Raw genomic sequence first — 122500 nt, forward strand, 5'->3', positions numbered from 1 at the left:
AATTGTGATTCAATATGTATAAGTGTTTATTTTGTAAGTGAAAATCGCAAAAATAGTTGTGATGTCGTCTCAGTTTCTCAGCTCATTATTATGTGTGTACAGAGTTTCCTACACTGAATTGCTGCTGTCCAAAGTAGACCTGAAGGACGGTCTCTGTGAGCTGGTCTCCTGCACTCTCTGCCTGGCACGAGCAAACACGACAACATTGGCTAATATCCAAAATCAAGCCGTTAAAAAGTCCCAACAATGTCACAGCAACACCAAAATGGCTCGACTTTGTTGTTAAAACCATTTATAACAGTTGGGTATCGTTAGACATGTGATGCTATGCTGATCACACCAAAACGCGTCTCTAGAAAAGCGTTGCCAGCAAAACAATGGCTTCCCTATGGTACAGCACGCCTGTCAGGGGCTTCTCTCTTGCTGCTGTGCAGTGTATCTTTCCGGTGGTTTTTGGGTGTACACAGAAGTTAAGATATTTTCAACTTTCCAGCTCAAGGTGTGAAGTTACACTGCTTATCAATATTATATGCAGCATGCGCACGCAGCCCCACTCCACAGGTGCTCCCGGGTGTTTTTCAGGATGCGTTTCCAAGGCGTATTGGGAGCGGCCGTGTCTGGCGCAAAGCCTCTCAGTGTGATTGGCCCCTTAGCCCTGTCTCCATGTGAAACTCTGTCCCAGGCGTAGATCTCCAGTCCCCCAGTAGTAGTCTCATGATAAACTGAGAAAGAGGGAGAGAGAGAGAGCGGGGCAGGGAGGGGCTGAGCGAATCAGTACGCTGCGTGCAGCTCTATAATAAAATGAGACGTTACCTGTTTTAAAAAGTCAGGCTTGCGGTAAAGTTGGAGTGATTGGACAAACTTGCAAGGTCGTGTAGAATTAATGAGGATTGGCTGAATTGGTCTTAATTATGCGATAGAAACATCTTTAAGGGGCAGGTCAGTGTCTCTATTCATGGTGAAGGAAAATCATCATTCAGGTAACTGTGTTCGATCTCTTACTCTTGTGATCAAAAATGATCTAAAGCTCAATTCTGAGGCTTTTCTATAAATTGTTTTGTAATCAATAATAAATATAGCAACTTCAGACCAACTTATATCAGTTTCAAGCTTCCTGTTAGAAGCCTCCCAGTCTAATGCCCAACCCACTTTAATTTAAACCCAATCTGAGTACGGATACAGATAATTTAGTTGGTTGAAAAGATGCAAATAATATACAATATACTTACTAATCTCTAGGGTTTAAGTTAATAAATGACTCAAAACTATTCATTGAATTCGTTCATCCCTACATTTTTACATTACTAATTTCAGTAGAGCAATATTTTGAGAAGTTTTAAAGAAAATATAGAAGCAACCCTTTTCCCCTTCTAGATCAAATATGTAGTTATGTGTAGAGGTAGGTAGGTAAGTACATAGATAGATAGATAGATAGATAGATAGATAGATAGATATATAGACAAACAGGCGGTGACAGATATTCTCCTTTGACCGGCTCAATACAATTGCACAGTTCGCATAAAACTCAAGCAAATCATCTTAAAAATGCATTTAAAAATAAAAAAAATAAGATAAAAGCACGTGAGAATTGGATTGTACTATTGCCATAGCATTGCATTTGCAAAAATTATGTGATGGCTAAATGTAAGAAATTGTTCAACATTTTAGCAACTACAACAGGAGGACTAATTTTTCAGCCTTGCTGAAATTTGGCTCTAGTGTCTGACTCTGTTGACATTTGAGGTTGTTCCTGCAGTTTGTTTATGGCACTGACCTAAGTTTTCGGGTTGGCGTTGTAGCTCTCTGCACAGCTGAAGTACAGTGTGTACATGAATGGTACGTGATGAAATACACCAGCGTTATGGCGACGGCAGCAGAGTGAGAAGCACATGAATGTCTGTAAATTCGTGCTCACTGAGGTGTTTAACTGGATCAGTGAAGCAACACTAAGGCCTTGACTCATTCAGACAGTGCAGCACAGCACACAGTGGACCACTGTACAGTCTAATGAACAGCAATAAGATGTGGGGGGGTCATACTCTGTACAGTCACTGCTTAACTTCATATCATCGATTTAGAGATGATGCTCTAAATGACATGAGTGACTGTACGTTCAAACAGGATATTGTATTCACTCCAGTGGTGTCTCCTAGGTCTCTTTATTGAATCTCTGAGGTTTCTTAATCCATCAGTTATGGATGACTTGATAAAACAAGCATCTGACAGTCTTCAGTTCAGTGACGTTGAAGCTTTGTCTTTGAGCTCACAGAGCCCTCGTTGTGTTTTTGAAGCTGTGAGAAAGGAAACTATTCTTTTTTATTTTATCGGCCCCTTGACGCCTGAGGCCCAAATTAGAGCGAGATTCTCAGGCAGGCTCTTATAGAATGACTCGATTCATACTGTGTGGCTCAGCAGTCATACTTAATCAGTCTAACTGCCTCCCCTGTAGTCAGGGATGGAAAAAAAGTAGTCAAGTCAAAAGTAAAAAGTGGCCAAAGTGTTGAAAACAACCAAAAATAAAACTGCGGTAAAGATATAAAGGATCTCTTTCATGTGAAGTGAACAGAGTCTGATATACATTCACTTAATTACAAATCACTGCAAAAGGTCATCCTGACCATAACCTTTCAGCATTATTGATGCGACTAATATTCTGTTCACAATTTAGCAAAATTTTTAAAAATGGTAGCATCTTCTTTTTTCAGAAAAAAATCTCCCATAGTGTCAGTTGCTTAATCACTGCGGAGAGGTCCTAAATATAATGACAGTTGCAAAAGTAGCAGAGGATTGCAGCTTACTAAAAGAAGTGAGAGAAGAATGCCCCGATATTCGAAGATACAAATGCACTGAAATCAACAATAATTTGTGTATTTGTAATACCTGAACTCTGAGCTAAATTGCATGCTAAATGTTAGCATGCTAACATGCTCATCCAATATAACAAGTTGGTAGCAATATCAGTTGTTGCCAGCATAGCCATTGTTAGCAATACCAGTAAATAACAATGCATTACGCTGCATTTTGTGCAAACAAACACTGTAGAAACATGTAGACTTTAGACAAAAGTGTTCATAAAATGGTTTAAATGAGACACAAATAAGAAAGAAGGGTTGATAAACAGTATACAGCTACAGTTTTATACACACCTAGTGCACCTTTGGTGACAGCAGCTATAATCACTCTCTTTGTCTCAGTGTATCTCGACACCAAGAAGGCGCAAGCCAATACGTGTTGGTGTATTTTAAATGTTTGTAGCCCTGTGAATTAAAGGCCTTTTATGCTTTACAAACCCTGAGTGCCTGGACTTGGATCTTTTACATCCAACATTGTTTTTTTTTTTTTTTTACAGTTTTATACTATGTGTGGTAGTCATCATAGATTTTGAGTACGGGTTTGTGAGGGTCCTCTGACTTTGCAAGTCGAAATCCTAGCTAAGGGGGCTTTCCAATTAAACTTTCCAACTGGAAAACTTTGAAACTTCCCATTGCAAAATGAACGTATCATAAGTGGGAGATTAGACAAAATTGCGCTGAAGATAAACCCTGTTAATTTTGCAACAAACTAGCTGTAATTATCTCTGTTGCTATACATAGACTGATACAATTTTCCCTTCTAATGAAAGTCCAAAAAAAAGTCTGAGAAAGCAAAGTTTTTTCTCAATTTAGCATCTGCGGTATTCAACAGTTTTGTTAAGTGGTGCTATTGTGGCTATACATTTTTTCTTTATTTTCTCTAACCTCAAATTACTAATAAATGTTGCTTTCCAGTGCCTTTCTATTTTTAAATATGACATGCATGCTGTTCATCGTAAAGCCTGAAGCAGAATGTTTCATAGCAAAAGACAATGATATCTTAGTTTTTTGGTCCTGTTCATGAATTTCACAGGCAGAGTAAGTTTAGCTTTGGTGCACCAGTCCTATGATATGTCATTGCCATTAATGTTGCACTTAGCAAAGTGTGATAAACTCATTAATTAAGGAAACATAAACAAATAACCCACGCACCCCGCCTTCTTCTCCGCCCTCAGACTCTCCTCATGTCCTTTTGTCTGTCCTCAGTGTCTCACACACTCATCGTTTTTTCTATCCTTGTAGTCTATTCTTATATAAGAGTAGGTGGGAGAATACCTCACTCCTCCTACTGGACTTAATGTGGTGCCAGTCAAATCCCACTCTCGGCACCTTTTAAGTAATTTTTATCAGAAGAACTGGCAAAGGAATATTACATAAGATCAGCTGATGGCAGTCTGTCTCTGCGAAACCTATCTCACTGTCGAGAGCATGCGTGTTGTAAAACACACACTCTGGCTCTAGATTTGCTATGTACATATCCATGCAGATGCACGCCAACAGTACACTCACCCACACATGTACAAACACAGACTCACTTAAGTCCATTACATAATGCCATAGGTTCGTTTCGCTCACTGTTTTCTCGTGGCATGACTGCAGATGGTTTGGTCTGTCCACTGCACCGTCGGAAAAACAGATGATAAACTAAATGTATCAGCTTTTCGCGTGCACACACACACACACACATACACACATGCATATTAATAACACTGTACTCCCAGTTGTGTTCCTGATAGACGACAGTGACTCATTCCCAAATCAACGGTGTGCTGGAGTGGGTGAGAATTGAAATGCCAGTTACTGTTCATTTAGTGTATAATTGCTATCCACAGTATCCAAGAGACAGACACTGCTGCTTAAAACATTTTACACTGTCAAGCACGAAAAAGAGAGCAGCTTCTATTCTGATGGAATGATTAATAATAAAACCTCCATGTCTGTCTCCAATTACCAATACCTCTCTGTTTACTCTCCTCCTGCAGTCTGCCTTTAGCTCTGTAATGCTCCCTGCACGTCTATGCAAATCCTCCTTGCCGTTGTCTGTGCCAGCATACTGTTGCTGCCGTCTCCCTGACCTACTGAGTCAGCTTTATTTCAGCCTTTTATGCCTCTCACCTCTCTCACATCCCATCTCTCTCTCCTCTCCCTCTCTCCTCCCAGGAGAAGAACTTGGAGTGGTTCCCCCGTATGAGAGCCATGTCTCTGGTGAGCAGCGAGGGAGACAACGAGCAGAATGAGATGCGCTCTCTGCAGGAGAAACTGGACAGCACTGTCACTCTGGTGGCTCAGCTGTCTGGCCAGCTGGCTGAGCTTAAGGAACAGGTACAGTGCCGCTTCGGGCCGTTTTTCACGCTGTGGTGGGAAAGGCTCTGGTCTGAGCACAGTGGTAGGCTGATCTGAATGCCTGATGATTCATCTAAGGCAAAATCATCCTGTTTTTAGCAAGAATAGAATACAGTAGATCTTTATTGTCTACAAGGGTGGAAATTTGTCTACGGCGCACCAGACACAGGAGACAATAACAAAAAAAAAAGCAGACAAGCAGGTAGCCAAACAAACACATAGACAATGCCATCAGTTCATGTCAGTATCTGTCTGTGGTTTAAACTCATCAGCCGCTTTATTTATGTCATCGTAACATCATGTTTAGATGCATGCCGCTCTGCCAACTATAGCACATTGACTGTTAACTCCACGTGCTATCTGACCTTGAGGCTTCTTTCACCTAAAAGCACCTACAGGGCAAGAGGTCACATGGAGTAGGCGGCGTCAGCAGTCTCATTTTGCTAATCATTTCTTTACCGAGTAACCTAGATGGACCCTATCTTGATGCTCTTGAATGCAGCACGACAGGTGACTAGCACGTCAGCGATCAACGCAACTGATTGCCGCCAGTGAGCCTCTGGCTGTTTGGATGACTTGCTCGGCTGCTGCAGTGTGACTGATCACTCTCATCACCTGCCTCGCCTGCATGTGATTGCAGTCACAGGCCTGTCCTTGTTCCTCTTCTGCCAGATGTGTGCAAACAGCTCCTACTAGGGAGGGATCACACTCTGATAAACAAAAAAACAACCTCTGTCGACCTCAGTAAGCAGTTCAGGCTGTAATGTCTCTCTGCTGGCCGGGATTCCTCGTGTAACTTCTGTAACAACTAAGTTTGAGTGTTTGTGAAGTGTCCTTGAGCAAGACACCAAAGCCTTTTCTCTGAATTTGTAGTTTTGGTCAGCTGCAGGCCATTTATTATTTGAATCTAGCTTTAGTAGTCTGTGCTGACTAATATCGAGTCATGGGTTTAGCAGGGTTGTCACTCCGCCTTCACGATAAACAGAAATTTTGAGAGGTGAGTGTGTTTATGCCGGCCAAACCACAGCTCTGCAGTCATGAGGGGAGGACTGCAGGTCTCACCAGCTCTGAACTCAAACTGTTTCTGACTGGGAGAAAAGTGCTCCTGCAGCTCCTCCCTCATTACCACCTCTGCTGACCTCGGCACTTTACACCATCACAGCCCAGACTCTGCGTGTGTGTGTATGTGTGTGCTGCTATTTGTTTGTTGCGTGGGTTTTAGGGATCTGCTCAGCTTACTCCATTTCCTTTAGTCTGCATGTATGGTTTATGGTTTTTCAAAACCAGTGGCCTTCATTTATGACGTCAGCACTGACACTGCTGCAAATGTGGTGGTTGTCAGAAAGCAGCCGCTTCTGATTCATCAAACTTCCCCAACACACTTATACAACATCCAGCGTGCAGATCACAGTTCTGCACAGCACATGACGTTGTCCTCTAATGAAGTTTCCAAGGGACATTTTAGTTTCCAGTCACAACACGACAGCTGTACAAAGCGATCTGTTTACAACCTTGGAGAGGAAATATCTCTTTTATAGTATCTCAGTCAAATCATGAAGGACATTTAAAGGTCCAGTGTGTTGTATTTAGGGAAATATATATTGGCTAAATGGAATATTGTGTAATTGGTATGTTTTCTTTAGTGTTTAAACATCTGAAAATAAGAATCACTGTGTTTTTGGTACCATAAAATAGGCGAATTATATCAATATAGAGGGAAGGTTCTTGTCCAAGGAGATCAGCATGTTGCACCAGCATGTTTCTACAGTAGCCCAGAATGGACAAACAAACAGTGCCACTTGTGGTTTTGTGTCTTCGTGTTAACCGGTTTAATTCATCTGGTCTTTTTTTGAGAGTAAGAGAGCTATACGGATAATTTGACTCCTGGTAAAAACCTCCTGAACGTCTGGATCAGAAATAAGGCCAGCACACATTAGGATGTGGTAGGTGAGCCTGCCATCTCCAACATGCTAAATACCAAAGGAGAAACACAGGTTTTTAATTTGAATTGCCTTTATTCAGTGTTTTAACCATTCAGTCCATTTCTTCAGGACATAAAGAGACCTTTGTAGATAATTCAGGTCCCAGTAAAAACCTCTTGAACATGAGCACTAAAGGAATTTTGACCAGGAGAAGTTTAAACTGGTTGCAATCTGCAACCATTTCTGCTAGATGCTACTAAATCCCCCTAAATCTTACACACCGAACCTTTAAAATGATTAGTAAAACTCTCAGAAAGTAATTGTTTGCAGTGCTTGAAATGACTAAATTTGAGTAGCCTTGTTGTGGCATTCAGTGGTTTTTGCATCACAGCTAATTGAGATTCATTTCCTAAAGTAATGAGCTCAAGATTCATTTTGTGTCTTCTAATGAATGTTCTCGCTCTTAGAGAAGAGATTCAGAGTGTCATTTTACCTGCACTCCAAGTTCAAATAGATAAGCACTCCCCTCTGGAATGTAGTAATTATGTGTGAAGATTGTTTTTTGCATAATAAAGTGCCCACTAGAACAATAATAGCTCAAAAAGGGGTTTGCATTTCACATGTTTGCAACATGCAAAATTAAAAGTCACTCTGATGTTTTATTTTCCCTCTCTGTGTCCACAACAGATGACAGAGCAGAGGAAAAACAAGCAGAGGCTCGGATTCCTGGGTCCACCTCAGCCCAACCATCAAACCTCAGCCCACTGAGGGGCTCAAGGCTCGGGACACTGCAAGTGACGGGCCACACGGCTGCAGAGATGCCAACATACATTAACTCCAGCCTTAAGAACAATACATGTACTCACAGTGCATTTACAATCACTGATGTCAAAATGCAGGTGTGGACACTTCATTTTTGACATAGTGTCTTTTCTGTGACCCAATCTGTGCCTTATAAGACAAAAAACGTGCATTATGTGCTCACTCAGCATGCTTTACCTTCCATCTGCACAGACCCACGTATACAACTCAGCTCTGTGAATGATTGGCCCGGCACGCCACACATCTGCCAGTGTAGTGTTAGTGTGCCAGACAGAGGTTGAGGGAAATGTTAAGGTGAGGTTAATGGTTAAGTGCTGTCAAGTCTGCAGACTGTCACGTCTCGTTCTTCGACTGTCTTCAGTGCTGATGTGTCAGAGAGCAGAAGAAAGGCCGCACAGTCAATGATTGGAGGTGTTTGAGAAGTTCGGGGGTTTGGTGTACAGGGGAAGAGTGCAAACATCCAGTCCTCTCACCTTTGCTTTTAAAATTTCTGATGGTATTTATGAGAAAATTTGTGGTTCATAACTGGAGTATTATTTTTGCATTTTGGAAAGGTATCGTGCTGCCTTACTCATTAACTTTTTTAAACAGTACATTGTAACTGCTGAAAGTGCACTTTTTTAAGAAAAAGGGTAAAAATTTAAGCCTGTAACTGGAAACATTGGTTAGTTGGGGTGTTTTTTTTGCATGCTTTGTGTTTAAAAATGCATTCACTGCACCATTTCAGTTGCCATTTTATAGATTTCTACAGAGTATATAAATAACAGAAATGTGAATTAAACATAATGATTACCTGTGCAGAATTTACTTGAAATTTCTTTTAAGTCTTAATCTTATATTGGTACATAATGTAGTACTGACTGAAGATGGTAAGCTTACAGTTCTTTGTTACAACATCATGTCTGCAGTGATGCCAGCTACTACTGTAATATTTACTGTATCTGCTCATATTGTCTCCATCTTCTACTGTTTCTTAAAGTTTCATTTTTTAGTGTAAATCATCCTTACTAGTTTCTCTTGGACTGCAGTTGATTGTAAGTCTGTTTTAAACTTGCACAACTAATGGCAGATTACAAGAGCATGCACTCAGTGGTGACCGTCATGTGACACTTTCTGTTAAACAAAGTGTATAGAAAAACATGTTTTATGTGGTCGGATAAATAATAAAGAATCAATTTATAACACGCTTGGAGTCAGCAGCTTTCTAAACACAGTTGGGCCTTAGTCCTTGTTGTTGTTGGGGATGAATGATTGATCACTCCCCCAAACTCACCCTGACCTCCTCTGAACCCACCCACACTCCGTTTACTCTCACTCGTTCACTTGTACTTGTCCTTGAAGGGAGCACACGGCCTCTAGGAAAAAACCTGTCCTCATTCAGACGGGATCATGTTTCAGCTCATGAGGCAGGGGTAGTCATCGCATATTAACAGCAAAGAGTCACTGTATATGCCGTCACTGTGCTGCTTTTGTTTAGCTCATGTTGGCATTTAATTACAGCTAATTAACAGCTGATATGATGCACAGATATTAGACCAGACTGTGGAATTTAACCTTTGTCCTTAAACCAGTCTAACTCATGAGCTTCGCTGTTATCCAAGTTTAAAATTAAATCAAGTAATCACAATACAGAATTAAGAGATTATGCTTGTTTTCTTGAACAACGATTGCCAACCAGGGTTACTTGTACAAGGCTAAAAGAAATTGATACAAATGTACATTGTAACTTCAAATGAATAAAGATTTGTAGTGACAATATCCACTTATATATAATAGTGTTAAAATAACATCATGCTGAAAAAATTCACCCCCAAATCAAAAATGTATTTTTTCCCTGTCACCTGTAGCACTTTATTAATTTAAATTGTTTTGGTATGAATTGCCGAGTATTGGAGATATTGGCTGAAGAGATGTCCAGGAAGGAAGCATGCATCTACTGCTAGCTCACCAAGCGCCACTGAGCTAATTAATGTTACAGGTGAGAAAGCTATTAATGTTTACATCTTGTACTGTTATGAGCCTCTCGTCAATGAGCAGATGCACGCTTCCTTGCGCGTATTATGCGGTTATATGGTTTTCAGGTGTAGTTTGGTAAAAATAATTACGAGATGAAACTGCTCACAAAAAGGTCAGTGGATTATCTTGAGTACCTCGGTCATGATTTCTGGAAAGAGACATTGCTGTTGAGTTTTTCAAATGTATTTTTTTGGTGCTTTGAGCACCGCAACTGAGCACCATCTAGTTCCAATACATTGAAGCAAAGTCAGATATCTCTGCAACTGATATTGCCAACACTCTGCAACTCACACCAAAAAATAATTGATAGAGCACTACAGGTGAGAGGAAAAATGTGTATTTTTGGGGGGAACTGTCCCTTTAAAGTCCTTTCAAATAACACATTTTAAACATGACTGTGTTGTCCATGAGGGGGCACTTAAGGTGATCTGACTGTGGGTTGTGGGTGTACATTGGACAAAAGAGGCTGGGAACCAATGTTTAAGAGAATGTGAAGAAGAAAGCTCTTTAGTGAGCGCTTGTGTCTCTTCAAAAGGTTGTTTTTCCTTTGCAATGTAGTGTTTATATTCATAAAGAAATGAAATTCCCTTTATACGTGTGAAACAGTGGTTACATCCAGGCTCGTCCTCCGCACATCCATTCACATTGTTGGTAATTTAGCACTGAGTACTTGTGGAAATGTATCATTTAAAGCTGCGGCTGGTCGATTGTCTGTATGTTTGTGTACCATATTTGAGATAATAAACGAGTCACAGAAAGGCCTCCACTGGTCTTTTATCCTGTCCTGTCATTTACCCTCTACAGAGAAGCCCATCCTTCTTGGCTACAGTTCACTGTTTACGCTGGCAGGCCTGCATTTGCTCCTGCTGCCTGTGACAGCCATTAAAATTAGCTCACGCAGTGCCATAATGGTGAGCAGCTGTCACTGCGTAGACAAGAAGGGTAAAGTGCAGCATTACTGGAATGTATTGGACTTGGAGAGGGAAGGGAGGGGAGAGAATAATACCAGGACAATCGTTACTGTCTGGCAAAAGTCTCGCTGCCTTAGTGTGATACTAAATAAACATGCGCTGCTTTGGTCTGCTTTGCTTCCAGAATGGGGCGTTTTATCTGCTGAGATTTTTTTTGATCATGTAGAGAAAATATTAAACTTTTTTATCCACTTACCAGAAAAAAAACCTTTATAAACTGCGGGGGAAATAATCTTAGGATAACACATAAGATGGTCCGCTTCATTTCATCCCTTCAGTACACGCTGAACCTTTTTAATGCACGTGAGCAGTGTATTATTTACTTTATGAAAACAACCTTTGACACATTTGGATCACAGTCATTTTGGAATCTCTTTACAAACCACAGCCCAGAGTCACGTGCTAAGCCTGTGTGTATTCAGTAGTGAGAGTGAGAAAACACCCAGAGAAGGTCAATAAATACGAGGCAGTGTCCCAAACACCTCTGTGGCTGCAGGCAGTGCTTTACCTAGTGTGAGAGTCAGGCGATTTGACTTTGATGCACTGAAAATACCCAAAGGACATCTTGCTGAAAATTCATTTAGATTTAAACTGAGTCTAAACTATATATTTAACTGGATATAAACAATTCAAGCTGTTAAGTTGCATAACAAAAACACAAGATGAGTTCAGTTTGTTGTCTTCAAGTTGCTGTGAAACTTGTTGTGATTTCTGTCAATACACATAATGATCTTCTGTCTTCTGCAGTCTCCTCTAAAGACCCACAGCAGCATCAGTCGAACCAGGTTTCACTCAGTGTGTTTTTTATTTGCCTTTAAAGATCAATTGACCACACAGAAAGTTGTTAGTGATCGAGGAGGAGTGCTGGAAGGTCCCATCTCACTGTCATTTTTTTTCTTTATAAATAAACATGCCCCCGTGATGACTGGCATGTGACTTCCTGTGTCTGGCTGCGAGATTGAGCCTTTGTAGTCACATGAGGTATCTACATCATAACACTCAACAAGCACATGGAAAAACACCACAATCAGGCCTGCGCTCCATCACATGTAGGTGCTTCTACAGTGTGTGAAAGGCATCATTAAACAGAGCGGGGATACATATTCCCCACTATAATCTGAATATTTTCTGCTGTTTGTAATCCAATTGAGATCTGTCCTCACTGAAAAAATGTGATAATGTTTCTTAAGTTTAAAAATTGAGGACATTGCTGTGAGAAATCACAGCTGTATAAATAAAAACAGTTATGATCACAGTACTACAATCAGACAGAGACAACTGTGTCTCTTGGGGATGTCACAGATTTCTTAAACATTTGGATTCTGCCTTAAAGGCACCTTTAGTGTGGATGTTCAGTCGGTGTCTGTTCAATCGGACTTAATATTATTTGGGGAAAATGTGGAATTTGGCTTCCTCAATTACCCAAGAAAAGAAGACAAAACCTTTTTTAATCATTTATTTGGTAATGATTCTAGCAAGGTTGAACATAATATAAAAGTAGTCAAGGTTTAAAGTATGCTGCATCTCTGTACACTCTGTTGTGTAAATTATAAAAAAAACTCTCTTTTAAATCAAATTTTCTACACCAAAAATATTTCATTAAAAAACTTATATTTGTAATATTACTGTTTGTAATGTGATTTCTATCTTTCAATTGTGTGGGCTATTGATTCAACGTACAATCCGCACAATCGAGATCCCACACTGGAAACGTGCGCAGTTGTATTTGACGTCATTACGTCACAGCTCGTTTTAGCTAACGTATGTCAACATCAATGTTATCATGGCGGCGGCCGAGGACACCCGAGGACCGAACGATTTTTCAAAATTAGATTTACAACGCAAAAAAATGACTTTATCACGAAAAGGGGGACGACCTTATCCTTAACTTATCTGCATCAGGAAAATAAACAGAAGACGTGTTTTTAGACGGAAGAAAAGATTGGCTGTAGTGTATTTGGCTATGCTAGCAGTTAGCTAGTGGACCGCTAACGTTATTCCGCCCGTGAGGACCAGTTTTCCAGCTCCGTGACTGATATCAACGGATGGACGTTATCTAAAAGGAGCCAGGGTCTACAGATTGGTGAGTCAGTGTACATTTATGGCTTCATGTCAGTTTTACTTGTGTGTTTTATGTCGTTAACTAAACGCAAGACAGAAACAGTTGGCCGCTGTGCCAGAATAACATGAGAGGGTTTGCTTTAGTGTCATTTGAGCAGTGATGCGGTTTTTGTCAATGTTCATAATGTGTCTGTTTACGCTGGTTGATGTCATCTTTGTGTTAGTTTGTGGTTTATACCATTAGTGACTTGGCTGTTACTTTTCATTTGGTCAGCTGTATTTTCTATCGTAAAGCATTATTTTTGTATACGAAAGTGATCATTGTTGATATTGCTGTTCCCTGCTTGAATTAGTATGATATGATTTCTCCGAGAGCGGTACATGAGTAATTCTCCTGGTGGTGAGGAGGGTGTGCTGTCATGCAAATATGAACACTTTCTAAGTTAATTGTGGACCAATGAGATTGCCTGGTGGGAACTACTTGTTGTATAATTAATGATTTGGTTTCATTCTGATACTGAACAAAGGCTACAGGTGCTCAGTAGTTACATTTCATATCGACTTATGGTAATGAAAACCTGGAAAAGTCATGGAATTTCACGCTCATATTTTCCAGGCCTGGAAAAGTCATGTAATTAGTAAAAATTGTTGAACATTTTGGAAAAGTCATGGAATTTTGTTCTAAATGATGAAATTGATACAGCTATCTCCCATTGATAGCTCTATTTATAATGTAATGTATGATGCAGCACGCTGAAATTAGGTTTGAATAGAGTTTGGATCTGATATGTTTAAAAAAAAACACAGGGGAAGTGGGGCAGAAGAAAAATCTATATGTATTGGCCCTTGAAAAGTCATGGAAAAGTTTGGGAATTTTTTCCATGAAAATATGTGGGAACACTGTGTTTTGGATGGCCATCTTTTATAGTATGTGAACCTGAGTCATCACTGGCAGTGGTGTTATTTGGCCTGGATGTCAGATGTTTTATTAACAGCCCTTGATCTAATCTTCAATTCATGTTAATGCCCTCAAAAAATTATTATATTGTTGATCAGAAACACAAGTTTGGGGTCCATTTTGTCCTTCAAGTGGCATATTTTGTGTTGCTGGTAAGGGTGGAGCTCTTTTAAATACTTTATATACTGCTCTGAGGTTCGTATGCCAATACATCGTTATTTATTAGGTGATTAGATTTTGTACTATTAATCTGAGTCTTTAAAGTCACTAAAGCTGATGAAAAATGTAGTGCAGTAAAAAGTACAATATTTCCCTCTTGGATTTAAAAGAAGTATGAAGTAGCAGAAAATGGAAATACTCAGGTAAAGTAGGCTACCTCAAAATGATCTAAATCTTCCCGTTTAAATCTAAATCTAAATCTTTTCTACTCAATACGAATTAAAAACAACTAATGGTATCTTTAATATCACAACTCCTAGTTAATCTGGAAAGTTAAAATACAGTTTAAAGGGGAATAAGATGCTGGAGTGCATTTAGAAGCATTTTTTTCTTATTTAAAATTAAAAGCCCCCAATGTCCTCAAATCTCAGAAATGCCCCTCATCGCTGATGAGAACATGCTTGATATTGACCAGTGTGGTGTGTGTGTACCTGTGCATGCATGCATGCATAAAGTGAAAGAAAAAAGACTTTATGAGGTTTAATCTGGCTTTCATAGCACAATGCCAAGCCTGTTACTGGTCTCATGGCACTAGTCTGACCAAACCAAAACATAGCATTAGGTGACAAAAAACTTTCCAGTTTATCTTTGTGTTCCTGAAAAAGGTCTCCAGCACACCTCTGTCCAAAGAGTAAAACTTAATGCACACATGGTGTCTGCTGGGGTTGGCATCAACAATAGCAACCAACAAAAATGGGCCTAGGTCGAAATTCATTGCAGCAGCATGATTCACTTTCTGTTGGTATCAGAGGGTAATTTGAGGACAGGCACCACCAGTCAGTGTTTGCTCTCAGCAGCTCTAGTACTGGAAGGATCCTCACTGGCCACATCCTATTGCATGGCTCGTGCAGCCATACTCTGGCAAAAAATATCTGAGTCAGCCAAAACACTGTAAAGTATATCATCGTCCATCACATCCTCTTCAGCGTCCTCTGTAGCTAGTTTGCAAGCAAAGAGAACAAGAAAGTTCTTATTTAAACAGCATCAACAAGCTGAAATAGCCTGTTGTTCTCCCTGCTTACAGCTATGTCACTGTCATATCAAATGCAGTGCTGTATGCAGAAAAAACAACAGATTTTGCAGCTGCAAAATGCCTTTCCGGATGAAATAGTATGCACAAAGGAAGATATTGCTTGAATTGACTACATTTGCATTTTCCCATCAGTTTTATAACATTATATTTAGGTATAAAGCGCTCACAGATTCTCTTTCTGCTTGGTTTTTTATTCTTTACTAATTATGATGAAATTAACGGCAAAAGCAAATCTGTTTGAACATGAGTGAGGGTTTGGTCTGAATTGGCTTTCTCTGTGTATGACCTGCATGTGTGTGGTGAAACGAAAAAGAAGTGTGTGTTACTGAAACAAATATTTGTATTTGTAACCACAAACAGAATGACAGTCTTGAAAGAGCAAATGCACTTATTGACATCTTTTTTTCATGTAAATGCTCCTTTCTCAAGCACCCCATTCTGGGAAAAATAGACAGTATTTTTACATCATCCCCAGTCAATCAGCCTTTTTTCCGTGATTCAAAGAGAAAATTGCATTGCACAGTAATTACACTCTCCCTTTGGGCACATAGTTCATCTAACTTGTTGAGGAAACTGCCTCACGTTTACAATTCCCTGCTCAGCATGTATAGACTGTAGGCGACTGCTGTCGGCAGCTGAGATGAGAGTAAGTCTAAAATAAAGCTGAACGTCGGTGTAAAGTGAAGCATTTTAAACATAAAACCATAAAATCTGGCTGTTTCATCCCCTTTGCTCTTTTCTGCATGAAAAAAAAAACAACTGAAACATTGTAAACACCGTGAGATGATTTAGTTACCTCTGTCCAGCTGCCTGTCTGAGTCCCCCTTTCCTCACCCCGGCCCCTTCCCCCCTCCCTTTGTGGCTGCAGTAGTTTGACTCCTACAGGCTGTTTGAGTCATGCTGGCTACTGGCCTGGCATCCACCTTCGCAAGCCACAGCCCAGTTCAGTCTGGATCCAGTCTCATGAAGTATATACCCTGCCCAGCTTGTGTTACTGCTGTCAGGATCTGTTTTGGACTGTTTGGAGTATTACAGGGCTTACTTATTTTAGCTGAAAAGTACTTTGCTGTTATTTTTCATCAAGGATTTTATGCAATATTTACAGAGTTTATGTAGTAGAAAAAGAGACAAAACAAAGGTTATTCATGGCGTTAAGCTTCTCTAGTTGTGCGTCAGACAAACTAATACAGAATTATTTAAGAATTAAGACATAAAAGGATGCTTTACTAATATTTGCTACAGCATTTTGACCATATTTGAAATTCTTTAACGTGTGAAAACAAAGCTTAAGGCAGTGTTATTTAACATTTTGCAAACCATAATTTGGCATCACTCAGCTTGCCACTTAAAGCATCAGGAGAGCAAAGAGGCGTAAATAGACCTAGAACAGAATAGACAGTGCAGCCAGTATGGTTGCACTGGGATCTGATGGGTGGGGGGCACCTTACGAGAACAGGCCGTTTTCAGGCCGTTTTCAGAAGTATTTCAGATTTCCACCTCAGCGATAAAAAGAAAAGCCTACATTAAATTAAAGATAGTGCCATTTGCAACATATACCCTTTAAAAGGCAAACTTGTCTCCAAACTGGTTTTCTTTCTTCTTTAGGTTTTTTTTTTGTAAAATGGTTAGAGGCAGTCAGTAAAAAATGATATGCTTATTCTCCATAATAAATAAAAAAACAACCTATAAACTATTTAATTAAATGAATAAGGTCTTATGGTGTGTGTATGTGTGTGTGTACTTCATAACTAGTATGAACTAGGGCCAATATCTACCTTACTAATCATGATCATTAAATCTCAGTCGCTCAAACCAAAGGAAATTTTCCAAGACTGTGTACATTTTTTGAGTTAAGTAGAGGTTTTTGTCTGGCAATTACACATGAGCTGTGAGTCATGAGAGCAAATGTCAAGATAATTAGAAACAAGCAAACAAAAAATCATTATCGTGGAACACATATATAAATATATATTTGAAAATAGACTGACTGTTTTGCTTCTCCTTGTCTATTTATGTTATTTTTTGTAGTATTGGCAACTAGAAGTATAAAGTTACTCATATGGTATAGAAAATCTGTGCAAAAAGCCAATATAGTACAACTACCAGTTAAGGTAAATATAAACTGACATCAAAGAAAACACACTTAGGCACACACCAAAAAAGGCAAATGTCCCCAACTGTCAGAGTGTGATCACACTGTTGGCATCACCTTCCAACCTGATCAGATTCATCCCATCAACTCCGTCATCATCACCTTAAACCTTCTGCCACTGCTGGGAAGAGGGAGAGCCAATCTGAAGGCCGGCAAAAAACACCTGGTAACGGTGTTTCCACATTATAAAGGCACCGATGGCACAGACGATTGCTTGGGCCACGTTCAGCAGGATCTGGATTAGGAAGTAGAGTGCGAGCGTCCCGGTGATCTCCTCGCAGTCGCCGACTTCCTCGTAGGTGAAGGCGCGGGCTATGGGATCATCTTTATCCAGAGTGCACATGCAGTCCTCTCCCTCCAGCTCACAGATAAAGCTACTGGTCTGTTGGTAGTGATGTCCAGCAAACGCTATGACCAGAACTGAAATTACCAGGCCGATTGTACACAGGATGAAGTACAGGAGCTGCAAAGGACAGAGAACATGTCAGAGGGCATGCACTTTTACCATGAAAGCAGTCAGAATACCCTTTCTTGTTATTTTACTAAAAGTCTGGCTCCTGCTTTCGTCTGTTGTCTCATGATGATTAACCCAGAGTGCCAAAACTGTAGCTTAGACACAGACATGCTGGCTCAGTGCCTGTGGCAAGTTGAATTCAAAGAGATTACCCACAATACTACAAGGCAAGGCCTGACCCTCCGAGTAGGAGCCCAGCTCTTAGCACAGAGGAGACATGGCACATGCAACACTGCCCTGCAGCTACAGCCGCTTCCCACCTTTAGTGCACGTCCTGTGTGAGAATATGCAACAACAAAGAGTGTCTAAAAATACAGTTGTAAAATGTGACAGAGGCTTTGTGTTGTTGATGCAATTGCACAATCTCAATAACACTAAACCGTTATCTTAATCCGTTGCTTATATAACAGGAGCCCTCATTCGCTGCTGTATTTTGCTCTCAGTTACATGCTGCTTATGGAATTATACAAGTGATGAGCGGGGCTTGATTTGAAAGGGCATTTACGTCATTTGGGTACAGTTGTGAAAACTGGAGTATGGCTGGTTACAGGGAAATGTATGTACAGCAAGTGGATACAAGTACTACGTTTAACATGTACTAAACCAATGATCTGAAATATGAAAGCAGGTAGAAATCTAAAGGAGCCAACACTCATATTGTAGTTGTTTATAGTCCATGTGGTATCTAGGAATACTTAGTGAGCGCTTACAAACTCAACAAACTAACGTTTGAAAAATTGAGCATCTTGAAACAATAAATAATCGTTTGAAAGGGTTGTGAGCTGGCTCGGACCTTCATCTGACAACATAGTAACACTTAACTTCAGAAATATCTCTAGCTACAGCATATTTCCCCCTCACTCGACTCACTCGCTCCTTGCGCCAAGGGCAATTGAAATAAATATACAAACTGACTGTAAAGCCATAAAATTGCAAGCCAAAAAAATAATAATATATTAAGGCCATAAAATCACTGAGTTGTTTGAATTAATGACATTCATAAATCAAAACACATTTTTTAGGGCCAGATGAGGAGACACTGCAGGCTAATTGCAAATGTTCTGGCATACACGTTATTGGTTGGGAAACGGGGCGAAGAACGAAAGCTTGGTTGGTGACCAAAACCTGCTTGCTGTGAACCAATCAGCTAATGACAAAATTCAGTTACACTTTAGCCCAACATGTCATAGCTAGTTAGTTAGCTATGACCATGATTTGTTGAAAGTAATCACACCCATTTGGTTGGGAAAGGTGTCTGAGAGCAGCACAAGGAAAGTGATGTGGCCCAAGGTTTCAAAGGGTTAATTTGGCCTTATTTCTGATATACCATTACTTATAGGTGAAAAAGTGAGGAAGAAGGATAAAAACAGCACACCTTACACTGAGGAGTTAAGCCCAAACAAAGAAGTATGCATCATGTCGGTAACTACATCTTATTAGACAATTTAAAATTTCCAAAGACTGCTTCGTAAACTTTGCATACAAAAATGTCAATTAAGAAAATCCTTGTTATTTTGGTGAGTCAGACAGTCTGATGGTATTTAAAACTACATAGTGCATACACACTTAGAATTGGCCTTTCTGCAAAGACCATTTTGCAATTAGCTGCACTTCTTAAGGCAAAATACGAGTGAAGTGTTTTGAAACCCTGTCTTCACGGCGTATGTACATATTTGAATCTGGTATGCACACGAGATCCAGACCGGAAAAAAACAAGAGGACGTTGCTCCCAAGGATCTGCTTCTCGGTAGCAAACAATGGCGGGACTGATTTTAATTGCCTTCGAATTCCAACTGCACATATTGTATGGCTAATTAAGCTGTACAATCAAGTGGGATTAATGAATGTTCACATTCCCTTATAGGAATCCCCACAAAACTTTTTTAAACAAGAATGCAGTAAATGCCTTTCGCTCTGTCTTTTACAGATGCAGTTCCTTAAAGGGATAGTTCACCCAAAAATAAAAATTCAGCCACCATCAAGCCGATGGAAAGTTGGGGGCCTCCCCCACACACAGTAGTTTTAAAACAAACTAAGGGACTTGTAACTTGCTGCTGACTCCCCATAATGTGTGTGTGGGAGTTTTCCGGGTAGCATGTAAACACTGGCGTGCAGATACCGCAAGCTGTCATTGGTCTGGTGCGAGCGCACATATGTGAACATGGCTCCCACACTAGGAGCTTAAGGCTACAATCTACAACAATACTAAAAACATGTTTTTCAAAACAACTCGACATGTTGGGGCTTCAGGACTCGGACAGGCAATATAGAGACATTTTGTGGTATTATTATGTATTTTTTTAATGTTTGGATTCTGGTCACCATTTGCTTCAGTTGTTTGGGAGATGAGTGCAATGCCTTTTCCCCACGGACAGTGTTTTGTGTGTTGTTCCACTGGCATGAGGGTGAGTAGATGATTACTGAAATTTCATTTTTGGGTGAACTGTCCCTATAAGAACAGCCAGCTAAGAATGACAGTATCTCAGTGAGTAGAACATTGTCCTCTGCAAAGGTCTTCTCTGTCAAAAGAAAACACTAACCCATCTCATTATACCTTTTACAACAAAGACTCTACTATACGACTTTGTTCATTTTCAGAGACGTTGTACATTAATAGAGGGACCTGATTTGACTCCACATATGACATAAGAGACTGTCATTTACAAACTGATTTGTTCACTTCTGCAAACATTGTGTCAAACAGGATGTGACAACTCACCTTGACAATGAATTGCAAAGACGATCTCTCATCAGGGTGGTAGGTGATGAAGTATAGGATGATGCCCACGATGGCAACTAAACATAGCTGCAACAACACGTCAGAAAATATTTGACATAGTTTGATTAGATTTATGAATGAACCACGCATTTGTGTTATTGCATTGGTACATTAATGCTATTATGTATACCTACTGTATATGATGTACAGTATGTGTGGAAGATACAGTATAAAAACTTGTTTTAGAAAGTATTTTGCAGGTTTTCAGGGACGTCTCTTAATATTGCATGATTCAGCAGCAAGCGTCATCTGATTACATTACTATCTCCCTCTCTCCCTCTCTCTTTCTCTTTCTCTTTCTCTCTCACTCACACACTCACACACACTCCATCTCTTCGGTGCAATTGGAGTCTTGTGACTGGCGTGCAGCATCTTATTTAAATGTTTTTCTCAGGTTCTTAAGCACTCAGGATTCTCTGGAAAGTTCTTGATGACCTCAGTGTTTTTTGCTTGGCTGAATCTCGTGAGGATCTAACTCGGGATGTTGGTGTCCAGGGATGTTTTCGAGAGCAGATGGCGTCTGTGATAAGCTAGGATAGAATCCAAACAGGAACATCACGTTTTTTTCTCTGTCATCAAAATGTGACTTTAAACCTTATTTGAAAATATGATGTTAAGAAAAGTTTACCTTTTTGTTGTTTAATATAACAAATTTCACAGAAATTTCATTTTAAATTATTTTCAAGATTGCTAAAAGACATTTAACCAACAGTATCACTAAGTTACACTCAAACAGACTCTTAAGTTGCTGATAGCGTGTCACTTGTCATATATCAGCACACTTCAACTTTCTTTAGCACCTCAAATTACATTTCAGGTGCTTTTATTGTTTAGGCTTTAAGTTAATTTGCATTCAGACATACATCTCACACTCTTTAAAGGAAACTTCAGCTGCACTCATTTCTGACCTTTCAACTGATGCTTCAACTGCTCTCATGACATGTCCACTGTCACTTCAGTTGCTTTCATGGCTAAGACATTAACTGACAATTTAACATCCTTTATCTGGTAACACTTCAGCTGCTTTTACTCCTCAACTGTTATTTGAACTACTTTCAGTGCCCTCAAGCAAACTGACAACTCAGCTGACCGAAATCAACTGAAATTTCATATTTTTTTCACTGCTTATATTTTTAGTGATTTCAACTGATTTAAGAGCCCTGACACACCGAGCCGATGTTCGCTCAATGTTGGGCCGTTGGTGAGGGTCTGTCGCCCATGTTTTTCCAGTGTGCCTCACGCCAATGGTACTAGCTGACCCTTGACAGCTGTTTTTTGGCCCATTCAATATGTTGAATTGGCATCTGAACCAGAAAAACCTGTTGAAATCACTCTGTCTGTTCAGCTCAGTGCACAAGCAGAGAAACGGAAATGAGGAAAGAAAACAAACAGTTTAAGTCAAGAGGGAGTGAGATCAAAACAAATATGTTGTATTAGGTGAGACTCTTTTTTGCTATTAAGCTCTTTTGCAGAAACAGTTTTTTGTTATTGTTTTGTTCGCGCTGTTTGTTCTTTCAAAAATCAAAATCAGGTTGTGTTGTCAATGTGCTAACTAGCATCTTGAGTCTGTTGTATCGGTCTTCTGCTTTCCCTTTTTTTAAACAAATACTGACTCTCACCACCTGCTGGTATGGGGAGTTATTTCCCTCCACAGCGGCGCAGAACGTAGGTGTTACTTGACCATTGGCTGTAGTCTTTGCAGTGTGTTAAAGTGCAACTTTTTGGCTGAGATGTGAGGCAACGCAACACTCAGCCTCCATCACCACTAGTTGTTTGAGTCTAGTCCTGGCCTTAACACTTCAAATAATGCCTCAGCTACTGTCAACGCTAACACTTCAGTACCTCATCTTTAACAAACACATAACACTAACAACCTATTTTAGTATTTCAACTTTAAATGCAACCTAACTAAAATGATTTACATACAAGATTTTACATTTTAACACCAAATGTTCATTGGAAATCTTTGAGCCTTTTTGATAACTCAGTTTTGAAATTGAACATTTTATTACCCGCATAACCCTTATTAAAATACACATCTTATCTTAAACTGTCTGTTTAGTCAAAGTTAAACTTTTTAATGACGTAAATTAAATGTGCGGTGTATTAATGTGTGTGTATTTATGGTAACATTGACGAGGTGAGAACAAGTGTAGAATGCACATCACATATGCAAATAATAATTCGGCATTTAGATGCTACTTTGGCGTTCAGAGGCCAAGTTGAAATGTGACATGCTGTGATTAGCTGGCTCGTCTCATCACGCCAGATGTTGAGGATTTGTTGAACATACAACAAAAACAACAGAAGGTGCAGGCTTGTGTGACTGAGACGAATTGTAGATTCAGGTGTATGCATTCAGATGAATATGACAGATGGAGATTTATTAGAACATGACAATACCAGTGATTTCCCATGCCTACAGTGACCGTCTGGCTGAGACAGGTGGGTGAGGGCCAGCGTTGGCATGCAGTGCAACGAAAATGAATAAATCTTAGGGTCATGCAGAAGAATCAGAAATGGGAGACTCAGGGTCCATGCAAATGTAGTGGCTGATGTACGAGCGTAAGGATGGAGCTTACAATGATTCCAGCCCAGTGTGGCGTCTCCCTAGCCAGAAGTGAGGGGCTGATGGCCAACATAAGGAAGGCCACGACTGTGACGGCCACCCCCAACAGCAGCTGGAGCAGGGCGACGAGCAGAGGGAAGCGACAGACTCTGCACTTATGACCGTCCTCTTGCGCTGGGCTTACATCTCTCTTCTTCTTCTTGCCCTCCTTCTTGTCAGAGGAACCTTTCTGCCCCTGCCCCATTTCTCCTCCTTTCTTGACACTCTTTTCCCTCTCTGTACTCTCGACTTTTACTGTTGCAGTGTTTGGGGTGGATGAGCGTGCCTGCCGTCTGCCACTCTCCCCTTCCCTTCCCCTTCCTGCCAAAGCCTCCTCTCACCATAAGCCCAGCTCGGCTGCTATTTGAAAACAGAGAAGGCTCTGAACTAATATGGAAAACATTTGGACTGGATTCCTAAAGCGGCTCCAGTGCCACATATAGAGCAGGCAGCACACTGTGGAGGAAAGGAAGAGGAGGGAAGGGGGGCAGGAAGTCACAAAGGGGGATTCCAACATACGACAGCGAGGTGATTTCATTTGGAGTTACATTTAAGACAAGAAAGGGAAAGTATGGAGGGAAATCAGCAGGTATGAGTTAATGAAAAGCCAGCCGAGAGGAGGTCACACTTCATTTGAGAGCAGGAGTGATTGGATCATTCTTTGTCAGCACTGTTACACAAGAGAGCCATATGCTGCCAGCCAGAGAGAGTCACATGACTTACAGGAAGAAGTAATGTGATCATAAGGCATGTGAGGGCATTACAGGGGCTCAGATTTTAGTGTTTTTGAGCACTTAAATGTTCACAAGAGAGGAACAGGTGTCCCTGACAATCAGATTAACTTCCTGGAGTCAGTTATAAAACTTTTTAAAATTATTAGACATATTGAGATGGAAGGTTCTGGAACTTTATTACTTTCGTCAGTCGTAAATATTTCAATGATAAATTAAATAACACCGAATTATTTGTTGATGATCTGATAATTCAGTGGATAGTAATTGTTTTAGGAGACATATCATAAAGTCAGAAAATCTCCTAAGCAATTATCACGCCAGTCTTTGTCACATTATTTTTTATATTTTATTATTAGATGAAGACACTGGGATTAAAATGAGAGAGCAGCACCCTCACCGAGATAGATAAAGAAACCTCGACGCACGTGTTTGAGCACACAGCTGGGCCGGTGCCATGGTTACTGACAACGCAGCTTTGAACGACAGGATGTGTGAATAGGTTACCCTGAACTCCCTGCTCCGGGCAACAGCACAGAGTGGCACTCACGCACGGCGTGCACACGCGCACACCTCTACCATTTGTTTACGCACTGTGTTTACTTCTCTGTGTTTTAACTGTATGGTTACATGTATTGAATAGATATATCAGGAAGTTCCCTGTTATTTTTTAATGACGTAACTGCATTGTTTTTGAAAAGTGATAGAGGATCATTCCGGACATGTGGATTCCTCCCAAACTGTGACTTTGTACACGATAATTTGATTTCTGTCTAATTTTTTTTATCACATTATCAGTCCACACTCACCGCAAAGCTCAAGCTGCGAAGTTTACGACCCAAAATATATTTTAAAACCGTCTTCAGTAAACTGATACTTGTCTGTCTGTCCTCGCGGCTGTGCGCCTTTTTCCCTCTGCTACATTTTGCGCATGAATCACGTTTCAGTGACCAGGTCAACAGTGTTTGGACTATATCGCTATAGGAACAACGGCGATAGCTGCTCTAACACGGAGAAGGTCTAATTACCGGACTTTGTGCTGGTGCAGACTACACGTGAGTCGGAAGCTGTTCCCCACCGGAGGCGCGCGTGCGCTCTAACCACAGCACCGACGGCTTTGCAAAGTGGCAGCTCAGCTCAGGGAACTATAGACATCAGTCTGAAGCGAAGCTCCACCGGAGGACACGCACTGTGCATCATCTCCCTCAGCCGTCCGTGTGTTGCTCGTGGTCGCGAGATACCAAACATTCCCCAAAGAAGCTCAGGAGCGGAGAAGCAGCAGCAGCGGAGAAGTGATGGATGAAAGGATACCGCATTTACAGGACAGGCAGTTTATGGAGCACGCCGATTTCTTGGGGTGAGTGTCGCTTTTGGCAAACTCTGTCAAAGTCTGTCTAATGAACTGTTATGACAACCTGGTGAATAACCGGACACTTTCCCCCGTGCTTTAGGGTGGATTACCCCTCTCTCTACATGTGCAAATCCAAAAGAGGAATCAAGCGTGAGGATGGTGGGAAGGTGCGTGTTCTTATACAAAGGCAATTTAAATCTTTAGTTTGGTTTCATCAAACAACACTTGTGTGTATGATACTAAACAAAATGTATAACTATATCACAGTAACTTTTTACACGTGTGTTTATAAAAGAGTAAACGTTTGTATTTTTGCCAGCAGGACGCATACAAGTTACCACACCGGTTGATAGAGAAGAAGAGGAGAGACAGAATCAACGAATGTATTGGCCAGCTGAAGGATTTGTTACCCGAACATTTGAAGCTGTCGGTGAGTTCACGACACAAAAAAAATGTTTTTTAGTGCTTGTACCTGGTTGTACATGACATGAGACCTCGTAACCAGAGAGCTGAATCTTTCTTTTTCTTCATAGACGCTCGGGCATTTGGAGAAAGCAGTTGTCCTGGAGTTAACGCTGAAACATTTAAACGCACTGACTGCTGTCACTGAGCAGCAGCACCAGAAGATTATTGCTTTGCAGAATGGTAAGATGAACAAACTCGAAGTTAATAGATGTGTTTTGCATGAAATTGCGCTGTTTTGTCATTTTCAGTGAGATAAGGGGCATTATTAGACTGTTTGGATTACAAGAAACTTTATTTGTGAGAACAAATATAGGCTATAGTGAACAATGCGCATTTTTCGGAGAACGTGCTGTTGACAGGCGTCCCTTTTATCTTGACATTGGCTTATAATGTGCTACACGACAGAATAATCAATCTCTGAACTGCATGTCTCGCAGGGGACCGGTCGATGAAATCTTCCATTCATGCAGACCTGGACGCATTCCACTCCGGGTTCCAGGCCTGTGCCAAAGAGGTCCTGCAGTACCTGAGTCAGTTTGAGAACTGGACGACACGAGAGCAGAGGTGCGCGCAGCTCATCAACCACCTTCACAAGGTGCTGGCGCAGTTCCAGCCCGGCGCGCCGCCGCTCCAGCACCAGCTACCCGCCGGAGACGCACAGGATGGGCAGAAAGCCGACAGCCAAGCAAACTGTGTCCCGGTCATCCAGAGGACCCAAGGCGGGGAGCTTAACGAGAATGACACAGACACGGACAGTGGATACGGCGGCGAGGCTGAAAAGAGCGAAGGCAAAGACAAAGAATGTGAGCGCAATAAGGCGCAGGGACCCAAAGCAGTGAAGATCAAGCAAGAGTTTGGAGATGATCGCGCTGCCAAAAAACCAAAGATGAACTGGCCTGGGAACGGGTTAGGGGGCACAGACCCCACCAGACCCGATCTGGCGTTTATGAACTCTCTGATGGGAATAAGCAGTGTGGGACAGCAGACACCTATTTGCATGCCTTTCTACTTCATCAACCCCTCAGCCGCGGCTTCTTGTATGCCTTTTTTCGACAAAAGCAACATTGAAAAGTACATGTATCCAGCGGCGGCAGCTCTTGCATCCCCCTTCCCCTGGCTATACCCCGCGCACGCGTCAGCAGCGGCGGCCGCGGCTGCTGCTGCCGCTTTCCCCGGCTTGTCTGTGCACTTTGGAGCCTCTTCACAGTCCAAGGACTCCCACAGTCCAGACAGCGACGAGTCGCACGAGGCTGAGCTGGGCTCACCTGAGGAGCGCGAGGAAAGTCCCGCGAGTGAGGACGGGGAGGGTGACGAGGCTGAAACGTTCCAAGAGAGCAAGAAAGGCGATCAGTTGTCTGCTGGTCAAACGAGCTAATTTGTCTGTGTTACCTCTCCATGCATTCTGCTGAGGAGTTTATGTATTTCATTTTTTTTTAAAAAATTAGGCTAGTTTTAAAACGAGGTTTCACAGAAGAGTTTATCATGTACAATATCTTGGTGAAACAGGGGACAGTTGTGACGGCGCGTGTGCCTTTTGCACTTATGCTAGACTAATCAATCTAAATGATTATCGACAATGATTGACATTAATACACGGCTGTCTTGTGCTGGAGTTAGTTTTTTATCCTCTTTGATAAAATATTTTAAAGTGGCAGCATTGGTGCCAAAACTTTGAGTACTTCAACAGTGCGCAATATCCCAATCAGCGAGTCTCTTTGGATGTATGAAGTTGCAACTGACCTCTGCCAAGGTTATTAAGAGCCTGGCTCTGACTCTGACTGTAAATATTATTACCTGGAAGACAGTCTGATTCTTTAACATGTAAATGTGCACTAAATGGGCCTATAAAAGAAGTGCTCCCGGAAGTGTAACGCCCACAGTACCTCATCCCCCAACTTTGCATTGGGTAGGCTGATTGGGAGGAAATTAATGGTACCCCCTCCCAACACACACACGCGCACACACACAAACACACACAAACACACACACACCATCATCATCATCATCAACAATACATACAAAAAATAGCTATATACACATTGATGATAATGACATTTTCGGAGAGGTATAATACCGGATTGCCCTGAGTTTACTCTGCGTTCCTTGACTTGTCTGCGAGGAAAGAAAAAACAATCACTGAAATTATTCAGAATAATGAAAAAAGAAACCCTTCATTCACAAGGGGGCTGCTTGACCAGCATATTGCACCGTACCCTGAATGAAGCATTTCAGCACAGAGATGCAGTGACCTCCTGTACCTCCAGGAAACATTGTAGGATAGCACCTTATAGATCTTTGATATTGAATGTACCTGTATTTTCCCAGCTGTTGAAGTTTGTATGTAGGATGATCTTTACTCTTTGAGACGTAAAGTGCACTTTTTTTCTCTTTTACTCCCCCGAAACAGTCACCTCATCATTTTGAAAGTCAATCACTGTAGTTCTACACTTTTCTTGTGTTGAGTTGTCTTGAAATAAAGAAAAAAAATCATTTCAAAAGAGAGATCAGAGATACCACATGCTTTGTGATGATTTCATGCAGTAAAGTGGTGATTAAGTCATTTGCCAGATTTAACAAAACACTTTTTATTTCGGGCTCTTTCAAGGCAAAACGATTCAAATCATAATCTGATTTGAAAACCTCACACCCCACCACACAGCAGACTACCCCCTGATTCTGTGTTATATGCTATCATTATGTAAAACCTCGCTTTTCAAATGTGTGACAAAGGTGGGAAAGAAGCTGTGGTCATGTGACCATCACTTATGATCATTGCAGTTTTCTGAACTTTATCTTGGCCTGTTTTCTAAGAGATTAATTCCTGCAAGTGTAGTGTTGTTCGGCTTTTTTAAGTTTTCACACGTGACTGAATAAACAGATGATTTTCATTGTATTTTGCATACATGACATTGCTTTTGTAGTTTACTTCAGCTGGTTTTGCCTCAAATCTGTTATCAACTGTTATATAAAGTGGCATGTGTGTATGTAAATAGTTTTTTTTCTGTGAATATACCATAAAGTATACATGTCAATGTCAATGTTGTAGAAGTCTATGGATTTTTTTAAAGATTTAACTGAGCAACTGTTGCACATTTTCGTTAATGCTTTACACATATGCTGTTCTAAATTATTGCTGATGAGTTGTAAAATAAATATCAAAACTAAACTCTGCAGGCTTCTTTGTGTTGAACACGGTCTCACATGTTAGCAAACGCAGGACAACTTTAGTGAGCATGTGTGAAACTGTTGCAATAAATATGTACATATGCAATATTTAGGTCATGGCAGACAATATGTAGTGGAAGACATCAAGTTATTTATGCACAAGACAAACAGTTCAGAGCAAAGTTTTATGATTAAACAACACTGAAATTCTAGTTCATGAAATGTATTGTTGATCAGACTCTAATCAGCTGACAGGTCACAGCAGAGGAATGTACAGTGTACAGTAAGCCAAGGCTTTAAACAAAAGTCATGTGATAAAAGGATGATGAAGTGAGATTATCCTCAGTCTGTACAGGCTGATGAAAAACAAGGGGCCTCCTCCCAACTTGTCAAAAGCTTTAGGCAGGATCAAATCCAGTCTTTGTTGTTGCCATTAACTGGCTTACTGCAATATTATTTTAATCTGTATGCATAATTTCAAACAGCTTTGAAACTTTAGAGTCTGATTTAATGCTTTCTAGTGATCCTGGCAACAATGAACTCCAATTACCACCAACTTATGCCTCTCAAGGTTTTGAAACAATGGTGCCTTAAGTTGCTGCTGCTTTTTTCAGCAAATTTACAGTGTAGAGGCAACAGCGGCCCCTGTTTCCATTTGAATGACTTCTTCTTTCTCTGCTACAATTACACATTCATTACCAGTAAGTTGTAGTAACCAGTAACTTTGGAAATGTTGGCAAATGTATATTTGTCTTTATTTTTCCAGATTTAAAACCCCTATTTCATTCTTCTGTGGGGAAAAACTTGCTTCTTCCTTAATTCTCTTCCAGCCATATTGCGCCCATGTTTCTACCATTCTACCAATACTGAGTAAATGTCTCCATCTACTGGTGAAAAGCCTGTAGAGCACATACTGTACACTACAGTACAAATCACTCATTTGCATCCACAGGCAAATAATCACCACAAGCACAAGCTGTGACACATCTTACTTTGTCAGATGGTTTATTGAATCATGCAATCCATGTCATATCAGCAGCCAGTTACAGCCATACATCTGTCAACACTTTGCAGTATATTAAGGCAAGAAAAAATAAAAACAGGTTATGTACAGTCGACATCTTACAGTTCTCTAGAACGTATATGGTTGTAAACAGTGACCACAGCTACTTTTCATCCCAGGGTGGAAAATGCACACAAGTGGTTTCTTAAAGGGAAAATCCACCCCAATATATAGACTATCGTAGTATCTGAAACCTAAAATTTTAAAAACAGGTCTCTCCTCCAATGAAAAAGCAGAGAGACACACTGGAGTGATGATGTATTTAGTTGTTTCTGTAGATACTGAATGCTACAGGTTAAAATTCTCACCAACTATTTATTTCTGGGTGACAGCAAGTCATTGTTTTGCAAGTCACAAGTAAGAGTCAATTCGTTGCGCTCAAGTCTCGAATCAAGCCCCAAGTCCTAAACTTTGTGTTTCAAGTCCTTAACATGTCGTAATGGGCTCTTCGCCAAACGTCTTGCCAGTATAACGACTGTGACAATATATTAAATTTACAAAAATTACAAATGCTTTTAAAAAAGTGTAGTCATTTGTTGAAACTAGTTTGTTAAAAAGTTACTTAGCTGTTAACATTAGCCTCAACTTACAGATTTTGTTCAACCTAAAATTTCAGAGTTGGAAGTTTCGGCTCAGTCTGTAATTTTCAACCCACACTTCTTGCTTACTGCACTTGATTTTTGTTGACTACTGCGTAGTTTTTGTATGCAAACAAAGTTGATTTTTGTGTCTTTTTTTTCCAACTCAGTGACATGAAGTTCTTTCTTCACGGTTCTCTCCTGCAACTTGATTGGATGCTGTCAGATTGGTGTAATTAGCGTCGGCCGTTAGCGAAACTTAGTGTGGATTTGCTGATAATGAATCATGCTAATGCTTGTTAATTCAGGAAATGAACTGATTCATGTTACACTTTTTAAGAAAAACATTTTTAAATTGGGGGATGGTATCAAGTATTTTCAAGTCAAAATGGTCAAGTCCAGGCGAAGCCACGAGTCATTGGTGTTTCATCCCAAGTTGATAGCAAGTCTTTTTTGGTTGTGTCTAAAGTCATCAAATTAGTGACTTGAGTCTGACTTGAGTCTAAGTCATGTGACTACTCCACACCTCTTTACTGACTTTACTTATCCAAATTTGCATCAACAGTACACAGTATGTGTTGAAATAAATCAGTTTAAATGTGAATGCATTTAATAGCACATAGTATTATGGTGACAATAATACAGTAGCAGAGTGGAAAGCACTACCAATAATGTTCTTTCTGTTGACTTTTCTACAAAATACTGACAGATAAAAGTCATAGTTTCCACTTTGATGCTGCGCTATTGCCATTTCTGTCTGTGCAGCAATGTGGCACTAAAACATCTAGCAACATCTGATCTAAGCTGACTACGATCATTGCTTCAATGTCTCTACTAAAGCTTCACGGTACATTATTTGAATACACAGACTGTGGAATGGATATAAGGCACTTTGATGTTATTAGCAGCTTAACTACAACCTAAGAGGGGATTCATACCTTGGCTATTGTGACTCTGCGTGCACACACACACACACACACACACACACACACACACACACACACACACACCCATACACACTATAGCTGTAGCTATTCATTGTATTACAACATGCCACCATATTTAGGTCCAACTAACTGATTTACTGCACTGTGGGTGCTCTGCACATCCAGATATGGCTATATAAATGACACAATCATGCAACAAGACCCGCTAATCTTTGGCCACCGATCCACACAGGGAAAAAAAAGCATAATACATTTGGCAAAAATATACTGTGTAGTCATCTTAACAACAAAAATCAGCTTAAGAGGGCAATTAACACTGTTTCATAATGCAGACATTACTGCGGGAATGAGGGCACTGCATTTCTGTAACTGTGAATGCACCGCTTTGTAATAAAATATAATAATTCACTAAATAAAGCTGAAAAGTAAGAAAACATTTACAGTAAGCCATCATTTTGGTACATACATACAGTAACATTCTTCAGTAACAAAACTATTAACCATTTGTGCATAGTTTTAACATGAACAGACTACAGGAGTTAATTCTGATATGCAAAACGATAGATTCTAGACAGTTTTACTATAGACACAAGTGGATCCTTCATTACTTGTATAAGAACCAGTCATTACGCTGGCTATTCACTGCAGAAATAACATACAATTTCAGAGATATAGTTCATAGATTCACATACCAAGATTCTCGAGAATACTGTTCAAAAGGCAATAGTTTTGAATCATGATGCTTGTAAGTGGCCACCAGAGGCGGTAACTTTTGTAGTTTGTGTTATTCATGTTCCGGGTTGTGCAGCGTGCCCCAGAAACTGTATTAAAAAAACGATAGTGTCGTCACACGCCAGATTGGCCACACCGCGAGCAGGTATCCTCGAGCAGAGAGAGCAGATTAGCATGGTAAATGTAAAACTTTCTTTGTTGCGATTATTGTTTGTTGCCAGCGTGACACTACACTCAAACGTGTTTGTTCGTGGCTTAGTGCACAGTTTGGGCCGAGTGAAGAACATGTTGTGGAGTGTTCGGCGGGCGAAGCGAAGTGTGGCGAACTGACTGGCGTGTCGTCGCAGTTGTTTGGTTGCACGCTGGGGGGCGTTGCAGTGGTGCGGCTGGCGTGGCGTGTTTTGTAAATGCAATTTGATTATGGTGTCTTGTATTGAAATGTTAATTTATATGTGTTGCAAACTCTCATTGTACAATTGTGCAGCTCGACAGACAAATTAAAATGGACTTTTTGCACCGGTCGAGCTCCACGCTGTTATCGTTTGACGTCGAGGGCTGCTGCAGTGAGACTGGACGCTGCAGGGGGGCCGTCATCATCCCGCAGCATCTGGATGCTACAGCTGCAGTGAGAGACTTGAGGTGGCTGACGGGTAAATCACTCGCAAAGACACTAAACTGTTATAAGTAAATATAGAAGAAGCTATCTGCTCCTCATTTCATCACATGATATCATGGACATTTAAAGATGTTGAATATGATCAGAAATAATTCCAATAATGTTTCTGAATGTGTGATGCTTGAGTGAGAAAACAATAAAAAAATCATTCAGCAGGTACTAAAGTTAGAGTAAAAGTACATTAAGTGGATATGGTAATAAAGGAAGTCCACAACAGCCTGTTGTTTAGAAAGTCATAATATATTCAGAGACTGTGCGACCATGACATCTGGTGCTGCTGCTGTATTTTATCGTCATGCCCTCCAACCATTTCTCATTTCCACCAAGTGCTCTATTGCAAGATCAACATTGTTCCTTCACTATTTGAGTCTTCACACTCGAAGTTGCCTTCAGGTAGTGGAGACAACAGTGCATAGTAGTGTGCTACTGAGGTATCCTGTACAAAGATATCCACTTACAAATGTGTTCTGCGGTGAAATGGACTCTGGAGGGGAGACGGGACCTGTTCCCTCTGAGCAGAGCCGTCTCACACATAGATCCCCTCCGGGTTCAGGCCTGAAGTGAGAGGGCTGTGGAGGACCCGGAGTTGACTGGTCATGGAGTGTGATGAAACAGGACGCTTCAGGGAGCCAGACAGGGGAACTAAATCTGAGAATGATATAAAAAATAATTATAAATATTAAAGGTGTATTTTAAAGGTGTTGTGCTGAAGATTCAGTCAGATTTTCGCACAAATGTTTGTATAATTGTTTATCTTTCTTTAAACTTAGTTCCAAATGTAACCTAGTTTTGTTTTGTAAGTCACAATTAAGTCTCAGGTCTTTGCACTCAACTCCCAGGTCACGACAAGCAAGTTCAGAGTCAAGTCATAAGTCCTAAACTTGAATTTTAGGTCCTTAACAACTCATGATGTCCTGACAAATGCGATGCCAGATCAATAGTAGAATAAAAATAAAATACATGAAAGCATGTATTTTAAAATTGTATTCATTTGTTAAACAAGTTTGTTAAAAAAGTTACTTAGCTGTTAAGCTAACATAAGCTAAGCATTAGCTTGATAACTATGTTAATATTATTCTCACCTTACTACTATTTGTGTAACTTAAAATGTCAAAGTTTGACTTTATTACAATCCATATTATATCATTTCAATATATACCATATCATAATATATACTGACAAATTACTTGAAAATCAATTAATTGTACATATAAATATCTTCTGTCAAATTAGTGCAAAACTAATCAGAATATTATATTGAATTTAAATTTTCTTTCAAACCTGAATCTGAATCTATGGTGCCACCAAGGGGCAGTACTGAGCCGTACAGACGCTCAGCTGAGGCAGTGAATTTATAGCCGGGCACAAAAGTCCTCACTGATTTAACACATGAATTGGAAGGTTACTAGAAGGACATGAACACTCGATTCATTACTTTTCATAATTGAAATCCATCACCGTTTAGTTTAATAAAGAGACATGGCGCTCTAAATGATGCAATAATGAAGTACATGTCATGTAGTCAGAAAATATCTGGGCTCTTAGGAGAGCTAAGATGTTCAAGTTAAGACAGTGTTACAGCTTTTAACGAAAATCTGATCAAGTGGGTATATTGTTAACCATCACCTCATGTTTTTCCACACACTTAGGCGGTTTTTTTGGGCGTATTTTGCCATTAATTGACAGGACAGTGCCAGTGTAAAAGGAGGAGAGAGGGGGGGGTGACATGCAGCAAAGGGCCATGGACTGGAAGCGAACCTGTGGACGCTGCCTCAAGGACATTGTCTTTGTACATGTGGCGCCCACACCTCCCACTAACCCACCTGGTGCACGCTTTCATTGTTTTGTTTTTTTTTATTCAAGTGCATTATGGAATCCAATATGCAGCATTTACACATAAATGCATTTTTTAAAATGAGTTTTTACGGCAGGGGCAATGTTGCATACTAAATTATTCATAGGCGTTGTGGGAGGTTTAACTTAATGTTTATGTCTGTATATTTGCTTTAATACATACATTTTTGTGCTTACAGGCTTAATTTGATAAGTTTTTGCATTTTGTTTTGCAAGTTGGATATCCAGCTCTTTGCTTCCAAGCTTGCTTTTACAAACTGGTGGTTACAATCATGGCTAAGACACATAATGCTCTGCTCCAGACTCACCTCAAACTTGCTCCAGAAAGTAAGTTTTAATTACTATAAGTCACTAGTACAGTATTGCTGTAACTGTTTTTAATAACCTGCTGGTTGATAGTTGATGTGGCTCGCCTCTTTTGCATTGTGACAGCTCTCCCATTACTCAGTGCTCTTAGTTTATGTGTCATTTCTCTGCTGTAGGATGACAGAGCTCTGGTTCAATGAGCCCATCACTGAAACTGCTGAGCATGTGATAGAGCGACAGCGTGATAGACGGATTGAAGGGTAGATGGAGAAGGTTGGGTGAGTGAATGATGCCAGGTCTGCCTGTATCCAAGCAGCTGTTGGCATGGAGACTATAATTGCCATTGGAGTGGGTAAAAACTAATACTGTTCTCTGCACTACCCCCTCCCCATTTTCTCTATCACAGTGTCTCACATGCACATGCATGCTCACACTTGAACACTAAGCTGAGTCATTTTCTCTCAGCAGGCTGTCAAGACGTGAGGTAGAAAAATAATAACTGCTTGATGGAGCAGAATGACTTTACTAATGCAAAGACAAACTGCACTTCATGCACTTTATAGAATATAAGTCGTGTCCTCTGTGTGAATGGCAACTAAAAAGCAGCATTTATCTTCAGACAGCATGCATTTTGAAATAAATTGTAATTTCTGTCTTGGGTTAGACCTGTTCAGATCAGATAGACTTAACAGACCCCTATCTGACCGACTACATACTGCACCTACAAGGTCAGTTTCATCAGTAACGATACCTTGTAACACTATATGTGACTGTATTATTAAATTTGACACACAAATAATATCTTAAACTCCAGAGAATAGTCCTCAAGAGAACAAAAATCCACCTATTTAATGTTAACAGGAAAACAGTATTACCTATACCATGACTGTTGTGAGTACTGTCATCCTCACTGGGTTCAGCCGGCAGCACTGTGACCTTGGTGCCGGTCTGCTTGATGAACTGCTGCAGGTTAACCTGCCTCAGCTCCTTGGTCAGCTGTTCCAGCTCGTGCTGCATGTCCTTCAAGGAAACAGGAAAAATATGAAAGCATTACCAACAGCTTGAAATTGACATCTACAGATTTTACGAGACTGTGTTTTAGTATTTGGATGTCCAGACACTAGCAGTATGACTTCAAATCTTGAAGTCCTTGTCGATTTGATTGATGACAAGTTCAGTTATATTGACATCAAAGTGTCACTTGAGCCAATTTCACACAGCACTCTGCAGGCTTTAGATGTTCTTTTTTTCACAAAGACCTGGAAACAGACTTTGATGTGTAAGAGAAACAGAAGTTCCCGTTCATACTGGCAAGGATTCAGCATCACAGCAAGGGATGATTCCACTGAACAGATGCTCAAATGCATTCTTACTGATGGATGGTCTCCCTAATCACTACATCACTATGCAGCACTATTTTCTACACACACAAAAAGCCAGGGCAATTAAAAACAAGTCAGATGCATGCATATGTCTCACCTGCAGTTTCTTGCTGCTTTGTCCAAGTGACCTGTCCACAGCCCTGCAGCTGCTCTCCAGCTGGACAGCCTGTCTCTCCTGGGCTTTCAGTTCTGCTTTGACCCTGAGCACTTGAGCCCGAGCCTCTGCCTCACTGACCCACTGGGTCTCCTGCCGCTCCCTCTGCAGCCGCTCCTCTTCCAGGCCTGCCTCCACACCCTGATGGGGCGGAGAAATAAATAGATATGGAGAAAGAGGGAAAGCACCTACTACAGTATACAAACATCATCAGAAAGACTGGTAATAGATAAACAAGTACGATGTAACACAACCAACCAGGGAAATCTTCTTCTGTAATTCTTAGCTGGTTATTTTTTCCCAAAAGTTTCTACAAAAACCCAGGATTTTCAATTCAATATCCCCAAAATATCCCACACATAGCACACCTGTACCATTGCCAGCTTTTCTTCGATCTCCATTTCACAGCCCTGCAGACGTCCTCTAAGCTCCTGCAGTCTTTCCTCCAGCTGTCTCTCACTCTCTAGCTCAATCTGCAGCTCAGTGGCCCAAAACTCCTCCTCCTCCATCTCCACGTCGTTCTTCCTCAGATGCTTTTCCAGCCTCAGGATCTCTTCTATCAGCCCTCCGCCTCCACCTGGGTCCCCAATGCACCCTCCACTTCGCCCCCCTCGCCCTTCAGCCCAGCCCTGGAGCTCCGCTTCATAGGCCTCCAGCTTTTTCTCCAGCACATTCAGAGTCTCTCTCTGCAGACCGACCAGTCTGACAAGATCTTCCATGCGACAGGCCCACAGGCCAGGCGATGCAGTCCCAATGGCTGGTCCATGGTGGTGATTCCCACCGTTTCCTAGGAGGAGTCTGCGTTTAGCCTCAGCCTCGCCGATTCGGCCTCCGCTCAGTATCTCCCTAAGGCCTCTTGGTGCACCAGTGAAAGTCAGAGACTTTCGGCGCGGTTCACGGCGTCGCAGGGAGCGATCATTGGGATGACGAAGCTTTGCGAGGGGAGGGAGGCTCTGCCGGTGCAGACCACGTTCAGGCCCCCTGAGAGGGGGTCCTTCAGAGGGGGGTCGTTCAGTCAGGGAGGGGCCTGTGCGGTGCAGAATCAGCTGGACGTCACCAGCATACTGGCCCCAGGTGTTAAGAGAGGCCACAGGACTCTCATGAGGGGCTAGGTGACGCTCAGTGTCCCGCCATTTTTCTACCAAAGTATATCTCCCAGTGCGGCCTGTAAAAAGACACAAAAAAACAACACACTTTTAAAAAACATGACTTGTAAACAATTCTCATGCTGGTGGATGGTTACACAAATTTGCAAGGATTTTAACTTTTATTTAAAGCTGCTTAAAGCAATTTTGTCCATTAAAAGGGTAAAAAATTTCTGAAACAAACTCACAGAAACGCACCTATGATATACTGTCATCTTATCCAACAGTTAAGATGTTTGCAAATCTCTTCTTACATATTTAACAGAGACGGAGCTACATTATCGTCCTGTTGGAATTATGCTTCTGCCCATCTAACAATTGAAACATTCAAATTTGAACCAGCTTGTCTGAGTGTGGTTTCTGAAAACAGCTCAGTGGTTTTATAAATGAGATGAGAGCCTTAAGTCTCTACCATAGAGTAAAAATGCAGGCTGGAAAACAGAACAATCAGCCAAAAGAGGCTAAAAGTGGGGCAGATCTGCCATGCTGGGGGTTTCTCAGTGAGTTCTCCGCTCTCACATTACATTTAATTCATGTTTATAAGAAAGAAATTATTTTACACTGTTTAGAGGAAACATAGACACTTGTAGTATTAGGGTGTAGACAGAAACAGTTGTAAAATGCCAAAGTGCTAAATCAATATTGATGTCTGATCACTTAACATGGTGTATATGGTTTTAATAGAAAAAAGGCAGAGGAGGGGGCTAAGAAGTGCTGCTTTCTCAGTTTGGCAGGAGTCTGAAGGATGAGTCAGACTTTCCCTCCTCCTACCCTGCGCTTTGTGGGAAGTGATGTCAATACAGTCTGCTCAAGTGCCCTCGTTCCTCGAGGAGCCATATGGGAAACGGGGGTGCTTAGATCCAAGAAAGTACCAATAAAGCCTCTAACTATGACCCAGTGTATCTCAGCAGGGGGTTTACATGTGGGCAGGAGACTCAAATACGTGTTTACTTCAGAACGACCTCTTCTCAGTTAACAAAATGCAGTTTGGTAGTTTGTGAGTACAGTGGTCAGTTGATGAAAAGGCTTCAGCTGTTTAACACCTTAGAGTGTGAAGAAAACAGTAAAAGTTTAGCAGAATACAGTGGAACCGAATACCATGTTAAGTCAAGAACTCAAAGTACTACGTGGGAGAGAAACATTTTTAAATAAGCGGTCTGTCCTCCTTTATAAGTGACTTTCAAATGGAGGTATGGCTAACATAGAAGTGTTTCACAATCAGATCAACCTGTAACTAACATTTAGATGACAAGTGGATTTTCTCTGTTGTGTTAGCGTTAGTACACATGAGCTACGTTCTGTCTGAATTTCACCAATTTAAATTATGCTTATAGCCTGGATTGCCTGTATCCTTTTACAACCAAATACATTGCCTGACTTTACTAGGAATCCATAAGTACAACGTGGAGAAGCAGTTTAACGTGACTGGAAAAAACCTGACAAAAGTGGATTTCGATCAGAAATTAAGAAAGACAGGTGTAGAAATTGTCATTTAGTGTTCCAACATATCAGAATTTAATCAGTATCAGTAGCGTAAATTAACCACCAAACGACTAGTATACAATTCCTGGGTTCAGATGTACACATCTAAAAAGGCGTATTAGGGCCTTTGCAGGTAAAATTAATGAAAATACGGAGCTAGGGGAGCAGGTAAGAGTCAGAAAAAAATCTAATTTAAGGAGATTACAGTTGTACATTTACAAGAAAAAAGTAAAACAAACATCATCTGAGATTAAAGGGATACATTTATAAGGAAAAACGTGGACATTCTCTGACATTCCAGAGGAAAATTTATGATAAAAATTTGGACATTATTTGAGATTAAAGTTGTAAATTTATGAGAAAAAATATATTATATTCTCTAACATTAAAGTGGTGCATTTATGAGAAGAATCCTAAATATTCTTCGAGATTACAGAGGTAAATTTATGAGAAAAAAAGGGATATTCTCTGAGATTCAAGTAATACATTTACGAGAAGAAAAGCCACAAATTTACTGCCAGAAAGTCAGGTGAAATAGTATAAAGAGTGACAAAGTCCACATAGAGAGGGAGTTGTGGTTGATCAATGAGTCAAGCATGGGACTGTCATGTATGAGACCAGGGTTAATTCATAGAGAATATCCACGTTTTTTTTCTCGAAAAATGTATAATTTTAATCTCAGAAACTCTTGAGTTTTATTATGGAAATCATCCCCCTTTCCTGGCTCTATGCGCCATCCCTAACACTCTTTTTGTTTGCTTGTGCTGGTGGCTTTACAATACAAAATGATCTACCTATGGCTTGTGCCAGAGCAATAACCACTTCCTGGCAAGTGGTTGCCTCAGTGACCCCACAGACGACCCTCTGGACGCCATCCACCCAGACTTTGAGCTCCATGTTGGGTCAGAAGCGATGGAGCCGGTTGTGTTGTGTTGGCCCCGACATTATTGAAGGCTCCAGTGGTGCAGGGCAGCTAAAGCCCCTCTGGCTACTTTGCTGAGGAGGAAACACAGGAAAACAGGAAGTGGTTAGTCAGGATGTGCTCAAGGCCACAGATATAACATTCAGTCGCCTTAAAGGACAAAGTCTTAACAGACACATGATAATGCAAACAGTTCCACCCGTGGGGATACCCTGTAACACAAATTGCCCAAAGAGGACTTACAACAAGGTAGAGCCAGGCTATTTTAGCAGCAGATAATGGTTAAAGGAAAGTCCTGCAGAGAATGGACTCCTACAGCCAAGCATGCCAAGACCAGCTGGCCATAACGCTGTTGTTTTGTTCTTCTCTATGAATAGGTACATGTCTGTTGGGGGTGCAGGAAGAGTCTGCCAGCAGGCATTCCCAAACCCAGTTCCTGCTTTTGTACAGAGAATTTCATGGAAGTGGCGAAGACAGAGTAGGAAGATTGACTCAGTGACACAGAGAGGACAGGAACAGAGAGTGAAACAGAGAAGGCATGGAAATGTAATTAAAAGGGAGAGCTGGATGAATCATAACTCGAGGGAGTAGAGTAGGGTTTTGTTTTTGATGTCACTGTTATTTTCACTGTTGTGTAACACATGTAATATGGTTGAGTCCTTTATTCTCACATAATCATTTGAATAGTCAACAGTGTGTCCCCTTTTACCCTGCTTGTTCAAGGCAGGAATAATGTGTCGTTACGCGGCCTCACCATTCTGCATAAAGGGTATAATTGTGGTTGTGGGGGGGGCGCAGAGTTGTCTCGTCTTTGAGCCAGCAACAGAGGTAATAATGGCGCCAAAATAGTGTGACTGTAGAATCACAGCCGACAGGATGGACGGATGTTCGCATATTGGGTGAACAATGAAGTCTGGCAGCTCCTTACTCTCAGAGCAGAGGATGAGTTCATCCGTCATATACCAGGACCAGTAAATAGTTGTTATTGCTATGTAATGCCATTGTCATTATTTATAAAGTGCTGCCGACACATATATTATATGTCGCGCTGGAGGCTGACACTGTTATGTTAAATGTCACGCTCATCACTTTTTTTCTTCTGTAATGCCGGGTTGCTGTCTAAACTCACACACTGGAGTGGCACGATGCCACCGTTGTTTGTTCTGCGTAAAAATTTAAATAAGGCAAAAAGAGGGGACTTTGTAGCGGTTCTTTAGTGCAGTGTCCATGTAAAAAGGGTCTATGTTACAAAGTACAAATTTAACAAAATAGTAGAGTGAGAAACATGAAGTTTTTTTCATATGATCACCACTGACTGATTGCTGATGCACTTCAAAGATTCACAAAATCGCATTATCAGATTTATTTCTTACAAAGCACGTATTAATAATGTGGTTAACTGACATAATAGTGTATGAACTACCCATTTAGGAGGAGGTATCCTTCAAAATGTTCTTCAAGGACAGTTTACCAAGAGAGAAAATGAATGGCATCTCCCCAGATCTGTATCACTCTCCATGGATCTAACCTTCACTGCACCTACACTACAGAGTCAAAAGGTCCTTTTGTTCGCCAGCCCCACACCAATTACACCTCCCCCAGCCCACGTAGTCCCTATCTACATTCACAAAGTCATCCACATCAGCCTGTCCTACACCCCACCAATTGCTTTTCTAAATATGGTAAAGACATTAGGAAGTGCTGCAAGGTAACATTTGTAGAGTTAGATAAAGAGAGGCTGCAGCTAATGATGATCAGACTTTCAGCTGTTTATTTTTTAAAAAGGTCAACGGTTCCCCTCACAAGTTCCCAAACCTCTTGGATGACAGTTTTTAATTTTCAGTTGAATGCCTGACCAATTGGATATTTTCTCTACCAACAAACAAACACAACAAAATCTCATGTCATTAGGAGACATTCAGGGACTCAGATTCAAGTGTTTGTTCAGGGCTCTGAGGGAGTGTCTCTTTTTGTATTAATCCAGTGCGTTCAGTCTGTGCATCTGTATGTACGCGAGTGTCACCTTTGTCTGTGGCCTGGACTCTTGATCACTCTATTCTTGGCGGATTCACAGCTGGTTACAAAGTGCTTTTGTCCTTCATTCAGACTGCCCTTAAATGGCATTAAGGCTGAAGGGTGGAGAGGAACAGGAAAAGAGTCAGACACGAGCATACTGCGAGATTTTTCTGAAATGACCCAAAACACAGTCACCATTTTGTTTAACCCTTTTCCAGGGCTGTGAGGAAACAGTAATGGGGAGTGAGTGGGTCTTGATGCAAAGCAGGCAAAGTGGATCAACAAGGGTGAAGGTCTGGATACACGAGAGGGGGAAGGGGAAAGTGGCTAAAAAATACCACCTATAAAAACACTAAGCCAGGGGGATTTAAGGACCACCACGTGAAACACTGTATATTGCATTGGCATTAAAGGGACAGTTCAACCCCAAATCAAAAATGCATATTTACCTCTTATCTGTGGTGCTATTTATTAATCTAGATAGTTTTGGTGTGAGCTGCAGTGTTGGAGATATCAGCCAAAGAGATTTCTGCTTTTCTTCCAATATAATGAAATTAGATGGCACTCCTCAGAAATCTTGACCTGGTTGCTCAAGATAATCCACAGACCTTGTTTCGAGCAGTTTCGTGTATTTTCTTAACCAAAGTGCACCCACCAACCATTTAACTGCTCAGAGGGAAGCGTGCATTTATTGCTAGCTCACCAGCAACAACACCACTGAGTTAGCTAACATTACAGCTCAGCCGAGAAGGACGCCATAAATCTTTACATGTTGGGCTTTCACGAGCACAGCATGAGTAGATGAACACTTCCGTCTGCGTGGTAATCCAATCGGTGGATATAGCTGGGTAGAGAGAAAAAAGTTCCTACAAAAAACTGCTCACAACAAGGTCTGTGGATTATAACCAGGTCATGATTTCTGGAAAGAAACATTTCTGTTGAGTTTTTCCAAATGCTTTTTTTTTTGTCTCTTTAAGCACCACAAGCCAAGTGCCATCTTGTTTCATTATGCTTGAGAGAAGGCAGGCATCTCAACGAGCGATCTCTTCAACACTCTGCAACTCACACCAAAACAATCTAGACTGATAAACAACACCACAGGTAAGAGGAAAAAATGTGTATTTCTGATTTTAGGTTGCACTGTCCCTTTTACAATGATTTAAAAAATAATGCATATCAATGCACAAAAAAGATACCTGTTCAAATAGAACAGTTCATTTCATGCGCAGTAAAGACAAAGCAAACTGGCTGACTCAATGCCTCTTCCTTGCACAAACGTCACAAGACTCAGTGGGGCATTTATAAATGTCACTTGCTCTGGTCCAGACTCGTAACATTTATATTCATTAGCATTAACCCAGGAAACCTAACTGACGATACAGGCACAGCAGTGTGGGGCACAGTGCCAATCCTGAGCTCTGCAAGCTCCATTCCTCCAGCCTGTCATAGCCAAAGCCTGGGGAGATGCCCGCTCCCTGATTTGTGCAGCTCGTCTTATGCCAGAAAAGGCATTTCATGAGACAGAGGAGGGCTTAAATTCTTGTGAATTCTATTTAAGCTCAGGCGAGAGATGATCAAGTGCAGCAAAACATCAAACTCCTCATGAGCACAGTGCACGTTGGTTGCAGGCTCGTATTGGTTCAGTAGTGTTGACTCAAGATGCATTCCTCTGAGAGCAGTGAGGTGTGTTAGCAGCACTGAGCAGCCTGCCTGCCCGGCTGCTGATGACAATTCTCCAGGCCTACAGGAGCACACAAAGCTGGCAGGAAAATGGCTTCAACTGGCTGCTGGTGTAAACAACCTACCATATGTTCCTGTGGGTGTTTCATCACGACTAACACACTGCTGTAACATACAAGAAATACTGTAGGAGTTTCTACTGTAGGAGCTTAAATACGGCACTGCTTCTTTGAGGATTAACAATCTGTCAAGCATCACAGATTGGCCTGAGGATTGTGCAGTTTAGCAGTTTGCTGAACAAGGGCATATTTGAGGAAAACGAAATGGGCATTCATTACATTAAAAACAAAACCAAGACAGAGCTTGACTCAGGAGAAAGGCTGCAGGGCTGCAACTGAACTTGGTTGAGAAAAATGATCTCACAGGAAAACACTAATGTTCCAAGTACCACCTCCAGGAATGGACACTATTACACTTTGGTTCCTATCCAGATTTGCTGACCATTGTTCACAAAGTCACTGTAAGTTTTGAGGGAGTTATATCCAAATGGCCAATTAAAACTAGCAACTAATTTATTATAGAAGGTTTCTGACATGCATAACGCCCCCACGTTGCTGTTAATCAAAGACAATGGGATACTTCTTGTAGAATGAACAGCAGTCTGTTCTACTACTTAAACCTCGTAGCCTCTTCCTAACCAAACTTTAATTCAAATTGCATTCCCCGCAGAGCAACATGTAATTACTCGCAATTTATACCCTTCTGTAATGGGTAACAGATCTGTTGTGAAACAGATCTCAGTGAGCAGCCTGAGACACACGCTGGTTTATTGTGGAGGCACTGGTGGTGAATCAGTTGGAACTAACCAGAGAAATCTCTTTTCTTGCTTTCAGTTCCTCCAGATTGGCTTCAAATGCTACAGCCGGTATAATCCCTGAGCCCAAACGCATTTGGTTGACAACAGTATAACATAAATGCAAGATTTGCTGACAAGCTGGGACCCCTGAGGGTAAAAGTTAAGGGTCTTGCGGTGGGAAACAGATAAAGAATCTCCTCGTCGTCAGTATGTCAGCCTGGCGTGTATACAGTACCCTCTGCAAGTGTAAACATTAGAGAGCAGGGCAAAGACTGTTGCCAGAGATGGGCCTTGATCCTGTAGAGTGGAAACTGATAACATCCAGGGTATGCATTCCTGGGCTGTGAGAATGCAACGGTCCATGACTAAGAGACAAGAAAGTCGAGGGTCCGCCGGCTCTGTGATCTTGATGGCTTTGCAACAAGCCACAACAATGCAATGACACTCCGAGAAACTCCTTCTAAAGGGTATTTGATCTGGATAATCATTAAAAGATCAGCAAACGTGTGTCTGCGACGTTGTGAATAGCTGAAATCTTAAAGTCGACGGCTCTCAAAAACAGAAAAAAGTTCTAGTTTTAGATTCTAGTAGCAAAAGTTTTTAGAGGTTTTATTCTTCTCTTATACTCCTAAAAACCTCTGCTGCGCACTACGTCAGCCACCTCTTAGTTAATTTATTGTCTCAGACACATTAGCCTCCACACAATGACAAGACCTAACACCTGCAATATAGATCACTGTTAATTAATAGGTAATTACAGGTGACATTGTCCCACCACTTAATCAGAGGCTAAAAGGCAACATTTATTAGCAGAAAGGAATATATTTTATTCAGAGTTTTTATGTGTGTAAAGCTTCTGAGGACTATGTGTTGTAGCCCAACCACCTAAAATGCCAAAGTAACCCCAAAATATCACATATATCAATCTCACAGAAAGAGGCATTACTTAGTACTTCACACATCCAATTTTTTGTTCCAACTCCAGTCTGAGGATCCGGGTTTTGGGGATTAGCCCCACATCCAGTCACGCTACAGGCAACACCCTGAGCTCCAGAGAGCTCTCCAGTGGCCTCTGCCTTGGAGCAAGCCTCTCTCTCTCTGCCTGGCTGATATTAAACTATTAGGCGCTGGAGCGGCCTCCCCCATTTGGGAGGTCAGTGCTGGCAGGATCTTGAACATCTGGACGGCACGTTCGGCCAGCAATAATGCCGCCTTTGTTCCCTTGCCATATTCACTGCTCACTAGCCAGCTTTGAAGAGCCAGCAGGGCAGGCAGCAGGCTTCTGCACCGGGGCAGAGGCACAGTGGGGCAACAGGAGGCCTGTAGCCAAGGTTTACATGTTACAGCGGTTTGTAAAACATCATCTGGGGCTGAATCACACTCTTGTATGTGCATTCACAGAACTGCAGCGGCAGCTGAAATGGCAGCCTCACACAAAAAGCGGCAAAACTTATTTATTTTTACAGTGTGTAGGTAGTTCTTTGCAGTCTGGACTTCATGGTGCTGTGACATTATCAACTGAAGCAAAGAATACTGAATTACATGATTCTATTTCTAAACTAAAACAGTCGTCTTGGATCATAAAGACTGTGAGACATAAAACCTTTGCAGAGTGCAACAAGTCCCCAGGTTGGTTCTGCTGCACCTGGTTTATGTTCAGTATATGGCACCAGGGCTTTAGATAAAATAAGTGATTTTAAACTCATATTCTGTTATGATTACTTAAGTGTGAATATGTTTCAATCCACCAGAGCTTGTTATATTTATATAATAATGACAATGATATAAAAGGGCAAATATATGTATATAGCATAGTAATGTTTTACAAAACACCAGGGCCTGCTGAGATGATACAGGAGAATAATAAAGTCTGAGAAACCCTAAAAATGCTTTTATCTGGCCTTATTTGTCATACCAACACATAAAGACACGATAGAAAGCCGTTGTAGCTTGGTATTCTAGCACTTATTAGCCTAAAAAAAGATTACACATTAGCATTTTGAGCATTATTTTGCACCTCTGCCTCATATTGTTGGTGTCGAGTGGGACGAGGCTGGAGAAATGGCGATAATGGGCTGTAGTGGGCTCAGAGAGTAGCCGAACTATTCTACTACTGAAATGTTTCCGTTATCTCAGCCTCTCAACTACAGCGGGCTCAGCCGCAGCACATTCAGCTATTATTAGGTCCGTGTAATGATCTTACCTTAATGGCGCAAACAGGATTCAACTCAGTGTTTCCTATCCGAAGTGAAGTTTCGGGGGGAAACACAGGTAAAGGCGAGAATTCCGCAAAATGTGTCCCTCTTTCACCATTGCCCACAAAATCACTTCCAACCAACTGCGACAAAGTAACGTTTTGGCTGTCGGACAGAAAACTGAATAAAAGGCTACCGACGCCGTCAAAAAAAATGACGTTTTGGTCCTCTGTCCGAAAGTTTTTGTATGTCCTCTCTGTGCGCTAGTCTTCTGCGGTCTCCCCAATAAGCTGCGGAAAATGCCCCTCTCCCCGTTTCATTACTCCTGCTGGTAAATACATCGCATTGGGATTGGAACTGGGACACCGCAAGGCATTGTGGACTGTTTAAAGCTGCAATACACTCTGAGGGGGGAGGCTACCTACAGCCAACTTTTACACACTCAGGACGTCTAAACAGCACAATTACATCACACACTCTTCTTTTCATGAGATACTAACATAACCCCATCTGAAATACTCAGATAAAAAATTATCAGCAAAGCGTCGATCCTTTTATCAGATGTCCAATATATCATGAAATTGATAGATTTATATAGAGATGTTTAATGGATGTTCTTGGAAACTTTGTCAATGAACAAAAGGCATTGAAAATGCTCAGTGGTCTAACAGAGATTTCCTGCAGATGTAGTGAAAGTGGTTCATTGTCTGTTTTCATAAAGTGGTGCATTGCATTTATTCAAAGTGGTATGAAATGATGGCAGAACATTTTGAGCATCAAACACTTTTGTGCTCAATACTGACCACTTTTTATGCATCAATTTATGGTGTAAGTTGTCATTAATTACACTTTATACTATAATGTTTTAAAAATCGATGCTTAAAACTACTCATTTACTCATGCCAGGGCATATAATTGTGACACAGAGTTGAAATGCAGTAACATATTTCACACCATAAAGACAGAATGGAGTAACCCAGCGAGCAGAGAACGTTCTCACAACATTGGCTAAAGTTACCTACAAGTTGTAATAATGTTTTAAAGAAAACATTTTAATCTAATAATCAAATAATGTTTTAAGGGTGTTTATCATTTCAAATAATGTTCCTATTAGGTTAAATGCTGACTAAGAAGAAACATTTAACATTCTGAGGATGTTTTGGTGAAGTTGAGAGGTGACAGATCATATATATTCTTTTTTATAAAACGTTCCCACAATGTTACATAAGAACAAAGGAAGAATGTTTTCAAAGCAACAGTCAGAAAATGTTATTGAGGACTAAGATTACAGACCTTTTGTTTATGAGAATGTAATGTGTTAATAATTTAAAAATGTATATATATATTTGAGAGAGATATATCTGAGAATGTTACGCTAACATTAAGAAGAATATTTTGGGAACTTAAAGAAAACTTGCCATTGAAAACATTACTAAAACACTGCATTGGTTGCATTATACTATTCTCAGAATATTTTTAGGACCAGAAATTTCTAGCTGGGAAGTTGTTTGTACAATAAGGAGCACCCAAAGTGTTGTGATGAATGTATAGGTTGGTGATATCAAGTAGCAACATTTGGTACAGGTTTTTTGTTACAAATCATGCTCCAACATTAAACCCTTGTGGACTAAACAGATTAGCAGATGATAATGTAAAAAGAATTTCATTTCCACTTCACCCGAAGCAACAACACAAGCATGTGCTATTTGCAAAAGATGCAGATGTCTTATAATACTCCGCTGGTGGACCTGTGATAATGGGACCATGCATCAACGGAGACTTACTGCCCTCTTGTGACAGAACAGACTCTCCTGTTGTAATAAAAAGTCAGCTGGAGCTGTCATTTCTCTCAGTATGGTCTTTCATTAGTGATCTGGCAGGTTTAACAGTGGATTAATCGGCAGGTTTAAGTGCTATTAGTTCTGACTGATTAAAGACTACAGGTCAGGATTACAGTTTTATTCTCTGAAGTCTCCTCTAAAGCTAGAACTATGAGCTTCAGTTTAAAGAAGGGTGTTTATAAGGGAATAATCACGTTCATAACTACTATTTTAATCTTTGGCAAATGATTTTAAAATTATGCCACTATACCCGTTTCACAGCTGACATTTAACCAGAAGGAATCACAAGTCTTACTAATCATGTTATTGTTGGCTTGTGTGTCACCACGCCTAAAATGAAATGCAGTCATTATTTTTTTCTGTAACATCTGTAATTTCCCTGGTATTTCATGTCAAAAAGTCTGCCCTGTGTTGTTAAATAAATGATTTCTCATGATTTATACCATGGTCTATGGATATTGTGTCAATTATACTTTAAGTGGTTTTATACAAATGATTTACTAAGGCACTAATGTTGTGCTTAATCTATAGAACTGACTGCTTGCATTGGATTTTTTATATTTAGGCTTATTGCATGTACAGGTAAACTTACAAAAGGAACAGGCCCATCACTGGGGAAACAAGTCCCACTTTATCTTTTCACTAGGTTCCTATTTGCAAACTATCCCTGACAGTCATGCTTGTGATAAAAATCTGCATATCCATAGTGATACAGACATAGGTTAAGAAAGATAAACGACTTATGTAATGTCGCTGAAGATAAAAATGAATCCTAGTTTAAGTGTGACCTTTCTGTCAGTGAATGATTTACATCGTAAAAATGGAAAATTAGTGTGAAATTAGTAATGCTTTAAGTAAAAAACAAACAAAAAACAATACATGTAATTTTCTGTATGTTTGCATTTGGATGGAGAGTTTAATCTTTAATGATGATTCATATACTAGTTGTATGAATGTATTTTTTTTTATTTTGCATAAATGCAGTGGGTCAAATGCACGGTGCATTTCTTTGATATGTAAATATAAGGAGCTGGTACCTTCTCACAAAACGGGAAAAATATTGTTAAATTCCAATCTCAAAGATGGTACACTAATCACCAATAAATGCACATAACAGGTGCTTATTCAATATTTTTGTTAAATTTGCTACAACCAAAATTGTGAGCCTCTTTGATATTAAACAACAGCAGCACTGAAGATAATTGTTAAACACAAACAAACAAAACAAAAAACCACAAACAAACAAAATGGTATTCACTTCTTTTTAAAATCACAAACATAGTTGTGGTCTCAGTAGAGGCTCTGCAGCTTGGAGAACTGCCAGATAAGAAGTGAATAGTGACCTCCAGTCTGTCTGCTGTAAAAACAATTTGTCGTCTTTTTGTCGGCCTAATGTGTGCTTTTTTATACCACTCTCATTTTCTTGTGTTATTAAGACAGGCTGTTAGATTTTATTCAGTGTCTAATATTTATTGTAGGGCTGTCGCGTTTTTAAAAGAGACATTCCCTTGAATGGACTCTCATGTCGAAATAACTTTGCATCTACTAGGTACATTATTATTATTATTATTATTATTATTTAATTAATATGGATTAATTTATGCTTTGCCCTCATTGTCCTTATTCAGAGTGAATTTTTGCTTTGAGTCTGTTTTTTGAGACGAACCTGGGATGTATTTATGCGCACAGATTGCGCAGGAGGCAGCCTTGTGAACACTTTGGAAAACTGACAAGGGATTGCCAAATCATTTCCTTGCCTGGGAATGACGTCCCTCCAGCACAATCCAGTTATATTTAGACCCTATATATAGTGGAGTCGCCCCCTAGGCTTTGTTGACTCTACAGCAGGCAGCAGCCAGGCATCACCATACTGAAAGGAGACGTCCTGAAACGGACACCATGTGACCTATATAGTTACAATATTGTTTATGACCCTAAAAGCAAGAAATGTGAATCACTTTTCCAATGAGATTTAATTAAGAAAACATATGTTGGGACATTTACACACAGCATTCACAATGACATCGCAAACAAAGGCAATCGGGGTTTATATGTGTCTTTAGTTTTCAAACAAATATTAACAAAACATTAATAATATTCTGTATTTTCAATGGACAAAACAAACTGTTGCGACACAGACTCGACTGATATGCCCCAAACCGGTTGAAATCCCCAGCTATGCTTTCTGGGTAAAGTGCGCCCCGGTATCCGCCCATATTCGCTTAAAGGAGGCCAACCTGAGCAGCCAGGCCGGACGCTGGATCAAATGGAAAGTTCAATCGATTAATTTGCCCACTTTTTTCGCATGTTCCCGCTTGCTTTTGATACGAGGTAGACCGACTTAAATGCGGGCGTTTCGGTGTGAAATAGGAAATGCAGAGATCGTGTGAAACGGGAGGATTATCAGCTTGACTTATTTGGTCGCTACTTCGGACGCGGAACTCCACTCGCTAAAAGGTAAAACAAACGGATAATATTAATACAAGTGTGTCGCTTTTGGGTCTGTTACAACACTGTACTCCCCGATTTACAACTCGGGACAATGTGTCCGCTGTGTAACCACTGAAAAATATCACGCAAGTGGAAGTATTCATTTTCGTTGGTAGTGCAAACTACGCCCAATTGTTAACCTAACGTCTGGCCCTGCAATGCAGACCTTTGGGCTAGCCTGTCAATGGCGGCTTCAAAGTCTGCACCCTTCCCGTTTGAATGAATGATATTGAGTTTGTCCGGGCTTACGGTGCACACAATGCTGCATTAATGAATTACACTTCGTAAAGCTCGCTGGGTTAGCTCACACGGGCTAGTTAGCTTACTTTTGTGGCTGTGGACGAGCTCCAATGCTAAGCTAGCTAGCAGCACAGCAGCCTGGTTATTTAAACACAGTGCTCAGAGGGTTTCACACAACCAATCTGGCAACCCTGCGGGCACACAGCAGTGGATTTAAATCAAATTCCTTTCGACTTTTAAGCCTGTTGTAGGTGTTGTTGCCTGCTTGAACACAACGCTGGGATTTTCATTTAAAGGCCCATTTTTACCCTAGCTATTGCACATAGGTGACAAACTGTTACAAAGTAGCCTATTACAAATGTATAGCTGCTAATCAGGGGCGCCTTTCTCCAGAAGTCCTCATCGTGTTAGTGTTTATTTTGGTGTTATTTTGTTTGAGAAATGTGTAAAATATTGTCAGTAATATATAGCACTGTGCAAAAGTCCTAGGCTACCAAATATGTGTCGTTTTAGCAAAGTTGCAATGAGGATTTATACATGTATTTCTTAGTCTGTTTATTAAGATGCAAACAAAGCATACAGAGAGCATTTACACTGCATTAAAACAACAACAAAAAAAAGACAGAACAAAATGGCTTTTTCAAACTGAAGTCAATATTTAGTGTGAAACATGGAATCATATAACCATAACAAAATATGGCTCAAACAATCACTATTGAGCTTTGGACATGTCTTGAAAGCAACGTGGTGTAGAAGATTAGTATTGTAAATCTCAGCCTTCAGGACATGCTAAGTGGAAAGGGAGGTCGCACTAAATACTTGAAACTTCAGCCTGTTGAAATTGTTTTATTATGAAATATTTGTGTTGTTAATAGTTGACATGTGTCCTGTATGTTCTGGTTGCACTTTAGTAAAGAGACTACTGAGAAATAAATATGTATGATTATTATAGCTCTGCTAAAATAACAAAGTACAATACTTTTGCACAGTATTTTAGTAAATGATATAAGACACGCATGCGTACCAGAAATATGGTGTCAACAATGACCATGACTGGCCCAGTCGGTTTTTTATTTTATTCCCACAGTATCATGACTTCACCACAGTTTGATGCAACAAACTGCAATTTAAAATGTAAATATGTCAAAGTGTTTGAACTCTACTACAGCACAAATGAGCATGAGTTTACTTCTTATTGAACCATAAATAATGGGGACAGGAATTACCAGAGGCCCAAGGATACTATTTTGTGCATAGGCTAATGTCTGTTGTTGTTGTTGTTGTTGTTGTTGTTGTTGTTGTATGTTTAGGTCATTTTGTTTGTGCTTTTATGTGGATTTTTTTACACTTGCTGCCACACAAATTGCCCTCTGGGACAATAATAAACCTGAATTGAATATTATCATAATAAATATTATTGCAATATTTAAGGTGCTGCATTATGCTGAGAACTTCAGTAACATGTATTGCAATTTATTACATTTTTATAGCTGCAAATTTTTGTAGTCAAAGCAAAACTTTATCAACAAATATTTTATCTAAAGAGATAACATTTTTAGACTGTTCATCTTACTTCTAATCGACTGAAAAGCAAATGATTTTCTTGTTCTGTCCACAAAAATCTGAATTGTATATATAATATTCCTAATGTAAAAAATAAAATGTATACTTGGTGTCCGTGCATCGATACGATATTACCATGCAAAAATATTGTGATACTATGCTGTATTGATTTTTTTTCTCCCCACCCATGATAAATTAGCTTTATTCCTCCATTAAATCCCAGTTGGTTAGCAAAAGACTTAACAGTTAACACACCTACTTCATTCAAAGGCACTTTCACTGCCTATAAGATGAAAAAAAAATAGTATTATTACAGGCATGGCAAGCATGTGGCAGACAAGTGTTGCTAAAATGGTCTTTGACAGGTTCGGTAGTCTTATCTGTTCAGGTTAAGATGAGATTGTTTCCTAATAGAAAAAAAATGCATCACTGTATACGTGTTTATCACACACAGTGTTGGGCGTAATGTTCAACATGCAGTAGAGCATTTTAAAGTGTTGAGAACACTAACCAGTGTAGTAAAAATATTCCTTTGTTGGCCAAATACCTATCAAGCCACATTCTCTTTTTGTTTGTCTAGAAAAGGCAATGATATTCAGTGTAACTCCTCCCTGACTGCAGGCTGTACAGAGCTGTGAGCAGTATGCACTGTAGCGTCTGAAAAGGCCAGCTGCCACTATTGATGGGTGCTGCTCCACAAAGCAGTCAGACAGCAGAGAGCCTCCCAGTTGCTTGTCAATTTTGGAGCCTTAATGTAATGTCATAGATTTCTGCCTGGGGTTAGTTTCTGTTGTGTGGCTGCTACTCTGAAAATACCACTGAATGTGTTTCTGATTTCAGGCGTTTGATTACATATACAGGATATTCATTTTTATTTCGTTCTTAAATTAGTACCTGATTATTTGTGACGTGAAGCTTATTTTTGTGTAATGAAAACAGTTTTGATTAATGTCATTTTAAAGTAGGGGTTAATCAACATTTGATTCAATTTCCAGGGCTGATTATGATTTAATATGGCAACTTTCCCTGATTTCAGCAGCAGTTTTTCAGTGTTTATATTCCCTTAAATGTATTTGCACATAATCTCTTGTGTGTGAACCATCCTATTATGCTTGTGCTGATTGTAGCTTCTTCTGTAAGCTTGTTGAATACTAAAATGGGCATTTTCTAAATGAACAGCAAAAAAAGCATGATTGTATGAAATCTAATTTTCCAGTGAATCAGTGGCATTATTAAAAGAATAGTAGAGTTTAAATTTATATTCTTTTTTTTTCACATAAGGTGGTATGAGTTACTCATTGAAAGTGATGTTAATTCATCAAAGGTCTGCCAATCCTGAGGATGCAGATTTCCCATCAAGCCGACAGCTTGCCAGACAGAAATGAAAAGCGGCAAATGGAGTTAATTGACAAAATAGTTTTAAGCAACAACCCAGAGTGTAGTCTAGTCAAGTCAATTTTATTTATAAAGCCCATTTTCACAAAAACACGGGTTGCCTCAGTGGGCTTTACAGCATACGACATCCCTCTGCCCTTAGACCCTCACATCACCTAAGGAAAAACTCACGAAAAGCAGAGCTCGATATAGTTTTAACCATCCACAACAGAATGTAACGGCTTTAGTGCAGAAAGGTTAATACATCTGAGATAGGGCTGCAAAAAAAAATTACCATAGACCCCTTTCACAACAGACATTTTGACATGTCATAGAGGGAAAAGCACAGGTGAAATTGGTAACATTAACCATGACTCAGTTCCATTAAGTGTCCCAATAAGCTATTCCAGTGAACCAGCATGCACAATACCAGGACCTCTACCAAGTGGAATGCAGCTATCATTAATGTCCATAAATACGCCCGTGCGTTTCCTACTATACCAAGCCAAAATATCTGCTCTGAAAGAGGTCTTTTTCCTACAAAATTGTTACTTGTAGCGCAGTCGCAGTATCTGTTAAAATAATGGAAATATGATTTTTTTAAATCTGAAAAACAAATCTCATATAAACTTCTTTTAGAGTGTTGAAAGTGTCTGAGATGAATTGATGCTGCACCAAATGACTGTCTGTGTCTGTGGAAATGTCTGAGTAAAATGTGCTTTTTTGGTCCTGCAGGTGAATCATGACAGAATATAAGCTGGTAGTGGTGGGAGCTGGAGGCGTTGGCAAGAGCGCACTTACCATTCAACTCATCCAGAATCACTTTGTGGATGAATATGACCCCACCATTGAGGTAATGAAACCTAGTGCCGGTGGATTCATGAACATGTATGTGTGACCGTGTTTGCCGTCGATTTCATGTCTGCGTCCATGGTTTCGTGTGTATTTTGGTATGGGGGCAGAACAAGGAGAAACCCCTCTAAAGGAGGAGTTGCAGCAGGTTCTTCTGGTTTAAGTCTTTAAAAGACACCAAACAGGTTTTTAATAACTTTCCACGCATGTCTGCCTGCCTGCTTTCCCAGTGGGGAAACCTGTGCTGAGTAAACATAGTCTCATTATGATTTCAATCCATTATTGATGTGCTTTTGCAGGTTAGAGCCTCACTATAGATTATTTGGATGTGAGATAACATCTGAAACAAAATCTACCCGCTGGATCAGACAGTAATTATTAGTGTTGCATGAGTGTGGCCATCAGTGTGATGAAAAGCAGGAGTGCTTTGTCACAGTGGAAATTAGGACTTGAGGTCTGCTGGAAAATAGAGTGACCTACTACAGCTAGAGTAGGGCAACATCTAAAAGGCAGTCCTGTGGCCTCTTTCAGCAAAATCATGTCAATACAGCAGTGTTACTGCGGGTTTTTAAAAAGTCTTAAAAGGCATTGAATTCATTGATTTAAAAAGTAAGGCCTTAATTGGTGTAAAAATGTCTTAAATTAGTATTTCAGAAGTTTTAAAAATGCTAGGACATGGGAAGTATTATTTTATGAGTCATTTTTTTTACATTGCATTGTAAAATTTCAAAATACACGGTAACATCATTTTTTTTCAATAAAAATCAGAAAAGAACATTCGCCAACAAAAGCCAGGTTTTCATAGTTCTAACTAATAAACATTTGGGCAAGTTTGTCCTTAACCTTAAAAAAAAAGTGGATTCTGTTTTTTTGGGGGGGGGTTACTGTAAAATTAAGACCTCAATAGTCTTAAATCTTAAGCTGTAGATACAGTCATGTCATGATGTCATGAATAATCATATTACATACTTTCATATATATTTTTTTGTTTTACTACAATTCACTATGCTGAATGTGTTTATGTATAATATCTACATTTATCGTTATTGTGAAATTCATTTTTGTTCTAATCACCACACCATTATTACAAGTAAGGTTAATTTTTTTTTTTTAAGTGTTGAATCTTGGAAAATCATGCATGTCTCTATTACACCATAGATGTTCAAACACAGTTATAGTATAAAGAAAATGGATACGTCTGAAATATGTCATCCAAAACCATCTCTTATTTTTTATTAAGCTGATATTTGGACACTTTGCCCACTTAATCCCATAATTCTGATCGCTCTCTGACTTTTACCACTTCAGGACTCCTACAGAAAGCAGGTAGTGATCGACGGAGAGACGTGTCTGCTGGACATCCTGGACACTGCAGGTCAGGAGGAGTACAGCGCCATGAGGGATCAGTACATGAGGACAGGGGAGGGCTTCCTCTGTGTCTTTGCCATCAACAACACCAAGTCCTTTGAGGACATTCACCACTATAGGTGAGCTAAGCGACTAAAGGTCTGCAAACTTTGGATGCAGTGTTTAAAATACAGTGGAAAGGACTCACGTTTGGCAGCGTCCCCGTGGCTCGAGGGTGTAAGCTGCTGACTATTTCATCACAATGGCTCTGGTTTGAGCCTGGCTGGTAAACCTTTGTTGCATCTCATTCCCCCTCTTCTCTTGCCCTTAATTTCTTGACTACTGTCTACATAATAAAGGCAAATCTGCTAAAAAAATATATATTCATACTAGGGCTTTCAAATGATTACATTTTTTGAATCGCTGTTAATTGCTGAATTTTATTGGATAATTGGATGGATATCATCTTTATGATATGTGATTATTCACATTTGTTATTGCATGTTTACAGTTCTATTATTTTGCATTTCAGACAATTTTGTAGTCCATATTAGCAAGGTAAAGCAAGTCTTCCCAGATTGCCCTGATTGGCAGTCAAAGGGCAGCGTTTACGTCTGCAGTCAGTTTGCATCCATTTAGCAGTGCTGTAGTTCACTTTTTTGAATTAGTGTCATCCTCTGGTCTGTGGAGATCCTTTGGTATGTAGTTGTCTGCTCGTATCAGTCTGATGAGCTGCACCTGTGTGCTCAGCTCATAGGTGGGAGCGATTTCAAGACTGTTTAGGGACCTCAATATTCAGAAATATTCAAATTCAATAGGCAAAAATAACATATTCTTTATGTATGCAAAAGAACTGCATGGGACTAGCATAAAGTGAGCAAGTGTGTAAAGGGGAGACTTATGGGTACACATAGAACCACTTTTCATAAGCTAACATGTAACAGTCATTTAAGAAAACAGGTCATGTTCCAATTTTATATTTTAATATTTCTGCACCCTGTTGTTCATGGCTGACGACCTTTTAATATGTAAAGTTGACCTGTGCACAATTTGAAAGAAAAAATCAAGACACTGTTGTCACTTCTCAATTAATACGTTTTACTAACACCTGTCACAAAATCCGAATAATTTACTTTATAATCTATTAGTTTTTGTTTTTGAACACACAAATTATGTAGGATTTAATATATGTTTGAAAAACGTCCAAATAGTTTGCAGCATGGAGCAAAAGCCAATTTGCCTTATGACCTTATTCAAGCTATTGTTATTCTATTCACTCTGAACAGATTAAAGCTTTTCGACATCACTTGGAATATCTGTTGGAGTATTACCTCAGTTGGATTGAAACCAAATTAAATATTGTATTGTGTCTGTCATTGTTCAGAGAACAGATTAAGCGGGTGAAGGACTCTGAGGACGTCCCCATGGTGTTGGTGGGGAACAAATGTGACCTCCCGTCCCGGACAGTGGACACCAAGCAGGCTCAGGACTTAGCACGCAGCTATGGCATTCCCTTTATCGAGACCTCAGCCAAAACCAGACAGGTGAGTGTCCAGCTGGAGACGGCCACGCCCGCAAGACTCAAATGTCCTTACTTTTCAGTCGATCCCTAAACTGCAGTATTCCACTGCAGCTCTGTAAACCATGTTGAAGGGCGAGGAGCTGCATTTGGTCTCAGGGGCATTGGCTTGATGATCAAAGCAATCCCATAAATTTTACTTTGAAATCAAATTGTTCCAGAGAGATTAAGTTGATAGTAATTTTACAAGCATCCTTGCATAGACTTGATAATCTTGGCACTTGGATCACAAGAAAAGTTTAAGTCTTGAGTCATGCAGTGCTGTTGGTTTGTGTGACATCTAATGGTCTTTTTTTTAATAATGTTGCTGGGAAATGTCTCGGGCAATGCGCTGCGCATCGTTAAATCCTCTTTGGTTGATTGAATTTTTTATTTATGGGTGATAATGTAATCATTGCATGCTACTTTGTCATGGATATATGAAATTATATCATCATTAGGGCCATCTGCAGAGGATCCTGCATTATAAATAATCAGCAAATCAGTAAATGCGTATCAAGGAGTGTGCATGAAAGGACAAACTGTTGATAATTACTCAGGGGGGTTAATGATCCTGCTTACTGGTTACTGTGACTGCGTGTTGAAAGATTTGCAGTGGCGCAGTCACATCAAATGGTGTGTGTTGTGAGCATGGCCTTAGGTGGCTGACTGGCTGACATAGTGATCTGTAAACACATCCTTTCCTGGTATCTCTGACCCGGGGTGAATCACGGCTCCTTCTGGTGCGGGGGAAATTAATGACACAATGATTCATTTCTTACAGCTCTGTTCGCCTATTCCCACCTGAGTGTACCGATAATTCACCACTCTCACGGTGCTGCTGCTGTGGGACCAGCAACTGCCTTCTGCATTTAAAGCCTCCCGGTGTTTTCCAAATCTCAGTGATTTCATCTTCTCTGGGAAATCTCCCATTTAAAGTATAATACACAATCAAAATATGCTCCTAATGCATGAGCTTCTTCTGTACATTAGGTTAGACAGTTAAAGTGATACTCCACCCTAATTTTTTTTCTGTCACTCACCCTCTGGAAGCTTAAAAGGTGGCTGGTTAAAAGTTCATAACTTTTTTAGTTCAGTTTGAATGGATTTCAATAAGGAAACTTTCAGGATGAAAATTAAAGAACACTCTTGCACCATAATCCACCTCCTCACTCTCCATGTGTGTGTCCCAAACTATTATTGTTTTGCTAAAATACAGGGAAATACACTGCTCATGTCAGAGGGCACAGAATTAATGCATTTAGCTGCATTTTGGCAAAGGGATTTGTAACATATATTTTTTTGAGGACGCTTTGATACCTTTTTTTTATTTTCTGCCATGAAACCATTGTTATTCTATGTTACCACGGCCACTTTTCATTGAGAGGAAGGAAACAGTGAACCTTTTCAAGCATGCAGGAGGTGAGTGTTTTCAATATAGAGTTTGGCTATAATTCCCCCTTTTTTTGGTCCAGTGTACAGGTTTAAACCGGTTTGATTTTATATAAAGCGACTGAACGGGCATTTGTTATGACACGCTCTGGCACATTAAAAAAATAGCTTACATCAGCAACCTGTGCTGATTCATAGCTCTATATCTAACTTGTATTGCATTAATAATAAGACAACATGAGTGACATAATATTATATTGGTTTATAAACTGACTATTGGAGCCCCTTTGTGTCTGACAGGTGTGAGCCCAACACTGCAACATAAAGGGGATCAATTATCAGTAGAGGTGGAAGGGGTGGGACCAGCACATGTGTTTGTTTACTAAAATGTGTTTTTTTTGGTTGACAAGACAAGACGTGTTTAGTCCCTCATGAAAATTTAAACTGTGCCAATATGACAACATTTTGGTTTATAAGCTGATGAAAGGTTTCTTACTGACCGAGAGCAATGCAGTGCGCTGATTTGAGCTGATAGAGCTAGATAGATAGATAGATAGATAGATAGATAGATAGATACTTACTTTATTAATTCCAAGGGAGTTAAATGAAAATGGTAAATGCACGGCACTTGTAGAGCTCTTTTCTAGACTTCCAATGACTCAAAGCACTTTCACACTACATGTTACATTCACCCATTCACGCACACATTCACACACTGGTTGCCGAGGCTACCATACATGGTGCCACCTGCTACTCAGTTTCCACATTCACACACTGTTTGTGCAGCATCGGGAGCAATATGGGGTTCAGTACCTCGCCCAGGAATAGTTTCACACGGGGACTGGAGGAGCCGGGGATTGAACCGTCAATTAGCAGACGACCTGCTTTACCTCTGAGCCACAGCCATCCACAAACTCAAACTGAGGAATTATCTGTATGATACTGTATGATACCATACTGCACTAGGCAACTTGCTGTTGGCTCTACTGAATGTCATTTTCTGTAAATACAACAATGTGAAACGTGTTTTCTGTTTACCAAGTACAAACATAAGAAGACGGCAAGCAGGGTACTCGCACATCTTTTAAGTTGATGCGTCTCCGGTCTGATCTCGAGTGCGCAGCTGATTGGAAGCGGTTTGTTTATGTGACGAAACAGACGTACATATTAAGTGTGGATAGAGAGCTTTAATGCTGTACGACACAACCTGATAATAGTCTGATGCTGTTAGGACACACTGTCATTATGTTCCACTTAGGAGCGGCCTCTGAGCCCATTGCGACACCTAGTCATAAAATTTGGTATACTCTGAATTTGGCTCTTAATATCAAATCGGTTTAAACATTTTTACACCAGCCTAACCCCCATTGAGCACTCACAGATGCAGTTATGGTGGAGTATCAGTTTATGTCGATAAGGCAGGCCAGACGTTGCAGGTAGATCCACCTCAAAACATCGGCCTGCCTCTCTCTTTTGTCTCTGTAAGCTGTAACACATGCACCCATACAGTGTGTCCTCCTGTATTCCTCAACATTGAGGGAAGTTGTGTCTCATACTGCAGAGAGTGGAAGATGCCTTTTACACTCTGGTACGGGAGATCAGGCTGTACCGGCTCAATAAACTCAGCAAGGAAGAAAAGACTCCGCGCTGTGTCAAGCTTAAAAAGTGTGTTGTGATGTGAAAGGGGTAAGTGTATGCAGCCGCGCGCCCAACAGCTCTGTGTGTCTGTGTGTCTGTGTGTCTGTGTCTGTGTGTGTGTGTGTGTGTGTGTGTGTGTGTGTGTGTGTGTGTGTGTGTGTGTGTGTGTGTGTGTGTGTGTTGGTGGGGGATTGTGGAGAAGGCGACGGGAGAGGACGCCTGATGAGAGCTGGTGCTTTATGGTTCTCAAAGCTAACCTGCTGGTTTCTACTGGGCTGTGGTGAAGCTCTAACAGGAGGCTGAAGGAGCTGATGATTTCTTTCCCTTTTCAGTGTCTCTGTGTATCCTGGCTGCATATTATCTGAGGCTGCTTTCACAATGGGTTTGTTTAATTGAGTCTGAACGCGAGTTCGTTGCGAGTTCCATCAGCCAATCATACTGGTTTGCTTTCACACTTTCTACCTTTGTTCTGATCCGGGGAAACGTTGCGTAATTCTTTCCTCATTAAGGTGCAGGCGTTAACTCTAGTTTCCACAAGAGGAGGATGACGATGCACATTTAGATGTATGGAAGTCAAGTGGAGAATAATTGTAAAGTAGGCAGTGTTACAGAACAATTAAAGTAACCATCGGAGCAGGTTGATTAACAAATAAAAAAACAACACCTTTTCTGCGACTACTCTGCTGGATTATCGAGGATTGCATCACTTTAGACTTGTTACACCAGGGAGCTGTTTTATAAGTCCCGTTTTGTGGTCAGATACCTCTGAAACACATCTTTATGAGAAAAGGATTACATTCAAATTGTATACAATTAGAGCTGCAACAGTTACTGTATCAATTAGTTGATTTGTCACTCAACAGGAAAATTAAATGACAACTATTTTGATAAGCAATGTTATGAGACCATTTTTTCCTTACTGATTCTGATACCTGAACCGGCTGAGTACTGATCCGAAAGTATTTCATTACAGTAACATTAAAAGCGGTTTACAATGAATCCTGTATGGATTATTGCTGTCATTGCTGTATGGCAGGGCTCAGGTTAAACCCTTACGTAAAACATCAATGAAAACATACAGAGCATGAAAGCCTTTTCTTATTTTCTTATATCCATTGTAAAATATTGCCATACTGCTGACATTTGTAACGTTCACCGGAAATCAGTTATTCGTCACTGCTTTGAAACAGTAGTTGCTATCGGCTGCTCAACACAACTTGTTGTGTAGGCTACTGTTTAAGACCAAAAAAGATTTATGGGAAAGCTGCAGTTTTACCCACATGTAAAATACTTCAAAGTGTATTAATAGATTACCTGTTATTGGACTAGTGCATCGACTGGTGTGAATTTAGGCATATCTGGCACGTTTCCTTTACTGTTACTGGTATTGGAACAACTCTACTTTTGATTGTTGAATAGTCGTTTTTGTTTATGTATTTATTTTTAAAAAAAGCCAAACTTCTGCTGGTTTTGTGCTTTTAAATATGACAATCTGATGCTTTTGTTGGTCATATTGGATAATAAAATAAATAGTTTGGGATTTTTTCACCTGTTGGTCGGATAAACAATTGAAGACGTCAGCTTGGGCCCGGGGAAATTACACAGGGCATGTTTCACTATTTTCTGACATTAGTAAAACCATTTAATCGATAAAATAATTGGCAGATTAATGAATAATGAAAATAATCATTAGATTCAGCCCTACACACGAGTCATACTACAGTTAGTCAAGAGTCAATCAGAGCACCTGAGCTGGTCTGCACTCATATTTAGGAAAAAACGTTCCCGGATTTGGACTAAACTATGAGTGGGAAATTGTACCAATCTGCTGAAATCAACATGAAGAAATGGGTGTGGGCCGGTGAGATCAACATGTGTGATTAAAGGAGATTTTGGTGAATCTGGGACCAAATCATGTGCTGAAATCTTTCCAAGGAGGATGTGGTTCAAGAAACTGAGTGTTTTTGGGTGAGAGTTTCTCTTATGGTCACAAATCCTTTTAGTCTTTCTTCTCTTCTTTCCTGCTGTCTTTGTCACAGCCTGAGGTGACCTCAGGCTATTTCCTCCGCAGTCATCATCACATTTATTGCACTATACAAACTGTTCTGGTACTCATTCACCTGCCTCAGTGTGGCATCAACAGACACTAGCTGCATTTACGTGGAGCCTTTTATTCGCCGATAATAACAACAAGAGCTCAGCAAGAACATAAAAGCCTCATTTTAACACTTCAGTCAGAATAAATTGGCTTGACTTAAATCAAAGCTGTTCACCTGCTGAAGTTGTGTCACTCTTATTTGCTGCTTATGAGTTTTCTATCCTCCTCCCAAGTGCTGCATCTTTCCCGGGGGAACAATCTTTGAATAGTTTAATTTATTAGTTTTTTGGGAGGCAAGGCTCGCCTTCTGTTCAATAAAAAAAGGTTAGCAGAATATTCTTTATAAAATTCCTTTTTCTTGAGTACAAACTCACAGGAGTAAACCAGTATTAGAGCCAAGCGCTCGATACAGGTATTGGCAGACTGCACATTTGACCATTGCAGATGTAAACAGGACAAGTTGTTCTGTTGTTTTATTTAGCAGCCATTCAAACACGCTGTGGGAGTTGTGAATTTAATTGGTTACATTCGGAGGGAAAGAAATTGGCTCATGTGACTGCAGCTACTGTCAGTGTTGTTGTCAGTGGGAACACTGCTGACATTTACTGTGAAATACATGACCTTACAGTTATGCTTAACCTGTATGTTATTCAGCCGTATCTCTCACAGCCTGAACTAGATTGAGAAATGTATCTGCACTCTAATGTGTGCCAAGCTGATGTATAAACTTTGTTTAAACTGCTGAAAGATGGACGTTAACACTCTCTTGGAACATCTCTTGGTTTTGAATTGGGGAAAAAAAAGAATTCAAATATAAAATTAAACTATCACAGACATAAAAATGTTTGGAAAATACTCAAGTTTCTTTGGCAGTGGAGCAAGTCAAGGCTACACATCAGTTTGATTGAAAGATTGGAGTGTTGATTAGAATTGAAAGAAAGACTTCACCCACAAAATGACCAGTTATAAATCAGCTAGTTATGCCTCGTTACCTTTAAATCTTTTTGGCACGCCTCCATGTAAAACGGTGAACACTTGGATTGATTTGGCACTAGGGCTGGGCGATATGGCCAAAAATAAAATCTCTGGGGTGGCCTCTAGCTCACCTGCTAGAGTGTGCGACCCATATGCCGAGGCCTTTGCAGCGGCCGGGTTCAATTCCAGCCTGTGGCCCTTTGCTGCATGTCAACCCCCCCTTTCTCCCACACTTCCTATTATTCTACAGCTGTCCTGTCAACAAAGGGAAAAATCCCCTAAAAATAATCTTAAAAAAAAAAAGTAATAAAATTTTTCACACTAAACTCGATTTACAGTTTAATTGGGTTTTTTTCCTTCTTTAAAACAAACTACATATTACAAAGAAATTACTCAAAAGTTTTGCTTTTGATTTTAGCAGTAAAAATTAAAGGCAAACTGAATTTCCCCTTTTGTGGTTAAAGTGCAAACTTGTCTTTTACACTGAAGGCTGCAGTAATTTCACAAAATATATTTATTTTTAATAGCAGTATGCAGCGCAACTGTATCAGTAACAGCTTTCAGTGTTTGTGCATCACCTGCACAAGTCTGTATTAGTTACACTGAGGGTTTAGTGAACAGCATAACTTCTTCTACAGCTGCCAACAGCCCACCATCACTCCAAGTTAGAGAATGGATGAAATCAAATCAAAGCAAGGCAGTTAGTCTGGGGCACCAGGCCCCCAAATCACTAAATCCGCCCCTGATAAGAAGGAGCGCAGCAGAGAGCAGCTGGATGAGGGGTCTGTCACTGCTGCTCTCAGTCTGCTCTGATCGATCCATCGATTTATCATTTTTATTTCATAAACACAAAACAATAACTAATTTTGTGATTTTCAGTATTAACTCTGTAACCAGCTGTTGGATGTTCCGTCAAATGTCCCTCTTTCCTATATTGGGGCGGACGTGACCCCCGGTCCTCTGTGGAGGACGTTTCGGCCTGGGGGGGGGGTCTCTAGTCTCGGGCAACACTGCAGCTTTGCAGCGGGTCGCTGTCCTGTCATAATGGACACAGCGGGAAAATGCTTCCACTAATGTCGGCTGCGTTTTACTGGCTGTTTGTGGGCTGACGCGATCTCGTGCATCTCAGAGTGAGACACATTGTCCCCCTGGGCTGCTGCCTCTGTTTGACATGTTGAAACAAAGTGGTTGCGCTGCTGCATTTGGTTGCAACAGCCTTTAAATAAATTTTGCAGGACTGTGGTTTGTTCCAGATCTAATGCTGCAAAACCGAAACCAGTTCCAAGTGAATGACCAGACTCTCTTTAGGGGAACCGATGGCGGAGGCAAAAATGGAGATTTAAAATTTTAAAAATCGCCCTGAACCACAAATTCAAATTAATCTATAAAAGCAATTTATCGCCAAGTTTCACAACTGCAAAATTATACAAAAACATTTTGTTTTCTCACTCTCACACAATCCAAGTCTCATTTATCCAGTCATATGTTTGAGTACTTACCAAACACTTATTAATAACTAATTATTTTTTGCTAAAAACATTTATAGCTAAAAAAAACCCCACAAAAACAAACAAACAAACAAAAAATGTTTTTCTGGCTTTGAAAAGAGCATAGATAAGTTTCACTTTCATACACTACAATACATGTGTTCGGGAAGTAGTGAGCATATGACTGGATAAATAAGACTTGGATTATACTGGACAAGTTGTGTGAGAGTTTTTAAACAAATGTTTTTAAATATTTTTCGCTTTTCCTAAATTTAGTCCCCAATCAATCAATAGATCAATATGGTTGCCGTCATCACTGGGAGCATGCGGGTAAAGTTACAGCAGTGTACTGGTCTCAAGGTATAACAAATTGACAGTTATCGTACCTCATACATTTACTTATCTGTAGTATTAAATAAAGTCAGCTGGATGGAGAATCTCACTTTAATTTGAGTTATTTTCAAAATGGACACGTTTTACACATACTGACATTTAAGAACATGGTTTCAAGTTTAAATTATACTAATAAAACGCTCATAAATCCCTGAAAAATCCCCTCTGTTTTCATTCAACTGATATTGATAATTATTCTGAAATAATAATGAAATTCCTATTCCATAATAATGTGGAAACTGCTTTTTTTTAGACTTATACCATAAAAAGCTCATACTGTTGCAACCCTACACAAAAAAAAACCAAAGTTTACTTCATGATTTAAAGGTAACAGTCGTGTCTCATTGATATACATGTTGTCGGTGAAGTTTTCCTTTCATTTTACCAAATTATCTATAATAGAGTAGAATTATCCTTTAAATTCATTAGCCTTTAAAAAATCACCAGAATCACAGAACATTATCAAATCTTCTGAAAGTTTTCAGGCTGTATAATCTGTGTCTATCCTATTTTTTTTATGCTGCACATCATTGGTGTTCTGGTATGAATATAATAACCTGCTGATAATAATGTATTCTTTTTATTATTTTTTTTTACCAGGGCGTGGATGATGCCTTCTACACATTAGTGCGAGAAATCCGGAAGCATAAGGAGAAGATGAGCAAGGAGGGCAAAAAGAAGAAAAAGAAGTCCAAGACAAAGTGTACACTTATGTGAATATTCACCCATTTTCAAGACAGACTAAACAAAAGAACTATGTTGAACAGTTAAGTAATACATTTTGTACATTACACTAAATTATTAGCCTCTTTCTCAATACCCACCATACTGAATACTAAACCTGACCCGTTTTTTCTGCCTTTCTATTATTTTCTACTTGGACACCAATAAGCTTTATTTTCAGTTTAGTGCCAGTTGCCCACGTGTGTTGGTCCAACAGCCTGTTTGATTTTATAGGATGATGTTGTTGATTTGGATTTTTTTTTTTTAAATATATAATTCAGGCCTGTGAGCTAATTACATCACAAATTATTCATTACCTTCTTAAGAGTTGTTGTTCCCCTCCCTTTGCTTAAAAGGTCATGACCTGCAAGAGTTCTGTAATGCCCTTTTAAGTTTGGGATGCCAAAGAATGAATTTTCATCCCAATTCTCGGAGACAAAAACAGATTTGAAGAAAGGACCAACATTTAGTCAGATGAGATCCAAATGTCCCAGCCACTGTGTAATTTCCCCATTTCTAAAGACCTCTAGATATGACTTAGTTATGTCACTGATATAAGTATGCATGCGAACTCCTACTCTTCTCCGAATGTTTTAACACCCTAATTAGCTGTTAATTAATTTGCAATTTGTCAATGCTTTGTACTGTGTGGGGAGTGATTTCTTGCCTACATGAGATGGTTTTTTTTTTCCCTTTTTTGCATGCATTGTGTCCTAGATGACATGGGTATTGCAAACTGCCTCTGGTTTGATACATTTAGAAGCAGGGAGGAACTCTGACCCAAGTGGACATCACAGTCTTGTTTTCAGGTTCACATAAAGTAATCATTACTCCATTTTTTGTGAGAAATAAATCAGCCATTTTCGCTCGATAAAAGACCAATTCAGAGATCCAGAATTTTACCTGTTTAGTGATGATAAAACGAGGCTAGCAGCCAGGTTTCGTGTCGGCCAGAGTCATTTTATGTTGCTGGGATCCATGCCTCGTCACAAGCTTATGTGGAACAGCTTGTTTGATCTTATTGGTCACATATTTCCTGTTTAAAGGCTTGACTGCAGGATTGTTTGTGTTTATCCTGACAATAATCATTTCATTGCTACAGTTCGAGTTCTCTTGCCAGTAGTTTCCTGATTATGGCGTCACATTTAAACAGCGTGAGGACCGTTTATCAGCTTATTATCCGATGTTTGTCAGGTTTTAAATTTTAGGATTCACGATGCTCCGGTAGCTGGCCACAGAGGTGTCATGCCTTACATAGTTTCCTAAGCTGTTGACTTTTTTTGCTTGTGACTGGCTAGAAAGCAGAGTGCATCTTTTAAGCAGCTTTCAGGAATATTTCTCTTGGTGTGGTGTCGCAGAGGTTGTTAAAAATGTTGTCCAAATGGATTTCCAGATTCTTCCTTTGGTGGAGCTTTTGTAAGAGTTTTGGGATTAATTTCCTAAAGTGTTGAAACTGTTTGTTGGCGCTGCCTTTCAACAGAAATGATTGTCCAGCAAAGCAATTTCTCATTTTCTCTTACAAAGCTCGTGTATCGTGGTGATGTAACTGGAACTGATGTTTGTAAATGAGGCTGTAATTGCCATAAAATTGGTTTTAGAGAAAATTGTCTGAATTTAAACATTTTTTTAAAAAAAAAGTCCTTGTTTCTTACCCGGGTCAACCCGTATTTCACCTCTTCCATGGTATTTACAAGCTGTTCCCCTGGGGATTTATATTTGCCTTTTATGTTTGCATTAGGTGCTACATTTAGACGGTAGAAAGAGCCGAGACAACATTTACTTGGTCCCATGTGTGCTCAAGAAATACACAAAATGCTGTTCTAGGGAAGCGATGTAATCGACACAGAAAATCCAGACATGACACATTTTGCTCTCCGAATTAACGAATTTTGACCCAGTTTGTTATTACCTCTTTTTTTCATGAAGTAGTTAATAACTGTTAATGCAATTTTAATTATGGATCCCTCTTGTTAACAGAACTGTTTCAAAAGTAGTTTTACTGAAATGTTTGAAATGTTCCTCTTCCTTTTATTGCGTGCCAACAGCTGATTTCTGAAATGTATCATTTATACCTGGATCATATTTTAACAACCTTTGTATAGTTGTGATACTGAAAGGTGCATATTTTGTAAATTGTGCTTCATTTCGTTGGTGTGTCTAAATGAATGTTGCTTTAATGGAGTTTTCACTCCGCTCTGTGTATGTGATTAGAGAGTGTGACTGGGTCCAGGTCTAGGGAAGTGAATGAATGACCACTTTACAACACACCTGTTGTGGGCAGTGTAGAGTGGTGATCTGATCTCAAATGAGTCTATTTTTTGCCATGAATCTCACCACTCCTATTTAATGTGTAATAAAGAACAAAGTAAAGAGGAAGTTTACTTTGCCTTTCTTTAATTTTAAAAATGTCTTTTAATTCCAAACACTACATACTTAAATTTGCTTATTGCACATGTATGTTTGCGCCAGCTGTTGGGGGACATGTTAACAATTATTATACTAATATACAGTATCAAACATATGCATTCACATTTTAAAGGAGTTGTGTGTTTTCATTGTTTCTGCAGTTATTATATCTGAAGATCATTTTGGTTTTGCCCAGCAGGAGGCACTGTTCACTCATTTTGGCACATTTTGACTCTTGGAAGATCATAAAAATCTATGAAGGGGCCTTTCTACCAGCTGCCTGCAGAGAGAGCCTACATTTAGCTTTTACAAGTCATGTATATTTTCCAAAATAAACCTGAACTAAATATGCTCTTTTTTCTCTGAGAGAGAAAAAAAGTAGGCCGGTATTCTGACCAGAAATGCTCCCATTGTTTACGGACAGTTACTTCTGGTGTGAAGAAATAATTTCATGCATTGATTATGTTTTGAGTTTAAAGGAAATTGAACTTCTATTTTTAAAACTAACAAAAAGTGACAATTTTATTCCACATAAAAACCAGAGGAGATCATTAAAGTGGCTGTTTTCTTACTTTATAAAAAAACCGCCCCTTTTGTCTCACAAAAGAAGAGAAAAATCAGACTGAGGCATTACAACAATTTATTTACAATTAGTTTGAGGTTGCTTGTAAACCTGATAGCCAATATGGCGTACATGTTTCATCAATGAACTCATAGGAATAAATTAGGGAATTTTGTTTTTTAAACAAAGTTTAAAAAATGAAATTCAAATATGTCCTTGAATTAAATTTATTTACATTATCAGTTGCCCCAGAGAATGTACAAATTGTATAAATATTCACCAGCATTCAAGAAATGTACTGTTTGACACAAAATTTAATGGTGTGGGAACCCTGAACATCCCATTTCAGTAATAACATATACTATAGAAAATGTTCCTCTAAACAGTGTTGTTGTTTTAAGGTAAACAACTTTATTCAGCTATACTGTGTATTAAATGCAGTCATTATTTGGACAGGTAATTTTGGCTAAGTGCATCAATTTTATATTATTTGTTAGTGTAAAAAAAAAATTGGAATCACTGCAGATCTCCAGAGTCATATAGAGAGAATGGAACTTTCAAAATAAAAGCCCATTAGCAGGTACAAACATACCCTTGGTGTAAAGGGAATATTTGTGTTGTGAAGCTTGTTCTCAGAGATTGTGAAACTTTAATTATATGCATCATTGCTTCATATTATTATGTCCAAGCACCTCGTGTCGTCCTCTGGAGCGTGTGTTTGCAGCACAAGGTTCAACATGATGAACTATTAATGTTCTTATGTGAGACACAGGTTCACTGTAGCTGGACTATACTGTGTTAGTTGGATTTATCAATTTAGTTAACAGCAATTGGCCATAAAGTTCATAATAATATCAGCTAATTAAGATAAAAAGCAAATGAACAAACATCTCTAAGAAACAGACACAAAAGAGTATGACTTATGCAGTAATCAGAGATGAACCTACATTTGCTCTTTCTGAAGCGGTCAACATACATGATGTGACCTGGCTTCATACAAGGTACAAGGTAGATTTATTGTCATTTTTCTTTATCAGGGTTTTGGGTTCTGTGCAGACACCTAATTTCACTGAGGTCGCTGATGCTCTGTAGATGCGAACCTGCGATGTTCTGGGCAGTTTTAATCACCCACTGTAGAGCCTTTCTGTCCTGGGCCATGCAGGAACAATGCCAGTTCGTGATGTTTCCAGTCAGAATGCTTTCCATTGCTCCTCTGTAGACGTTAACCAGGATCTTGTTCTGGAATTTAGCCTTCCTAATCTTCCATAGGAAGTACAGCCTTTTCTGTAATTTTTTAACCTGGGTGGTGATGTGAGATGACCAATATAGGATCTCAGTGATAGTGCTTCCAAGGAACCTACAGCTGTTCACCTGCTCCACCTCAGCGCCACTGATGTAGACAGGGGTGTGTCTCCTTCTTTCTAAAATCAACAATCAGCTCCTTGGTTTTACTTATGTTGAGCAGTAGGTTGTTCTCTGTGCACCACTCTGCAAGATTGTTAATTTCCCCCAGGTATGAACTCTGATCGTTGTTCGTAATACAGCCGATGATGGTGGTGTCATCCGCATACTTCACAATAGAGTTCTCCTGATGTCTGGGAGTGCAGTCATGGGTTTACAGTGTGAACAGAAGGGGGCTAAGCACACAGCCCTGGGGGGCTCCGGTGTCGAGCACTAATGTAGAGGAGGTGTGACTGCCTATTCGAACTCTGCATGTACGGAAGTCCAGTATCCAGTTGCAGAGTGTTGTACTGAAGCCCAGAGTGTTAAGTTTTCCAATCAGCTTTATAGGAGAGATTGTGTTGAATACAGAGCTGAAGTCAGCAAACAGCATCCTGATGTAGCTGTTCGTATTCCCTAGGTGAGTAAAGAGTGAAGAGCAGTAGATATGGCATCTTCTGTGATTCTGTTGTCTCTGAAAGCATACTGTTGAGGGTCCAGGCTGGCAGGGATGTTTTTGATGTGCTGGAGAACCAGTTTCTCAAAGCACTTCATCAGGATGGGGGTAAGAGTCACAGGGCGATAGTCATTGAGACTAGACACAGCAGATGACCTAATGACCTCCTTATGAACCAGGATTAACACAGAAACTGTCTCAATTTGGTATGAAAGGGTAAATATGTCTCAAATTCTAAAAGCATATGATATGATTATTTTGGGGATTATTTGACAGTTACTATAGATATTTGCTACAACATTAAAAACCCCAAAATCTTCTCCTCACAACTGACCTGAGCATGACTGTAAAATGTTAGTTAGATTTTCCAGATTTGGATAAAGTGAATTTGACAACCTTGCTAAACAAATAGATGTATATAAGATCCTGGTTACTGTGGTTTAATGATGATGTTGGTGTTACTACTGTTGCAGACCTGGGTTTTGGGTGAATGTGAATGACCAGCGATTTAGTCCCTGTATAAAATGTCAAACACAGTTCAGTATCTGTCAAACGCAGGATAAGTTTGTGAAAGCACAACATGTGAGAAGGATTTTGTCCCTTTGGAGTAAATCCCATGCCAAGAATTACATTTGATTTCAGTGCATGATGTTTTTGTAACTGAGCCTAGAATCAACACCAGCACTGCTTGTTAGGGGCACTCAAGGAAAATTCAAGGATCATTTTGATTTTTTTTTATTTTGCATTCTTAAAGTTCTCCATTTCTTTAATTCTGACTGTTTTGGACTGTGACTGACATGGTTTAAATTTTGTTTTGAAAAACATCCCAGACTCAGTCACTCATGTTCAGCATTCAACAGAAAACAGCTTCAGTAACATTTAATTCTGCCAGCAAAAGTAATCCATAACTTTAAATGAGAAGGGAAGAGTGTTTTGCAAAGTAGCATCAGAATACTAATATGAGGCTGTAAAGCTGTTCTCGTTCACTTTCACATTAAAGTGCAAATTCTTGCTTCTTTTTTTCTGCCTGTAAACAAACATACAGGATTTCCTCTGGGGCCTGTTTGTGGTTCAGTTTGTGTATTCTCCTTTTTAAAATGTCCAATCTGTCAACAAAACAAGATTCATAGTCAATTAAATACTCATTGTCTCATACTGAGAATTACTTGTAATATTCAGACAGTGTTTATTTTCAATAACAGTACAAGGAAGATATTATATATAGCAGATAAAGATGATAAAAGTGTTGAAAAGTGTAAGACAGTAACATTACAGGGAGATTATAAATTATCCTTTAATGCTGGAACAATCCATGACAGTACTATAACAGGGCTGTAAAAATCAGTATTATTGCTCCTTCAACTTGAGCCCGAGAGCTATTCTTTCCTTTCTTCCCTCATCAGATGGCTTTTTACCACTCAAATATTTATTTCTTTTTTTGATTTTCCACTTTTGTGAGCTCTAACTCTGATAAGAATTCAAAACGGGGAAATCTGAGTGGGATCTGATTTTAGTTGTGTGCTTATTAGTAAGTAGTAAGTTGATATTGAACAATTTACTTGCATAAAAGCAAGCAATCAAAAAACTAGCTTAACTACACAATTTAAAGGGGAAGACCACCTAAATCAAAAATTCCAATGTGTTGTTTCCATTGTCTAAGAAAATTCAATCAGTATTTGTGACCGTGAGTTATTCTTTCTTAAAGCCAAAAACCAGAGAAGTCTCAAAATTGTGATGTCATAGGGTATACAGTCTGGAGCTGCTACATAGACAAAAAACGGAAGATCAATTTTGTGGACTCATGTTTGTTTTCTTTCTTATACACAAAATGGGCTTTAGTCTATTGTAGTGTGTAGTTGTGAAACAAAAAATGTACCCATATACTCAGGTGCTCTCAGTGTCATATACAACATCTTTACCAATTTTTTGTCTTTGGAGCAGCTCCAGACTTTATGACACAACAAAATTGTGTTTGAGCACTGTAGCTTTCAGATTTGGGAAAGTGTTGTTCATTTTTATATCATTTTTGGACAGTCTAGACCATTACAATGACATGTAAAACATTTTTAAATGGGTATAGTTCCCCTCAAATGAAAGCAACTGAACCTTTTATTTTACCTGTACATTGTATATTGTGATCATAACCTCAAACTCAGGTTGCCCTAATTTAAACTTTCCACTCCTGGTATCATTTAATATACAAAATCATAATAACACAAAAAGGGGCATAGCACCAAACTCTTTGCCTGATGCATGAGCAGTCTCTGTGGGGGCCCAGCCCTTCCTTTCTTGATCCATGTCTTTCTCACACACATTTAGAAATATTTTGATTCAAACTGAGTTTGATTTCTTTCCCTTTTACCTTCTTCTTTCTTTTCATTTTTGGAATCCCAATTTTCCTTTCTTGGGGAAAGACATGGCAGTGTACATTGGTCATTCACTCACGGTACAAGTTACAAGGTAGATTTTTTGTTGTAATTTTTCTTAAACTTGGTTTAAGAAGAAATTAAATTAAAGTTGATCCTAAATCCTGCTACATCTTTTTGGCTTCAAAGGAGGAGTTGAGGAGTCTCACAGCCTGTGGAAAGAAGCTGTTCAGTAGTCTGGTGGTTCGACAGTAGATGCTTCTGTACCTTTTTCCAGATGGCAGCAGGGTGAACAGACTGTGGCTGGGATAGCTGCTGTCTTTAAGTATCCTTTGGGTTCTGTGCAGACACCTCACTTCACCGAGGTCACTGATGCTCTGTGGATGGGAACCAGTGATGTTCTGCGCAGTTTTAATCACCCACTGTAGAGCCTTACTGTCCTGGGCCGTGCACGAACCATGCCAGTTCGTGATGTTTCCAGTCAGTGTGCTTTTTTAACCTGGGTGATGTGTGATTACCAATATAGGTTCTCAGTGATAGTGATTCCAAGGAGCCTAAAACTGTTCACCTGCTCCACCTCAGCGCCACTGATGTAGACAGGGGTCTCCTTGGTTTTGCTGATGTTGAGCAGCAGGTTGTTCTCTGTGCACCACTCTGCAAGATTAATGATTTCCTCCAGGTATGAACTCTCATTGTTGTTTGTAATACGGCCGATGATGGTGGTTTTGTCCGCATACTTCACAATAGAGTTCTCCTGATGTCTGGGAGTGCAGTCATGGGTTTACAGTGTGAACAGAAAGGGGCTGAGCACACAGCCCTGGGGGGCTCCGGTGTTGAGCACTAATGTAGAGGAGGTTTGACTGCCAATCCGAACACTCTGAGGTCTGCAAGTGAGGAAGTCCAGTATCCAGTTGGAGTGTTGTACTGAAGCCCAGAGTGTTAAGTTTTCCAATCAGCTTCATTGGAGAGATTGTGTTGAATGCACTCGGCTCTATAGCTGTGTTTTGAGATGAATCCTAGTGAAGGGGTGAACTAAACCTTTTTGCGCCCTTAGAGCTTTCACTATTTTTTGAAAACGTTCAGTCTTTCACCAATTTATTCAGCCAAGTTAACTTAAGTTATGACACTAATTAGTTTGAAATAAAACTTTGAAAACAAAAACAAACTTCTCTTAGTAGGGCCCCGAGTAATCAGTCCCATGTTTCCCACTATAATTATATTACTATATTATTACTATACTATATTATTGAGTTTACTTTAAATTTTGTAAAGTTGTTGCAACTGAATGACTAGTTTAATTAGATAAATCTTTCTAAGTTTTAGCAACTTCAGTAAATCAAGTTTACAGAGTCATACACCTGTATTCTCTGGTTTGGAAACTAGTAAATCATATTTGTATTTTCTGAAAAACATTAACAAGACAGAACGAAGACAGAAAGAACAATGCAAAGAACGAGTTAATTCCACCTGTCAGTTTTAAGTTGCAACAATTTTGCAAATTAAGTAAACAATTAGGTGTTAAGTAAACCAAAACAAGATTAATAGTTATATTTACTTTCTTTTTTCAAGGCAAGCATTTTCCAGGATTATTATATGTTAGATCAACTTGTCAGATTTCACAATGCAGAGACCATCCATCCATCCATCCATCCATTTTCTTCCGCTTATCCGGGGTCGGGTCGCGGGGGCAGCAGCCTAAGCAGGGAAACCCAGACTTCCCTCTCCCCGGCCACTTCATCCAGCTCTTCCGGGGACCCAGGCGTTCCCAGGCCAGCTGAGAGACGTAGTCTCTCCAGCGTGTCCTGGGTCTTCCCCGGGGCCTCCTACCGGTGGGACGTGCCCTGAACACCTCACCAGGGAGGCGTCCTGGAGGCATCCTAATTAGATGCCCGAGCCACCTCATCTGGCTCTTCTCAATGCGGAGGAGCAGCGGCTCTACTCCGAGCTCCTCCCGGATGACCGAGCTTCTCACCCTATCCCTAAGGGAGAGCCCAGCCACCCTACGGAGGAAACTCATTTCGGCCGCTTGTACCCGCGATCTAGTTCTTTCGGTCACTACCCAAAGCTCGTGACCATAGGTGAGGGTAGGAACGAAGATCGACTGGTAAATCGAGAGCTTTGCCTTTCGGCTCAGCTCCCTCTTCACCAAGACAGACCGGTGCAGAGTCCGCATTACTGCAGACGCCGCACCGATCCGCCTGTCGATCTCCCGTTCCATCCTTCCCTCACTCGTGAACAAGACCCCGAGGTACTTAAACTCCTCCACTTGGGGCAGGACTTCATCCCCGATCCGGAGGGGGCACGCCACCCTTTTCCGGCTGAGAACCATGGTCTCGGATTTGGAGGTGCTGATTTTCATTCCAGCCGCTTCACACTCGGCTGCGAACCGATCCAGTGAGAGCTGAAGGTCGCGGCCCGATGAAGCCAACAGGACCACATCATCTGCAAAGAGCAGAGACCTAATCCTGAGGTCACCAAACCGGACCCCCTCAACACCCTGGCTGCGCCTAGAAATTCTGTCCATAAAAGTTATGAACAGAATCGGTGACAAAGGGCAGCCTGGCGGAGTCCAACCCTCACCGGAAACGAAGTTCGACTTACTGCCGGCAATGCGGACCAAGCTCCGGCACCGGTCATACAGGAGAACGGACAGCCCGTATCAGGAGTCCGAAACCCCATATTCGGAGAACCCCCACAGGACTCCCGAGGGACACGGTCGAATGCCTTCTCCAAGTCCACAAAGCACATGTGGACTGGTTGGGCAAACTCCCAAGCACCCTCAAGGATCCTGCCAAGGGTCCAGAGCTGGTCCACAGTTCCACGACCGGGGCGAAAACCGCATTGCTCCTCCTGAATCCGGGGTTCGACTATCCGGCGGACCCTCCTCTCTAGTACCCCCGAATAGACCTTACCAGGGAGGCTGAGGAGTGTGATCCCCCTGTAGTTGGAACACACCCTCCGGTCCCCCTTCTTGAAAAGAGGGACCACCACCCCAGTCTGCCAGTCCAAGGGCACTGCCCCCGATGTCCACGCAATGTTGCAGAGTCGTGTCAGCCACGACAGCCCCACAACATCCAGGGCCTTGAGGAACTCCGGGCGGACCTCGTCCACCCCCGGGGCCCTGCCACCGAGGAGCTTTTTGACCACCTCGGTAACCTCAGCCCCAGAGATAGAGGAGCCCACCCCCGGGTCCCCAGGCCCTGCTTCCCCAACGGAAGGCGTGTCGGTGGGATTGAGGAGGTCTTCGAAGTATTCCTTCCACCGATCCCCAGGCCTGGCTCCAGGGGGGGGCCCCGGTGACCCGCGTCCGGGCGAGGGGAACTCTGGACCATCGGTTGATGTCATCATAGGGGTCTTGTGAGCTACGCTTTGTCTGGTCCCTCCCCTAGGACCTGTTTGCCATGGGTGACCCTACCAGGGGCATGAAGCCCCCGACAACTGAGCTCCTAGGATCACTGGGACACGCAAACCCCTCCACCACGATAAGGTGGTAGCTCAGGGAGGGGCAATGCAGAGACGACATATCTAAAAACAGCACCATCGTCAACATAGTTGTAGAGTTTTTGGCACATTATCTCCAGACTGTGTGTTTTCATGACTTTGCAACTGTAGATGTGCCCATCTTTACTGCTACAGTGACAGAAGTTGTCCTCTGGCTTCAACATGTAGGAGGATTTGCTTGTTTAGTCACATTTTTCAATAGGGAATGTCATGTAGCATCAAATATGAGCTATTTTCCCTTGCAGATTTACAAGAAATAAATGCCAACAAGACCATGACCAGGGACAGTATACAAGCTTCAAAAGGACAGGCCTGTGTATGTGTCATATGCAGGCAATGCTGGGATAATTGGCTGCAAAACAATACTCGGTGTAGAGGCAATCTGTATAGCTGAATCCTATTTTTGGTTTAGCTAAGTTGTTTATGTACATTGCAGTTTCGATGATCATTACTGCATTTTTTTTGGGCTGTTAGCCAATTATAAATTAAAAGTGGCAAGTGTTGTTAGCTGTTTCATCCTAATAGCCCACCTGAATCTTCTGTTTCCTGCTTAATTATTCTACACAGGATGCAGAATAGTCTGTTTCAAAGGAAGTTAAGTTGTTTCCAAGCTGTTGCTGTGAACAATAAACTATGTTAACATATTGTGACAAGCTCTATTACTCTTTCTTCTTAAACAATGGCGCTACGGTGCCTGCCACATAGCAGCCAAGAGTGAAAAAGAGAGGAGATCTAATGAATTATGCAGAGAGAGCTTTCTCTCAGCCTGACAGTCTGAAACCAGCCTGGAGAAAATTGTAAGAGAAGTACGAGTCAGTGCAGCCATCACAAATCCCCCTCCCTTTCCCCCCAGGGACTGCCAAGGCCAAGGCCTGTCAGTCAAGCGCCCCATCCCTAAACTGTAATCTGGGGACAGTGCTGAGAAGCCTGCAGGTCTGATAAAGCGCTGAAAAGATGCCCCAGAAACCAATCCGTGGCACTCTGGGCTCCTGTCAGGGAGACAGGCGGGGGAGGAAAAGACACAGCAAATGTTCCTAAATTGCTAACAACAAGCCTCAGACTGGTTCCACGCACAACCCGAGCTGGAAAATCCATCTGACCCACTCGGCCTGTGGACACTTTATGAAGCAAGCTCAATCACAATCACCGTTCCTGACCCCCGTGAACACGTGCAGAGGAGTGAATTCACAATCATCTGACTGTCTGACCTCTGCCTTGTTAGTGCACGGAGCGAGAGAATTTCCTCTTTATTTTAATGAAGCATGGCTTTTCTCTCTGGCAGGCAGCTGAGTGTGGGGCAGCAGGAGCGTAGTGTGGTAATGAGAGGCCAGAAGGTTCAGGTGTCTTCAAACCGCAACACATAGAAGAGACTTAATACAGACGTGTTTTCACCAGCCCCAGAGGAAACAGAGAGCTGGATGAATATTCATGGAGCGGTGATGAATTGTGTTGCCTACAGCATCGTGCCACTTTGAGAGCCCTCATGCTGCTTCTTTTATCACAGGAGGTCCTTGCCACTGAACCTCACGGGCCACAACACTGCGCCCCAGCATCCAACTACCAATTATCATCTGAGATCATTAACTTGTTATGTTGACACAAACACTGCAATTTCAGATGCCCTTCTTTATTCAAATGACCCTATTCATGAGGAGTGGCTGACTGAGTTGATTGGATTTTTTCCCCGCATGCCTTGCAATCACTCAACAAGTGATGTTTGGACACAAAATTAATGAACAGCGTGCGGTGCTTTGAACTGTGCACGCGCTGTTTTTCGAGATGAATAAACAAGCTTCTTAATATCTTTCAGAGTATGCATCAGCACAAATTGATACAGTAATGGCCTGCTGTTGAATGTTTATGCTTGGTTCCATTCAGGCGGCATTCTCCTTGTAATGATGGTAAGTCAACAGACAGAGAGATAAAGGGATGGAGGGATGGAGCGGTGTGGCAGGGCGGAAGGCCTGGGGATTGAGCAGCGTCATGTTCAGCAGCCCCAGACGGGTGATTCATACCAGCCTCATCACTGGCAACAGACAGGACATCCAGGGCTTTATTACCTCCATCCATCACCATCACTTCATCAATCTGAGCTCCTGTGAGCCAGCTCTCCAACCAGTCCCCAAACACCCATCCCAACGTGCTGCCGGACAGAGATTTACACCCACGCACCAACACCGTCTCCCTCTCTTGCTTTACCACACGCACACACACACATAAAACAAGAGAGATGAGCTTCTATGTCAACTTCACACACACACACACACACACTCAAACTGGGGGAAGGACGTAGAAAGGGAGGGTGTGTAAAAGCCATTCAGCAACCAGACATGGTGTGAAGCTGTTCCCCTAAGGGCCTCTGGCTGACAGGCTATCCTGCATTCTGAAAGCCACTTACACTTCAGCCACATCATACCACCTGCTGCTGCTGACCAATGTGTCAGGGGGGCATATCATGATGGATACACTAAGTTGTGGGAGAAATCTTTAAAGCATTGCTATTGCCCACTTCATTAACACTGCAAACTCTAACATACATACATAACACAGGTCTTGTTTTTTCACCTGGACAGAAAAATCATTCTAATGCAAAATATAATAGTCATGAAATAAATTATATGTTAATAGAAAAAAAAAATAGAATAGCATTTAGTTGAAGATATAAGGCAAAAACATCCAGCATATTATCCAAAATGTCATGAAAGCTTACACTATAGCATGTTGTCATAAAAAGTCATGGCATAGCGTGATATCCCAAAAATGATAAGAGGAGTAATGTTTTAGCATCTCTGCCAAAATATTATTAAAAACTCATACTGTAGTGTGTAATCTTTTCACGAAATTTCACGAAAAAGTTACGATAAAGCAAATCGTCCAAAATACTGAAAAAAGTCATAGTATAGAATGTTGTCCAAAACGGAATAAAGATGTCATAAAAACGCGATAGTATAGTATCTCATCCAAAACTGCATAAAAACATCATACTGTAGTATGTCGTCTTAAATTGCATAAAAACATCATTCTATGCTACGTCATCCGAAACGGAATAAAAAAGTCAAAGAATAGTCTGTGGTCCAAAACAGATAAAAATGTCATGACACAGAATGTCGTCGAAAATGGCTTAAAGAAGTAATAGTTTAGTATAAAACGTCATTAAAATGTCAGTATAACATGTCCTCCAAAACAACATGAAAAGTCATAGTATGCTGTAGTATGTTGTCCTAAATGACATAAAAAGGTCATAATATAGTGCATCATCCATATGGCCTAAAAAAAAAGTCATAATATAGGATGTCATTGGAGATGACAAAAAAACGTTGTTGACATTTTTTCCATACTATAGCATTGGTGTTTTCTGTTGTTTTGGACATGCTATATTATTGTGTTTTTGGCAGTTTTGCAACTCACTTTGCTATGAAGTGTCTGCACGATATTTTAAGTGATTTTCAGCTGTTTTTTGGACATTTCATATTATGACATTTTCTCTACTTTCGCCATACTATAGCATTGGTGTTTTTCTGTGTTTTTTTAAGATATGCTATATCATGGTGTTTTGTGCAGTTTTCACAACTCTCTTTGCTATGATCTGTCTCTGCATGCTATTTTAACTGGTTTTCAACAATTTTTTGGACATGTCATATTTTGGCATTTTTTGCCATACTGTAGCACTGGTGTTTTCGGTGGTTTTCACACATGCTATATCATGGTGTTTTTGACAGTTTTTGCAACTCTCTTTGCTATGATGTATCTCTGCATGCTTTTTTAACAGGTTTTCAACAATTTTTTGGACATGTCATATTTTGACATTTTTCGCCATGGTGTTTTCTGTGGTTTTCGGACATGCTATATCATGGTGTTTTGGGCCGTTTTTGCAGCTCTCTTTGCTATGACGTGTGTCTGGATGCTCTTTTAGGTGGTTTTAAGCTTTTTTTTTTAATGTAATATTTTGACATTTTTCGCCATACTATTGCACTGGTGTTTTTTTCAATATGCTATATTATGGTGCTTTTGGCAGTTGGTACAACTATCTTTGCTATGATGTGTCTCTGCACCCTCTTTTAAGTGGTTTTTTGGACATGTCATATTTTGACAGTTGTCGCCATACTGTAGCATTTGTGTTTTTGGTGCTTTTTTGGACATGCTTAAATATGGTGTTTGACAGTTTTTGCAACTGTCTTTGCTGTCTTTGTCGACGTGCCTCCGCATGCTATTTTAATGTGTTTGCAGCTGTTTTTTAGACGTCATATTTAGAATTTTTTTGCAGTACTATAGCATTGGTGTTTTTGGTGGTTTTTCAAAATGCTATATTATGGTGTTTTTAACAGTTTTAGCAGATCTCCTTGCCATGATGTGTTTCTGCACACTATTTTAAGTGGTTTTCAGCTGTTTGTTGGACATATCATATTTTGATATTTTTAGCCTTACTATAGCATTGGTGTTTTCTGTATGTTTTTTCAACATGCTATACTATGATGTTTTTGGCCTTTGTTGCAACTCCCTTTGCTATGAAAGAACTCCGCAAAATCTATTGAGTGGTTTTCAGCTGTTTTTTGGACCTGTCATATTTTGACAATTTTGGTCATACTATAGCATTGGTGTTTTTTGTGATTTTTAGACATGCTATACTTTTGGTACTTTTGCAACATTCTTTGCTATGGCCTGTCTCGGCATGCAATTTTGACATTTTTAGACATACTATACTATACTTTTCGGTCATTTTTTCAACGTTCTTTATCATGGCGTTTTTGCCCATTGTTACATCATAGCTTGCTATGGCGTCTCGGCACAGTATTTTATGCTGTTTTCAGGTGTTTTTACCTGTTTTTCGCAAGTCCCATATTTTGACACTTTTACCCATACTATAGCCTTGCCTTTGTTCATTTTTTCAACATGCTAAAAAATGTTGTTTTGGGCTGTTTTTGCAGCATTCTTTGCTATGGCGTATATTAGCACGCTATTTTATGCTGTTTTGAGGTGCTTTCAGGTGTTTTTGGGACGGGTCATATATTGACATTTTAGCTATAGTATAGCCTTGCCGTTTTGGTCATTTTTTCAACATGCGATAAAATGCTGTTTTAGACTGTTTTTGCAACATTCTTTGCTATGGTGTATATTAGCACGCTATTTTATGCTGTTTTGAGGTGCTTTCAGGTGTTTTTGGGACGGGTCATATATTGACATTTTAGCCATACTATAGCCTTGCCGTTTTGGTCATTTTTTCAACATGCTAAAAAATGTTGTTTTGGGCTGTATTTGCAACATTCTTTGCTATGGTGTATATTAGCACGCTATTTTATGCTGTTTTGAGGTGCTTTCAGGTGTTTTTGGGACGGGTCATATATTGACATTTTAGCCATACTATAGCCTTGCCGTTTTGGTCATTTTTTCAACATGCTAAAAAATGTTGTTTTGGGCTGTATTTGCAACATTCTTTGCTATGGCGTATATTAGCACGCTATTTTATGCTTTTTTTGAGGTGTTTTCAGCTGTTTTTGGGACGGGTCATATTTTGACATTTTAGCCATAGTATAGCCTTGCCGTTTTGGTCATTTTTAAACACGCGATAAAATGCTGTTTTGGGCTGTTTTTGCAACATTCTTTGCTATGGCGTATATTAGCACGCTATTTAATGCTGTTTTGAGGTGTTTTCAGCTGTTTTTGGGACGGGTCATATTTTGACATTTTAGCCATAGTATAGCCTTGCCGTTTTGGTCATTTTTTTCAACACGCAATAAAATGCTTTTTTTGGGGTGTATTTGCAACATTCTTTGTTATGGCGTATATTAGCACGCTATTTTATGCTGTGTTGAGGTGTTTTCAGCTGTTTTTGGGACGGGTCATATTTTGACATTTTAGCCATAGTATAGCCTTGCCGTTTTGGTCATTTTTTTCAACATGCTAAAAAATGTTGTTTTGGGCTGTATTTGCAACATTCTTTGCTATGGCGTATATTAGCACGCTATTTTATGCTGTTTTGAGGTGTTTTCAGCTGTTTTTGGGACGGGTCATATTTTGACATTTTAGCCATAGTATAGCCTTGCCGTTTTGGTCATTTTTTTCAACATGCTAAAAAATGTTGTTTTGGGCTGTATTTGCAACATTCTTTGCTATGGCGTATATTAGCACGCTATTTTATGCTGTTTTGAGGTGTTTTCAGCTGTTTTTGGGACGGGTCATATTTTGACATTTTAGCCATAGTATAGCCTTGCCGTTTTGGTCATTTTTTTCAACATGCTAAAAAATGTTGTTTTGGGCTGTATTTGCAACATTCTTTGCTATGGCGTATATTAGCACGCTATTTTATGCTGTTTTGAGGTGTTTTCAGCTGTTTTTGGCACGGGTCATATTTTGACATTTTAGCCATAGTATAGCCTTGCCGTTTTGGTCATTTTTTTCAACATGCTAAAAAATGTTGTTTTGGGCTGTATTTGCAACATTCTTTGCTATGGCGTATATTAGCACGCTATTTTATGCTGTTTTGAGGTGTTTTCAGCTGTTTTTGGGACGGGTCATATTTTGACATTTTAGCCATAGTATAGCCTTGCCGTTTTGGTCATTTTTTCAACATGCTAAAAAACGTTGTTTTTGGCTGTTTTTGCAACATTCTTTGCTATGGCGTATATTAGCACGCTATTTTATGCTGTTTTGAGGTGTTTTCAGCTGTTTTTGGGATGGGTCATATTTTGACATTTTAGCCATAGTATAGCCTTGCCGTTTTGGTCATTTTTTTCAACATGCTAAAAAATGTTTTGGGCTGTATTTGCAACATTCTTTGCTATGGCGTATATTAGCACGCTATTTTATGCTGTTTTGAGGTGTTTTCAGCTGTTTTTGGGATGGGTCATATTTTGACATTTTAGCCATAGTATAGCCTTGCCGTTTTGGTCATTTTTTCAACATGCTAAAAATGTTGTTTTTGGGCTGTATTTGCAACATTCTTTGCTATATGGCGTATATTAGCACGCTATTTTATGCTGTGTTGAGGTGTTTTCAGCTGTTTTTGGGATGGGTCATACTTTGACATTTTAGCCATAGTATAGCCTTGCCGTTTTGGTCATTTTTTCAACATGCTAAAAATGTTGTTTTGGGCTGTATTTGCAACATTCTTTGCTATGGCGTATATTAGCACGCTATTTTATGCTGTTTTGAGGTGTTTTCAGCTGTTTTTGGGACGGGTCATATTTTGACATTTTAGCCATAGTATAGCCTTGCCGTTTTGGTCATTTTTTTCAACATGCTAAAAAATGTTGTTTTGGGCTGTATTTGCAACATTCTTTGCTATGGCGTATATTAGCACGCTATTTTATGCTGTGTTGAGGTGTTTTCAGCTGTTTTTGGGATGGGTCATACTTTGACATTTTAGCCATAGTATAGCCTTGCCGTTTTGGTCATTTTTTTCAACATGCTAAAAAATGTTGTTTTGGGCTGTATTTGCAACATTCTTTGCTATGGCGTATATTAGCACGCTTATTTTATGCTGTTTTGAGGTGTTTTCAGCTGTTTTTGGGACGGGTCATATTTTGACATTTTAGCCATAGTATAGCCTTGCCGTTTTGGTCATTTTTTTCAACATGGTAAAAATGTTGTTTTGGGCTGTATTTTCAACATTCTTTGCTATGGCGTATATTAGCACGCTATTTTATGCTGTTTTGAGGTGTTTTCAGCTGTTTTTGGGACGGGTCATATTTTGACATTTTAGCCATACTATAGCCTTGCCGTTTTGGTCATTTTTCAACATGCTAAAAAAGCGTTGTTTTGGGCTGTATTTGCAACATTCTTTGCTATGGCGTATATTAGCACGCTATTTTATGCTGTTTTGAGGTGTTTTCAGCTGTTTTTGGGACGGGTCATATTTTGACATTTTAGCCATAGTATAGCCTTGCCGTTTTGGTCATTTTTTTCAACATGCTAAAAAATGTTGTTTTGGGCTGTATTTGCAACATTCTTTGCTATGGCGTATATTAGCACGCTATTTTATGCTGTTTTGAGGTGTTTTCAGCTGTTTTTGGGACGGGTCATATTTTGACATTTTAGCCATAGTATAGCCTTGCCGTTTTGGTCATTTTTTCAACATGCTAAAAAATGTTGTTTTGGGCTGTATTTGCAACATTCTTTGCTATGGCGTATATTAGCACGCTATTTTATGCTGTTTTGAGGTGTTTTCAGCTGTTTTTGGGACGGGTCATATTTTGACATTTTAGCCATAGTATAGCCTTGCCGTTTTGGTCATTTTTCAACATGCTAAAAACGTTGTTTTGGGCTGTATTTGCAACATTCTTTGCTATGGCGTATATTAGCACGCTATTTTATGCTGTTTTGAGGTGTTTTCAGCTGTTTTTGGGACGGGTCATATTTTGACATTTTAGCCATAGTATAGCCTTGCCGTTTTGGTCATTTTTTCAACATGCTAAAAAATGTTGTTTTGGGCTGTATTTGCAACATTCTTTGCTATGGCGTATATTAGCACGCTATTTTATGCTGTTTTGAGGTATTTTCAGCTGTTTTTGGGACGGGTCATATTTTGACATTTTAGCCATAGTATAGCCTTGCCGGTTTGGTCATTTTTTTCAAAATGCTAAAAAGGTTGTTTTGGGCTGTTTTTGCAACATTCTTTGCTATGGCGTATATTAGCACGCTATTTTATGCTGTTTTGAGGTGTTTTCAGCTGTTTTTGGGACGGGTCATATTTTGACATTTTAGCCATAGTATAGCCTTGCCGTTTTGGTCATTTTTTCAACATGCTAAAAAACGTTGTTTTTGGCTGTTTTTTGAACATTCTTTGCTATGGCGTATATTAGCACGCTATTTTATGCTGTTTTGAGGTGTTTTCAGCTGTTTTTGGGACGGGTCATATTTTGACATTTTAGCCATAGTATAGCCTTGCCCTTTTGGTCATTTTTTCAACATGCTAAAAAATGTTGTTTTGGGCTGTATTTGCAACATTCTTTGCTATGGCGTATATTAGCACGCTATTTTATGCTGTTTTGAGGTGTTTTCAGCTGTTTTTGGGACGGGTCATATTTTGACATTTTAGCCATAGTATAGCCTTGCCGTTTTGGTCATTTTTTCAACATGCTAAAAAACGTTGTTTTTGGCTGTTTTTTGAACATTCTTTGCTATGGTGTATATTAGCACGCTATTTTATGCTGTTTTGAGGTGTTTTCAGCTGTTTTTGGGATGGGTCATATTTTGACATTTTAGCCATAGTATAGCCTTGCCGTTTTGGTCATTTTTTCAACATGCTAAAAAATGTTGTTTTGGGCTGTATTTGCAACATTCTTTGCTATGGCGTATATTAGCACGCTATTTTATGCTGTTGTTTTGGGCTGTTTATGCAACATTCTTTGCTATGGCGTATATTAGCACGCTATTTTATGCTTTTTTTGAGGTGTTTTCAGCTGTTTTTGGGACAGGTCATATTTTGACATTTTAGCCATAGTATAGCCTTGCTGTTTTGGTCATTTTTAAACACGCGATAAAATGCTGTTTTGGGCTGTTTTTGCAACATTCTTTGCTATGGCGTATATTAACACGCTATTTTATGCTGTTTTGAGGTGTTTTCAGCTGTTTTTGGGACAGGCCATATTTTGACATTTTAGCCATACTATAGCCTTGCCGTTTTGGTCATTTTTTCTACATGCTAAAAAATGTTGTTTTGCGCTGTTTATGCAACATTCTTTGCTATGGCGTATATTAGCACGCTATTTTATGCTGTTTTGAGGTGTTTTCAGCTGTTTTTGGGACGGGTCATATTTTGACATTTTAACCATAGTATAGCCTTGCCGTTTTGGTCATTTTTTTCAACATGCTAAAAAATGTTGTTTTGGGCTGTATTTGCAACATTCTTTGCTATGGCGTATATTAGCACGCTATTTTATGCTGTTTTGAGGTGTTTTCAGCTGTTTTTGGGACGGGTCATATTTTGACATTTTAGCCATAGTATAGCCTTGCCGTTTTGGTCATTTTTTTCAACATGCTAAAAAATGTTGTTTTGGGCTGTATTTGCAACATTCTTTGCTATGGCGTATATTAGCACGCTATTTTATGCTGTTTTGAGGTGTTTTCAGCTGTTTTTGGGACGGGTCATATTTTGACATTTTAGCCATAGTATAGCCTTGCTGTCTTGGTCATTTTTTTCAACATGCTAAAAAATGTTGTTTTGGGCTGTATTTGCAACATTCTTTGCTATGGCGTATAATAGCACGCTATTTTATGCTGTTTTGAGGTGTTTTCAGCTGTTTTTGGGACGGGTCATATTTTGACATTTTAGCCATAGTATAGCCTTGCCGTTTTGGTCATTTTTTTCAACATGCTAAAAAATGTTGTTTTGGGCTGTATTTGCAACATTCTTTGCTATGGCGTATATTAGCACGCTATTTTATGCTGTTTTGAGGTGTTTTCAGCTGTTTTTGGGACGGGTCATATTTTGACATTTTAGCCATAGTATAGCCTTGCCGTTTTGGTCATTTTTTCAACACGCAATAAAATGCTTTTTTTGGGGTGTTTTTGCAACATTCTTTGTTATGGCGTATATTAGCACGCTATTTTATGCTGTTTTGAGGTGTTTTCAGCTGTTTTTGGGACGGGTCATATTTTGACATTTTAGCCATAGTATAGCCTTGCCGTTTTGGTCATTTTTTCAACATGCTAAAAAATGTTGTTTTGGGCTGTATTTGCAACATTCTTTGCTATGGCGTATATTAGCACGCTATTTTATGCTGTTTTGAGGTGTTTTCAGCTGTTTTTGGGACGGGTCATATTTTGACATTTTAGCCATAGTATAGCCTTGCCGTTTTGGTCATTTTTTCAACATGCTAAAAAACGTTGTTTTTGGCTGTTTTTGCAACATTCTTTGCTATGGCGTATATTAGCACGCTATTTTATGCTGTTTTGAGGTGTTTTCAGCTGTTTTTGGGACGGGTCATATTTTGACATTTTAGCCATAGTATAGCCTTGCCGTTTTGGTCATTTTTTCAACATGCTAAAAAATGTTGTTTTGGGCTGTTTTTGCAACATTCTTTGTTATGGCGTATATTAGCACACTATTTTATGCTGTGTTGAAGTGTTTTCAGCTGTTTTTGGGACGGGTCATATTTTGACATTTTAGCCATAGTATAGCCTTGCCGTTTTGGTCATTTTTTTCAACATGCTAAAAAATGTTGTTTTGGGCTGTATTTGCAACATTCTTTGCTATGGCGTATATTAGCACGCTATTTTATGCTGTTTTGAGGTGTTTTCAGCTGTTTTTGGGACGGGTCATATTTTGACATTTTAGCCATAGTATAGCCTTGCCGTTTTGGTCATTTTTTTCAACATGCTAAAAAATGTTGTTTTGGGCTGTTTTTGCAACATTCTTTGCTATGGCGTATATTAACACGCTATTTTATGCTGTTTTGAGGTGTTTTCAGCTGTTTTTGGGACGGGTCATATTTTGACATTTTAGCCATAGTATAGCCTTGCCGTTTGGTCATTTTTTCAACATGCTAAAAATGTTGTTTTGGGCTGTTTTGCAACATTCTTTGCTATGGCGTATATTAGCACGCTATTTTTTGCTGTTTTGAGGTGTTTTCAGCTGTTTTTGGGACGGGTCATATTTTGACATTTTAGCCATAGTATAGCCTTGCCGTTTTGGTCATTTTTTCAACACGCGATAAAATGTTTTTTTTGGGGTGTTTTTGCAACATTCTTTGTTATGGCGTATATTAGCACGCTATTTTATGCTGTTTTGAGGTGTTTTCAGCTGTTTTTGGGACGGGTCATATTTTGACATTTTAGCCATAGTATAGCCTTGCCGTTTTGGTCATTTTTTCAACATGCTAAAAATGTTGTTTTGGGCTGTATTTGCAACATTCTTTGTTATGGCGTATATTAGCACGCTATTTTATGCTGTTTTGAGGTGTTTTCAGCTGTTTTTGGGACGGGTCATATTTTGACATTTTAGCCATAGTATAGCCTTGCCGTTTTGGTCATTTTTTTCAACATGCTAAAAAATGTTGTTTTGGGCTGTATTTGCAACATTCTTTGCTATGGCGTATAATAGCACGCTATTTTATGCTGTTTTGAGGTGTTTTCAGCTGTTTTTGGGACGGGTCATATTTTGACATTTTAGCCATAGTATAGCCTTGCCGTTTTGGTCATTTTTCAACATGCTAAAAAATGTTTTTTTGGGCTGTATTTGCAACATTCTTTGTTATGGCGTATATTAGCACGCTATTTTATGCTGTTTTGAGGTGTTTTCAGCTGTTTTTGGGACGGGTCATATTTTGACATTTTAGCCATAGTATAGCCTTGCCGTTTTGGTCATTTTTTCAACATGCTAAAAATGTTGTTTTGGCTGTTTTGCAACATTCTTTGCTATGGCGTATATTAGCACGCTATTTTATGCTGTTTTGAGGTGTTTTCAGCTGTTTTTGGGACGGGTCATATTTTGACATTTTAGCCATAGTATAGCCTTGCCGTTTTGGTCTTTTTTTCAACACGCAATAAAACGCTTTTTTTGGGGTGTTTTTGCAACATTCTTTGTTATGGCGTATATTAGCACGCTATTTTATGCTGTTTTGAGGTGTTTTCAGCTGTTTTTGGGACGGGTCATATTTTGACATTTTAGCCATAGTATAGCCTTGCCGTTTTGGTCATTTTTTCAACACGCAATAAAATGCTTTTTTTGGGCTGTATTTGCAACATTCTTTGCTATGGCGTATATTATACGCTTATTTTATGCTGTTTTGAGGTGTTTTCAGCTGTTTTTGGGACGGGTCATATTTTGACATTTTAGCCATAGTATAGCCTTGCCGTTTTGGTCATTTTTTTAACATGCTAAAAAATGTTGTTTTGGGCTGTTTTGCAACATTCTTTGCTATGGCGTATATTAGCACGCTATTTTATGCTGTTTTGAGGTGTTTTCAGCTGTTTTTGGGACGGGTCATATTTTGACATTTTAGCCATAGTATAGCCTTGCCGTTTTGGTCATTTTTTTCAACATGCTAAAAAACGTTGTTTTTGGCTGTTTTTGCAACATTCTTTGCTATGGCGTATATTAGCACGCTATTTTATGCTGTTTTGAGGTGTTTTCAGCTGTTTTTGGGACGGGTCATATTTTGACATTTTAGCCATAGTATAGCCTTGCCGTTTTGGTCATTTTTTCAACATGCTAAAAAACGTTGTTTTTGGCTGTTTTTGCAACATTCTTTGCTATGGCGTATATTAGCACGCTATTTTATGCTGTTTTGAGGTGTTTTCAGCTTTTTTTGGGACTGGTCATATTTTGACATTTTAGCCATAGTATAGCCTTGCCGTTTTGGTCATTTTTTTCAACATGCTAAAAAACGTTGTTTTTGGCTGTTTTTGCAACATTCTTTGCTATGGCGTATATTAGCACGCTATTTTATGCTGTTTTGAGGTGTTTTCAGCTGTTTTTGGGACGGGTCATATTTTGACATTTTAGCCATAGTATAGCCTTGCCGTTTTGGTCATTTTTTCCACACGCATTAAAATGCTTTTTTTGGGCTGTATTTGCAACATTCTTTGTTATGGCGTATATTAGCACGCTATTTTATGCTGTTTTGAGGTGTTTTCAGCTGTTTTTGGGACGGGTCATATTTTGACATTTTAGCCATAGTATAGCCTTGCCGTTTTGGTCATTTTTTCAACATGCTAAAAAACGTTGTTTTTGGCTGTTTTTGCAACATTCTTTGCTATGGCGTATATTAGCACGCTATTTTATGCTGTTTTGAGGTGTTTTCAGCTGTTTTTGGGACGGGTCATATTTTGACATTTTAGCCATAGTATAGCCTTGCCGTTTTGGTCATTTTTTCAACATGCTAAAAATGTTGTTTTGGGCTGTATTTGCAACATTCTTTGCTATGGCGTATATTAGCACGCTATTTTATGCTGTTTTGAGGTGTTTTCAGCTGTTTTTGGGACGGGTCATATTTTGACATTTTAGCCATAGTATAGCCTTGCCGTTTTGGTCATTTTTTTCAACATGCTAAAAAATGTTGTTTTGGGCTGTTTTTGCAACATTCTTTGCTATGGCGTATATTAACACGCTATTTTATGCTGTTTTGAGGTGTTTTCAGCTGTTTTTGGGACGGGTCATATTTTGACATTTTAGCCATAGTATAGCCTTGCCGTTTTGGTCATTTTTTTCAACATGCTAAAAAATGTTGTTTTGGGCTGTATTTGCAACATTCTTTGCTATGGCGTATATTAGCACGCTATTTTATGCTGTTTTGAGGTGTTTTCAGCTGTTTTTGGGACGGGTCATATTTTGACATTTTAGCCATAGTATAGCCTTGCCGTTTTGGTCATTTTTTCAACATGCTAAAAAATGTTGTTTTGGGCTGTATTTGCAACATTCTTTGCTATGGCGTATATTAGCACGCTATTTTATGCTGTTTTGAGGTGTTTTCAGCTGTTTTTGGGACGGGTCATATTTTGACATTTTAGCCATAGTATAGCCTTGCCGCTTTTGGCCATTTTTTCAACATGCTAAAAAATGTTGTTTTGGGCTGTATTTGCAACATTCTTTGCTATGGCGTATATTAGCACGCTATTAGCACGGGTCATATTTTGACATTTTAGCCATAGTATAGCCTTGCCGTTTTGGTCATTTTTTCAACTTGCTAAAAAATGTTGTTTTGGGCTGTATTTGCAACATTCTTTGTTATGGCGTATATTAGCACGCTATTTTATGCTGTTTTGAGGTGTTTTCAGCTGTTTTTGGGATGGGTCATATTTTGACATTTTAGCCATAGTATAGCCTTGCCGTTTTGGTCATTTTTTTCAACATGCTAAAAAATGTTGTTTTGGGCTGTATTTGCAACATTCTTTGCTATGGCGTATATTAGCACGCTATTTTATGCTGTTTTGAGGTGTTTTCAGCTGTTTTTGGGACGGGTCATATTTTGACATTTTAGCCATAGTATAGCCTTGCCGTTTTGGTCATTTTTTCAACATGCTAAAAATGTTGTTTTGGGCTGTATTTGCAACATTCTTTGCTATGGCGTATATTAACACGCTATTTTATGCTGTTTTGAGGTGTTTTCAGCTGTTTTTGGGACGGGTCATATTTTGACATTTTAGCCATAGTATAGCCTTGCCGTTTTGGTCATTTTTTCAACACGTGATAAAATGCTTTTTTTGGGGTGTTTTTGCAACATTCTTTGTTATGGCGTATATTAGCACGCTATTTTATGCTGTTTTGAGGTGTTTTCAGCTGTTTTTGGGACGGGTCATATTTTGACATTTTAGCCATAGTATAGCCTTGCCGTTTTGGTCATTTTTTCAACATGCTAAAAAATGTTGTTTTGGGCTGTATTTGCAACATTCTTTGCTATGGCGTATATTATACGCTATTTTATGCTGTTTTGAGGTGTTTTCAGCTGTTTTTGGGACGGGTCATATTTTGACATTTTAGCCATAGTATAGCCTTGCCGTTTTGGTCATTTTTTTCAACATGCTAAAAAATGTTGTTTTGGGCTGTATTTGCAACATTCTTTGCTATGGCGTATATTAGCACGCTATTTTATGCTGTTTTGAGGTGTTTTCAGCTGTTTTTGGGACGGGTCATATTTTGACATTTTAGCCATAGTATAGCCTTGCCGTTTTGGTCATTTTTTCAACATGCTAAAAAATGTTGTTTTGGGCTGTATTTGCAACATTCTTTGCTATGGCGTACATTAACACGCTATTTTATGCTGTTTTGAGGTGTTTTCAGCTGTTTTTGGGACGGGTCATATTTTGACATTTTAGCCATAGTATAGCCTTGCCGTTTTGGTCATTTTTTTCAACATGCTAAAAAATGTTGTTTTGGGCTGTATTTGCAACATTCTTTGCTATGGCGTATATTAGCACGCTATTTTATGCTGTTTTGAGGTGTTTTCAGCTGTTTTTGGGACGGGTCATATTTTGACATTTTAGCCATAGTATAGCCTTGCCGTTTTGGTCATTTTTTCAACATGCTAAAAAATGTTGTTTTGGGCTGTATTTGCAACATTCTTTGCTATGGCGTATATTAGCACGCTATTTTATGCTGTTTTGAGGTGTTTTCAGCTGTTTTTGGGACGGGTCATATTTTGACATTTTAGCCATAGTATAGCCTTGCCGTTTTGGTCATTTTTTCAACATGCTAAAAATGTTGTTTTGGGCTGTATTTGCAACATTCTTTGCTATGGCGTATATTAGCACGCTATTTTATGCTGTTTTGAGGTGTTTTCAGCTGTTTTTGGACGGGTCATATTTTGACATTTTAGCCATAGTATAGCCTTGCCGTTTTGGTCATTTTTTCAACATGCTAAAAATGTTTTTTTAGGCTGTTTTTGCAACATTCTTTGCTATGGCGTATATTAGCACGCTATTTTATGCTGTTTTGAGGTGTTTTCAGCTGTTTTTGGGACGGGTCATATTTTGACATTTTAGCCATAGTATAGCCTTGCCGTTTTGGTCATTTTTTTCAACATGCTAAAAAATGTTGTTTTGGGCTGTATTTGCAACATTCTTTGCTATGGCGTATATTAGCACGCTATTTTATGCTGTTTTGAGGTGTTTTCAGCTGTTTTTGGGACGGGTCATATTTTGACATTTTAGCCATAGTATAGCCTTGCCGTTTTGGTCATTTTTTTCAACATGCTAAAAAATGTTGTTTTGGGCTGTATTTGCAACATTCTTTGCTATATGGCGTATATTAGCACGCTTATTTTATGCTGTTTTGAGGTGTTTTCAGCTGTTTTTGGATGGTCATATTTTGACATTTTAGCCATAGTATAGCCTTGCCGTTTTGGTCATTTTTTCAACATGCTAAAAATGTTGTTTTGGGCTGTATTTGCAACATTCTTTGCTATGGCGTATATTAGCACGCTATTTTATGCTGTTTTGAGGTGTTTTCAGCTGTTTTTTGGGACGGGTCATATTTTGACATTTTAGCCATAGTATAGCCTTGCCGTTTTGGTCATTTTTTCAACATGCTAAAAATGTTGTTTTGGGCTGTTTTTGCAACATTCTTTGCTATGGCGTATATTAACACGCTATTTTATGCTGTTTTGAGGTGTTTTCAGCTGTTTTTGGGACGGGTCATATTTTGACATTTTAGCCATAGTATAGCCTTGCCGTTTTGGTCATTTTTTCAACACGCAATAAAATGCTTTTTTTGAGCTGTATTTGCAACATTCTTTGCTATGGCGTATATTAGCACGCTATTTTATGCTGTTTTGAGGTGTTTTCAGCTGTTTTTGGGACGGGTCATATTTTGACATTTTAGCCATAGTATAGCCTTGCCGTTTTGGTCATTTTTTCAACATGCTAAAAAATGTTGTTTTGGGCTGTATTTGCAACATTCTTTGCTATGGCGTATATTATACGCTATTTTATGCTGTTTTGAGGTGTTTTCAGCTGTTTTTGGGACGGGTCATATTTTGACATTTTAGCCATAGTATAGACTTGCCGTTTTGGTCATTTTTTCAACATGCTAAAAATGTTGTTTTTTGGGCTGTATTTGCAACATTCTTTGCTATGGCGTATATTAGCACGCTATTTTATGCTGTTTTGAGGTGTTTTCAGCTGTTTTTGGACGGGTCATATTTTGACATTTTAGCCATAGTATAGCCTTGCCGTTTTGGTCATTTTTTCAACATGCTAAAAATGTTGTTTTTGGGCTGTATTTGCAACATTCTTTGCTATGGCGTATATTAGCACGCTATTTTATGCTGTTTTGAGGTGTTTTCAGCTGTTTTTGGGACGGGTCATATTTTGACATTTTAGCCATAGTATAGCCTTGCCGTTTTGGTCATTTTTTTCAACATGCTAAAAAATGTTGTTTTGGGCTGTATTTGCAACATTCTTTGCTATGGCGTATATTAGCACGCTATTTTATGCTGTTTTGAGGTGTTTTCAGCTGTTTTTGGGACGGGTCATATTTTGACATTTTAGCCATAGTATAGCCTTGCCGTTTTGGTCATTTTTCAACATGCTAAAAAATGTTGTTTTGGGCTGTATTTGCAACATTCTTTGCTATGGCGTATATTAGCACGCTATTTTATGCTGTTTTGAGGTGTTTTCAGCTGTTTTTGGGACGGGTCATATTTTGACATTTTAGCCATAGTATAGCCTTGCCGTTTTGGTCGTTTTTTCAACAGGCTAAAAATGTTGTTTTGGGCTGTATTTGCAACATTCTTTGCTATGGCGTATATTAGCACGCTATTTTATGCTGTTATGAGGTGTTTTCAGCTGTTTTTGGGACGGGTCATATTTTGACATTTTAGCCATAGTATAGCCTTGCCGTTTTGGTCATTTTTCAACATGCTAAAAATGTTGTTTTGGGCTGTTTTTGCAACATTCTTTGCTATGGCGTACATTAACACGCTATTTTATGCTGTTTTGAGGTGTTTTCAGCTGTTTTTGGGACGGGTCATATTTTGACATTTTAGCCATAGTATAGCCTTGCCGTTTTGGTCATTGTTTTAACATGCTAAAAAACGTTTGTTGTGCCTGTGTTTGCAACATTCTTTGCTATGGCGTATATTAGCACGCTATTTTATGCTGTTTTGAGGTGTTTTCAGCTGTTTTTGGGACGGGTCATATTTTGACATTTTAGCCATAGTATAGCCTTGCCGTTTTGGTCATTTTTTCAACACGCAATAAAATGCTTTTTTTGGGCTGTATTTGCAACATTCTTTGCTATGGCGTATATTAGCACGCTATTTTATGCTGTTTTGAGGTGTTTTCAGCTGTTTTTGGGACGGGTCATATTTTGACATTTTAGCCATAGTATAGCCTTGCCGTTTTGGTCATTTTTTCAACATGCTAAAAATGTTGTTTTGGGCTGTATTTGCAACATTCTTTGCTATGGCGTATATTAGCACGCTATTTTATGCTGTTTTGAGGTGTTTTCAGCTGTTTTTGGGACGGGTCATATTTTGACATTTTAGCCATAGTATAGCCTTGCCGTTTTGGTCATTTTTTTCAACATGCTAAAAAATGTTGTTTTGGGCTGTATTTGCAACATTCTTTGCTATGGCGTATATTAGCACGCTATTTTATGCTGTTTTGAGGTGTTTTCAGCTGTTTTTGGGACGGGTCATATTTTGACATTTTAGCCATAGTATAGCCTTGCCGTTTTGGTCATTTTTTTCAACATGGTAAAAATGTTGTTTTTGGCTGTATTTGCAACATTCTTTGCTATGGCGTATATTAGCACGCTTATTTTATGCTGTTTTGAGGTGTTTTCAGCTGTTTTTGGGACGGGTCATATTTTGACATTTTAGCCATAGTATAGCCTTGCCGTTTTGGTCATTTTTCAACATGCTAAAAATGTTGTTTTGGGCTGTATTTGCAACATTCTTTGCTATGGCGTATATTAGCACGCTTATTTTATGCTGTTTGAGGTGTTTTCAGCTGTTTTTGGGACGGGTCATATTTTGACATTTTAGCCATAGTATAGCCTTGCCGTGTTGGTCATTTTTCAACATGCTAAAAATGTTGTTTTGGGCTGTATTTGCAACATTCTTTGCTATATGGCGTATATTAGCACGCTATTTTATGCTGTTTTGAGGTGTTTTCAGCTGTTTTTGGGACGGGTCATATTTTGACATTTTAGCCATAGTATAGCCTTGCCGTTTTGGTCATTTTTTTCAACATGCTAAAAAATGTTGTTTTGGGCTGTATTTGCAACATTCTTTGCTATGGCGTATATTAGCACGCTATTTTATGCTGTTTTGAGGTGTTTTCAGCTGTTTTTGGGACGGGTCATATTTTGACATTTTAGCCATAGTATAGCCTTGCCGTTTTGGTCATTTTTTCAACATGCTAAAAATGTTGTTTTGGGCTGTATTTGCAACATTCTTTGCTATGGCGTATATTAGCACGCTATTTTATGCTGTTTTGAGGTGTTTTCAGCTGTTTTTGGGACGGGTCATATTTTGACATTTTAGCCATAGTATAGCCTTGCCGTTTTGGTCATTTTTTTCAACATGCTAAAAAATGTTGTTTTGGGCTGTATTTGCAACATTCTTTGCTATGGCGTATATTAGCACGCTATTTTATGCTGTTTTGAGGTGTTTTCAGCTGTTTTTGGGACGGGTCATATTTTGACATTTTAGCCATAGTATAGCCTTGCCGTTTTGGTCATTTTTTCAACATGCTAAAAAACATTGTTTTTGGCTGTTTTTTCAACATTCTTTGCTATGGCGTATATTAGCACGCTTATTTTATGCTGTTTTGAGGTGTTTTCAGCTGTTTTTGGGACGGGTCATATTTTGACATTTTAGCCATAGTATAGCCTTGCTGCTTTTGGTCATTTTTCAACATGCTAAAAATGTTGTTTTTGGGCTGTATTTGCAACATTCTTTGCTATGGCGTATATTAGCACGCTTATTTTATGCTGTTTTGAGGTGTTTTCAGCTGTTTTTGGGACGGGTCATATTTTGACATTTTAGCCATAGTATAGCCTTGCGGTTTTGGTCATTTTTTCAACATGCTAAAAATGTTGTTTTGGGCTGTATTTGCAACATTCTTTGCTATATGGCGTATATTAGCACGCTATTTTATGCTGTTTTGAGGTGTTTTCAGCTGTTTTTGGGACGGGTCATATTTTGACATTTTAGCCATAGTATAGCCTTGCCGTTTTGGTCATTTTTTTCAACATGCTAAAAAATGTTGTTTTGGGCTGTATTTGCAACATTCTTTGCTATGGCGTATATTAGCACGCTATTTTATGCTGTTTTGAGGTGTTTTCAGCTGTTTTTGGGACGGGTCATATTTTGACATTTTAGCCATAGTATAGCCTTGCCGTTTTGGTCATTTTTTCAACATGCTAAAAATGTTGTTTTGGGCTGTATTTGCAACATTCTTTGCTATGGCGTATATTAGCACGCTATTTTATGCTGTTTTGAGGTGTTTTCAGCTGTTTTTGGGACGGGTCATATTTTGACATTTTAGCCATAGTATAGCCTTGCCGTTTTGGTCATTTTTTCAACATGCTAAAAATGTTGTTTTGGGCTGTATTTGCAACATTCTTTGCTATGGCGTATATTAGCACGCTATTTTATGCTGTTTTGAGGTGTTTTCAGCTGTTTTTGGGACGGGTCATATTTTGACATTTTAGCCATAGTATAGCCTTGCCGTTTTGGTCATTTTTTCAACATGCTAAAAAATGTTGTTTTGGGCTGTATTTGCAACATTCTTTGCTATGGCGTATATTAGCACGCTATTTTATGCTGTTTTGAGGTGTTTTCAGCTGTTTTTGGGACGGGTCATATTTTGACATTTTAGCCATAGTATAGCCTTGCCGTTTTGGTCATTTTTCAACATGCTAAAAAATGTTGTTTTGGGCTGTATTTGCAACATTCTTTGCTATGGCGTATATTAGCACGCTATTTTATGCTGTTTTGAGGTGTTTTCAGCTGTTTTTGGGACGGGTCATATTTTGACATTTTAGCCATAGTATAGCCTTGCCGTTTTGGTCATTTTTTCAACATGCTAAAAATGTTGTTTTGGGCTGTATTTGCAACATTCTTTGCTATAGGCGTATATTAGCACGCTATTTTTTGCTGTTTTGAGGTGTTTTCAGCTGTTTTTGGGACGGGTCATATTTTGACATTTTAGCCATAGTATAGCCTTGCCGTTTTGGTCATTTTTTCAACATGCTAAAAATGTTGTTTTGGGCTGTATTTGCAACATTCTTTGCTATGGCGTATATATTAGCACGCTATTTTATGCTGTTTTGAGGTGTTTTCAGCTGTTTTTGGGACGGGTCATATTTTGACATTTTAGCCATAGTATAGCCTTGCCGTTTTGGTCATTTTTTCAACATGCTAAAAATGTTGTTTTGTGCTGTATTTGCAACATTCTTTGCTATGGCGTATATTAGCACGCTATTTTATGCTGTTTTGAGGTGTTTTCAGCTGTTTTTGGGACGGGTCATATTTTGACATTTTAGCCATAGTATAGCCTTGCCGTTTTGGTCATTTTTTTCAACATGCTAAAAAATGTTGTTTTGGGCTGTATTTGCAACATTCTTTGCTATGGCGTATATTAGCACGCTTATTTTATGCTGTTTTGAGGTGTTTTCAGCTGTTTTTGGGACGGGTCATATTTTGACATTTTAGCCATAGTATAGCCTTGCCGTTTTGGTCATTTTTCAACATGCTAAAAATGTTGTTTTGGGCTGTATTTGCGACATTCTTTGCTATGGCGTATATTAGCACGCTATTTTATGCTGTTTTGAGGTGTTTTCAGCTGTTTTTGGGACGGGTCATATTTTGACATTTTAGCCATAGTATAGCCTTGCCGTTTTGGTCATTTTTTCAACTTGCTAAAAATGTTGTTTTGGGCTGTATTTGAACATTCTTTGCTATGGCGTATATTAGCACACTATTTTATGCTGTTTTGAGGTGTTTTCAGCTGTTTTTGGGACGGGTCATATTTTGACATTTTAGCCATAGTATAGCCTTGCCGTTTTGGTCATTTTTTCAACATGCTAAAAAACGTTGTTTTTGGGCTGTATTTGCAACATTCTTTGCTATGGCGTATATTAGCACGCTATTTTATGCTGTTTTGAGGTGTTTTCAGCTGTTTTTGGGACGGGTCATATTTTGACATTTTAGCCATAGTATAGCCTTGCCGTTTTGGTCATTTTTTCAACATGCTAAAAATGTTGTTTTGGGCTGTATTTGCAACATTCTTTGCTATGGCGTATAATAGCACGCTATTTTATGCTGTTTTGAGGTGTTTTCAGCTGTTTTTGGGACGGGTCATATTTTGACATTTTAGCCATAGTATAGCCTTGCCGTTTTGGTCATTTTTTCAACACGCAATAAAATGCTTTTTTTGAGCTGTATTTGCAACATTCTTTGCTATGGCGTATATTAGCACGCTATTTTATGCTGTTTTGAGGTGTTTTCAGCTGTTTTTGGGACGGGTCATATTTTGACATTTTAGCCATAGTATAGCCTTGCCGTTTTGGTCATTTTTCAACATGCTAATAAATGTTGTTTTGGGTTGTATTTGCAACATTCTTTGCTATGGCGTATATTAGCACGCTATTTTATGCTGTTTTGAGGTGTTTTCAGCTGTTTTTGGGACGGGTCATATTTTGACATTTTAGCCATAGTATAGCCTTGCCGTTTTGGTCTTTTTTTCAACACGCAATAAAACGCTTTTTTTGAGCTGTATTTGCAACATTCTTTGCTATATGGCGTCTATTAGCACGCTATTTTATGCTGTTTTGAGGTGTTTTCAGCTGTTTTTGGGACGGGTCATATTTTGACATTTTAGCCATAGTATAGCCTTGCCGTTTTGGTCATTTTTCAACATGCTAAAAATGTTGTTTTGGGCTGTATTTGCAACATTCTTTGCTATGGCGTATATTAGCACGCTATTTTATGCTGTTTTGAGGTGTTTTCAGCTGTTTTTGGGACGGGTCATATTTTGACATTTTAGCCATAGTATAGCCTTGCCGTTTTGGTCATTTTTTTCAACATGCTAAAAAATGTTGTTTTGGGCTGTATTTGCAACATTCTTTGCTATGGCGTATATTAGCACGCTATTTTATGCTGTTTTGAGGTGTTTTCAGCTGTTTTTGGACGGGTCATATTTTGACATTTTAGCCATAGTATAGCCTTGCCGTTTTGTTCATTTTTTCTAAACTGGTAAAAATGTTGTTTTGGGCTGTATTTGCAACATTCTTTGCTATGGCGTATATTAGCACGCTATTTTATGCTGTTTTGAGGTGTTTTCAGCTGTTTTTGGACGGGTCATATTTTGACATTTTAGCCATAGTATAGCCTTGCCGTTTTGGTCATTTTTTCAACATGCTAAAAATGTTGTTTTGGGCTGTAGTTGCAACATTCGTTGCTATGGCGTATATTAGCACGCTATTTTATGCTGTTTTGAGGTGTTTTCAGCTGTTTTTGGGACGGGTCATATTTTGACATTTTAGCCATAGTATAGCCTTGCCGTTTTGGTCATTTTTTCCACATGCTAAAAATGTTGTCTTGGGCTGTATTTGCAACATTCTTTGCTATGGCGTATATTAGCACGCTATTTTATGCTGTTTTGAGGTGTTTTCAGCTGTTTTTGGGACGGGTCATATTTTGACATTTTAGCCATAGTATAGCCTTGCCGTTTTGGTCATTTTTTTCAACATGCTAAAAAATGTTGTTTTGGGCTGTATTTGCAACATTCTTTGCTATATGGCGTATATTAGCACGCTATTTTATGCTGTTTTGAGGTGTTTTCAGCTGTTTTTGGGACGGGTCATATTTTGACATTTTAGCCATAGTATAGCCTTGCCGTTTTGGTCATTTTTCAACATGCTAAAAAATGTTGTTTTGGGCTGTATTTGCAACATTCTTTGCTATGGCGTATATTAGCACGCTATTTTATGCTGTTTTGAGGTGTTTTCAGCTGTTTTTGGGACGGGTCATATTTTGACATTTTAGCCATAGTATAGCCTTGCCGTTTTGGTCATTTTTTCAACATGCTAAAAATGTTGTTTTGGGCTGTATTTGCAACATTCTTTGCTATGGCGTATAATAGCACGCTATTTTATGCTGTTTTGAGGTGTTTTCAGCTGTTTTTGGGACGGGTCATATTTTGACATTTTAGCCATAGTATAGCCTTGCCGTTTTGGTCATTTTTTCAACTTGCTAACAAATGTTGTTTTGGGCTGTATTTGCAACATTCTTTGCTATGGCGTATATTAGCACGCTATTTTATGCTGTTTTGAGGTGTTTTCAGCTGTTTTTGGGACGGGTCATATTTTGACATTTTAGCCATAGTATAGCCTTGCCGTTTTGGTCATTTTTTCAACATGCTAAAAAACGTTGTTTTGGGCTGTATTTGCAACATTCTTTGCTATGGCGTATATTAGCACGCTATTTTATGCTGTTTTGAGGTGTTTTCAGCTGTTTTTGGGACGAGTCATATTTTGACATTTTAGCCATAGTATAGCTTTGCCCTTTTGGTCATTTTTTCAACGCGTGATAAAATAGTGTTTTGGGCTGTTTTTGCAACATTCTTTGCTATGGCATATATTAGCACGCTATTTTATGCTGTTTTGAGGTGTTTTCAGCTGTTTTTGGGACGGGTCATATTTTGACATTTTAGCCATAGTATAGCCTTGCCGTTTTGGTCATTTTTTCAACACGCAATAAAATGCTTTTTTTGGGCTGTATTTGCAACATTCTTTGCTATGGCGTATATTAGCACGCTATTTTATGCTGTTTTGAGGTGTTTTCAGCTGTTTTTGGGACGGGTCATATTTTGACATTTTAGCCATAGTATAGCCTTGCCGTTTTGGTCATTTTTTCAACATGCTAAAAATGTTGTTTTGGGCTGTATTTGCAACATTCTTTGCTATGGCGTATATTAGCACGCTTATTTTATGCTGTTTTGAGGTGTTTTCAGCTGTTTTTGGGACGGGTCATATTTTGACATTTTAGCCATAGTATAGCCTTGCCGTTTTGGTCATTTTTTCAACATGCTAAAAATGTTGTTTTGAGCTGTATTTGCAACATTCTTTGCTATGGCGTATATTAGCACGCTATTTTATGCTGTTTTGAGGTGTTTTCAGCTGTTTTTGGGACGGGTCATATTTTGACATTTTAGCCATAGTATAGCCTTGCCGTTTTGGTCATTTTTTCAACATGCTAAAAGTGTTGTTTTGGATTGTATTTGCAACATTCTTTGCTATGGCGTATATTAGCACGCTATTTTATGCTGTTTTGAGGTGTTTTCAGCTGTTTTTGGGACGGGTCATATTTTGACATTTTAGCCATAGTATAGCCTTGCCGTTTTGGTCATTTTTTTCAACATGCTAAAAAATGTTGTTTTGGGCTGTATTTGCAACATTCTTTGCTATGGCGTATATTAGCACGCTATTTTATGCTGTTTTGAGGTGTTTTCAGCTGTTTTTGGGACGGGTCATATTTTGACATTTTAGCCATAGTATAGCCTTGCCGTTTTGGTCATTTTTTCAACATGCTAAAAAATGTTGTTTTGGGCTGTATTTGCAACATTCTTTGCTATGGCGTATATTAGCACGCTATTTTATGCTGTTTTGAGGTGTTTTCAGCTGTTTTTGGGACGGGTCATATTTTGACATTTTAGCCATAGTATAGCCTTGCCGTTTTGGTCATTTTTTCAACACGCATTAAAATTCTTTTTTTGAGCTGTATTTGCAACATTCTTTGCTATGGCGTATATTAGCACGCTATTTTATGCTGTTTTGAGGTGTTTTCAGCTGTTTTTGGGACGGGTCATATTTTGACATTTTAGCCATAGTATAGCCTTGCCGTTTTGGTCATTTTTTCAACATGCTAAAAATGTTGTTTTGGCTGTATTTGCAACATTCTTTGCTATGGCGTATATTAGCACGCTATTTTATGCTGTTTTGAGGTGTTTTCAGCTGTTTTTGGGACGGGTCATATTTTGACATTTTAGCCATAGTATAGCCTTGCCGTTTTGGTCATTTTTCAACATGCTAAAAATGCTTTTTTTGAGCTGTATTTGCAACATTCTTTGCTATGGCGTATATTAGCACGCTATTTTATGCTGTTTTGAGGTGTTTTCAGCTGTTTTTGGGACGGGTCATATTTTGACATTTTAGCCATAGTATAGCCTTGCCGTTTTGGTCATTTTTTTCAACATGCTAAAAAATGTTGTTTTGGGCTGTATTTGCAACATTCTTTGCTATGGCGTATATTAGCACGCTATTTTATGCTGTTTTGAGGTGTTTTCAGCTGTTTTTGGGACGGGTCATATTTTGACATTTTAGCCATAGTATAGCCTTGCCGTTTTGGTCATTTTTTTCAACATGCTAAAAAATGTTGTTTTGGGCTGTATTTGCAACATTCTTTGCTATGGCGTATATTAGCACGCTATTTAATGCTGTTTTGAGGTGTTTTCAGCTGTTTTTGGGACGGGTCATATTTTGACATTTTAGCCATAGTATAGCCTTGCCGTTTTGGTCATTTTTTCAACTTGCTAAAAAACGTTGTTTTTGGCTGTTTTTGCAACATTCTTTGCTATGGCGTATATTAGCACGCTATTTTATGCTGTTTTGAGGTGTTTTCAGCTGTTTTTGGGACGGGTCATATTTTGACATTTTAGCCATAGTATAGCCTTGCCGTTTTGGTCATTTTTTCAACATGCTAAGAAATGTTGTTTTTGGCTGTTTTTTCAACATTCTTTGCTATGGCGTATATTAGCACGCTATTTTATGCTGTTTTGAGGTGTTTTCAGCTGTTTTTGGGACGGGTCATATTTTGACATTTTTTGTTATACTATAGCATTGGTGTTTTCGAAAACACCATTGGTATAGTATGGCGAAATGTGAAAAAATGTATGACATGTCCGACACCAGCTGAAAAGCACTAAGAAGAGCATGCAGAGTTGTCAAAGCAAAGGGAGGGTTGCAAAACTAGCCCCAAAAAACCCATAATATAGCATGTTAAAAAAGGATGTATGGGGATAGTCGAAAAATGTCCAGACTCGTCCCATACCCCAAAGCAGCATACAATAGCTAGTGAGACACTCCATAGCAAAGAATGTTTCAAAAGCGGCCACAAAAACAATGATATAGCATGTTGAAACCGAAAATGCAAGGATGTAGTATGGTTGCAAAAATACCATATTACAGCATGTTGAACAAAAAACAGAAGGTACGCCAATATTATAGCATGGTGAAAAATCCGAAATATTAATTGTCCAAAAAACAGCTAAAAATCTCTTAAAATTGTGTACAGAGACACTTCATAGTTAGGAGAGTTGCAAAAACAGCCAATAACACCGTCATATAGCATGTTGAAAAAACGCTGAATACACCAATACTATTTAGTATGATAAAAAAATGGCAAAATATGACATGTCCAAAAAACAGCTGAAAACCACACAAGTGAGCATGCTGAGCCATGTCATAGCAAAGAGAGTTGCAAAAACGACCAAAAACACCACAGTATACAATGTTTAAAAAACAGTGTAAGCACCAATGCTATAGTACGGCGAAAAATGTCAAAATATGCATGTCCAAAAAGCATCTGAAAACCACTTGAGAGATTGTGCCGAGTTATGTTATAGCAAAGAGAGTTTCAAAACCAACCAAAAACTCCATAACATAGCATGTTGAAAAAAAATCACCGAAAACAGCAACACTATAGTATGGCGAAAAATGTCACAATATGACATGTTCAAAAAACAGCTGAAAACCACTCAAGTGAGCATGCCGATACATGTCATAGCAAAGAGAGTTGCAAAAACAACCAAAAACACCACAGTATACTATGTTAAAAAAAACACCAAAAACACCAACACTATAGTATGGCGAAAAATGTCAAAACATGATGTCCAAAAAACAGCAATGCTATGGTATGGCATTCTCAGCCGTTTTTTTCCCTGAAATGCTAAATTATGGTGTTTTTTGGCCATTTGTGCAACGTTCCATGCTATGCCGTGTCTTGGCACGCTATTTTAGTCATGGTCATTGTTTATGACGTCGTCGAAAATGGCTGAAGAATGTCATACCATATAATGCCGTCCTGAATGGCATATAAAGTCATACTATAGTATGTCATCAGAAATGGCATAAACTTTCAAGATTTTTCTCTATGACTTGCTGGAATGCATCTCCAGTGATGTTCCTGGGGTCATCAGGGATTTTTGGTCATTCAACATCAGATCCCCTCACCAAGGTGACCCAGCTAGGGTTGATCATATCCAGGCTTGTATCCCTGCAGGAACAAGCCATGGATCTCCCCTATTGATCCAAATCGGCTAAGAAACCACTGTGTGGCTTTTTCGGTGGCTTTGGTGATGGAATGTATGGCTCTCCTCTTTTCTGCTCTAGTCACTCCCAGTATCATCAGAACTCTGCAGAGTGAGTGATCTAAGAAACCCCGGCAGCCCACTCCAATGGCCTCGCAGCAAGCTCGCCAGGCCTGGTTTTGGAGGAATTATGGAGTTCCTGGCACTTGCTCGGCATCCCCGCATTGGCCTCCTCAATATGTTCTTCCCAAGGCACCTTGAGTTCCCACATCATGACTCGTTTGATGGAGTCTGAGGAGATGAACATATTGGGGTGGTATGGGTTATGCACTGTGGGAACTTAAGCTGTTTGCTAAGATCCACTCTCAGCTGCCAGTCTGGGGCTGTGGTGAGCAGGCATGTCCTTGAACATAGCATTGGGGGATTCTCTCTAGCTTTGTGGAAGGAGATGGACATCTTCCCAGGATGGAATTTGCTGGACCACTTCTGCAGCTGCCTTAAGCACCTGATCGTGGCACCAGCGCTAGCAACCATCAGCCAGGGCCACTTGTAACAGTACCCGCAAGAGCCTTCTGTCTCATCTGAGACAGATGTTCTGCTACCTGATGTTCTCTGGCAGCATTTTCTGCCAGTACGGACTTTGATTCCAGCTGCTGCTATATTTGGGTCCCTGGAGTCTCTATACTGCATTGCCTCTCTTGTCTGTGTTACAACAAACTCTTCTGCAAGGCCCCTGAAAAGGAGATGTAAGGGTGTTGGTTGTTCCATACAGTGCAGCACTACTTAAGCTTCTTAGCAAACCAAGTCACTTTCGCAGTTAGCTGCTCATCTTCTCCAGGGATCCCAGGGTTGACAGTGAGATGTCATACGCCAGTAAGGGCCACCACACCCTAGGAAGAATGGCATGCTGGTACACCCAAGCCTTGAAATGGCCAGGTAGCCCAGATTTGTCAACTTTGGTTAGCCTGGTCTCCGCAAGTCTTCTGGATGGCAGCTGTGTCTCTTAGGCTGTAGTTAAAGACTTTCCCAAGACTCTTGACTGGTTGTTCTGATAGTGTTGGGATGGTTTTCCCAGAGATGGTGAAGAGTAATTCATCCACTGGTCTTCCTTTCTTAATTACCAGGGATCTCAACTTTGATGGTTTGAAACTCATCCTTGGCCATATGATGAGCCCCTCAAACCCTTGTAATATTCACCTGCTGCCAGGGACTGATGTTGTGGTGACTGTCAGGTCATCCAAGAAGGCTCTGACTGGGGACAACCTCACACCAGTTTTATTCAGGGGACCTTGGCACCCGCCTCTGGTGATTTAACAACCATGTTCATGGCAAGGGTGAAAAGGATGACTGAGATGGTGCAGCCGGTTATAATTCCCTTCTCAAGCCTGTGCCAGTCCGATGTTGTACCAAGAAGTGAATCTCATCTGGAAGTTGTTGTTATAATCCAGGATGATGTTGAAGATCTTGCTGGGCACATGGTGTCTTCCAAGGGCCTCTTTGACCAGCTTGTGCGGTATTGAGCCGTAAGCATGTGCAAGGTCCAACCATAGTCCCAACCAAGTCATCCTTTCCCTCCTTTGCCTCTCTCAGAAGCTGCATGTTCTTGAGGAGAAACTGATAGCCGTCGGGACAAGATGCTGAAAAATATCTTGCCTTCTGTGCTGAGCAGTGAGATGGTTCTAAACTGCCCAGTGGTTCTAGAATACTTCTTTTTGGGTATCTCTTTGGGGACACCCTCGGCGCATCTCCAGTGACTGGCCACTCTTCCTCTCCTCCAAATCACCTTTAGTTTCTTCCATAGCTGGTGAAGCAGCCTTGGGTAGCGATTGTCCACGCTGATCTTGCTGCTTTAACAACTTCTTGTATTGCTTTCCAGCTTGGTTCTTTCAGGTTGAACTCAGCTGATGGAGGAGCTGGGCTAATCAGGGCTTTGTTGTGGCTGAGCTCCTGCTCCTTTGCTGGATTACTGAAGGTGTAATGAAGGTTGGCACTGACTTCATCGAGTAGGCACTCAAGTTTGCCACTCCCTTTGTTACCCAGAAGTTTCTTGGTAAAACCAAAGGGGTTTGTAATGAATGATGCCTGCTTCCTGGCTCGTTCCTTTCTCCGCCATTCTGCTCTGCAGAAGACCATTAGCTTTTTCCTCAGGATGTCACGCAACTCAGAAAGTGGCTGTCGTTCAGGTAATTACAGGGTAGTTAACTCGATAAGTGTTAAAAAAGATACTCTTAGTGTTGATAATTTACTCTTCTGTTGTAACAAACTAATTCTATTTGAGTAAAATTCAAAAGCTCAATAACACTAAATTGAGTTAAACTTTTACACTGAAGGTCCAGTAACTCTAAAGAGTGTTGATTTTACACACGATTGTGTTGATAACTGACTCTTACAGTGAAAAGACGGCTCTGATAGAGTTAAATTCGAGGATCCATTAACACTGCAGTGTCTCTGATTCTTGACACTTTGTCAAAAATAAATCTCAGTGGTGTTTAATTTTACACCTAATTTACTCTTTTGTAGTGTCAAAGTACATCTGACCAAATTTATCTTCAGCACTGCTTTTTAAAATATACTATTGATTATAAACACAACTTGCCAGAAAACAATGCATTTAACAAATTTATTTTTTGCTCCAAACTACATGTCAGGACAAAATATAAAATCATCTCATGGAGATACTAAATCTTTAAAGCACTGACCTTAGGTCTGCATAAAATGACAATATGGAACATACAAGAAGGAATCTATAGTTCCATATTTCATTTGAACATCAAATGGTTTGAAGTAACACAGCTCATTTATGTGCACCTTCAGAAGTCTGTCTGGATGCAGCCTGACCTTAAAGGCATGGTAATGGTGATCACAACACATGGTTTCCTTCAGTTTTCCACAAAGCAATACACAGTCATCTTTCACAGCTATAGTCTTGATCTTACAGAATACAGGCATCTCAAATGCTACCTCAGTACAGATAACAAAGTCACACCAGTACTATGTACCATGATGTTTTATCCAAATGGCAGGAAACACCCTGCTTCCAGATTTGGGACTGCATTGTCAACCAATCACCTTCCCTGAACTCAGTTAGTGTCACCATATTTCCTGGGCCTATGGTTAATCTTTCCATGCTAAAGGATTCCCTATGCAATGCCATACAGTTTTGGTGCTTTCTCGCCAGCATCTCTGAAATTTTTTTTTAAGCATTTTAATTGTTTTTTTTAAGAAATTATATTTGCTTTCATAACGCATGCACCAGATGTGAAGGATTGGACCAATTTTCCGAGTACTGTGAGGATAATGTATCATGAGGTGATGCTTTGATAAAAGATTGGTTGTAATGTAATGTCATTTTTCTAACTATATAATAAAACATTAACCTTATATAAAACAAGGAGAGATGCACTGTACCAGGTTGTAGCAGAGCTGCTATTTTCCACCTAGAGTCCCTAGGAAGGTTGGTGGAATAAATACATAAATATATTTATAAATTTATATAACATAAATTCATAAAATTTAACAAACATTATTATCCCCATATAAAACCTTACCTAATCAAGAAAAATCTTAAATTTGTGCAAAAGTACAGCTCTGTGGGAAGAGTATTCCACTGATTTATGGCTACAAAAGAAAACGATGATTGCAGGAAACAAGTGCTTGAAGAATTGATGATGATCAATGACTAAATGTTTGAGGTAAAATGTCATACCTTCTGACAGGACTGGGGAAAATACAATGTTTACAATCTGTAGAAGCAAAGGTAGAAGATGCCAATTCTTACATTGCACAGTAAGCACCATGACTGTATTGCCTTCAACCCAATCACATGTTCCATCAAACAACTTCACAATTGGAGGACGATTTCGCTGCTGATTGTAACTGTAGTCAAAAGAATGTATTATACTAGCCAGCTGTTCAGCATTTAAGAAGTTTTCCTCTAAAATGCATCCCCCTCTAAAATGTTGTGCATTATATCTACTGAAAAATTGTTGGCTGCATTGAAATACAGAAGAGAATTCAAAAGATAAATGCCTTTCACACCATATGCGTGAGGCAGCATAGGACTGGTCTGTGCACTTTGACAATGTTGGGCATGCATCTCAGTGGTTCTGAGTACAACTTCTGGATCATCTTCACAGAGCACAATTAAAAAAAAAATCTGTCTAAAAGGAGACAGAAATGACAGCAATATTGAGCCCCAAATGACTCCACAAAGCCAATAAGACTATGCAAACCCAGATTATCCCCAGTGACCTCAACAACGGTGCCATAAACTACATGTGTAAACACTGGAATTTTGAGACCCCGGGGAGTTTGCGATTTCAGAGTTGCCATAAAACAGCTGGATCTGCATGGCATTTTCTTCTATAGAAAATAAGGTGACAGCTCTAAAGTCTGCATACACTGTAAAGCCGCATTTTCAGCCTGACTATGAATCTAAAAAAAAAAAAACTTCTTCCATGTGCAAGACAAAACTATTTACAGAAGACTGACTTAATCCAGCTGCCTTAAACTGTGCAACAGCAGTGGCACACTTATCAAAAGAGCTCCTTCTAGAGTTTCTTGCCATTTCAGACTTTGTTGCTCTATCCTCTCCTCTACATCAGCTGTCAAAGCCTCTCCAGCAGCGCTTAAATCAAAATCATTCTCAACCTGTTGGGGAATATACTCAGTGTGTTTGGTGTTCACATGCTTCCTTAAACCAGAAAATTACAAAACATAGAGCCACATCTGGCCTAGTACATTTAAGGTGGAGATTTTTTTCCAGGCAAGTCACCATGAACTAATCCTGTGTGCCCAACAAGCATATTTGAACTAATTAACTTGGCTTGACAAACAAAACATCTCATGTTGGATGTGAAGTTTTAACTAATGAAGCAACCTTGCCCTAGATTCAGCGATGCAAAGACTCTCTTTGACTTTGCCAACATCAGTGTTGTACACTGTGGTCTGAATGAACATGTATATGTTGTGCAGCATGGTATTGTCTGATGTTCCAAACACAAAATGTGCCTTAAACAGTTCATCAAAAGCACTGAGGGAAGAGCATGACCTTCAAGGTAAAGCAGTCTTGTCCAGGATGATGATAAACTGGTGGACTGCATTCTTCCTTTTGCCGACAGCCAGAAGTTGGGTTGAGTGCTGGTAGTGATGGTATCGAGATGCTCTTGGATGCTTGTTCCAGTCTGTGAAGACAAACATATATGGAGAGACAATTAGAACAACATGGCAGTAAAATTATAACCTTTGCCACTGGAATGCATAAAAGACAAGGATTTGACTGTTATTTTTTAAGTCTGTGTCTTTAAGTCCGTTAGTGAGGTCGCAGTGGCCCTTGACCTTTGGCCTAAACACAAAACAGTCAACCGGGTACTAAGAGGTAATAAAAGGTGACGTGAAACACTGCAGACCAACGACTGTTTAGAGAGATGTCACTGCGTCATCAATGCGCGGCACGCACGGACTACCCTGAACAGCACAAACAGCTAAGCTTATAGCAGCTGCAGTTTTGTATCTTTTTTTTTTCTTTTCCAAAATGGCAACCAGAGAGATCACACTGTGGTCTCTCTAGAAGGTGCAAACATTCCTCACCTTGCTGGCTGACAAGTGTATCCAGCGAGTGTGAGTCTGTGTGTATGCATGGTTTGAACTGGGGGGAGCTAAGGAGAGCTCGGCTCCCCTGAGATGTTCAAGGGGAGCTGAATGGTTAACTTTTGTGTTACAGAATATATATTTTCTGCACATGCTGGTTCCTGAAATAATAAAAAAATATAATAGTAATATGTCATTGTGTGTTTATTCGCTCATAACATTCGATTTCCAAACACCTGTCTCCACTATTTAACTTCCGTGTTTATTCCTGCTGCGGCCATCTGTGTTTGAAGCGGCGCTGCGCTCAACTTCCAACATTTACGTAGTCACCTGAACTCCTCATCATCCGACAGAAGTGAGAGAGAGTGAGCAAACGTTACTGGCAGGTATTAGTAAAATCTTTTTGGCAGTAACCCTGTCATTGCGTGCTGCTGCACACTTGGGGGGAAAATGGGGCTCCCCAGAAGTAGGAGTGTCCCATGGCATCACTATGACGACCAGCTACACTGAAGCAGCACCATCTTTTAATGGAAAAAGATCCCCAGAAAACTACCCGATACTCAAGGTGAGTAAAAAAAGGTGGTGTTAAAAAAATGGATCAGATTGACACATGTACAACCCAAAAACATTATGCTTCTTGCCACAGCTGCTGCTGGCACAGAAACATAAACTTTTAAATCATAAATTAGAAAAAAAAATACTAACCTTCCACAAGATGCTTTTTGGCTTGGGACGCTGAAACCTTTCCTGGTCTCTTCTGGCCCTGAGCAGAGGGTGGAATCAGGTGAAACAGCAGTAAACCGATGACAGGTCACTGTGCCAAACCGTAACACAATTTTGATGCTACAACACCAGAATTATGTAGACAAAATTTAATGCACCTGCAATATCAGCAACACTTCACAAAATACAGAAAAGATGGCAGTTAAATGCTGATTTAGTGCGACATCTGATGGCACATTGCAGTCAGTGTTGTATTTATCACCTTCATGGACAACTGCTGTGCTGCTATTTAAGCTATATTTACATGTAAAATGATTCTCAAAAAGTTAGAAGCTCATTTATTTTGGTGTCAGTTGCTATGGTCAGCTAAATGCTTGATTTGATGATAAATGTTTGTTAACAAGGAGCTTACCAAAGTCACTGTCCACTTCGGTGCCATCCTCAGGAGGATCAGCTGCCAGCAGGAGATCTTCAAGCTCACTGATTGAGGGAAGCGTTTTGCATTGCTGGATTATTTTTTTTCTTGAATGTGGTAGGACACCTCTCCAGAGGCTCTCCTGATATATCCTCTCCAAACATCAGAGCGAAATCCTGTTCAACCTGGGGTGAGGGTATTGGGTTCAACAGCCAACCAAAGTGAAAATGAAAATCATGAAAATAACATTTTAAAAATAATTTGCACTGATAACAGGGAAAATGGCACATTTTGCTTCCAAAAGAATTAAATTGTCCAGTGTCCTGTAAGATGCCAGTGGTGCCACTGCTCAATAAAAGTTACACGGAACTAGAGCTGAGCGATTAATCAGATTTTAATTTCGACTGCGATTTTGGCTTTTGGCTTTGGCTTTGTTTTGTTTTGTTTTCAAAACAAGATAATCAAGATAAAAAGATTATGTGCAGCATAATGAGTCAAACAATGCTACTCCCATTTCATCTTTTATTCTGTAAATCAAATACAAGCTTTCCTCGTGCTCTGCCCGTCCCACCAAAGTCCAAACAGAAGTTTCAGCACAGGTTGAAAACAGAGAGCCACAGCAAACTGCCTCTCTGGTTGTTTTGAGACTTCGCGGTCTCATTTTATTTCCAGACAGTGTGTGCAACAAGAGAGAGAGCAATTCAAGTTCAAGAACGTTTCACCAGAGAGATGGCTTCTTTGCACAAACTGGGACTCTCGTCTGACAGTTGGTCCTTCGCCTGATTCTACACAATATAGGTGAGTGCCACTAACATTCAAGGCTGGAGAAGAATTATGTGCAACAAAGGGAATAAATTATCGTGACTTAACATATATTTTTCCCTTGACATTACAATGTTACCTCCAATGATGATCGTCTTTGCTTAGCAGTGCATCCCTGAATGGTTTCATTCCTCCAGGCCAAGTATCCAGTGCCACACTCTCTGAAGGGTTAAAGGATACCAAAAACAGACAATGAATGACTTTTGAAGAAAAAAACAAAAGGCAGAAGGCAAAGCTCTCGATTTACTGGTCCATCTACAACCCAACCCTCACCTATGGTCATGAGCTCTTGGTACTGACCGAAAGGATGAGATCACAGATACAAGCGGCTGAAATGTGTTTCCTCCGCAGGGTGGCTGGGCTCAGCCGTAGAGACAGAGTGAGGAGCTCGGAGTAGAGTCGCTGCTCCTTTGCATCGAAAGGGGCCAGTTGAGGGGGCTCGAGCATCTGATCACCCACAGGAGGTGATAAAGGCACATCTGACCGGTAGAAGGCGCAGACCAAGAACGCGCTGGAGGGATTATGTATCTCGGCTGGCCTTGGAACAACTTGGGGTCCCTCCGGAGGAGCTGGAAAGCGTTGCTGTGGAGAGGGACGTCTGGAGTGCTCTGCTCCGCCTGTTACCCCCGCGACCTGACCACAGATAAGCGGACGACAATGGATGGATTTTTCCATCACATCACCTGGAACTAAAACAATTAACAAATTACCCATTCTCCTAAATTATGTCAGCTGTCAGTATGTTCACCACTTTCCTTCTAATTTCATCCACCAAAGACTTGGTTCGATTGTATTCATTTATTATACGTTCTCCACGAGGCTTCTTGCTAAGAATGGATTCCACCAACTTAAAAGACAAAAGCATTTCAAAACACTGTAAGGAATATAATCACTGCAATTCTGAATGACTTTTTTTCCTCATTAAAAAAAAAAATTATTAAAAAAAACAAGGCAGATTAAAGAACAGATTTCAAAGTCTTAAAAGAAAGCATTGGTGTCTGCATCAAACTCTTACTTGCTTAGCTTCTGTGTCCAGCCTCTGCTGTTTTCTGGAAGGGCTTTCTTCTGAAATGAGGACTGTATCCTGTGAGTCTGAGGAATCATGGGATGATGTTTGGTACTGCTCAGGAGAGGCCGCCACAGAGACAAACTCTGACCATGATTAGAGAAGCAGTAGGAAGAAAAACACTTATTAATACTAATAAAAGTAAACTTATAAAAAAACAACTTTTCCATTTAATAATACAGATTACAATTTTAATTGAGACAAACCTGTAGCATATTTAATGATCAGTACCCCAGTTAAGGGATCCCTAACTATATCCTATAAACATTTTCAAACCAACTCAGTGCCTCAACTGTCAACAACTGTAACACGCTCTCTTACAGCTGGGACACCGAACTTGTCAAAGGTTTGGAAACAGGTACAAAAGCTTTTGTTAACATTAAAGGTCAATAAACATTTAATGACTCCATATTTGTCTGCCAGTCTTTTTTTTTTTTTTAAATCTGGAATAAATACTTTAAAGGGGCTCAAGTAACAATTAAATGTAATATAAAACATTTTTACAGTATATAACTGAAGTTTAAGCAAGTTGTGTCCGTAAACTGAAGGTTACTGTTTAAAGGGTAACATAGAGGATGTGTTGATGTAAAAAAATAATAATAATAATAAATGCTAAAGACTTGAACTTGTGCCAAAAATTCCCATGTATTCCTGTGTATGAAATTTCAACAGACAAATTGCTTTTGGAATTTAAAGCTCCTCATGCACGGAAAGTTATTTCCACAATGTGAATTTCTTACCTGCATTCAAAAATTCAGTCAGACTTGGCTCAGCTATTCTCACAAATTTTTGGGCATTGCCAAGTTTTGCATTAAGCAGCATACTTTCTGCAGAGATTACAACACATTCAAGGAACACGGTAAGTTTTTTTTGTCATTTTTCTTCAGCATAGTTGAAAAGATATTTAAAGTTGATCCTAAATCCTGCTAAATACTTCTATGAATATATACATATGTATAATATTTAAAACACAAATCCTTTTCCTACTTTGATTTTTTCACAAATAGTTTTTTTTTATTTTATTATGACCTATTCCTGTGTGTGTGTGCATGTTTTGTCAATTTGAAATCTCTGTCAAGTGTTTATTTGGCATATTTTCACATCAATGAAATATATTCATGTGACTACTTATACAAACATGTGGACTTTAATTATTCTTATGTTTCTGCTGTATTTTAGCCCTGCAGAGTTTCATAAGCTGGGGCAGTATAGGAGTAGACTATGTTTAGTAAACATATAGTTTAGTCTAACATTACTTGATTTACTTTAATTTTGTTTATGCTCTTGTAAAAGTGGAAAACAATACAAATTTATTCACAAAACAAAATGTGATTATTTTCTGTGACATATGGTAATTCAGTGAAAAACAGACTTTAACACGTACTGTAATCTTGATTGGGGACAAAGTTCAGACAAACACAAACCGACTCGTAACCATGGTAACTCGCTCACACCTGCCCGCGTGCTAATAGCATAACTTCCGTATAAAGGTATAAAGGAAATTATACTGTTAAACTATGTTGATTATTTGATAATAATAAACGAGGTCCGCATGTCGGTGCTTCATCGCCTCCCTCCGTTTCTCTGCACCTGCTTGTGCGTCGCGAGTCTGAAGTTACATCAAGAGTGTCTGCCTGCAGGCCTCCACTGTGAAGACAGTCCCGGAGTCACCTCCACTGTCAGAACAGGAAATAACACAAAAAGTACAAAGTAAATGCATGGGGGAAAAAATCAATATAAAATCGTATAGACACTTAGGGTGGAAGCAATGTTTTCTTTGATTAATCTTTGTTTAATTAGTCAACAATGTAACCATTGTAAAACCATTATTCCTCAAGTGTAGATATTGATTTTACATTTTGTTTTTGCCTTTTCTGTTTGCATAGAACCTAACCTGGTTAGATTCAATAATTTTTAAAGTGAGTTATCTTATTTACATGCGCTATTGATTTATTCGGTCAAGTTGGGACATAAACTCCAAGCGAAAACAACAACATTGACAATAATTGAACAATAATTGAACAATCTCTCTCTCACACACTACCCATTCATAATTTCTCTTTGATGAATAGGCTATAGACAACATTTTACTGCAATCAGCTTAATTTAATATGAATTCACAACGGTGGGTATTTTATTTGACACAAGAAGCCGATGTGTCTGTTATACAATGTGATACACCTTGATCAAGCACTCGGTGCTCTGTATACTAGCAGGGTTGCGATCTTGTGATCAGGGCTCGATTGCTCTTATCTGTTGTCGTTGCTATGGCGCCACTAAAAGTTGTGTCAACAGTCTTGTCTCCGTGTATTATGATTGTCCATGGATGTTATAGAGGACATTCACGCTACAATCGGGAGTTGGACAGCACTACAACATTCATTGTACAAAAAGACACATCGGCTTCTTGTATAAAAAAAAAAAACACATTTGTCAATTCATATCAAATTAAACTGATTGTCGTAAAATGCGGTCGTATAGCCTGAAGGGGAATTATGAATGGGTAGATGTCGATAGGCCATATGGACGGAGTTTGTGTCCTATTTTGAACGCATAAATCAATAGCGTATGTAAATAAGATATTTATACTTTATGTTGCTACACTGGCATAGATACCAACGTTACGTTTTTCGCAAACAGAATAGGCAAAATCCAAATGTAAAATGAATATCTGCACTTGAGGAATAATGGTTTTTATGTTACATTTAAAGAAAACATCGCCTCCACCGGAAGTGTCTACGCGATTTTATTTTGAATTTTTCCCGTGCTTTGATTTTGTACTCTTAGTGTTATTTCCTGTTCTATTCTCACTTAACATCTGCAACAGCAGCGATTGTATACAAATAAAAAAAAAACATTTAAAACATAGTTGGCAAAAATATTGAGAAGCCGTTAATATATTTGAGCGGGCAGCCCAAATAAAGCACAACAGTGTTTAACGCCGCCATTAATCTAAACAAAACAGATTTACAACCAAGCATATTTAATACAGTGAATCATCTTTACGATTTAATTTGTTTTGCGACTGTAGTGTATTATGAGTTTTTAAATGTATGATACATTAAGTTAGCATGCAGTGCTAGCTCTTTTAGTGTAGGACTGCACACGAACGCAGATGTAACACAAGCTGGCTAACGCTAAGCTAGTTAACCCAACTCCCCCAACATGCAGAAGCTGCTATTTTACTGGTATATCAAAACGTTACGGGAAACAAACGACAACAACTACTGCTCCATGCTGTATTAGCATTGTTAGCGCTATCTATTTCATGCTATCAGTTACACGGTGTTCGTACATGTAAGCTAGCTTTCAGCTCGGTCACATTTGTTTATGTGGGATTCGGAATTTGAAGATGCAAAAACAGCTGTGGGGTGTTTTGGTGAACAATATAAAGGTATATTTAAATGCTGCATCAGTTTAAATGCCAAATACCTTGTTTAATATATGATTAAGAGACATTTACCGCAATCTGTGGACACGAAGAAATTGGCGCGGTGGACGCGGAAAACTCAGGTCGAAACATTGACGTGTTTTCAGGAAGTAGGTTTAACGCAAGGCTGAGGTGGGCGGAGCTTTTCGGAGTCCTTTTTTAACGCCAGTCATTTTCACCAACACTAGGAGGCATCTTACTCCAGCTGCTGCTGCAGTGACTTTAAAAGAGTCAATACACTGCAGATTTAACACTAGGGAATTTACTGTGTACACTTTGGGTTGAGAAATATGTACTCCATAAGGCCATGTTCAGGTTTTGAAGGGGGTGTAAAGGACGAAAAGAAAAACCAATCACTTTTAAACATGGTGTCATATTGATTTATGGCTGCTGTTATGGCTCCTCTACCTATTCTGTGCATCCAGATCTTTGTCATAGTACATGATATGACACAGAGGGTGTCATTAGAGAGTATGAATACAGCCAACTTGAGGGAGATAAATCAATGTTCTGTTCAGAGAAACATTTCACTCTCTGCCTTGTAACATTATTGATTTATTCACCACATAGTGCTCTTGTAGGTTTAATTCATTGGAAAAATTTTGAATACACTCAGTTTTTGGTTTTCTTTACTTTGGTTTTAGTTTTTTTTCATAAAGACCCAGTTCTAAGAACAACAAAAAAAAACATTGATTGTGAGAGAAGCACAGTTTCTTAGAGATGTTTACTTGCTTGACCACATGATGTAAGTGATGACAGGACAGAGAGAGATGGAAGTGAGGGGTTTATCAGAGGGAGAGAGGGGAAGACACTTTTAATGTAAGTGTCCATCAGTGTGGGGATGTTTGGGTAATGGTGGTTTCCGTGGCGACAAAGCGAACAGCAAATACACTAAGAGAGAGACATTTTGTGCTTTTTCGGGGCACAAGTTGGGAATCTGGTTCAACAAATACCTCCTTGAGTGCTTTATTGAGATGTTTTCACCGTGTTTTGTTCACAGCCTGTTTGCATGTTTGTGTGTCTGTGTGTGGGTTTCTATGCATCAGGATGTAGGACTTAACATTCACACCCTCATACGCAGATATAAATAGGCGAGCCAGAGTACAGGGGAAACTGAATAATAATTTGTTTCACTGGCAGCTATTCAAACTTACAGTCTGTCACACTGGCGTTAAGCAGAGCAAGCAGAATGCAGAATTTGATAGCAAATATTTGGTGTGCGCTGCAATAAATTCAATCTGCAAGTTTTCTCTGACTACACAGATGAGATTCATTGTAGGGCAGATTTGAGATCATTGTACAAATTAGATCATTTCACCTATTCTGCCTTGTCTTTGTGCTCACTGGCTGTTCTGATTTGCGTGACAAATAAGTGAGTAAGTAAATGTGTAGGTGTTAAGCCTTTCTGCTTATCTATGTCTTAGGCTTCTACTGTGTATATATATATATATATATATATATATATATGTGTGTGTGCGTGTGTGTGTGTGTGTGTGTGTGTGTGTGTGTGTGCGCGTGTGTGGCAGCGTTATCTCTTCCTCATTCAAGTCATGTCACAGGCCAGACACCATTGTCAGGAGAGGCTTTCATCCGCTGACTTCAGATGTGCCCGTCATCCAGTCCAATTATACAGAGAGAAATAGGTATTGTTACACTCTGGGGATTGATTCAAGACAAAATAGAAAAGTGAGGATAAGACTACACAGTCATCTATGGCGACGCGCCACTTGCTCGAAGTCACACACACACTCTTGCCTCCACATACAGATGTGAAATCACATGGACGAGCAACTTCAATATCTCCCTGATAACAAATCCTTACAAGGTAACGCACCCCCACTAAAGTGTGCAGCAGGTAGGTTACAGTAATTTGAAATGGTGAGGGATGGAGTGCTACACCTCCACCTCAGCCTCACTGGCAGGCTGATAGACTGGCTTTTTATGGAGATAACTCTGGCCTGATGGAGCAGCTGAGCAATACCGGGCCTAAGATGACTCCAACCTGCTGCTGAGAGCAGTTCAGAGCCACTCAAGCATCAGTCAGCATCGCTGACATGAACAGTCTCGTTTCACCACTTCTGCATTTTCCTCCCTGCTCTTTTGGCTCTTCTCACTTTCTTACAACACCAGAAAAAAAACGTCAAAAACCACCACTTACCTCCAAGCGCTCATGGGGAACAGCTCCAATTTATTTAATACCACCCTGCCAATGCACTCAGATCATGTTTTGCTCCCATGTGAGTCATTGTTAGGCATTCAGAAACTGTCAAGAGCAGCTACTGTACTTAGAGATATTGTGTGAGCACAACAAAAGTTTGCAGGTGCTCTTTCAGGCCTTGTTTTAAATGTGCAGCATCATGCGGACAGCCGATGATTAAGAAGGGGAAACAAAAGTTCAGCCTTTTCTAAGAGGCTCCATTTACTCCCATCCGTCATTTCATTAAGTTTGTCAGGTGTATCCTTGTTTATACACAAGAGTTGTGACAGCTCAAGATGGCAGACGTCTCAGTTTAGACAATCCCCTTATGTGTAGTCAACCCTTGCGTCTCAGCCGAGCCTCCAGTGTCCTTGCTCCTGATACTGATTCACTGATGTGGAACGCTGTTGGCTGAGATGCTCGAGGGCATGGGGAGAAGGGATTTGCTCCTCGGCTAAGTATTTTCTGTGTGCCGATTCCTACTGGGCCACGAGAGGAGATTTAAACTCTTATTCACTTATATATATATATATATATATATATATACTTTCAAATGGACACACACACACACACTCCTGTTTTCCTGCAATCAATCTCCCAAATCCACCCAGGTTGTTGTGAAAATGATAAATTCATCCATTTAATATCCATAATTAATAATTTATTACACACAGCGCACCACAATTTTAGATTAGGTAGTATTTTATCAGGGTAATAGTTGCACCCCTGAAGGTCATTCTGAATGTTTTTCATTATTGCTCCCTGAGTTTACATCCAATGTGCCACAACTTAGGGATAATAATGTGACTGAATGACACTATTGGGTAAAGTGAAAGAAAAAAAACTCTAATTAAGTAATCTGTTTGGAGTGGACATATGGTTTTAGATACCCACAGCAGCCTCAAATCTGCCCCACAATTGATGAAAATCCAAATTTCAGGAGAATAAATGCATTTTTTAAAAGGTCTGAGAGAAAATATCCTCACACAAGAGAGAAAAAAAACTGTGGACTATTTTACCAGATAGATAAGAAAGACATAGTTTTCAATTCAATAGCTATATATTACAGATTGTTTTTTTTCTCCACAGTATTTCTAAACTTGAAGTTTTTCTAAATGTGTGAGGTTTATATTCTCATATGCATTGACAGCCCCCCCAACCTGCACTCAATAATCAATTAAAAACTCTCACAAACACAACATTCTGACAAACGAACACAAAATTAGCACACACTATTGTTGCTACCACAGTTTAAGCAACAACAGTTTTATTTTTGGCGAGCTGCTGCAGAGCCATTAGTCAAAGAGTCAAACAGCTTCCTGCTGACGGCCAATGAAAAGTGAACAGAGAAGGCTTTCCCTGATGCAGAAAACTCTCTGCTTTTCTCTTTTTGTAGTGAATAAATGTAAGTGAACCAAGTTATCTCGCTGTCATCCCCCTCCTCTCTCCCTCCCTACGCCTGTCTTTCTCCTCTCTGTGTGTCTCTGAAATACACACATACTCTCTCGCACAAAGGAGGGAAAGTGTCACTATGGAAACAAGGAGGCGAGATTCTAAAAGCTACCTCTTGAGACGAGAGTTAAGACAACAAAAAGGAGTCCACAGTGTGAGTGGCAGAAAAAGCAACAATATACACAGCATCTATACTTCTCCCACTTGTTCTGCCGCTGTGAATGTCATCATCAAGCCGCCTTGTCTGCCCTTTACCTCGCTGCTTTGTGCCTTTACCACAGTGTGCACATGTGTGTCTGTGTGCAGATATGTATGTGCATTTTAATACACCCTGCTGCATTTGTGTGTAAGGACAGAGGCTGCTGTGACTTAAAATGCATGTGGCTCTCGTTGGACAA

At 39.6% G+C, this 122500-nt stretch overlaps 5 protein-coding genes and 1 long non-coding RNA gene across 11 annotated transcripts in view; 3 read left to right on the plus strand and 3 right to left on the minus strand.

Moving 5' to 3' along the window:
* The window catches only part of itpr2 (inositol 1,4,5-trisphosphate receptor, type 2), an 82179-nt gene extending 73056 nt beyond the window's left edge, over positions 1-9123 (plus strand). For both annotated transcript variants that reach the window (XM_042496636.2, XM_042496637.2), the window contains exons 56-57: positions 5013-5174; positions 7805-9123. In XM_042496636.2, the coding sequence (XP_042352570.1) occupies positions 5013-5174; positions 7805-7885 (243 nt within the window). In that variant the 3' untranslated portion in view covers positions 7886-9123. The remainder of the gene's footprint in view (positions 1-5012; positions 5175-7804) is intronic.
* A 3244-nt stretch (positions 9124-12367) lies between these two features.
* sspn (sarcospan (Kras oncogene-associated gene)) lies at positions 12368-23683 on the minus strand. Its single transcript, XM_042496481.2, has 3 exons — positions 23225-23683; positions 20583-20669; positions 12368-17812 (listed from the first exon to the last, which is right to left on the minus strand). Exons 1-3 carry the CDS (start codon positions 23453-23455, stop codon positions 17453-17455), a joined length of 678 nt encoding a protein of 225 aa, XP_042352415.1. The 5' UTR covers positions 23456-23683; the 3' UTR covers positions 12368-17452.
* A 725-nt stretch (positions 23684-24408) lies between these two features.
* bhlhe41 (basic helix-loop-helix family, member e41) lies at positions 24409-28963 on the plus strand. 2 transcript variants are annotated; one of them, XM_088079964.1, is made up of 5 exons: positions 24409-25338; positions 25433-25499; positions 25652-25762; positions 25866-25977; positions 26235-28963. In XM_088079964.1, exons 1-5 carry the CDS (start codon positions 25277-25279, stop codon positions 27170-27172), a joined length of 1290 nt encoding a protein of 429 aa, XP_087936090.1. In that variant the 5' UTR covers positions 24409-25276; the 3' UTR covers positions 27173-28963. The 2 variants fall into 2 exon arrangements, with proteins under 2 accessions (XP_087936090.1, XP_042352808.1); XM_042496874.2 differs by having other exon boundaries at positions 24413-25338; positions 25655-25762.
* Positions 28964-29950: 987 nt separating this feature from the next.
* rassf8a (Ras association domain family member 8a) lies at positions 29951-47344 on the minus strand. 2 transcript variants are annotated; one of them, XM_042496126.2, is made up of 6 exons: positions 46959-47344; positions 40076-40277; positions 37029-37819; positions 36598-36795; positions 35994-36138; positions 29951-33606 (listed from the first exon to the last, which is right to left on the minus strand). In XM_042496126.2, the coding sequence occupies exons 2-6, from the start codon at positions 40176-40178 to the stop codon at positions 33485-33487; spliced, it is 1359 nt and encodes a 452-aa protein (XP_042352060.1). In that variant the 5' UTR covers positions 40179-40277; positions 46959-47344; the 3' UTR covers positions 29951-33484. The 2 variants fall into 2 exon arrangements, with proteins under 2 accessions (XP_042352060.1, XP_042352059.1); XM_042496125.2 differs by having other exon boundaries at positions 37023-37819.
* A 3642-nt stretch (positions 47345-50986) lies between these two features.
* On the plus strand, positions 50987-69297 carry kras (KRas proto-oncogene, GTPase). 3 transcript variants are annotated; one of them, XM_042495416.2, is made up of 6 exons: positions 50987-51248; positions 55194-55311; positions 56619-56797; positions 58042-58201; positions 61169-61293; positions 66799-69297. In XM_042495416.2, the coding sequence occupies exons 2-5, from the start codon at positions 55201-55203 to the stop codon at positions 61286-61288; spliced, it is 570 nt and encodes a 189-aa protein (XP_042351350.2). In that variant the 5' UTR covers positions 50987-51248; positions 55194-55200; the 3' UTR covers positions 61289-61293; positions 66799-69297. The 3 variants fall into 3 exon arrangements, with proteins under 3 accessions (XP_042351350.2, XP_042351351.1, XP_042351349.1); XM_042495417.2 differs by lacking the exons at positions 61169-61293; positions 66799-69297 and adding an exon at positions 59000-59421 and having other exon boundaries at positions 50988-51248; XM_042495415.2 differs by lacking the exon at positions 61169-61293 and having other exon boundaries at positions 50989-51248.
* Positions 69298-106672: 37375 nt separating this feature from the next.
* On the minus strand, positions 106673-118574 carry LOC148189152 (uncharacterized). Its single transcript, XR_015776966.1, has 7 exons — positions 118487-118574; positions 114973-115109; positions 114258-114590; positions 114037-114118; positions 113133-113320; positions 112703-112760; positions 106673-111591 (listed from the first exon to the last, which is right to left on the minus strand). It is a non-coding gene; the product is annotated as an uncharacterized LOC148189152 (long non-coding RNA).
* Between the last annotated feature and the right edge of the window lie 3926 nt (positions 118575-122500).

This window comes from Plectropomus leopardus, chromosome 7, assembly GCF_026936395.1.
Source record: "Plectropomus leopardus strain MGB_pleo_1.0 chromosome 7, ASM2693639v1, whole genome shotgun sequence".
Taxonomy (NCBI): Eukaryota; Metazoa; Chordata; class Actinopteri; order Perciformes; family Serranidae; genus Plectropomus; species Plectropomus leopardus.

Coding starts and splice junctions, on each gene's coding strand:
- sspn (XM_042496481.2), bottom strand. CDS start 23,455: ATGGGGCAGGGGCAGAAAGGTTCCTCTGACAAGAAGGAGGGCAAGAAG. Junction 20,670..23,224: donor CACACTGGGCTGGAATCATT/GTAAGCTCCATC, acceptor GTGTTGTTGCAG/CTATGTTTAGTTGCCATCGT. Junction 17,813..20,582: donor CTTTGCAATTCATTGTCAAG/GTGAGTTGTCAC, acceptor TGTCCTTTGCAG/CTCCTGTACTTCATCCTGTG.
- rassf8a (XM_042496125.2), bottom strand. CDS start 40,178: ATGGAGCTCAAAGTCTGGGTGGATGGCGTCCAGAGGGTCGTCTGTGGG. Junction 36,796..37,022: donor AAAAGCTGGCAATGGTACAG/GTGTGCTATGTG, acceptor CCGCCCCATCAG/GGTGTGGAGGCAGGCCTGGA. Junction 36,139..36,597: donor AAAGCAGCAAGAAACTGCAG/GTGAGACATATG, acceptor GTTTCCTTGAAG/GACATGCAGCACGAGCTGGA.
- bhlhe41 (XM_088079964.1), top strand. CDS start 25,277: ATGGATGAAAGGATACCGCATTTACAGGACAGGCAGTTTATGGAGCAC. Junction 25,500..25,651: donor AGCGTGAGGATGGTGGGAAG/GTGCGTGTTCTT, acceptor TATTTTTGCCAG/CAGGACGCATACAAGTTACC. Junction 25,763..25,865: donor CCGAACATTTGAAGCTGTCG/GTGAGTTCACGA, acceptor TTTTCTTCATAG/ACGCTCGGGCATTTGGAGAA.
- kras (XM_042495416.2), top strand. CDS start 55,201: ATGACAGAATATAAGCTGGTAGTGGTGGGAGCTGGAGGCGTTGGCAAG. Junction 55,312..56,618: donor AATATGACCCCACCATTGAG/GTAATGAAACCT, acceptor TTACCACTTCAG/GACTCCTACAGAAAGCAGGT. Junction 58,202..61,168: donor CCTCAGCCAAAACCAGACAG/GTGAGTGTCCAG, acceptor CTCATACTGCAG/AGAGTGGAAGATGCCTTTTA.